This window comes from Triticum aestivum, chromosome 7A (assembly GCF_018294505.1).
Source record: "Triticum aestivum cultivar Chinese Spring chromosome 7A, IWGSC CS RefSeq v2.1, whole genome shotgun sequence".
NCBI classification, from domain to species: Eukaryota; Viridiplantae; Streptophyta; class Magnoliopsida; order Poales; family Poaceae; genus Triticum; species Triticum aestivum.
The window spans coordinates 80,236,038-80,360,643 of NC_057812.1; the positions used below are offsets into that span (position 1 = coordinate 80,236,038).

General features: G+C 47.2%; 1 protein-coding gene and 1 pseudogene across 1 annotated transcript; both read right to left on the reverse strand.

The window, feature by feature from the left end:
• Positions 1-12,212: 12,212 nt before the first annotated feature.
• On the reverse strand, positions 12,213-18,354 carry LOC123148482 (ABC transporter C family member 10-like). Its single transcript, XM_044567910.1, has 12 exons — positions 17,026-18,354; positions 16,506-16,826; positions 16,346-16,432; positions 16,145-16,222; positions 15,821-16,075; positions 15,373-15,537; positions 14,961-15,255; positions 13,834-14,048; positions 13,433-13,738; positions 12,957-13,020; positions 12,473-12,712; positions 12,213-12,322 (listed from the first exon to the last, which is right to left on the reverse strand). Exons 1-12 carry the CDS (start codon positions 18,352-18,354, stop codon positions 12,213-12,215), a joined length of 3,465 nt encoding a protein of 1,154 aa, XP_044423845.1.
• A 19,214-nt stretch (positions 18,355-37,568) lies between these two features.
• Positions 37,569-108,339, reverse strand: LOC123153057 (ABC transporter C family member 10-like; annotated as a pseudogene).
• Positions 108,340-124,606: the final 16,267 nt, after the last annotated feature.

Genomic DNA, 124,606 nt, shown 5'->3' on the forward strand with positions numbered 1-124,606 from the left:
GTTGCAACTAGTTTCTGGCATTTGTAGGTAGTGCTACTTGTCTACCAGGTGGTGTCCGACGGGACAGGCTTGGGACAGACTAGGCACCGTGGCACGGTGTACCAAGTGGCACCCGGATGGTGGGCTTGGGAACCCTGCACACATCGTTTGGGGCCGTGAGCGACACCCCCGCCGGATCTCCTTGCGGATGGAACCCAAATAGGCGATAAACCTGGACGAGAGACTTGTGTGGTTAGTCAGGTCGTGGCCGACACCCTCGCCCAGCTTCCGCTTGAAGGTTGTCGAGGTACATGACGTGTACAGGGCTATAAGTGGCGAGAGCGTGTGTGAAGAAGTACACCCTTGCAGGGTCAACATTATCTATTCGAAAACCGTTTTCCTCGGATATGGAAACTTGGAGGACTTATGTAGTACATAGACAATTTGAAGTGGATACTCTAAAATCTGCAAGATAAGCGTGAGTGCTATGGATGGCCTTCTCGTAGGGAGGCGGGAACGGATCCATAGTGGAGTATTGATATGGTGAATATGTGGACTCGTGTGCGTCTTCTCACCTCAAGAAGTTTCTGATACTCGTAGTATAGGTTAGCCACTGAGTCAAAGCTGGCTTGCTGCTGTTAAACTCCACCACCCCCTTTGTTGATAATGTTGCATATGTAGATAGTTCTGATGTAAGACTTGCTGAGTACCTTTGTACTCACGTTTGCTTATTTATGTTTTGCAGTTGGTTACACTAGTGGCTTCGACGAGTAGCTTATATCCCAGCTATGATCTTGTACCCTTGGGAGGGACGTGTATAGTCAGGCTTCTTAGTCTTTTCCTTTTGTAGTTGTCTGTACTCAGACATGTAATGCTTCTGTTGCTTGTATGCTCTGAATGATGGGTCATGAGACCCCTGTTTGTATTAAATGCTATGTGGCTCTTCTGGGCCTTTATCTATATGAGTTTGGGTTATGTTGTGATGCCATGATGTACATCACATACTTGCATGTTATGCGTACGTGTAACGTGTATTGCTATGTGTGGGATCCGACAACCTAGTTGTTTATCTCTGATAGCCTCTCTTATGGGGAAATGTAGTCTTGTGCTTCCATGTGCCATAGTAGTCCGCTACAGCCCGGTTCACCGGAGTCCTGCTAGCCCAGCACTACTGCTCCGGAACACTTGACTGGCCGGCATGTGATTCACTTTGTTCCTGTGTCTGTCCCTTCGGGGAAATGTCACGTGGTGACATCCGGAGTCCTGTCTAGCCTGCTACAGCCTGAGTTCCCAGAGTCCTGTTAGCCCAGTGCTACAGCCCGGATTCATACACTGTTGACCGACATGCTCGTGGTTGATTCATGTATGCCTGTCCCTGTAAGTTAGTGCTACTTTGGGTTCACGACTAGTCATGTCGGCCTGGGTTCTCTGTCATATGGATGCTAGCGACACTATCATATACGTGAGCCAAAAGGCGCAAACTGTCCCGGGCCAGGTAAGGTGGCACCCGTGGGAATACCGTGCGTGAGGCCACAAAGTGATATGAAGTGTTACATGCTAGATCGGTGTGACTTAGGATCGGGGTCCCGACAATTACAGTGCTTGGGGGATAAGCGAGTTTTACCAGGCTGGTGGGGCGCATAGTTTCGTCCGCCCTTATAAAGGGATAAGGGTTCACCCACGCCTTCTTCCTCCTTGCTCATCCATTCTCGCGTACTCGAGCTCCAGCACTCAAGTCCACATCCTTCTCCTCAACCCTCTCCAAACATGTCCAGAGCGGGAGGCAAATGGATGGTCTCCTCCATTACGGAGGGAGACATCAAAAAGCTGCGCAGGGCCGGATACTTAGCCGTGGATATTGCGCACCAGCTGCCAGCCGTGGGGCAGATCGTCCCTACCCCGGAACCTTACGAAAGGGTGGTTTCCCCCCCCCCCACTTTGTCCGCGGACTAGGGTTTCCCTCCATCCATTCGTCCGCGGCCTTATGTTCTACTACGGGCTGGACTTCCATGATCTAGCTCCGAATTTCATCCTCAACATCTCGGCGTTCATCGTCGTGTGCGAGGCTTTCCTCCACATCCGGCCCCACTTCGGCCTGTGGCTGAAGACCTTCAATTTCAAACCGAAGGTAGTAGGCGGCCAACAAGCGGAATGCGGCAGAGCCATGATGGAAAAAATGCCCAACGTTACATGGCTCGAGGGCTCCTACATGGAGACCATAAAGCGGTGGCAATCGGGGTGGGTCTACATCACCGAGCCGCGCGACACCAACTCTTTTCTACGAGGGTTAAGGCCTAGGCTTCTCCTCTATCTCTCAGGATGGCGTGTTACTAAACCGTAAAGTCTTAGGATTGTTGGGTTGTGTCACCGTACAGTTCTACTACCTCCGTGTGTCCTCAGTTTGACCCAGAACCTTGATATTATGATGATGATTGATTATGCTATTCCTTTGATGAATGTCTCAAAATCCCTTTTGAGCATTTACAGCCGTTATGCTGCCGAAATTGTCCTAGGATTTCAAGAGTTTCTAATGCTTTTGCACTACATTTCGCATCCTTATGTCGATGCTAATTCCATCCTTGTTTCCTTGGATCCCGTGCCAGGATGTCGTCTGCTAACCGAGGTTCAGTTGCTCATAGCAAGAATCACGGAGATGGTAGGGATGAGGATCCTCCTGACCAGCCTTTGATGGCAGAGTTCTTGTTAGCATCCGAGAGGAACAAGCGTGAGACTGACCGCTTGCTGGCACAGATTGAGCAGAACACCACACATCAGCGTAAGAAGTTGGTTTTCATCACCGACTTCATTGGTCTGAAACCACCCACCTTCCATCACCCCATTGAGCCATTCGATGCGGATGACTGGCTCCGGAGCATCACTCACAAGTTGCTTTCTGCGAACGTGGCTGAAGGTGACAAGGTCACCTATGCTACCTATCACCTGGAAGGTCCTGCTAGTATTTGGTGGCAGAGCTATGAGGCTATGCTTCCAGCTGGCCAGATTCCTACCTAGAGGGATTTCACCGAGGCTTTTCATGAGCACCACATTCCTCAGGCTCTCATTGACTACAAGAGGGAAGAGTTCTGTAGTTTTACCCAGGGTAAGCTGCCTGTTGATGCTTACAGTAGAGAGTTTGGAAGCCTCGCCCGCTATGCTACAGAAGAAGTGTCCACGGACACTAAGAAGCAGGCTAGGTTCCGAAAGGGTCTCAACCCTAAGTTGCGTCGTGATCTCCACCTGCATCATTGTGATACTTTCTAGGCTCTTGTGAACAAGGCCATTAATGCAGAGACAGCTCAACTCACTTACGAGGAGTCTCGTAAGCACAACTGTGATCTGGGTTCTTCCTCCCGCTCTGGCTCTCAGAAGCGACGGATTTGGATTCTAAACTCAGCTCTTCCACCTGGATATGCACCGAGGCCATCCGATGTGGCGCCTCACCCAACTCAGCAACATGCTCCACCCAGGCCTATTAGTGGACCACTTGCCAATGTAGGTCCACGTCCTACCTCAGGAACTTGCTTATCATGTTCTCATTGACCGTGTTATGATCGACGATTTTTACCACGGTCTCATTGACCTCTCCCGTATCAATCTTGCTTATCATGTTCTCATTTTTCAACACCAAGATGTATCGATCGGAGCCTTTCTGAAGAGCTATGCATGGCTTTGCTTTAAATTTGTATTATTAGAGTATCTGCAGTCAGACACCCCAAACTGCCTCAAACGCTCGGACGAACGGTCCGGTCGCAGATCGGTCACAAAAAATTCAACCCATACGGACTCCTCAAAGGGGCCTCGAACGCACGGGCTAACCGACATCCCTCATATCCAGGCGTGCCCAGGCGCGTTCGCCACATCGGACTGATGATGGGGTCCTACACAGAATCGTTCGGAAACTCGGCGGTCTGACGGACGTCTCCCCGGTGGGGGTGTGAACGATGCATGACGCCGCTCCGGCTTGCCGCCCGAGACCAAATCCGGCTATCTAAGTCAGTCAGCGTCCCCAACCCTAGCACATCCACCTCCTTCTCCGTGCTGCCAGCCCGAGCCCATCCACCTCCTCTCTCCCGCTCTTCCCATGCTCTTCGGCTTCGCCATGGTCCAGCAAAAGATACCCACATACATTATGCTCACATCGGAACGCCGGTACCAGATCGAGCAGGAGATCCGGGCGAGGCGCGCTGCCCACATCGCTGTCGGGCCGCCTCCGGACTCGCCGGAGCCGAAGGAGGAGGAGGGAGACGAGCAGCAGCCGGCTCCGATGGACGTTACTGGTCTGGCGAAGGATGAGGCGGAGTAGGAGCTAGTGCCGGGGCCGGGCTTCAACGTATAGCTAGGATGCCGAGGCGGAGTTTGCGATGGCCCAAGCGGCCGAGATGGCGGAGCAGCAGGCCATCCTGGAGTCCATCCAGGATGATGCCTGTGTGGAGGCCAACCGACAGTTCATCCAGCAATTTCGTGAAGCACAAAGTAAGGCTAGTGGCCAAAGGATACGTGCAAGAGGAACATGTGGATTTCGAAGAAGTATTCCTTCCTGTTGCAATGCTGGAATCGGAATCATGGAAGATACATCGCATGTATGTAAAATCCGTGTTTCTGAATGGCGAGATAAAAGGAGATGTGCATGTGAATCGACCACCGGGATTCACCAAAGAGGGAGAATAACACAAAGGTACTGAAGCTACACGGAGTCTTGTATGGGCCACGGCAAGACCCTCGGGAGAACATCAAACTTGACCTAATGTTGATTTCTCTTGAATTTGAGAAAGCCCCACTAGAGCATGCAATGTACAAGTGAGGTAAAGGAAGGGAACGTATACTAGTTAGCATCTACGGTCATGACCTGTTGATAACTGGAACAGATGGAGGGGTGATTGCAAAGTTCAAGCTACAAACGAAGGAGCTTTTCAAGACGGATGATCTAGGTCTTTTGAGTTACTACCTTGGAATAGAGGTACATAAAAAAACGGAAGGGATCACGCTATGCTAGGAGGCATACGCAAGGAAGATACTTAAAAACTGTGGCATGAAATATTGCAATCCCATTGACGCTCCAATGGAGCCTCGTCTTAAACTGAGCAAGAAGAGCAAAGTACCATCAATTGATGCAATGGAGTACAACAAGTCTACAACTTTTCTACACGAAGAACCAGTGCATCATGACAGGAGCAGGCACATTGATATGGTGTATCATTACATAAAGGACTGCGTGGAAGAAAGTAAGATAAAGGTCAACTACAATTGCACCAATGATCAGCTGACGGACTTGCTAACCAAGGCTCTGGATCGAGAGAAGTTCTTGGAGATGCGAAGAAGGGGGCATCGAAGCTGTGGTGTGACAACGTCGTGTTTAGGGGGGTGAATGTTGGAGTTAAACACGCCAGGTAATGTGTCCGTGTCTGGTTCAATACATGTGTACATGGACGTGTCCGTGTAGGTTCCTAATTAATCACCGAATAGGATCTTAAGTTCATTCTCAGTTCAGAGATGTGCATGCATATGCTCAGTTAGCAACCACATAAATATACACTACAGGTAGTCATCTCAGATGAGACATTGATTGCTAACTCTTGTGTGCAAATCACACCAGTAACAGTTAACTTCGGTGGTAACTGCAAGAAGACGTGCCTTGTTGACCTGTAACTTAAAACATGAAAAACTCACTGTACCTTTCTCTCTCTGATTGTAAATTACAGAACTAAACATGGTAATTAGTTCCCAACTTTGTACTTTCTTCAGACAAGCATGCAAGCAAGATATAGAGTGACACTACAGCAGCTCTAACTTCAGGATAGGTGTCCACTGTATTTTCGAAGATGGACATGCACATTATGCATCTAAAAACTAAACATTGATTCTTCTCCTGCAAAACAGGTACTATTCTCTTGTTAAGATAGAAACATTGATGCTACTACCTGATGTCTTGATAAATCCCCTGCTTATTGCTGGTACTACAAACCGCAGTTTATATGGGTGTACTTTCTGTGCTTGTTGATCTACAGCAAAACAAACAATCTATGAATCATGAGTCTGGCAAAGGGAAAATAATACACAGGATGAGCTACAGGAAAAAAATGGGGTTTAAGTCAACTTGAGGACCCCTTTCCCCATCTGAACCTGTTTCTTTCTGAACCAAACATCAATCACACATAGCACTGAGGTGTATACTTGTTATTCCAGATCGATGCAGCTTATGCTCTCTTGGACGCGCAGGTTTTGGTAGTTAGTGTTCTATATGCGTTCAATGCCAAAACAGAGCCTCCACGCCCAACAAAAATATATTTCGACATGCCGCAACCGATCCGCAGATCCTGCCACTCCATTCAAACCGTGAGCATGTTCAGCTTCAGTAACAACCCAACCCATGTGGGCAAATGTCAGCAGCAGGATCATCAAAACGCAAGGGAAACGCATTGGATCTATCTATACAATGGCATCCTTTCCTCCCCGGTTTATATCTCAGACGGATAAAAATACTATGTGTTTGCTCTGTATCCAGTGTGTGGAAATTGTGAAGCGTCTCAATCTCCATACATGGAGACCCGCGATGTATATATTGATTGAGGGGGGTTCGGTACAGGAGATGGCAGCGTCGAGGCTAACCACCAGAGATATTACAGGAGGGTTTTAGGAGATAAGAAAGATAAACATAAAAAGGATAACCTCCTAACTACTATGCCGTGTGCCTCAAGGCCACGCCAATAACCTGTACAATATTATGTTTAACACTCCCCCATAATCACAACTATGACAAGTTGAGATTATGTTTAAACTCTTCAAAACTTCTGACTGGCAAGGCTTTAGTGAATCCATCTGCAAGCTGATTTTTGGATGGTATAAATCTGATCTCAAGCTGTTTATTGGAAACACGTTCTCTCACAAAATGAAAATCTATTTCAATGTGCTTTGTTCTGGCATGAAAGACTGGATTCGCAGACAAGTATGTGGCATCAAGGTTATCACACCATAAACACGGCGGCTGAGTCTGAATTACTCCAAGTTCTCTGAGCATGGATTGAACCCAAATGATTTCTGCTGTTGCATTTGCTAGTGCTTTATATTCTGCTTCTGTACTTGACCTGGAAACGGTGGCTTGTTTTCTTGCACACCATGATATTAAGTTAGATCCATAGAAAATGGCAAAACCACCCGTTGACCTTCTATCATCCAAGCAACCAGCCCAGTCTGCATCTGAGAATGCACTAACAAGTGTGGAAGGTGACTTGCTGAGTGTGAGACCCAAGTGTATAGTGTTGCTTATATACCTGAGAATTCGTTTTGCAGCTGTCCAGTGTGCTGTGGTAGGTGCATGAAGATACTGACACACCTTATTAACTGCAAAAGAGATGTCAGGTCGAGTAAGAGTCAAGTACTGAAGTCCACCAACTAGACTTCTGTAACCAGTGATGTCCTCTTGGTGCAATGGTTCTCCTTCTGTCAAGGACAAGGGTTCTGAACTAGACAAGGGTGTTGGTGAAGATTTACAATTCTGCATACCAATTCTACTTAGCAGTTCAGTGGCATACTTGGCTTGAGATAGATGAATACCATTGCTATGTTTCTTGACTTCAATACCCAAGAAAAAATGCGGATTTCCCAAATCCTTGAGAGCAAACTCAGAGCCTAAATCCTTAAGCAGTGCTGTCACAGCTCCATTAGAAGAGCTAGTGACAATGATATATCAACATATATCAAAACAAATATGGATGTTCTATGCTTGTTATAAATGAACAGAGAGGTGTCAGACTTTGATGGAACAAAGCCAAGTGACTGAAGTTTCATACTTAACCGTGAATACCATGCTCTGGGTGCCTGTTTCAAACCATACAGGGATTTATCAAGCTTGTAGACATATGAAGGTGCACTTTTATCCTCAAACCCAGGAGGCTGTTTCATGTACACTTCCTCTTCCAGAACATCATGGAGAAACGCGTTCTGGACATCTAGCTATCTCAGACTTCATCCCCTGGACACAGCTATTGATAATACAAGACGGATTGTTGCAGCTTTAACAACAGGACTAAACGTATCCTCATAATCTATGCCATACCTTTGCTTGAATCCCTTTGCTACAAGTCTTGCCTTGTATCTATCTATGGTACCATTAGATTTTTTCTTGATTCTATAGACCCACTTACAATCAATCAGATTTCTGCCTGGTCGTGAGGGCACTAGGTGCCACGTTTTATTTTTCCGCAATGCCATGATTTCATCTTCCATGGCTGCCTTCCACCTCGGATCATCAAGTGTTGTTACTAAACTGTTAGGCTCACCAGTTGTACAAGACATACCAATCTTAGAGAAATTTTTGTAATTTAAGCGAGTAGTTACTCCCTTCTGTAGCCTTGTGCGCGGCGCCACAGGAGAAGCCACAGGAGATCCACCATCTATGTCAGGCGCTGGCGAGCCAGATCCCGAAGGGGATTCTATCACTGCTGTTGGCGACCGCGGCCGCAGCAATCCCGAGGGGGATTCTGTCGCGCCTGCTGGCGACCGCGACCGAGGCGAGGTGGCGGACCCGGGCGAGTCCAGCCGGTTGGAGGTGGCGGGCCCCGACGAATCCGGCGCGGGCCAATCAGAGCGAGGCCCGACTGCGCGAGTGTCCTCCCGCCACGCGTCATCTGCCGATTGGTGCGGGGCAGCGACGTCGCTTTCGCAACCGCACGCACGCTCGAGGCCTGGGGCGCGACCAGGTGCTGCCCGTCCTGTCCGCCCGGATCCCGGAGAGGATGCTGCCTCCTGTCATGGGGATCCCGAGGCAGATCCTCCTCGATGCGCGTCCGTGTCTCCAGCTGGGGGACACATGAAATCTTGCCCGTTTTGCCTCGGATTTTCACCATTTGGACTGATTTCTGCAACAGTAGTCTGAGGCATAATATGATGATTAGATGCAAGTTTATTAGTACTATTATTTTCTCCCCCATGATCAACGCCGGATAAGGATGAGGGCAAGAGAAGGATTTCTTTGTGGAGCAATGCGCCGGCATTTGGGTGGAGTTTGGCAAAGGGAAAAACCGTTTCATCGAAGACGACATCTCGAGAGATATACACACGTCCTGTGGCCACGTCAAGACACTTGACGCCTTTGTGTTGTGCACTGTACCCTATAAACACACATTGTGTCGAACGAAACATGAGCTTTTTGTTGTTATAGGGACGGAGGTTTGGCCAACATGCGCAGCCAAATACGCGAAGATGTGCATAGTTGGGTTTGGTGTGAAGGAGGCGTTCGGTGGGTGTTTCGTGATTGATGACACGGCTAGGCAGAATATTTATAAGATGTACTGCTGTGAGGAACGCCGCATCCCAAAACTTTAGTGGCATAGATGCAGCACCAAGAAGAGAGAGGCCAATATCAACAATGTGCCTATGCTTGCGCTCCGCTGAACCTTTTTGTTGGTGAGCATGAGGGCAAGAAACATGATAAGAGATTCCTATACGTTGGAAGAAGGACTTGAGTTTTTCGTACTCACCACCCCAGTCTGACTGCATAGCAAGTATTTTGCAATCAAACTGTCGTTCTACCAATGCCTGAAAGTTAAGGAAAACTTGGAAAACATCGGAGCGTTTTTTAAGGAGGTATATCCAAGTATACTTGCTAAAATCATCAATGAAGCTCACGTAATAGGTATGGCGTCCAACAGAGGAGGGAGCCGGTCCCCAAACATCTGAAAACACAAGTTGCAAAGGTTTTGTGGACACACTTGTGGATATAGGATATGGTAACTGGTGACTTTTTGCTCGTTGGCAAGAGTCACAAATAGTTTCACGATCATGCTCATTAGCAAAAGCGAGCTTATTTTTGCTAAGAATCTGATAAACAATGGAAAAAGATGGGTGGCCTAAACGATTATGCCATCGTTCGGAAGACACTTTGAAGACTCCAAAGGCTTGCTTATTGAACTTGGAAATTTTGGGGATCAATGGGTAGAGGCCTTGCACACATCTACCGCGATAAAGCACCCTCCTCGTGACCTGATCCTTGATCAAAAAGAAGAAGGGATGAAACTCGATGAAAACACCATTGTCAAGAGTAATGCGATGTACAGACAAAAGATTTTTAGATGCATTTGGAATGTGAAGTACATCATCTATAAGAATATCACGGTGTGGGGTTTTAATAATAGACTCTCCAACATGACTAATCATCATACCTGGACCGTTTTCAGCGGTGTGGACGTGATCTTGGCAGTGATACTTCTCGTGAATGGTCATCTTCTCAAGCTCGGAGGTGATGTTCTCATTCGAGCCGGAGTCAAGATACCAGTTTGAGTCAACTCTGTATGAAGTATCGGCCGCAGCTGCAACACGCCTTTTCCTGGAATTATCCTCTGCATAGCGCCATTTACATTCTTTGGCAATATGGTTAGTTTTCTTGCAGATCTAGCATTTGTTTTCGTACTCCTCATACCCGACGAAGCGGCCCCCTTGGTTGTTGTTGTAGTAGTGGCGTGGGGGGCCATTGTTGTTGTAGTAGCCCCCGCCGCCGGCGCCGCCACGATGGCCGCTGCCTTGGCCGCCGCCGTTGCCATGGTTGTTGTAGCTGCCGCCGTCGTGGTGGTTGTAGCCGCCGCCGCCTTGGTTGTAGCCGCCGCTACCCGTGCCAGGATAGCCGCTGCTAGGGTTTTGGCCGCCACCACCAGAGTAGCCGCCGCCGCGACCACCTTGCTTCTGGTTGCGGTAGCCGCCTCTGCCGCCACTCGATCGACCCCTGGAAGCGGCGTTCGCTGATGATTTGAAGCCACCAGCGCTGCTGAACATCTCAGCGCGTTGATCGAAGTTTGCCACCATCGAGAAGAGTGCGTCGACGGTGATGGGCTCAGTGCGGACGTCGAGTGCAGAGATGATGGGCTGATACTCCATATCAAGCCCAACGACGATGAAAGAGATGAGCTCGTCCTCCCCGATCGGTTTGCCTGCCGCTGCAAGCTCGTCGGAGAGGGCACGCATCTGCCCAAAGAAGGTGGAGGCCGACTGTGACCCCTTCTGGGCGTTTGTGAGGGCCGATCTGATGTTATTGACACGAGACAGAGAGATCGCAGAAAACATATTTGCTAACGCGGTCCAAATTGCATGTGATGTTTCAAGCGAGGCTACTTGGACGAGTACCTCTTTGGACAGGTTTCGGAGAAGATATGCTACTATTTGCTGATCTTGAACAAGCCAAGGATTATGAGCAGGGTTGGAAACTACCCAATCTTTGCCATCTTTATCTTTGCTGATGATTGTTTTTGAAGGCTCCTCTATAGTCCGATCTATATAGCCAAACAAGCCGGCGCCCAATATCTGGGATCGTGCTTGGGCTCGCCAGAGAACATATGAGAGGTTCTGAGGTGTTGTAGTTGAGGCCAGAGGAGGAGACTGCGGAGGAGGTGGACATGATTGCGGCGTGGTGGTTCTAGGGAGGGAACGGATGGAGGAGGATGAGCTAGATGTCGTGGAAGAGGCCTGCTCTGTATACCATATGGAAATTGTGAAGCGTCTCAATCTCCATACATGGAGACCCGCGATGTATATATTGATTCAGGGGGGTTCGGTACAGGAGATGGCAGCGTCGAGGCTAACCACCAGAGATATTACAGGAGGGTTTTAGGAGATAAGAGAGATAAACATAAAAAGGATAACCTCCTAACTACTATGCCGTGTGCCTCAAGGCCACGCCAATAACCTGTACAATATTATGTTTAACACAGTGTACAAGCAAATACAAACACTATGATATGCAGTTCTTAAACAACAAAAGCAAGCTGCTTTTCACAGGAGAAATATAAAAGCCAATCACATCTCTTTACATTCAATAGTCTGAAACTCATTCATGCATTCGGTATAAACTTACCAAGCTACCGTAAATGAATGCATAATTGGCAAAAGATCAGCAAACACATATGCTCAAGTCGTATCTCAGGCAGAGGCTACGGATTTGAAGCCCCTCCAATCTGGCCTTCTATATCTGATTACTGGAGGGAGGAAATATTCAGGGATTTACTTTGTTCAACTTCAGCAATTCTGCATGCATAGAATTTCTGCTAGCAGTAGACGGCAAAAGAAAATCCCGAGACAATAACATACAGATAGTACTGTCTTTTCTTCAGATTCAAAAATAGATTAATACATCTGAGGTAGCATAGATTACTGTGTATCTTCAAGCGTATCACATTTTCTAAAGCTGATTTATCTTTTATCTCTTGGAAAGCTGCAGCAAATACACAATCGACATTGGACAGTCTCTTCTAAATATTTGTGTTCGATGTGTATGACCAATACTCCTTGACCAACTCCCGGAAGAGAGATCCTTCAGTTTCCATGAGCTTTGTAGGTTTCTCAAACTCCACTACTTTCCCTGGAGGTGTTCATATATGGTTCATTAGTATGCAAAAGATACGCAATACATGTGGCTTCAAGTATACTCCATATTAGTTGCTTCAGATCAATAAGACAGCGAGTTCTATAATCAGGTCACTATATTAAGTTAGCAATAAGACAAACATACCATCGCTCATTGCAAGTAACATATCGCAGTCCATAACTGTTGGTATACGGTGTGCAACTGTAATAACGGTGCAATGTTTGAATTCTGTCCGGATTGTTTTCTGAAGGACAGCATCTGTGGCATTGTCTATAGAGGCTGTTGCTTCATCAAGAACTAAGATGCAGCACCTTCTCAAAAGTGCGCGTCCCAGACAGAAGAGCTGCCTTTGACCCATACTCCAGTTTGACCCGTCTTCCACAACTTTTAAGACAAGACATTGATCAGTACTATGAATGAGACAGTCACAAACATCATGCTAGCAAAAGGATATAGCTAATATGTCTAGGACTACTAACATTTTGACAAATTTGCTATCACATGTGTTTTCACACCTATTTTCAATTTCGTAAATAATTAATTAGAGCAGAGTTTTCCTTTTAGCCAATTTATTACTTTTAAAAGTGAACTACATAAACCAAAAAATAGATGAAGTGAAGTTTCCTACCATGCGAATCCAATCCCTGTTCCTTCTCCCGGACAGCTTCAATAAGTTGACATTTGTCAAGAACCTGCAGCATAATAATAAATAGATAACTACTTTAGTGATTCCTTTTGAAAGGTACATATGCCATAAACTCAGAAAGAGGGGGAAGAGGGGGGGGGGGGGGGGTACTAAGCCTAGCTCAGCTTCAGGACGTGTGGCCATTGTTTGAGTTCTCCTCAACTAAAATTTGGGTGCTTATTTCTTCAATCAGTGGAAAGTTGTCTAGTTCCTCATAGGCAATCTAGGTTTTCCATGAGAAAGGCCACTTGTCATTTCAGATTCCTCTAATTCAATTTATCCACCCAATTTTGTTAATGTCCATCATGATTAAACATTACATCAGGTTCTTTTGGTGTGATACCTTATCATCATAATATTATCTGATCATTTGGCAAGATGACAAAAAGCAACACCGTTAGCTGTGTGTAGAGTCTTACCTCCCATATTTGTTCATCTGAGAACTGCCCAAGAGGGTCTAGATTGTATCTTATTGTACCCTGAAAAAGTGTTGGGTCTTGTGGAATGATACCCAAACGCGAACGCAGGTCATGCAAGCCTATCGTACTGATGTCCACAGAGTCTATAATTATTTTCCCTTCAGCAGGTTCAACAAGACGAAACAATGCACCAATTAGTGTAGTCTTGCCACTTCCTGTTCGACCAACTATACCAATCTTATCTCCACCTTCAAACTTGCAAGTGATTCCATGTAGTACAAGGGGAGCATCTATCCTATACCTGATCTGTTGAATGAAAATCAATTGCATACATTTTTAGAAGTGTTAATAGGATTATTTTACCCTGTAAGATGTATGTGTAAATATTTATATCTGATTACCTTCAAATCCCTAATCTCCACATTGCCATTTTGCGGCCAATCCGGTAATGGTCGATTTTCTTCAACAACTTCTGCTGCTTCGCTTTGTATGTCCATGTACTGGTTCACCCGTTCGACCGAGATTATTTGATTCGCAAGGTTGCATTGGAATTGAATAGAGAAAACGAACGGAATATTTAGGGAAAGACCATAGGACAATGCCATTCCCACAAAACCTGTGCGGGTACAGAAGCAAGGAATTAACTCTGCTATTTGTAATGTTAATATTCATAATTGTATAGCTGTATAGTACCAAATACTTTATTTAGTTAACTTCGGCACATGAGCACTAGGACTTGAACTGCATTTTCATATATACATAAAATCATCAGAACAAGTGGTGGTTTGAGAAATATACGGTGTTTTATATTCACCGTATTCCGCCCAGCAGAATGCAGCAAATATACTTTTCTTCTAACAATAAATATTATTACGTCAGTTCGTAAATAGATGGCATTATAGAAAGCATTCGGTCAAATTTTTGTAACTGTGACTACTATTATATGAGAAAGTATTTGGACTGCTAGGTCAAAATACTATCATTAGAGTTTCCATCAATATCATTTGCATACTATAACTCTCTTATAGTTTTCTACAACCATATATACATATAAAACGTACTCCCTCCGTCCTTAAAAAAGTGTACTTCCAACTTTGTTGGAATGTCAAACACTTTTATGTTTGACCGTATTTATATAATAATACACCAACGTTTATGCCATCAAGCATTAGATTCATAATAAAATATATTTTCATCATATACCTATTTAGTTTCACAAACATTGATATATTTTTGCACAAACTCGGTCAAACTTTGAGATAGTTCGACTCACCAACAAAACTGGAAGTACACTCTTTCAAGGACGGAGGGAATACCATTCAAATAATTCTGTCGGACGCCTATGTCATGTTAACACATGACCTATTTATGGTGAATATCAAGTAAGTTCTCATTACAAAAGCGTGTCAAAAAGCCAATGAAAAGGTAGAAACATTTACATGGCAATGCATAATATTTATCGCAAATCAGATGCTACTCAACTTTGTCCAAATCTTTGAAGCAACGTGGTGGTTATATAATTGCTTACCAGGGCTAAAAGATCCTTGAGGAAGAAGGGCCATGACAAAGGCAGAGAAAGAAAGAACTGCGGCACTCATTATCTCCAGACGCTGAATCAACCATTCAGTTGCTGCAAAATTATAGAAATATGGACTGGCATTCTTGTCGACAAGATCCAAATTTTTAGCAAAGAAACGATCTTCTTCCTCGAAGGCCCTTATTGTTATAGCCCCCGAAATCGATTCACCTAAATGATTTGCCAGAGCAGACTTGGTAGTACCATTGATCCGCATCAATTCCTTGGCCGAGGCTAGATAGTACCTCTGCATGACCAAACATAACAGGTTTCAGTTAATGAGAACAATGAATGCAAAAATATCATTGGCATGGATACATAGACATGAAGCTTAGCCGTGAAGAAACAAAATCATACCAATTACCTGCAACCAAATTGCCAAAACTATCATTGGCATGGCTATGAACAGAACTTGCCATGCAATAACAACCAATACACCTAAATTGCTATATGCATTAAAGATGGCACCAAGGCTAAACACAAATGAAAACGGAACATCAAGGTCAACGAGGCTCAAATCTGAAGAGACCTGCATGAGAACAAAAAGGGAACGAGTTAATCTTGGTGTAGAACGTAATTGAAACTTGTTTTACCATTCATTTAAGAACACTTACCCGGCTAAAAACCCTTCCTAGAGGTGTAGAATCAAAAAAGGACATTGGTGCACGGAACAGTGAATTGAGTAGCTGGGAAAATAAGGATCTTGATGACTGGATCCCAAGAACGACAACTAGTAAAAATCTTGATAGCAAGAAGAATATCGTGCAAACTCCGATAATAATGTACACATAAACTAACTTCAGCGTGCTAACATGAGGATTTTGGACATTAGCAGCCATCCGTGAGTTCTGTGTTATTTGCCCAGCTATGAAAATTATGTGAAAAAACATACACAAAGAGAAATACAGGAAGCCTTTGCGCTGGCGCAGGTAAATCATATAAGGCTTAACACCTGCGTCCCCTGTTTCTCTTTCCTCTTTATTGATCAGTTGGTTTTCCTGTGATGGCTTCACAGACTCTGTATTTCTGCTTCCATGAATATCATCTTTCAACTTTTCTGATACTTCCTTAGACCTTTGTGGAGTTATGTTTTTATTAAGATCCGAAGTACCAATAGTATCCTTATGGGAATTTACAAGGCTTATAAATTTTTCACAATCTGTCAATAGATCTTGATAAGGCGCAGACCGAATAATCTCTCCATCTAACATTAACTGCCAAAAATCATCACTAGTTTTAGATGACATCAAAAAATACATAAAGATAAATACAAATCAAAATACATCATAGAGACACAAATATCGTCATATGGTGACATTTTTGAAGGGGGAGAGTACCAAAATGGAGTCAAATACGGGTAAAAAATCCACTTGGTGCGTCACCAAAAGGACAGTCTTGTCTGATAGAGCACTCATGACATATTCCTGTTACAAAAAGCTTTGTAAAAAACGACAATCAAATAGTAATATGGTAGGCATATGCTGATATGATCCTTACATTGAAGAGACTTGTGGCTGTATGTGCATCAACAGCACTGAAAGGGTCATCAAGAAGATAGATATCTGCATTTTGGTATAGTGCATGAGCAAGCTGGACCCGCTGCTTCTGACCACCACTAAGATGTACTCCTCTCTCTCCAATCTGAGTACAATCTCCATATGGCAACATTTCAAGGTCCTTGACCAACGAGCACCTCACGAGTGTGTTGTGGTATCTTTCCCCGTCCATCGACGATCCAAAGAGAATATTGTCTTGCACAGTCCCAGATTGGATCCATGCATTCTGAGAAACATATGCTATTTTCCCGTAGACTTGGATCTGAAAATTTTATGCAAAGATCAGGAATTTGCTGCTTTTATGAAAAATGAATTGAATAACATAGTTCATGTTGGCAAATATTGTCAAGCATAATTTTCATACATAACTTCACAAACCGAACATGATGTCTTTTAATCATGTTTAAATTCCTAATATGGCAGCTATTGCATTAACATATGATGTTAGTAAAAAAACATACCATGCCTTCAGTTTTGGGGACCTCTCCAAGTACAGCAGCCAAAAGCGTCGATTTTCCTGATCCTACCTCTCCACAAATCGCAATCTTTTCTCCACCTTTGACTACCAGATTTATATTCTTTAGAGTTGTGTTTGATGTATTCTCATCCCACGAGAAGCTACACGAATTCATCGCTATAGGTACAGGGTAATCAATGCCAACATAGGATTTTTTCCTAACCTGCCCATTTAGCTCAGGTGCATCAAGGAAGTTTGATATCCGAGTGAACGCAACCTTAGCTTGTATCACAACGCCAATAACTTCTGGTATTAACCTTACTGGCTCTTGCACAAGACTTAGAGTTGCCACAAAGGTGAAGACATTGCTAGCATCAAGAGGGATTTTCAAAAGATAGCATGTCAGAAAGGTCGCTGCCGAAACCCAAGTCGGTGAAGACCAGAATAGGAAAGCGTTGTATGTCCTCCTAAGCTGGAATGCTGACAACCACTTGTACTCAACCTCTCTCAAACCCTCAATGACCTTCTTGAAGTGAGCTTCCCATGCATAAAGTTTCAAGACCTTCATATGTACAAATGACTCGCACATGGCCTTCAATCTCACATCTTGTGCTTCCATAAGTTTACTCTTAAATTTGTGTTGCAGTCTGGAGAATGGAATGTTACACAGTATGATCATAATGATGATAACCAAGGATGAAATCATTGCAGCACCAACCGCATTGTATAGAATTGCCATGGCAATGCAAAGCTGAACACTTGTTGACCATGTTTGATGGAACCAGTAAGGGAATTCCCCAATCTGATACGCATCGACAGTCACATAGTTCATAATATTTCCAGAAGAGTGCTTCATTTTTGCTGCATTTGATAGCTTCTGTTGTTTCTTGTAAATAGCTGCTGACAGGAATGACCTCACCTGCAATCCTAATCTCCGAGTGCGGAAATACCATTGTCTCTGTGACAATGATTCACAACATTTGCAGATGAACATTAACCCAGCAAGCACACAGCCTTCGTATTTAAAGCTCCCTTTCCCACGTGACACATTGATGAATGCCTTGAGAATTATTGGGCCTGTTGATACGGCAAGAACCTTGAGCAAAGCAAAGAAACCCGAGACTAAGATCGCACGCTTGTGACAAGAAACAATAGTCCATAAGAATGATGGTGTGGCATGTGATGGCGACGGCTTCTTGCCATTCAGCTCCTCCATGAACATCAAGTACTGGTTGCGTGCTCGATCTGTGCCACCTAGAAGTGGCATGTCTTTGTCTTCAAGGGGTTTCTTGTAGCCCACCTTTATTAGAGGATTCAACCACCAAAATGACATCTTGCTGAAAAACCCAGCTTTAGCAAAGGGAGTCACCTGACTCTCAGAATCAGCTTCCTCTTCGTCTGAAAAAAATTTAGCTTTAGCAAAGGTAGCAGAAGTGATGTTCTTTTCTACTGCGGCACAAGGGACTGCCGGCGACGGTGGGGGCACACGGCGCTGTTCCGTGTGTATGCCTTTTTGTTCTCTTATTACGGAGGCAGCGTTATTCAGATTACCTCTAACCGTGGATCAAATTATCCTTACAAAAATAAAATCAAAATAGAAATACCTAAAGATGAGTTGCCCAGAATAACCCTATAATCAACGGTGGATATCATCTAATACTTTTAGCATATATGACTAGTAAATTGCACCGTAAAAGTCCTCAAAAAATATTTAGCTTTAGCAAAGGTAGGAGAAGTGATGCGGCTAGCCATGAAGCAGGAGGAAGTTGAGAGAGGATTTACTTGTGAGGGAATCCATCTGCGCGTGCAACCTCTGTTGCTTCCAAATGGATCAACTCCTGTCGTATCACTGCGCTAATCATGCATTAACGTGAAACTAGTTAGGACAAAGAACATATACTCTATCTTTATGAAGAAGCAGACAAAGAACAGATACTACAAATACTGGAACTGGAGCAACATCAGAGAGTCCAAAGCGCAGGAAATTATCCAGAAATTTGAATGTTTGCTCCGAACACAATGATCATCAACTACCTTGTTAATCCATGGGAGAAGAAGCGCAACTGCAAGAACTTTTTTTTTGGCTAGAAAAGATCGACAGTGCTGGCCTCTATAGGCTGCTGCTAGCTGGTGAGTAGTAGCGCCCTCCTCCTCATCCAAGGTCCGTCAACGACCTGTCCAAGGTCTTTTTCTTACTATAAGAACAGCAATGTTAACGTGCCATATTTTCCGGAATCTCAGTCATATGCTGAGAATCAGATCTTATTTAACCTATTTAGGGGTAGCCACCAGCCTTATATTAATATACACCAAGTGGCTCCATATTTTTTATATACACTAGAGACGACTAGCAAGATGTTGCTTACCGAATTTAGTTGTCTTCTAGCAGTTATGCAAACGCTCACTAGTAGACTTGTTAATTGCGACTTGTGAGTCTTGAATATGTTAGAATATAAGTTGGGTTAAATATAAAGATAAGAAGATAGAGATAGAATTAGTTTAAACCACATGTAATTTGTCTTGTATTTCAAGTCTCTACCCCATCATGTACTCTATATAATCCCCCACGAGGGTTAGATCAATACAACAACAAACATTAGTCATCCTACATTTTCCACATGGTATTAGAGCGGTTAGTCTCACGACGTCGATCCTAGGACCTTCCTCCACCTCCACAGCGCGCCGCCCCCGGGGAGATCAATCTCCTCTCCCCGGGGGCGCGGCACCCGACCATCAAAAATGAGTTCGGTTCATTAGATTAGTTTAGATCAATATTTTGATTTTCCTTCTGATATTTCTTCTTTAGCCAAATAAACTTCGGCGATCTCCAATCCAGCAGCCGGACGGCGATGGAACGGCGCCATGGGCGCTCCTCGGAGAGTAGCACGCGGCATCAACCTACGATTCATGATCCGTCACCGATCCATGCGCTGGCCGCTAACCCCGCCATGGAGCAGTACGATATAGCCAGCAGCCCAGCAACACATGCACGAGCAGATGCATGTATCAACACCAGCTCATCTACATGAAGCCCGTCCAGCCTTGATCGATCGGCGCGAGCATGTCTGTGCAACAACCAGCTACGATCCGATCAAACCGTCGACGAGCCAGCCGCAAGCAAGTCCGAGTCAGCACCGACTGCAGCGAGAGGCTACGTTGCACGACGCGTCGTTCTTGGTTCACAGGAGGGCATAGATCCTGCGGTGATTTCCATCGCGTACGAGTACACGGATCTCCCGACGGCGCAACCAGCAACTCCTTCGAATCAGCGGTTCAGCACCGAGCTACCCATCGCCAAGCGCCAACAGCCGCGTCGACTACACTCACGCAAGGAGCAGCAAGGAACACGGCCATGTGCGCATGCATACGTGCATGGCCGAACTCACAAAGACGTCCATGCGTACGCGCATGGCGTGGAGCCTTGGACTTCAGCCACGCGCCTTCTGCAAGGGTCGAAAGGCAACGACACGCAGGTCTCTGCGATCCGCACGTGGGAACAATCACCATCGTGATCCGATCTGGCCGACGACCACAACACCTAGCCGCATGTCACTGCGGCGCCGGACACCGGGAAGGCCCATAGGTTTTTGACTTCGAGGCACGCGCACGAACGCGATTTTCACCAAGCCGACTCCATCGACCTGTACGACTAGCCTGGCTGCCAGCCAACATACTTCATCGAGCACACCTATGAGAAGCGATCTCAACATGCACTATCCACACGCCAGACTGGTGTGGAACAAGATGCAATCTTCATGGACTTCTCCGGCACGGCACGGCATCGACACATCGTCGCCGCGAGGGACGCCTTCAAGCGTCATCATCGTCGACACGCCGCTGCAACGCCATTGCCGACACTTCATCGCCAAGGTCTTCATCAACATGGTCTTCACCAACATCTTTCTTAACACACCGTCACAAGATGGACACCTAGCGTCTTCTGACAGAGTTTTCTGCAAGACGCGACCTCGACGACGGCATTGACCGCGTCGCGACGACGGCAACGACCGTGTCATCCACGACGGCACGACTGCATCGACACGACGTCACTACAGTGATGACCCTACACGGCCACACAGTTCTGGCAAAGCCGATGTGTGCTCGATGGGCCTCCTCCGGTCTTGGCAAAACCGTCGGCCCTCATCGCCGACGGCACCCTCTGACATCCGCAAGGTGCATCGTCCACGTCTACAGCTCCGTCATAGCGTATTTTTTTTGCGCCTCCGGCTTAGTGCGGCTTCATCACCACGACGACTACACCATCGACCACGGCTACATCACCATGATCGGCTACCTCGACATTGATATTAATGGCTTGATCTACAGCAACACATCGGCAACAACTCAAGTCAACATTGTCCGCGTCGCCACCAGCGTCCACGCCACTCTCGCTGTGACTGCGGGAGGGAATAAAGGAGAGTTCAGGGAGGCACCAGAAGGGGACGCAGTCACAGCCCTAGGTGCTGACCCATCACTCATTAGAGACGCAGTTGATGATGGCGCAACGGAGAAGATGACGGAAGCACAATACTTCAAATCCAGTCATCCGCTTCACTCCCGCTATGACTGAGGGGGAATGTTAGAATATAAGTTGGGTTAAATATAGAGATAAGGAGATAGAAATAATATTAGTTTAAACCACATGTAACTTGTCTTGTACTCCAAGTCTCTACCCCATCATGTACTCTATATAATCCCCCACGAGGGTTAGATCAATACAACAACAAACATTAGTCATCCTACATTTTCCACAGAATATACTTGCAAATGGAATCCCTCCAGTGCCACATTTTGTAGATCAAAAGGATTTTTGCCCTGTTCCATTTCATAGAAGCCGAGCAACATCCAAGTCCACTCTTACATGCCTTTGACAGGCAACTACCACATCTATCAAAGCAAAACCAGCTAAAGAAACACCCTTCAACTTAGAAGAAATAACAAATCCTACAGCTGAGGTGAGGTGACACACAACAAGCAGAGATACATCTGAGCATAACAATGCCGCGCCTCGCTGCCGCCCGTGATCACCGGCGTCCCCGGCCCCAGCTGAATTGTGGTTTCTTCATTCCTTCATCGTCACCTGAGCTGCGGAGCTTCCACTATCTTTGCTCCCATAAGGAGCAGGCACTTGTCAAGGATCTGCAAGTTCAGTTTGGGACACTCATGCAGTGGTCCTGCGTTTGAGTAATCTCAATAGTCGCTGATACATCACCTGTAAACCAGACCATGATAATCGCTCGAAAAAATATTTCGTTACGCATTCTAGGTCCGGGCTTGACAAGTTCAGCAAAACCATAGAGAAAGCGGGCTACTAATCAGAGATTTTTAGGATCTTCTTTACATCAGGTAAATTTGTCGCCCTGTACGTTTTTTCTTCTTTAAGTTACGACTCTTTTGCTAGTAAACAACATATCAGCAGTAATCATATTCAAAGCAGCATTCTTGGTACTACTGAGCCAAAATCTAGCTACCTATTCAAAATTAACAAATTCAGAGCATTGACAATTTCTTTCCGCAGCACCTGCTCCACATGACAACAAACGAATAGAGGTTGGCAGGTCTCTTTCTCACAACACAAGAAGCAAGAGTCGTCATCAACCTGTTGTTTGTTAATTATGATGGGTCAGGGGTTTATTATGGGATAAAAGCCACAACAATACATGTATCCTATAGGTTCGAATCAGCCGGGGACAAAAACTGACATAACTCACCCAAATTTAATTTTTTTTCGAAAAAGGGACTCCCCGGCCTCTGCATCAGAAAGATGCATACGGCCACATTTAGAAATAAATAAAGTAGTTTAACAAGGTCTTGCCGTCTGCAAACAGATAAAAGGCTAGCTCACAAAAAGCCACAAAGCCAAAAGCAACATGGCCCAAAGGCCACAATCGGCTGGCAAAAGAGAGGATAGGAAAACTAATCGCCTATCCTATTACATGACCGCCAGCCAAACCGGTTGAAGATATCCCGCGCTACCATCTCCCACCGGGCAGATCCAGTAACCAAACGCTCCCTGACCTCCGTCGGAGTGAGTAAGGACCACACACGGATTAGCGCAGTAGCCTGGAATAACACCTGCAAAAAATGAATAGTTGTTGTTCTGTTAAAAGCCAAATCATTTCTGCAGTTCCAAACTGCCCATAACAACGCACATGCTTCTACGCGAATTTGTCTAACTGTTTCAGACTCTATCCCAACAAGCCACGTTCCAAATAATGACCTGACTGAGTTCGAAGGAGTAATGTTAAAGGCAATTTGCACCGTTCGCCACAACACTCTCGCCAACGGGCAATAGAATAGATGCTTGATAGTTTTATCCCGATCACAGAAACTACACCTAGTAGATCCTGTCCAGTTGCGTTTAACCAAATTATCTTTTGTTAAGATTACTTGTTTATGTATAAGCCACATAAACACTTTGATTTTTAAAGGAACCTTGACATTTCAAACATGTTTGGAGCTAGGAACAACAGTAGAGTTGATGGCATCAATATACATCGACTTCACAGTGAATTCACCATTCCTAGTAAGCTTCCAACTCAACTGATCGGGCTGATGAGTAAGCTGAACCTCCATCAGTCTACTCACCAGATAAATCCATGCTTCCCACTGGTCGCCAATAAGCACCCTCCTAAACTAAATGTTTAGGGGAGTAGACTGCAAAATCGAGGCAACCAAAGCATCACGTCGCTGCACAACACGATACAAAAACGGATACTGAAACGCCAAAGGCGTTTCACCCAGCCAAGTATCCTCCCAGAAGCGGGTGTTGTTGCCATTGTACACGCCAGAACTGTGCATCTTCCGAAACGTCTGATCTGGTTCAGTTGTCAGGGTTAAGCCACTGACATTCATTAGCACAATCCATCACAGAATTGCATCACTAGACATAGAAATTTTCCACTTATGAGGTGGACAATAGGACTAAGGTCATGGAGAGACTTATATAGTGTGACGCCCCAAGACCAGAGCTTCAGTTGCCTTCCAGGGTTTCCGGGTTTCGTCGTGTGATTTGTTTGGTTCTTTGCATTCATCATTGCATCATGTGCATTGCATCATGTCATCATGCCATCATCTCATAAATCTTCTGCAGCTCAACTAAATAAATTGTGTGGATCTTCGATCCATTTAAATCGAGGGAAGAGTGACTTCTCTTTATAACATATCCTCCTAATATTTAGGGAGTTATTGTAAATATTCCATTAATTTGGAATCACCAAAACACACTTGCAAGTAATTCTCCAGGCCTTTGTTACCACACATCTTGACCTCAAACTTTGTCCATAAATTCATTCATCATATTTCGGAGCTCCACCAAAAATCTGAACATTTTGGACCTTCCCAACCCTCACTTCCTATTCAAATCATTTGAATTTAAATCAAATGAGTTTGAATTTAAATATCTCAATCTTGGCCTTTTCTATTTTTCTCGGAAAAAGCACATTTTTGCGACTCCAAGAAAATTAACCCCATGCCCAAATTCTTCCTCTAACCTTCTCTTCTCTCTTTTCCTTTCTCTTATTTCTCTGTTTTGTTTTTATTTTTCTTTAGAGTGAGAGAGAGAGAGCCCAGCCCAGCTGCCCAGCCAGGCCTCTGGCCATTTCTTTCTCTACCCGGGCCGGCCTCTAAGGCCCAGCCGCCCCACTTAACCTAAACCCTAACCCGATCGAACCCCCTCCTGATCCCCATCTCCTTCCCTCCAGCGCCGTCAGCGCCCGACCCCCTCTCCCTCTCCTCGCGCTCGATCCCCATCTCCCTCTGCGCGCCAGCACCCGACCTCCACCTCGTCCTCGTTGAACCGCGCCACCGGAGCCCAGCAGGTCGACGACCGCTCCTTCCTCTCCTCCGCGTCTGCCCCCGCTCAAGCATCTCCGCCGGAGCACGCCCGTTGAGCTCCATCGTGCCCCCTCGTAGGCCCTCCTCCGCGCCGTTGCCTCGCCACGACGACGCACCGGGCCTCCCGCGCCGTCACTGGAGGCCAACTCCGGCGCCCCCTGCCTCGCGTCGCCCTCTGCTTCCGTCTACGCCGTGAAGTTGCCGCCCCGCCGCTGAGCACGAGCGCTGATGCTCTGATCCTCTTCGCCGCCCCTGCTCCATCCAGCAAGCGCGCCTCGTGCGCCTCCTCCCGTCTCGAGCTCGTGCTCGACCGAGCTGCTCCCATGGCGATGCCGCCTGGCCCCGGCCACCAGTGCGCTACGGCAAGCCTCGCCTGAGACCGCCCTCCTCTTCTACGCCCGCACCTCACCCCTGCGCCTCCCTGCGTCATGCCTTGCTTCACCCACCTTGCCGGTAGGTTTCGGCCTTGCCTCGAGCGCCCCGCGCTGGAAGCTACTTCCCGCGCCCCTGCATCGATCTGCCAGAGCCGCATGTCGCCGGATCCCATCCTTGTCGCCTCGCCGCTGTACCCCGTCCTCGTGGCCCAGATCCGCACAGCCGTGGGTGACATGGAGCCGTCCGCCTCCCGTGCACGCTATGTTTTCTGCCAAGACTAGTAAGGCCGCCTTGCACTACCGTCGCCCGAAGACCCGTGTACCACGAGCGCCAAGTTCGACTACCGCACGGTTACGCCAAGTTCATCTACGGAACGTGTATGTCTCCAATGTGTACCACTACGCGCGTAGACGCCAAGACCGTTTCGGGATTCACCAAGTACCGCTACCGATGACTCGAACATCTACGAAACGTGTACCGCTACCATCGCAAGAATCGAGACCGACAAGTCCGAAGATGCAAGTACCTCTCCGAACATGTACCACTACCGTCGCTGAGATCGTGAGAACCTCTATCGTCGACCCTAGAGCATGTGTGAACGACTACTTCCACTACCGCCGTCGCGAGAACGCCTACTTCCCTCTACGAACTTGATCCGTTCCGATAATGCACCCTTCGAAGGTATAACCACCGAGACGATGACCCGAGGACCGAATGCATATGTTGTATGAAATGCTCGTGTTTGCTCCGTGTCGGAGTTGTTCGGTGCACGTTGCCCCTCTTTTGCCTTGCCACCGACATGTGGGAACCCCGTAATCGGGAGCACCCCACCATCCTTGCATGACACGCTCCCGTCACTTCCTTTTGCACCGGTATCCCCGTAGGCTACCGGATAACCGATATGTTGCCGTGGCATCATTTTCGGATTCGTCGTCGTGGCACTCCTTTCCTTTCCACCACGGTGACAAATGCTTCATAATGCTCTTGTCAACTTTTAATAAAAAATTGCATAAAATTGTTCATGTCATCCGCATCATGATAACAACAATTAAAATGTTTAAATTGTTGTTGCAATAAATTACTAAGGCATATGTGGATTTACCGGATTCTTTATTTGTTATATCCGGCCCCATTTAAATTGTTTAGATGGTGTAGTTTTGTTATACCTCACCTCTTGCCATGTTTAACAACATTTAATATTGTTGAGTACCTAACCGGGAGAGAACTAAATAATTGATGTGGTGCTCCGTCAATATGCAACTCGTTGCATATTGTGCTCCACTTAATTTGTAGGATTGTTTGAGCACTTTGCCATGCCATGCCTCATTAAAACGGACATGCATCATACTTGTTTCCGCATCGTGCCATGTTTATGTGATGGTTGTTTACTATGTTGTTTGCTCCTTTCCGGTGTTGCTCCTTCGGGTTGGTTCAGATAACGTCGTGTGTGTGAGGATTTGTTCGACTACGTCCGTTTGTCTTCTTCATGGACTCGTTCTTCTTCCTTGCGGGATCTCAGGCAAGATGACCATACCATCGAAATCACTTCTATCTTTGCTTGCTTAGTTGCTCGCTCTTTTGCTATGCCTATGCTGCGATACCTACCACTTGCTTATCATGCCACCCATATTGTTGAACCAAGCCTCTAACCCACCTTGTCCTAGCAAACCTTTGTTTGGCTATGTTACCGCTTTGCTCAGCCCCTCTTATAGCGTTGTTAGTTGCAGGTGAAGATTGAAGTTTGTTCTTTGTTGGGACATGGAGATGTTGTTCCTTGTTGGAACATGTTTACTTGTTGGGATATCACAATATCTCTTATTTAATTAATGCACCTATATACTTGGCAAAGGGTGGAAGGCTTGACCTTATGCCTGGTGTTTTGTTCCACTCTTGCCGTCCTAGTTTCTGTCATATCGGTGTTATGTTCCCGGATTTTGCGTTCCTTACGCGGTTGGGTTATAATGGGAACCCCTTGACAGTTCGCTTTGAATAAAACTCCTCCAGCAAGGCCCAACCTTGGTTTTACCATTCGCCACCTAGCCTTTTTCCCTTGGGAGTCGCACATCCCGAGGGTCATCTTTATTTTAACCCCCCGGGCCAGTGCTTGTCTAAGTGTTGGTCCAAACTAGAGCCACTTGCGGCGCCACCTCGAGGAAACTTGAGGGCTGGTTTTCGCTGTACGTAGTGTTCATCCGGTGTTGCCCTGAGAATGAGATATGTGCAGCTCCTATCAAGATGTCGGTGCATCGGGCGGTCTTGCTGGACTTGCTTTACCATTGTCGAAATGTCTTGTAACCGGGATTCCGAGTCTGATCGGGTCTTCCCGCTAGAAGGAATATCCTTCGTTGACCGTGAGAGCTTGTTATGGGCTAAGTTGGGACACCCCTGCAGGGATTTGAACTTTCGAAAGCCGTGCCCGCGGTTATGGGCAGATGGGAATTTGTTAACGTCCGGTGACCTTAATTAAAATGCATCAACCACGTGTGTAACCGTGATGGTCTCTTTCCGGCGGAGTCCGGGAAGTGAACACGGTGTTGGAGTAATGCTTGACGTAGGTTGTTCTAGGATCACTTCTTGATCATAGTTGTTCGACCGTGCTTTGCCTTCTCTTCTCGCTCTCATTTGCGTATGTTAGTCACCATATATGCTAGTCGCTTGCTGCAGCTCCACCTCATACCTTTACCTAACCCATAAGATTAAATAGTATTGATCGCGAGGGTGTGAGATTGCTGAGTCCCCGTGACTCACAGATACTTCCAAAACCAGCTTGCAGGTGCCGAGGAATCTGTGCAGATGACGCAACCAAGCTCTAGGAGGAGCTCGATGAAGATCTTGTCCTTTGTGTTGTTCCGTTCTAGTTGATCAGTAGTGGAGCCCAGTTGGGGTCGATCGGGGACCTTGTCGCATTTGGAGTTCTTCTTTTATTTTGGTTCCATAGTCGGATCTTGATTGTTTCGGATGTTGTAATGCTTTATTCATGTAATTGTGTGAAGTGGCGATTGTAAGCCAACTATGTATCTCTTTCCCTTATGTATCACATGGGTTGTGTGAAGATTACCTCACTTGCGACATTGCTGTCAATGCGGTTATGCCTCTAAGTCGTGCTTCGACACTGGGAGATATAGCCGCATCGAGGGCGTTACAAGTTGGTAATTAGAGTCTTCCCCGACCTTAGGAGCCCCCACCGCTTGATCGAATTAGCGGACGAGTTGAGTCTTGAAAAATGTTTTGAGTCATTTAGGAATCATATATCGGAGAGTTTAGGAATTCTTTTACTCCCCAGTCCCTTCATCGCTCTGGTAAGGCATCTTGAAAAATGTTTTGAGTCATTTAGGAATCATATATCGGAGAGTTTAGGAATTCTTTTACTCCCCAGTCCCTTCATCGCTCTGGTAAGGCATCCTGACGTAGAGTTTTGACTCTTCTCTTCTCAAATTTCACTAATTTTTTTAGGATCACGAGGGTATCTTGGAATCATTCCGATGGTTTTGTGACGAAAACATTGTTCTTGGTGCCTCCTGTCATTTAGGGGTTGTGGCAGTGTCCCGAGGAGTTGAGCTCTGAGGTGTTGTCGTCATAATTTTATCGTTGCAGTTCTGGAATACCTGAGTTTAGTTCGCCGACATCGAAAATCTCTTTTATGCAGTTGTTGGTGAGATAACCTCGACGCCACCTAGTACTGGGGCGGGAGTTCGGGAGTATTGCCGTAACTCGTATAACGGATGCTTTTCGAAGGTTGAGGTAGATGATTTCCGAAGGTTTCTTGGTTATGTGTTGAAGGATGGATACAACTGGATGTATGATTTGTTAGTTTGGGTGAGATATTATGCTTCCCCTATATCCCCAACACCTGATTGCATAACCGGAAAATTTCGGGAGTTTATAAGTGGGAATTCAAGTAGCTCCTAGGATTTCTTTCCGACAGATGTATGATTTGAAATTGGGGTTCGACGTCTAGTTGTCCGCCTATCCACGATTGGTTTTACAGTGGTCTCGTTGTGTCTTAAAGAGTCCTTGGCTATGCAGACTCGGGGACGCTTCGTATGTCATGTGCACTGCCTTGTACATGATGGTGCTGTACGATCGAGCCCGTGTAGGCCCCACCACGAAAACTTCGGGCGAAATTTCTATCATATGTTTGTTCCGGCTTATTCCGCAAGCCAATCCTTTGTTTTTGTTTGGAGTTGTGGTATTCGAGTTGCTTCAATGTCAAGTGTTGATTCCATACCTTCCCCAAATGGTGTTCTCATACTCCGATGTGAATACTAATCCTTCTCGATAATCGAGATTGTTATGCCAATCTTGTTCTACCAGTGTGTCTCTCTTCAAGTGGATCCGATCACTTCAACATTCACAAGATCAATTATCAGTTCTTCTCAATGTTGTTTGTTTCATCCATCTCCAAGTTGCCTTTGTTTTTCCCGCCCTCCCTCCCTTGTTTTTCTTTAAGGACTCAGATTTCTTAATCGAGTATCCATCTTATTGATGTGAAGCCTCTCCATTCTTTTCCTTCAATGTTCTTATCCGGTGATTCTCATGAAGATTCTAACGGAACCTCAAGTTCATCATTATTCATTCTTTTTCTTTTCCGGCGGATTCAGTTCAAGCTTTGTGGATCATATCCTTTTCCTCGTTTCAAATGCCTTCTCATATCAGTGCACCTCATAATCATTCACTTCTCGCCATCCATTTGTTCCGGAGTGCTCAAGATATCTCGAAGATTCGTGTCTCCACTCTACATTCGTTCAAGCTCTTTCGAGGATGTTATCTCATTCAAGTCTTTTAGTTCAATCGGTGCAACCTCTCTTTTAAATCATTTCAATGGTGTTTCTTTGAGTGGGCCCTAATCCATAGGTCTTTTCCTAGGATCTTACCTGACTCTTCTTATTTGTCCGGAGCTATCCTCAAATTCTTTTCGAAGTTTTGACGTAAGAATGAGTTATCATCAGTCAAGTGCCTTTCTCCAAGATCTTTCAAATTCTTTTCATCGTTGTCTCAACCTTTCCATTCTTCATTCCGAAGTGCCTCAACAATTCATGGTGGTGTTTCTCATCGTCATTCTCAACATTTGAAGACCGAAGAAGAGTTTTACCTCTATATCTTATCCGTTCTCTCAGAGATTCATGGTTCTAATTCGAGACCATCCACTCATAATTGTTTTGATCGTGAGAATTATTTTCACCCATCCGAAGCATTTCTTGAGTTGTTTTCCATTTCTTTCCTCTGAAGGCCATCTTTTCAAATATTATTCATTTCAGCTGGCAGCTCACATTCTCCAAATCTTACCAGTGCATCAATAAAATATCCTCTAACCAGTTCTTGATCTCTTCGTTCTGATGTATCTAAATCCCCTCAAGCTTATTCGTTCGTTTGCTAATTCTTTCCGGCGTTTCTTTATCTTTTCTTCGTTCATTTTCAATTCTTACGGTGGTTCGTTCAAGATTCTTCTTACCTTGTTATCATATCAATTCATTTGTTGTTTTCAATCCTACCGGTGGATTCGTCGAAGATGTTCTCAAGTTTATGTTATATCTCTCTTAATCTTTTCCACGAGAATAAGTAATATGTCAAATCCGTTGATTGTCATCAATTTAATTGATGAAGGATAAACATAATGTAATTCTTATTCTTGTTCCATCGAGTAAATTCAATTCCTTATTCCGGAGCCTCATCAAAACTCTCGGTTTCACTTGTTTAATCTTTCTTTCCGGAGCTCAAAGTTATTTCAATTATATCATTCCAAAGATCTATCTAATCATTGCAAGGATTCACCTTGTGTTTTCAACTTCTCTTTCTTTCCATTTGATCATTCTTTTGTTTAACGGAGTTCTTCATGGAGGTTCTACATGATGGCTCATCAAGGATTTAATTCATTTTCGAAGTGTTCATCGAGATTCTTTTCAGAGGAGCTCAAGTTTTCTTCATCTTTACTATCCGGAGTGCAATTATTTCTACCATATTATTGGAGATGGTATTATGTCATTCTTGATAATTTGAGTTCATGTTTCATGTTTCACAAGTTCTCGAGAATGGGGTATTTTAAATTCATCATTCTCTTCATTGGAGTTATATTGGGTTATATTTCACCTAAAGCCGTCCCTAAGGATTGTGGCTATCTATGGTGGTCATAAATGACCCAAGTTTGTCCTTTATCCTCCCGGTGAAATAAGTTTTCTCGTCTCCTTGTTCATATCAGTCCAATTCTTCTTCCCGTGAGTGGCAGACTGTCACCTCATAATTTGAGATGTATTCCATAAGACCATATCAAGCTTATTCTTTTCCTTGTTGGTTTTTTTCAACGATTCTGTTCTAGCATTTGTTGTAAGCGTGTTCTCTCAAGACCTTGTTTCCCTTCGTTCACTCCATTCCATTCTTACTTTTGTTCCGGAGGCATTGTGATGTTCATCTTTTCAACCCATCATCTCGTTTTGTCAAAGATCATGTTCTTTTCATGCCTATCCATTTAACCGGAGTGTTGTGCCCTTTTGCTCAAGTTCTTTTCGCTTTATCACACCTTGTACATCTTGTTTTAACCGGAGTGCTTGCATGTACTTCTTGTCCTTTGCAACCTTTCTCTTGTGCCTTTCAACCTACGGGGCTCTCGTGATGTTCCTTGTTCCTCTTTTCTTAACGGAGTTCTTTCAACTTCGTTCATCCCCGTTGTATTCTTTTCTCGAAATGGCTTAACCTTTTCAAGGTTCTATGGTTTCACTCATTTGTCAAAGAAGCAACTTAGTTTTACCTCTTCTCTTTTCTCTTCCGTTTTCCCTCCGGTGCCATTCTAGATCTCGGGACGAGATCCTCTCGTAGTGGTGGAGTGTTGTGACGCCCCAAGACCGGAGCTTCAGTTGCCTTCCAGGGTTTCCGGGTTTCATCGTGTGATTTGTTTGGTTCTTTGCATTCATCATTGCATCATGTGCATTGCATCATGTCATCATGCCATCATCTCATAAATCTTCTGCATCTCAACTAAATAAATTGTGTGGATCTTCGATCCATTTAAATCAAGGGAAGAGTGACTTCTCTTTATAACATATCCTCCTAATATTTAGGGAGTTATTATAAATATTCCATTAATTTGGAATCACCAAAACACACTTGCAAGTAATTCCCCAGGCCTTTGTTACCACACATCTTGACCTCAAACTTTGTCCATAAATTCATTCATCATATTTCGGAGCTCCACCAAAAATCATCTTGACCTCAAACTTTGACCTTCCCAACCCTCACTTCCTATTCAAATCATTTGAATTTAAATCAAATGAGTTTGAATTTAAATATCTCAATCTTGGCCTTTTCTATTTTTCTCAGAACAAGCACATTTTTGTGACTCCAAGAAAATTAACCCCATGCCCAAATTCTTCCTCTAACCTTCTCTTCTCTCTTTTCCTTTCTCTTATCTCTCTGTTTTATTTTTATTTTTCTTTAGAGTGAGAGAGAGAGAGAGAGCCCAGCCCAGCTGCCCAGCCAGGCCTCCGGCCATTTCTTTCTCTACCCGGGCCGGCCTCTAAGGCCCAGCCGCCCCACTTAACCTAAACCCTAACCCGATCGAACCCCCTCCCGATCCCCATATCCTTCCCTCCAGCACCGTCAGCGCCCGACCCCCTCTCCCTCTCCTCACGCTCGATCCCCATCTCCCTCCACGCGCCAGCACCCGCCTCCACCTCGTCCTCGTTGAACCGCGCCACTGGAGCCCAGCAGGTCGACGACCGCTCCTTCCTCTCCTCCGCGTCCGCCCCCGCTCAAGCATCTCCGCCGGAGCACGCCCGTTGAGCTCCATCGCGCCCCCTCGTCGGCCCTCCTCCGTGCCGTTGCCTCACCAAGACGCCGCACCGGGCCTCCCGCGCCGTCACTGGAGGCCAACTCCGGCGCCCCCTGCCTCGCGTCGCCCTCTGCTTCCGTCTACGCCGCGAAGTCGCCGCCCCGCTGCTGAGCACGAGCGCTGATGCTCTGCTCCTCTTCACCGCCCCTGCTCCATCCAGCAAGCGCGCCTCGTGCGCCTCCTCCCATCTCGAGCTCGTGATCGACCGAGCTGCTCCCATGGCGATGCCGCCTGGCCCCGACCACCAGTGCGCTACGGCAAGCCTCTCCTGAGACCGTCCTCCTCTGCTACGCCCGCACCTCACCCCTGTGCCTCCCTGCGTCATGCCCTGCTTCACCCACCTCGCCGGTAGGTTTCGGCCCTGCCTCGAGCACCCCGCGCCGGAAGTTGCTTCCCGCGCCCTTGCATCGATCTGCCAGAGCCGCATGTCGCCGGATCCCATCCTTGTCACCTCGCCGCTGTACCCCATCCTCGTGGCCCAGATCCGCACAGCCGTGGGTGACATGGGGCCGTCCACCTCCTGTGCACGCTATGTTTTCTGCCAAGACTAGTATGGCCGCCTTGCACAACCGTCGCCCGAAGACCCGTGTACCACGAGCGCCAAGTTCGACTACCGCACAGTTACGCCAAGTTCATCTACGGAACGTGTATGTCTCCAATGTGTACCACTACGCGCGTAGACGCCAAGACCGTTTCGGGATTCACCAAGTACCGCTACCGATGACTCGAACATCTACGAAACGTGTACCGCTACCATCGCAAGAATCGAGACCGACAAGTCCGAAGATGCAAGTACCTCTCCGAACATGTACCACTACCGTCGCTGAGATCGTGGGAACCTCTATCGTCGACCCTAGAGCATGTGTGAACGACTACTTCCACTACCGCCGTCGCGAGAACGCCTACTTCCCTCTACGAACTTGATCCGTTCCGATAATGCACCCTTCGAAGGTATAACCGCCGAGACGATGACCCGAGGACCGAATGCATATGTTGTATGAAATGCTCGTGTTTGCTCCGTGTCGGAGTTGTTCGGTGCATGTTGCCCCTCTTTTGCCTTGCCACCGACATGTGGGAACCCCGTAATCGGGAGCACCCCACCATCCTTGCATGAGACGCTCCCGTCACTTCCTTTTGCACCGGTATCCCCGTAGGCTACCGGATAACCGATATGTTGCCGTGGCATCATTTTCGGATTCGTCGTCGTGGCACCCCTTTCCTTTCCACCACGGTGACAAATGCTTCATAATGCTCTTGTCAACTTTTAATAAAAAATTGCATAAAATTGTTCATGTCATCCGCATCATGATAACAACAATTAAAATGTTTAAATTGTTGTTGCAATAAATTACTAAGGCATATGTGGATTTACCGGATTCTTTATTTGTTATACCGGCCCCATTTAAATTGTTTAGATGGTGTAGTTTTGTTATACCTCACCTCTTGCCATGTTTAACAACATTTAATATTGTTGAGTACCTAACCGGGAGAGAACTAAATAATTGATGTGGTGCTCCGTCAATATGCAACTCGTTGCATATTGTGCTCCACTTAATTTGTAGGATTGTTTGAGCACTTTGCCATGCCATGCCTCATTAAAACGGACATGCATCATACTTGTTTCCGCATCGTGCCATGTTTATGTGATGGTTATTTACTATGTTGTTTCCTCCTTTCCGGTGTTGCTCCTTCGGGTTGGTTCAGATAACGTCGTGTGTGTGAGGATTTGTTCGACTACGTCCGTTTGTCTTCTTCATGGACTCGTTCTTCTTCCTTGCGGGATCTCAGGCAAGATGACCATACCATCGAAATCACTTCTATCTTTGCTTGCTTAGTTGCTCGCTCTTTTGCTATGCCTATGCTGCGATACCTACCACTTGCTTATCATGCCACCCATATTGTTGAACCAAGCCTCTAACCCACCTTGTCCTAGCAAACCTTTGTTTGGCTATGTTACCGCTTTGCTCAGCCCCTCTTATAGCGTTGTTAGTTGCAGGTGAAGATTGAAGTTTGTTCCTTGTTGGAACATGGAGATGTTGTTCCTTGTTGGAACATGTTTACTTGTTGGGATATCACAATATCTCTTATTTAATTAATGCATCTATATACTTGGCAAAGGATGGAAGGCTCGGCCTTATGCCTGGTGTTTTGTTCCACTCTTGCCGCCCTAGTTTCCGTCATATCGGTGTTATGTTCCCGGATTTTGCGTTCCTTACGCGGTTGGGTTATAATGGGAACCCCTCGACAGTTCGCTTTGAATAAAACTCCTCCAGCAAGGCCCAACCTTGGTTTTACCATTCGCCACTTAGCCTTTTTCCCTTGGGAGTCGCGCATCCCGAGGGTCATCTTTATTTTAACCCCCCGGGCCAGTGCTTGTCTAAGTGTTGGTCCAAACTAGAGCCACTTGCGGCGCCACCTCGGGGAAACTTGAGGGCTGGTTTTCGCTGTACGTAGTGTTCATCCGGTGTTGCCCTGAGAACGAGATATGTGCAGCTCCTATCAGGATGTCGGCGCATCGGACGGTCTTGCTGGACTTGTTTTACCATTGTCGAAATGTCTTGTAACCGGGATTCTGAGTCTGATCGGGTCTTCCCGCTAGAAGGAATATCCTTCGTTGACCGTGAGAGCTTGTTATGGGCTAAGTTGGGACACCCCTGCAGGGATTTGAACTTTCGAAAGCCGTGCCCGCGGTTATGGGCAGATGGGAATTTGTTAACGTCCGGTTGTAGAAAACCTGAAGTTGACCTTAATTAAAATGCATCAACCGCGTGTGTAACCATGATGGTCTCTTTCCGGCGGAGTCCGGGAAGTGAACACGGTGTTGGAGTAATGCTTGACGTAGGTTGTTCTAGGATCACTTCTTGATCATAGTTGTTCGACCGTGCTTTGCCCTCTCTTCTCGCTCTCATTTGCGTATGTTAGTCACCATATATGCTAGTCGCTTGCTGCAGCTCCACCTCGTACCTTTACCTAACCCATAAGCTTAAATAGTCTTGATCGCGAGGGTGAGAGATTGCTGAGTCCCCGTGACTCACAGATACTTCCAAAACCAGCTTGTAGGTGCCGAGGAATCCGTGCAGATGACGCAACCAAGCTCTAGGAGGAGCTCGATGAAGATCTTGCCCTTTGTGTTGTTCCGTTCTAGTTGATCAGTAGTGGAGCCCAGTTGGGGTCGATCGGGGACCTTGTCGCATTTGGGGTTCTTCTTTTATTTTGGTTCCGTAGTCAGACCTTGATTGTTTCGGATGTTGTAATGCTTTATTCATGTAATTGTATGAAGTGGCGATTGTAAGCCAACTATGTATCTCTTTCCCTTATGTATTACATGGGTTGTGTGAAGATTACCTCACTTGCGACATTGCTGTCAATGCGGTTATGCCTCTAAGTCGTGCTTCGACACGTGGGAGATATAGCCGCATCGAGGGCGTTACATATAGCTCATCAAAAAAAACAAATTTAGACTGAAATTTGCAGATTTACAAAGTTGATTCCTGAATAGTTTCACATGGCATCTCCGCTGGTTAATTTCTGATGTTTAGGACAGATGCAACTGATAAGACTGATTCTTGTTGATCATGCTTTAGTCTCAGATAGGTCGGACTTTCACAATTAAAAGTTTCCCAGCAAAGGTAAACTATATTATTTAGGAACAAAATTGACCAATCTTTGAAGAATACAGGGAAAGAATTAAAAGGTGAACATACACCTAACATGAATATATTTCTAAGTATTCTAAACATTAAACGCTGAACTGCAATTTTAGTTCTAACTGACGTACAATTGAAGAAAGAAGAAAGAAGACGATGAAACGAAAATGGAACACATGCTGATAAAATTGGGCATGAAATTCATCTACTCTACCGCTACTTGCTGATAGCCTGGCTGAGGCAAACGCTTATAAATCGGTGGAAAACGTTGTCAATGTGGGACTAAAAGCATCCAGTAAAGTTGAGTTTGTCATACCAGCAACCAGAGCCGGCGGCCGCACCCTCCCGCGGCTGCTGCACTCTTCTCCTGCGTGGAGAGCGACGGAGATGCACGAACCACGTGCTCCTCCTCCATTGCTCACCGACCCCAAATTGGCCCTACACTGCGCGGAGTGTACGACCTAAGAGAATGTAAATCCTCGCGTCAGTGATTCACATGGTCCAAGCGTGACTGTAGCATTCTTACAATCGGCACTGTTGTGCGTCTCACAGTAGGACTTAAGAGAGGTTTATGGTAAATGAATCTTCAGTATGCCCATTACTCTTACTACATCGTAGTAATATAAATAGTCGGTTCTTAACGTCAAAAGCAAGCTGCTTTCCATTTGAGAAATACATTTAAGCATATCCAACTGAAACCATTGGCATCTCTTTACATGGCAGAGTCTGAAAACTCATTTATAAAGTCAATGCATTCATCATAAACTTACCAAGCTACTGTAAAATGTAAATGATGCCGAAGTGAATGTGCTAGCCAATTTACAAAACTCAACCATAACACTAAACAATCAAAATTGAGAGTATCTTCTAAATATTTCCGTTCGATGTGGACCAATACTCCTTCACCAGCTCGCGAAAGAGAGATCCTTCAGTTTCCATGAGCTTTGTAGGTTTGTCAAACTCCACTACTTTCCCTGGAAGTGTTCATACATAGTTCATTAGTATGGGAAAGATCCACAATACATTTGGCTTCACGCATAATTCATATAATCCATATTAATTGGTTCAGTTCAATAAACGATGAGTTCTATAAACAGGTCTGGTAAGAGACATACCGTCGCTCATTGCAAGTACCATATGGCAGTCCATAACTGTTGGTATACGGTGGGCCACTGTAATAACAGTGCAATATTTGAATTCTGTCCGGATCGTTTTCTGAAGGACAGCATCTGTTGCATTGTCTATAGAGGCCGTAGCTTCATCAAGAACTAAGATGCGGCATCTTCTCAAAAGTGCGCGTCCCAGACAGAAGAGCTGCCTTTGGCCCATACTCCGGTTCGACCCGTCTTCCACAACTATTATGACAAAATCCTGATCAGTACTATGAATGAGATAGTTCCAATGCCATCCTGGCAAAACGATACAAATTCGAGTCTCCCAAAAGACACAAATTGACATGATTTTATCTTTGCCAAGAGTCTCATTCATGGTTGGATCTGAATCCGTTGGTCGATTCGAAGTACTTGGGTCTCCACCTCCTCTACTGCTGAAGAATAAACCTAGGACTACTAAAGGTTTGGCGTATTTAGTGGTACATATATTTTCACATATGTTTGAATTTCTGAAATGAATCGATCTGAGTTTCTGTTTGCCCAGTTTATTAGATCAAAAAATGAAACACAGAAACCAAAGTATAGATGAAGCTAAGTTCGCTACCATGTGAATCCAATCCCTGTTCCTTCTCCTGGACAACTTCAAGAAGTTGACATTTATCAAGAACCTGCAGCATAATAACAAATGGAGCAACCACTTTAGTGATTCCTACAAAAGTAGATATGCCATAATATAAGAAAGTGGGGCCTAAACCAAAGTAGAAGTGTGGCTGTACACTCCTACAAGGTCAACACCCATGTTTGAGTTCTCAACTCAACTTTGTGTGCCTATTTATTTGACCAGTGAAAAGTTGTCTAGTTCCCCTAGGCAATCTAGTTTTCTATGAGGCAACTTGTCATTTGAGATTCCCCTAATTCAAATTATTCCGTCCCAAAAAAAATTCAATTCATTTGCCCCACTTTGGTATGTGCTGAACTTTTTGAAATCTTTAGGTATATATCAAAGTAACTGAGCTGAATTGCCACAGTATTAAAGAGGGAGGCCTCGTAATTAAGCATTGCATCAGGATCTTTACCGAAAAAAGCTTTCGCCCCGCTTTATAAATAAAGAAAACCACCACAGAGCACACATACAAGGACTAGTCCACAACACACACACCCAAGTCTCACAAAAGGAAGCACAATAGGTTCTGCTGAGGGCACAACTCAAAGATAAAAGAGAGGCCGGAGAACACGGCCGGCCCCTAATCCGGCTCCGGAGGTGGCGGAGGGAGCGACGGCGACAATCAGACAACATCAAGCGAAGGTTGGCGATGAAGGCGGGGATGGCGTCCCGGTCCTGGGGGAGGCTAAGCGGCCGCCAAAGCTGCAAGTAACTAGACAGTTTGAAGGGAGCGCCATTAGCCAGTCGAAGTGGAATGCACTGGATCACAAGTCTATTGCGGATCTATAACACCCACGATGCGGCTATATCTCCCACGTGTCGGAGCACGACTTAGAGGCATAACCGCATTGTAGGCATGTCACAAGAGGGGTAATCTTTACACATCCCATGTACTGAATAAGGAAGAGGTACAGAGTTGGCTTACAATCGCCACTTCACACAACACATGAATATAACATTACATCAACCAGATACAAACAATGTTCGACTATGGAACCAAAATAAAAGAAGACTACCCTAATGCAAAAGATCCCCGATCGCCCCGACTGGGCTCCACTACTGATCAATTGAAACGAAACAACACAATGAACAAGATCTTCATCGAGCTCCTCCTTGAGCTCGGTTGCGTCACCTGCACGGTATCATCAGCACCTGCAAGCTGGTTTTGGAAGTAATCTGTGAGTCACGGGGACTCAGCAATCTCACACCCTCGCGATCAAGACTATTTAAGCTTAAGGGTAGGAAAAGGTATGTGAGGTGGAGCTGCAACAAGCACTAGCATATATGGTGGCTAACTTACGCGAATGAGAGCGAGAAGAGAAAGCAAGGCACGGTCGTGAACTAGAAGTGATCAAGAAGTGATCCTGAAACTACTTACGTTCAAGCATAACTCCAACACCATGTTCACTTCCCGGACCCCGCCGAGAAGAGATCATTACGGCTACACACGCGGTTGATGCATTTTAATTAAGTTAAGTGTCAAGTTCTCTACAATCGGACATTAACAAATTCCCATCTGCCCATAACCGCGAGCACGACTTTCGAAAGTTCAAAACCCTGCAGGGGTGTCCCAACTTAGCCCATCACAAGCTCTCACGGTCAACGAAGGATATTCCTTCTCCCAGGACGACCCGATCAGACTAGGAATCCCGGTTACAAGACATTTCAACAATGGTAAACAAGACCAGCAAAGCCACCCGAATATGCCGACAAATCCCGATAGGAGCTGCACATATCTCGTTCTCAGGGCACACCAGATTGTCCAAGGTTCCGGTAGGCCAGCCCAGAGTTGCCCCTGGTGGCCACCGACAGCTGACAGGTTGGACCAACACTCAGAGGAGCACTGGCCCGGGGGTTTAAATAAAGATGACCCTTGAGTCTGCAGAACCCAAGGAAAAAAAGGCTAGGTGGCAAATGATAAAACCAAGGTTGGGCCTTGCTGGAGGAGTTTTATTCAAAGCGAACTGTCAAGGGGTTCCCATTATAACCCAACCATGTAAGGAACACAAAATCAAGGAGTATAACATCGGTATGACGGAAACTAGGGCGGCAAGAGTGGAACAAAACACCAGGCATAAGGCCGAGCCTTCCACCCTTTACCAAGTATATAGATGCATTAAGTAAATAAGATATATTGTGATATCCCAACAATAATCATGTTCCAACATGGAACAAATTCCATTCTTCACCTGCAACTAGCAACGCTATAAGAGGGGCTGAGCAAAGCGGTGACATAGCCAAACAACGGTTTGCTAGGACAAGGTGGGTTAGAGGTTTGACATGGCAATATGGGAGGCATGATATAGCAAGTGATAGGTATCGCATCATAGGCATAGCAATAGAGCGAGCAACTAGCAAGCAAAGATAGAAGTGATTTCGAGGGTATGGTCATCTTGCCTGAGATCCCGCAAGGAAGAAGAATGAGTCCATGAAGAAGACAAATGAACGTAGCCGAACGAATCCTCACAAACGCGACGTTATCGGAACTAACCCGAAGAAGCAACACCGGAAAGAAGCAAACAACATAGTAAACAACCACCGCATAAACATAGCATGATGCACAACCAAGTATGATGCATGTCCGGTTTAATGAGGCATGGCAATATGGCAAAGTGCACAAGCAAACCTACAAATTAAGTGGCAAGAGATGAAACACCACATGACTTATTTAGTTCTCTCTCGGTTATCTACCCAACAATATTAAATGTTGTTAAACATGGCAAGATATGAAGCATATGAAAACTACCTATCTAGGCAAGTTTAAATGAGGCCGGAACAACAAACAACAAGTCTGGAAAATCCTCATGTGCATATTTTAGATTTGGTACTGTTCTGCCCTAAACCATATTTTAGAGTTGTTAAACATGCAAAGTAAGGCCACCATGTTAAACTAGGCATTTTTCTATCCCATTTACATATAAAGATAATTAAATTTGGAGCTACGGTTAAAAAGTTATGAATTAAAACATTTTAGCATGGCATATGGGCAAAATTACACAAACATCATTTTAAACATGTTAAACATAGATGAAAGTGGCATATTATTAAACTAGATGCAAATCTAAGCATTTTACATATAAAGTTTAATTAATTCTGGTGCATGGTTATTTAATTATGAGCAATGCAAGAAAATGGCATTCTCTATAAATATGCAAAGGCCAGGAAAAGCAAAAACGTCCAAGGAAAAAAAACGTTCACGAGCTGAAACTGAACTGCCCCAAGAGTGCATAGGGGGGAAACAGTGGCTGGGCTGAGGCTCACTTATAGGCCTTGGGCCGGTGGTGGAGTTGGGCAGGCCGGTTGCTGCAATGCGTGCACGCGGGTGAGGTCGACCTGGTCAACGCGCTCGAGGCAGCGAGCGCTGCTTGATATGAAGCAGGGGACGAAGGGGAAGCAGCGGCGCGGGACTACGAAGGCGTTGCGAGCGCGCGTCCTCTGCTCGACTGGAAATAGAGTTGCGGCGGCGCTGGGACTTGGCGAAGGAGAAGCCTCTCCGGCAAGGCGAGGATGGGGCAGAGGTACTTGGCGCGGCGACGGAGCTGGCCCTGGAGCGAGGCGGCCCACCACGTGATGCAGAGGAAGGGAGCGAGACGCTGGGGGATCAGAGGATGCAGTGGCGGCGATGGCGAAGTACGAGCAAGCACAGGCGAGACGAGGGGACTTGGCGGGTCGACGGCTTCCTGGGACTTGGGCGGCTCGAAGAAGAGGAAGCAGAGTCTTTGCGGGCGCGTGCTGGGACTTGCAGCGGCGGGCGCGTACTTCGGCAGCTCAAGACGAAGGTGGCCGGCAGCGGCTCGGTCCCATGAAGAAGGCGATGGGACAGTGGAGCTGCACGGTTACATGCAGCGGGCGGCGGAGCACTTCCTCTGCGGGGCTCCGGTGGTGCGACTGGGCATGTGCGAGGAGGAGGCGCGGGGTTGCGGATCCGAACGGCGGGGCTGCTGGTCCTTGCTCTGGCCTGCAGAAGAACGAGCGGCGCCATATCCCTGGGGCGTGCTGATGCTCGCCGGCGGTGACGAGCGCAACTCCTCGGGCTTCCTGCGAGACGGGACAGAGACGAGAGAGGGATGAGATACAGAGAGGAGGAAAAACGGAGGAAGGAGAGGGCGCGACGGGGCTCATCTGCTCGGGCTCCGATCCAGAACGGGCAGGGAGGCAGAGGAGGGTTGGATCGAGGGGATGCCTCGGTTGGGGGGGGGGGGAGATCGAGAGGATTTTCTTGGATCGGGGGTTTTATGCTGGTTGGTCCGGGAGGGATCCCGAGGAAAACAGGTGGAGTGGCGGTGCGGTGGGATCGATGGGACAAGACCCCTAGGATCTAGGGTTGGACCTTATATTTATAGCAGATAAAATCGGTTTAGGGTGGTTAGGTCCTTCCGATCGTAATCGGACGGACGGGAAAAATAGGCTAGGTATCCCAAAAAGAAAAACGGAGACGTTTGTAGATGTTTGGGGATGATCCGGATCCAACGGTGACGACTGTCCGGGTCGGGTCCGGGAAAGTTTCAGATGCACACGTGAGGGGTCGGTGCACTATGCAAAGAGGGGTTTTTGGACCGTGCGATCGCATTGGACGGCTCCGGACGCGAAAAGGGGTAGGTGGATGGACTAGATGGACTATGGCGAGGCTGAGAGGAGAGAAGAGAGAGAGAGAGGGCCCGACAGCAGTTTCCGGAGACCGAAAACGTCCGACGATAGACCGACTATACTGCCGCTATAGTTTAACGGTTGGGCTATCAAACGAACTCCGAATGCGATGAAACTTGGCAGGCGACCTACTAACACTATAACAACACCGCATGCCAACTTTCAACCCAATCCGAGAACATTTTCTGACCACTTATAAAATACTATTTCGGACATGTCGCGGGCGCGTGCAAATGTGTGTGGGATCAGAACGAACAACGGATGAAACAAGGAGACCGGGACGGATGCAAGTTTTCGAAAACATGCAGATGCAATGCGGATGATGACATGGCAAGATGCAACACGCAAGCAAATGACATGGCAACGACGGCGAATAACTGGAAGACACCTGGCGCATCGGTCTCGGGGCGTCACAGGATCGTCCAGAGGGTCCATGCGAGGGCCCCAATCTCCAGCCACCTAATGTGGCGAGAAGGCATGGGGGAGTTCTGGAGTTCAGCGAATAGGTCAGGGAAGTTGGTGTGATACCAATTACCACCAACCACCTCTCTAAAGTAGCTCCAAACAAATTGAGCGGACACACAATATAAGAAGATGTGATTCGAATCTTCCGGGATACCCCAGAGCAGGCAAAGGCTAGTACCAGGGCCATTGCGCTTGCGAACCTCCACCACAGACATGGTCCGCCCGTGAATCCACTACCACATGAAGATCCAAATGTTTAGTGGCATGCGGATGGACCACACCACCGTAAGGAGAGGGGGGTGGAGGGGGCATTGGCCTGGTAGAGGGACTTGGTGGAGAATTGGCCCGATGGCTCAAGGCGCCACCTAACCAGATCCGGGCCAACGCCCACCACCGGCTCGTGAAGGGCGACACAGTCCGCTAACTCATGCCAGGCGGCGGAGTCCTAAGGCCCAAATGGCCTCCGGAATGCGAGGCGCCCTAAGTCAATAAGGGCCCTCTTTACTGAGATCCAAGGATCAACGGCGATGGAGAAGAGGTCAGGGAAGCGCGCGGCGAAGGGGGTGTCTCCCGCCCACTAGTCGAACCAGAACAGGGTCACAGCCCCAGATCCAACTGAAATGGAGGTCCCAATGCGGAGGACCGGGAGTAGTTGGATGACCGACTGCCAGAACTGGGAGCCCCCAGATCTCTAACAGAAGGCTAGGGGTTGCCCACGCAGGTATTTGTTCCGGATGATGTCTAACCAGAGGCCGCCTTGCCCTTGCGAAATGCGCCACAACCAGTGGGATAAAAGGGCGATATTCATGCGCTTAGAGCACATGATCCCGAGGCCTCCTTGTTCCCGAGGCTTGCAGATGTCTGGCCAGCTAACCATATGGTATTTCTGCTTACTGTTATCGCCTGCCCAGCAGAAATGAGACTGGACTTTGGCGATCTCATGATGCAGAGTCTCGTGAAGGCTATAGAAACTCATGAGGAACAAGAGGAGGCTGGATAGGGAGGAGTTGATGAGAATCGCCCTTGCCGCCTTCGACAGCCACCTACCCTGCCAAGGCTCTATGCACGTTTGCATCTTGGCCACGGCCGGACGCAAGTGAGCGACGGTTAGCCGAGAGTCACTAATGGGCGTTCTCAAGTATGCCGTGGGGAAGGAGCCCAAGCGGCGGTTAAGCCGGTTGGCAATGTCCAGGCATTCTGCCGGAGACTAGCCCATCACCATCACATCACTCTTGTCAAAGTTGATCTTGAGGCCAGACATTTGTTGGAAGCAGAGGAGGAGGAACTTAAGATTAGAGATGTCTGCCTCTGAGCCTTCTACCATGATGATGGTGTCGTCGGCGTACTGGAGAAGGGAGATCTCGGAGCCGCCGGCCAGGTGGGGGGGGTGATCCCACGAATATGGCCCGTCGCCTTAACCTTGTCCAAGATAGTGGCGAGCGCGTCCACCACCATGTTGAACAAGAATGGGGAGAAGGGGTCGCCTTGTTTAACCCCACAAGGGGTGGGAAAGTAGGGGGCCGATCTCCCCGTTGATGTTCACGGCGGTGCGACCACAGGACACCATTTGCATCACTCGGGTGATCCAACGGTCGTCGAAGCCCTTCCGGAGCAAAACTTCCCGAAGGAAGGGCCAGCTGACAGTGTCATACGCCTTATGGAAATCGATCTTCAGGAAGACCACCCTGAGGTGTTTAGACCGGACCTCATGGAGGACTTCATGAAGGACTAGCACCCCATCCAGGATATACCACCCTTGAATGAAGGTGGACTGGTTGGGGTGGGTAATGTGATCCGTAAGCAGGGTCGCCCTATTGGCGTATCCTTTTGCCAGAATCCAGAAGATCACATTGATCACCGTGCTCGACCGGAACTGGCTGATGTCAGATGCCCCTGGCACTTTAGGGATGAGCGAAATGATCCCATAGTTGATGCGACCGAGGTCGATGGACCCAACGTAGTGTTGGAAATATGCCCTAGAGGCAATAATAAATTGGTTATTATTATATTTCCTTGTTCATGATAATCGTTTATTATCCATGCTAGAATTGTATTGATAGGAAACTCAGATACATGTGTGGATACATAGACAACACCATGTCCCTAGTAAGCCTCTAGTTGACTAGCTCGTTAATCAATAGATGGTTACGGTTTCCTGACCATGGACATTGGATGTCGTTGATAACGGGATCACATCATTAGGAGAATGATGTGATGGACAAGACCCAATCCTAAGCCTAGCACAAGATCATGTAGTTCGTATGCTAAAGCTTTTCTAATGTCAAGTATCATTTTCTTAGACCATGAGATTGTGCAACTCCCGGATACCGTAAGAGTGCTTTGGGTGTGCCAAACGTCACAACGTAACTGGGTGGCTATAAAGGTACATTACAGGTATCTCCGAAAGTGTCTGTTGGGTTGGCACAAATCGAGACTGGGATTTGTCACTCCGTGTAAACGGAGAGGTATCTTTGGGCCCACTCGGTAGGACATCATCATAATGTGCACAATGTGATCAAGGAGTTGATCACGGGATGATGTGTTACAGAACGAGTAAAGAGACTTGCCGGTAACGAGATTGAACAAGGTATTGGGATACCGACGATCGAATCTCGGGCAAGTATCGTACCGATGGACAAAGGGAATTGCATACGGGATTGATTAAGTCCTTGACATCGTGGTTCATCCGATGAGATCATCGTGGAGCATGTGGGAGCCAACATGGGTATCCAGATCCCGCTGTTGGTTATTGACCGAAGAGGTGTCTCGGTCATGTCTGCATGTTTCCCGAACCCGTAGGGTCTACACACTTAAGGTTCGGTGACGCTAGGGTTATAGAGATATTAGTATGTGGTAACCCGAAATTTGTTCGGAGTCCCGGATGAGATCCTGGATGTCACGAGGAGTTCCGGAATGGTCCGGAGGTAAAGATTTATATATGGGAAGTCTTGTTTTGGTCGCCGGAAAAGTTTCGCGCATTATCGGTATTGTACCGGGAGTGCCGAAAGGGGTCCGGGGGTCCACCAAGGGGTTCCACCTGCCCCGGGGGGCCACATGGGCTGTAGGGGTGTGCGCCTTGGACTATATGGGCCAAGGGCACCAGCCCCAAGAGGCCCATGCGCCAAGAGATAAGGGAAAGGAAGAGTCCTAAAGGGGGAAGGCACCTCCTAGGTGCCTTGGGGAGGATGGACTCCTCCCTGGCCGCACCCTTCCTTGGAGGAAGGGCCAAGGCTGTGCCCCCCTCTCCCTTGGCCCTATATATAGTGGGGGGAAGGGAGGGCAGCCGCACCTAAGCCCTGGCGCCTCCCTCTCCCTCCCGTGACACATCTCCCTCCTCCCGCAGCACTTGGCGAAGCCCTGTTGGAATCCCGCTACTTCCACCACCATGCCGTCATGCTGCCGGATCTCCATCAACCTCTCCTCCCCCCTTGCTGGATCAAGAAGGAGGAGACGTCGCTGCTCCGTACGTGTGTTGAACGCGGAGGTGCCGTCCGTTCGGCGCTAGGATCATCGGTGATTTGGATCACGACGAGTACGACTCCATCAACCCCGTTCTCTTGAACGCTTCCGCGTGCGATCTACAAGGGTATGTAGATCCACTCCTCCCTCGTTGCTAGATGACTCCATATATTGATCTTGGTGACACGTAGGAAAATTTTGAATTATTGCTACATAACCCAACAGTGGCATCATGAGCTAGGTCTATTGCGTAGATTCTATGCACGAGTAGAACACAAAGTAGTTGTGGGCGTTGATTTTGTTCAATATGCTTACCGTGACTAGTCCAATCTTGTTTCGACGGCATCGTGGGATGAAGCGGCCTGGACCAACCTTACACGTACGCTTACGTGAGACTGGTTCCACCGACTGGCATGCACTAGTTGCATAAGGTGGCTGGCGGGTGTCTGTCTCTCCCACTTTAGTCGGAACGGATTCGATGAAAAGGGTCCTTATGAAGGGTAAATAGCAATTGGCATATCACGTTGTGGTTTTGCGTAGGTAAGAAACGTTCTTGCTAGAAACCCATAGCAGCGACGTAAAACAAGCAAACAACAATTAGAGGACGTCTAACTTGTTTTTGCAGGGTATACTATGTGATGTGATATGGCCAAGAAGAATGTGATGAATGATATGTGATGTATGAGATTGATCATGTTCTTGTAATAGGAATCACGACTTGCATGTCGATGAGTATGACAACCGGCAGGAGCCATAGGAGTTGTCTTAATTTATTTATGACCTGCGTGTCAACATAAAACGTCATGTAATTACTTTACTTTATTGCTAACCGTTAGCTGCAGAAGTAGAAGTAATAGTTGGCGAGACAACTTCATGAAGACATGATGATGGAGATCATGGTGTCATGCCGGTGACGATGATGATCATGGAGCCCCGAAGATGGAGATCAAAAGGAGCAATATGATATTGGCCATATCATGTCACTATTTGATTGCATGTGATGTTTATCATGTTTATACATCTTATTTGCTTAGAACGACGGTAGTAAATAAGATGATCCCTCATTAAAATTTCAAGAAAGTGTTCCCCCTAACTGTGCACCATTGTGAAAGTTCGTCGTTTCAAAGCACCACGTGATGATCGGGTGTATAGATTCTTACGTTCGAATACAACGGGTGTTGACGAGCCTGGCATGTACAGACATGGCCTCGGAACACATGCAAACACTTAGGTTGACTTGACGAGCCTAGCATGTACAGACATGGCCTCGGAACACAGAAGACCGAAAGGTCGAGCATGAGTCGTATGGTAGATACGATCAACATGAAGATGTTCACCGATGTTGACTAGTCCATCTCACGTGATGATCGGACACGGCCTAGTTGACTCGGATCATGTAATCACTTAGATGACTAGAGGGATGTCTATCTGAGTGTGAGTTCATAAGATGAACTTAATTATCCTGAACATAGTCAAAAGGTCTTCGGAAATTATGTCGTAGCTCGCGCTTTAGGTCTACTGTTTAGATATGTTCCTAGAGAAAATTTAGTTGAAAGTTGATAGTAGCAATTATGCGGACTAGGTCCGTAAACTGAGGATTGTCGTCATTGCTTCATAGAAGGCTTATGTCCTTAATGCACCGCTCAGTGTGCTGAACCTCGAACGTCGTCTGTGGATGTTGCGAACATCTGACATACATGTTTTGATAACTACATGATAGTTCAGTTAAACGGTTTAGAGTTGAGGAACCGAAGACGTTTTGAAACGTCGCGAAACATATGAGATGTTTTGAGGGCTGAAATTAGGATTTTAGGCTCGTGCCCACGTCAAGAGGTATAAGACCTCCGACGATTTTCTTAGCCTGCAAACTAAGGGAGAAAAGCTCAATTGTTAAGATCGTGCTCAGATTGTCTGAGTACAACAATCGCTTGAATCAAGTGGGAGTTGATCTTCCAGATGAAATAGTGATAGTTCTCCGAAGTCATTACCACCAAGCTGCTAGAGCTTCGTGATGAACTATAACATATCGAGGACATATATGATGATCTTTGAGATATTCGTGATGTTTGACACCACAAAAGTATAAATCAAGAAGGAGCATCAATTGTTGATGGTTGGTGAAACCACTAGTTTCAAGATGGGCAAGGGCAAGAAGGGATACTTCATGAAACGGCAATTCAGCTGCTGCTCTAGTGAAGAAACCCAAGGTTGAACCCAAACCCGAGACTGAGTGCTTCTGTAATAAGGGGACAGCCACTGGAGTAGAATTACCCTAGATACTTGGTAGATTAGAAGGCTGGCAAGGTCGATAGAAGTATATTGGATATACATTGTGTTGATGTGTACTTTACTAGTACTCCTAGTAGCACCAGGGTATTAGATACCGGTTCGGTTGCTAAGTGTTAGTAACTCGAAATAAAAGCTACGGAATAAACGGAGACTAGCTAAAGGTGAGCTGATGATATGTGTTGGAAGTGTTTCCAATGTTGATATGATCAAGCATCGCACGCTCCCTCTACCATCGAGATTGGTGTTAAACCTAAATAATTGTTATATGGTGTTTGCGTTGAGCGTAGACATGATTGGATTATGACTATCGCAATACGGTTATTCATTTAAAGAGAATAATAGTTACTCTGTTTATTTGAATAATACCTTCAATGATCTTGCACCTAAAATGAATGGTTTATTGAATCTCGATCGTAGTGATACACATGTTCATGCCAAAAGATATAAGATAGTAATGATAGTACCACCTACTTGTGGCACTGCCACGTAAGTCATATCGGTATAAAACGCATGAAGAAGCTCCATGTTGATGGATCTTTGGGCTCACTCGTTTTGAAAAGTTTGAGACATGCGAACCATGTCTATTGGTGTATATGCATGAAGAAACTCCATGCAAATGGACCATTTGGACTCACTTGATTTTGAATCACTTGAGACATGCAAATCATACCACATGGGCAAGATGACTGAAAGCCTCGTTTTCAGTAAAATGGAACTAGAAAGCAACTTGTTGGAAGTAATACATTTTGATGTGTGCAGTCCAATGAGTGCTGAGGCGTGTAGTGGATATCGTTATGTTCTTACTTCACAGATGATTTGAGTAGATGTTGAGTATATTTACTTGATGAATCACGAGTCTGAATTATTGAAAGGTTCAAGTAATTTCAGGGTGAAGTTGAAAGATCGTCGTGACAAGAGGATAAAAGATCTATGATATGATCATAGAGATGGATATCTGAATTATGAGTTTGGCACAGAATTAAGACATTGTGGAAATTGTTTCACAACTAATACAGCCTGGAACACCATAGTGTGATGGTGTGTCCGAACATCATAACTGCACCCTATTGGATATGATGCATACCATGATGTCTCTTATCGAATTACCACAATAGTTTATGGGTTAGGCATTAGAGACAACCACATTCACTTTAAAAGGGCACCACGTAGTTCCGATGAGATGACACCATATGAACTATGGTTTAGAGAAACCTAAGCTGTCATTTCTTAAAAGTTTGGGGCTGCGACGCTTATGTGAAAAAGTTTCAGGCTGATAAGCTCGAACCCAAAGCGGATAAATGCATCTTCATAGGACACCCAAAACAGTTGGTATACCTCCTGTCTCAGATTCGAAAGCAATAAGGGATTGTTTCTAGAATCGGGTCCTTTCCCGAGGAAAAGTTTCTCTCAAAGGAATTGAGTGGGAGGATGGTGGAGACTTGATGAGGTTATTGAATCGTCACTTCAACAAGTGTATAGCAGGGCACAAAGAGTTGTTCCTGTGGCACCTACACCAATTGAAGTGGAAGCTTATGATATTGATCATGAGACTTCGGATCAAGTCACTCCCAAACCTCGTAGGATGACAAGGATGCGTACTACTTCAGAGTGGTACGTAATCCTGTCTTGGAAGTCATGTTGCTAGACAACAATGAACCTACGAGCCACGGAGAAGCGATGGCGGGCCCGGATTCCGATAAATGGCTCGAGGCCATAAAATTCGAGAGAGGATCCATGTATGAAAACAAAGTGTAGACTTTGGCAGAACGGCTCGATGGTCATAAGGCTATTGAGTACAGATGGATTTTAAAAGGAAGACGGACAATGATGGTAAGTATCACCATTAAGAAAGCTCGACTTGTCGTTAAGTTCTTTCCGACAAGTTCAAGGAGTTGACTATGATGAGACTTTTCTCACTCGTAGGGATGCTAAGAGTCTGTTGGAATTATATTAGCGATTACTGCATTATTTATGAAATCTTGCAGATAGGATGTCAAAAACATTGTTTCCTCGACGATTTTCTTGAGGAAAGGTTGTATGTGATACAACCAGAAGGTTTTGTCAATCCTGAAAGATGCTAATAAGTATGCAAAGCTCCAGCAATCCTTCTAAGGACTGGAGTAAGCATCTCGGAGTTGGAATGTATGCTTTGATGAGATGATCAAAGATTTTGGGTGTATACAAAGTTTATGAGAAACTTGTATTTCCAAAGAAGTGAGTGGGAGCACTACAGAATTTCCGATGAGTATGTGTTGTTAACATGTTGTTGATCGGAAATGATGTAGAATTTCTAGAAAGCATGCAGAGTTATTTGAAAAGTGTTTTTCAATGGAAAGCCTGGATTAAGCTACTTGAACATTGAGCATCAAGATCTATAAGGATAGATCAAAACGCTTAATGGTACTTTCAAATGAGCACATACCTTGACATGATCTTGAAGGTGTTCAAGAAGGATCAGTCAAAGAAGGAGTTCTTGCCTGAGTTGTAACGTATGAAGTTAAGACTTAAAGCTCGACCACGGCAGAATAAAGAGAAAGGACGAATGTCGTCCCCTATGCTTTTGTCATAGGCTCTATACGGTATGCCATGCTGAGTACCGCACCTGATGTGTGCCTTGCCACATGTCTGGCAAGAGGGTACAAAGGTGATCCAGGAGTGGATCATTAGATAGCGGTCAAAATTGTCCTTGGAGTAATAAGGACATGTTTCTCGATTATGGAGGTGATAAAGAGTTCGGCGTAAAGGGTTACATCGATGCAAGCTTTAACACCTATCCGAATGACTCTGCGTAGCAAACCGGATACGTATAGTGGAGCAACCATTTGGAATAGCTCCAAGTGGAGCGTGGAAGCAGCATTTATAATATGACCTAGAGATTTGCGAAGTACATACGGATCTGAATGTTGCAGACCCGTTGACTAAAACCTCTCTCACAAGGAAAACATGATCAAACCCCAGAACTCATTGAGTCTTAATCACATGATGATGTGAACTAGTTTAGTGACACTAGTGAACTCTTTGGATGTTGGTCACATGGCGATGTGACCTGTGAGTGTTAATCACATGACGATGTGAACTAGATTATTGACTCTAGTGCAAGTGGGAGACTGTTGGAAATATGCCCTAGAGGCAATAATAAATTGGTTATTATTATATTTCCTTATTCATGATAATCGTTTATTATCCATGCTAGAATTGTATTGATAGGAAACTCAGATACATGTGTGGATACATAGACAACACCATGTCCCTAGTAAGCCTCTAGTTGACTAGCTCGTTAATCAATAGATGGTTACGGTTTCCTGACCATGGACATTGGGTGTCGTTGATAACGGGATCACATCATTAGGAGAATGATGTGATGGACAAGACCCAATCCTAAGCCTAGCACAAGATCATGTAGTTCGTATGCTAAAGCTTTTCTAATGTCAAGTATCATTTCCTTAGACCATGAGATTGTGCAACTCCGGGATACCGTAGGAGTGCTTTGGGTGTGCCAAATGTCACAACGTAACTGGGTGGCTATAAAGGTACATTACAGGTATCTCCGAAAGTGTCTGTTGGGTTGGCACGAATCGAGACTGGGATTTGTCACTCCGTGTAAACGGAGAGGTATCTCTGGGCCCACTCGGTAGGACATCATCATAATGTGCACAATGTGATCAAGGAGTTGATCACGGGATGATGTGTTACAGAACAAGTAAAGAGACTTGCCGGTAACGAGATTGAACAAGGTATCGGGATACTGACGATCGAATCTCGGGCAAGTATCGTACCGATGGACAAAGGGAATTGCATACATGATTGATTAAGTCCTTGACATCGTGGTTCATCCGATGAGATCATCGTGGAGCATGTGGGAGCCAACATGGGTATCCAGATCCCACTGTTGGTTATTGACCGGAGAGGTGTCTTGGTCATGTCTGCATGTTTCCCGAACCCGTAGGGTCTACACACTTAAGGTTCGGTGATGCTAGGGTTATAGAGATATTAGTATGCGGTAACCCGAAAGTTGTTCGGAGTCTCGGATGAGATCCCGGATGTCACGAGGAGTTCCGAAATGGTCCGGAGGTAAAGATTTATATATGGGAAGTCTTGTTTTGGTCGCCGGAAAAGATTCGCGCATTATCGGTATTGTATCGGGAGTGCCGAAAGGGGTCCGGGGGTCCACCAAGGGGGTCCACCTGCCCCGGGGGGCCACATGGGCTGTAGGGGTGTGCGCCTTGGCCTATATGGGCCAAGGGCACCAGCCCCAAGAGGCCCATGCGCCAAGAGATAAGGGAAAGGAAGAGTCCTAAAGGGGGAAGGCACCTCCTAGGTGCCTTGGGGAGGATGGACTCCTCCCTGGCCGCATCCTTCCTTGGAGGAAGGGCCAAGGCTGCGCCCCCCTCTCCCTTGGCCCTATATATAGTGGGGGGAAGGGAGGGCAGCCGCACCTAAGCCCTGGCGCCTCCCTCTCCCTCCCGTGACACATCTCCCTCCTCCTGCAGCGCTTGGCGAAGCCCTGTTGGAATCCCGCTACTTCCACCACCACGCCATCGTGCTGCTGGATCTCCATCAACCTCTCCTCCCCCCTTGCTGGATCAAGAAGGAGGAGACATCGCTGCTTCGTACGTGTGTTGAAGGCGGAGGTGCCGTCCGTTCGGCGCTAGGATCATCGGTGATTTGGATCACGACGAGTACGACTCCATCAACCCCGTTCTCTTGAACGCTTCCGCGCGCGATCTACAAGGGTATGTAGATCCACTCCTCCCTCGTTGCTAGATGACTCCATAGATTGATCTTGGTGACACGTAGGATAATTTTGAATTATTGCTACGTAACCCAACACGTAGAACTCGTCGAAGATGGCCATGATCTCAGGCTTAATCACATTCCAGAAGGTCTGGAAGAATTTAACCGGGAGGCCATCAGGACCCGGGGCCGAGGCAGGGTTCATGCCTCTAATGGCAGCCTAGACCTCGCCCTCGGAGAAAGGAGCCGTAAGGGCCGCATTCTCAGCAGCGGAAACTAGCTCGGGGCCGACCCAGCAGTCATGGGCCAGAGATAGTCCGCTCCTAGGAGCGGAGGAAAAAAGGATCTTGTAGAACCCGTCGACGTGGGCCCGTATGTCACATGGGGACTGCAGAAGGGTCGCGCCATCCCAGAGGAGGGGGATGGTGTTGCGTCTATGACGGCCATTCGCAATGGCCTGAAAGTAGGCCGTGTTCACGTCGCCCTTCAATACCCATTTCTGGGAGCCCCGAGACGCTAATAGGCCTCCTCGTCGGTGTTGATGATGGAGAGTTGGTCTTCCAGGTTGTATCGGGAGAGCCACTCCTCGGGGGAGAGGCCGGTCGCGTCTGCCCGAAGGTCCAGGGCCTTGATAGCGGTCAACAGAGCCTTCTTGCGTTCGTGGAGATCACGCCCAAGGTTGGCGCCCCATCCCTTCATGAACTGCCAGCCACGTTTGGCACAGAGCTGCCACGACTCAATGGCTGGGGGAGGACGGGGGTGGGGGTGAGCACGAGCCTCCACCCAGCGAGCGCCCACGGCCACCACGAATCCAGTTTGGGATAGCCAGAATGTCTCAAACTGGAAGGGGGGTTGGATCAGCGGTCGCTCGTCGGCGGAGGACGGGAGGAGGGGGACGTGGTCGGAGCCAACCCGGGTGATGGCCCGGAGGGAGGCTAGGGAGCAGCGGAGGTCCCATTTCGGAGAGACTAGGACCCGGTCCAGGACGGAACTGGGTCGGGGACGCCTGGTGATTGGTCCAGGTAAACCTGGCACCAATCCTATCTATCTCGCGAAGACCAAGATCAGCAATGCAGTCATTAAACATTTGCATCTGCGCAAAGTTGACATGCGCATTGCTCTTGTCTTCCGCGAATCGAAGGAGGTAGGTGACAAACCTTCTTAATAATCTTATCTGAACACTTTGTAAGGCGAGAAAAGGCAAAATAGATATCTCTGTACATCTTACCTCCCACATTTGCTGATTCGAGAATTGCCCAAGAGGATCTAGATTGTATCTTACTGTACCCTTAAAAAGTGTTGGATCTTGTGGAATGATACCCAAACGTGAATGCAAGTCACGTAAGCCTATTGTACTGATGTCCACAGAGTCTATAATTATTTTCCCTTCGGCAAGTTCAACAAGACGAAACAATGCACCAATTAATGTTGTCTTGCCACATCCCGTTCGACCGACTATACCAATCTTATCTCCACCTGCAAACTTGCAAGTGATCCCATGTAGTACAAGTGGAGCATCATTCCTATACCTGATCTGCCCAATGAAAATCAATCGCATAAATTTGCTAGAGGTGTTAATTGGATTTTACCTTGTATGTTGTACATGTAAATATTATATTTGATTACCTTCAAATCTCTAAGCTCTAAATTGCCATCTTGGGATCAATCTGGCAATGGTCGATTTTCTTCAACAACTTCTGCTGCTTCACTTTGTATGTCCATGTACTGGCTCACCCGTTCCACTGAGATTATTTTATTCGCAAGGTTGCATTGATTTTGAATACATGAAACAAATGACGTATTTAGCGTAAGACCATAGGACAATGCCATTCCAACAAAACCTGTGCAAGTATGAAAGCAAGGTATTAATCAATTCTACTACTTGTAATGTTAATATCTATAAACTAAAAATTGTCAGATACTGTATTTAGTTGACTCCAACACATAAGTGGACTAGAACTGCATCTGTTATGTACTAAAAGTACCCGATGGGCTACATAGAAGAAGAAAATAGACTGGAAAATCCCACAAAATCAGAAACACTTAATCATTAATGCAATAGACATTCTCTTGTCAATTACTCTAGATACTAAAAGTGTTTTGATGGGCTAAGCAGAAAAATATGCTTAAAAATCCCACAAAAATCAGAAACATCTGAGAACTTATTTGATCGACCTATTAGTTAACAAAGCACAACCCTTAGATTTTCATAAAGAACATTGATTAACTATGCAACCCAGATCTCATGTGGTGGGCACTGTATCGTAACCAGCATCCACCTCACCTATCCTAACCAGCTCAAACACGTTTGTTTTTTCCTTCCATACTTTCATCACACATGACTTCCAGCTTTAAATCACAGTAGACTATAAACACATTTCTCCCCTTCCATACTGATTATATGGCATGAGAAATAATTGCTGGATGCATTTGTCGATGAAATTTAATGGACCTTGAACGAAAAATTTTGTGATAGATTTTTTCTTTTTGATCTTTCCACAGACCACACATGGTGTGGGAGCTTCTAGCACTAGATCTGTCGTTTTTTATTGAATTTTTTATTGCAATATATTGAGGTGCACAGTAGTAATTGTTATTCTCATGGTGTGCGTGGATGAGTTGTCAGTTATAGGAAGCAGAGGACAACAAAGACATGGTTTGCTTGTGTGTGCATTTGTTGACCTTGCCATGTGCTTAGATAGATCGTGAAAATAACTTGATGCAGAATTTCCTTAAGATTATTTACGTGAAAAACATGTGGGTTAGTGCAACCTACGTGTAGGTTCTATCTTGGTTAAATGAATTTAGTATTCTTAAAACTCACTTGAGGAACAAAAATTTATACGGTGAGGAGCCAAAATACATGGTATCAAGTTAAAGCGCCAAAGTATCAGTTTAATAGTGCAAGGACCAAAATATGCACATAAACAATGAACAAAATTCAAGAATGTTTAAGTACTACCTTTTGTTATCCAAGACACTGATGTGTTGCATGTGGAAGTGCATCTAGGCCCCTACTTATCCTTTTGTATTGACGGCGGAAAATTAAAGGAGCTAGTGAGGCTAGTAAGTGTACGATCGGATTTTAGTTCCTTGTGCGAAGGTTGCCCCCCCCCCCCCCCCCAAAGTTAAAGGGCTAAAGGACTTCATGAAGGCTAGTTTTGTAGTCTTTCTTTCTTGTTCTTGAACTATAAGGATCCCTCACTATTAAGAGGGGGTTAAGGGATGTGAAGTTCAAGCACATGCAAGTTATTCTACATCTAAAATCCTTCCTATCCACCAAAAGGTCCAATGCCAAATAGCCAACCATCCTAGGTCAAAGGCAATCAAAAGGCGGCTTTTAGCTGGCTGGACCATTTGTGCCAATTCTGACCAGACAGTTTGAGTCTGGGTCTGTTACTATGCACATGGTATTACGATGATTCTTAGGCCAGACAGACAGTCACACTGTCCGGTAGCTTTCAGTTTTAGTCGGACATTTGTCGGACTCTGGTACTTACTCGACTGCTATTGATTTTGCCCAGATAGAGGCCAAACTGCCCGGGGCATTCCCAATAGCTCTGGGTCCTGGGGTGATTCCCAGGCTTGACTGTCTGACCCTGAGGTTGTTCTTTGCTGGGTCGGAATATCTGACGCTACTTTTTCAGCCTAAAAATAGCTACTTTTTTCCAACCCATCCACCGCTTCGGGATAGGGTTGACGATTCATTCTAAACATATCAAATGTAGCTAAGAACGCTCCCCACACTTTCCCAACCCTAATCCTTTGGTTCCTTGAGAGGTTTGTGACGGATTTTTTAGAGGAGCTAATAACCTTAGCCAAGATTAGCTATTCGACTGATAACTTGCGTGATTTGAGCAAGTTCTGAGAATTCCCCTCTGATCTTGTTATTCTTAGAAGTTGGAGAGATGAGGACCCAAGCTTGTGGATTGCCCCATCATTTGCATTCTACAAAGCCTAATTTTTAATAAAAACGGCTACAAAATTAGAAGGCCCATTAGCCTCCTTAGGTCCATCTCAATCCTTTCAATTGGTATCAGAGTAAGGACTCTTTTAAGGGCTTCACCACCTTAGAAGGCGCAGAGGGTACCTCTTCTAGTGATGCCGAGAAGTTTTACACCATCACAGATCTCGCCAAGTTCACAGTGGAGCATAAATCCCAATCGGATGCTTCTACGGAGGTATTCGTTAACAAAAGGATAGCTAAAGCTCTTGCACTAGCGAATAGTGTTCCCGCCACCTCACAACTTGCGGAGACACAACCGTTGGGTTTGAGTAACAGTGGTGCTACACCTACTAGCTTCAACCAAGCATCATGGGCCTATCCCCCACCTCTACCAGCTTCCACTACTAAATATCACTATGCCGGCTCACCACCCGTCGTTGAAGGAAGAGACTACTCTCATTGGAAGTTTCCTATGGAGTCTCATATTCATAGCTCTTTGGTGGCGCTTTGGGAGATTGTGGAGCATGGATTCAATCCGGTGGATGCCGGTAACGTGACTCCGCGTGAAGTGATTGACCAAGAACTCAATGCCACCACTATCCATTTGATTTAAAGTGCCTTTCAAGAGATATCTATGCCCAAGTCATCCTCATCAAGTGCACAAAAAGCTTTATGGGATCATTTGGTTGTCATGAATGAAGGCACCACAAGCATTCAAAGGTTAAAGTATCAAATGGCCAAGAATGACATGAAGTTGTTTGTGATGAACCCCTACAAAACACCTCAAACAATATTCATGACTCGCCGCTCTTGTGGTCAAGTTACAAGGCTTTAGGTGTGAGAAGATCAATGATGGGTTCATCGTGAGCAAGTTCATTGGAGTACCAGCACCTCACTTCCTATCTATGGTGTAACACATTCATCAAAACAGTGATTATGCAACCTTGGTGCCCGATGATGTTCTTGCTTATTTCGTCACCTATGACGACATGACCGAGGATGGAAAGAAGACTCCTATGACTCACAGGTTGTCCAAGCCTCTTGCATGAAAGGAATACATGTTTAAGAGGAATAATCAAGTGAAGAGGAGGAAGAAGAATCTTGAGTTCTAACTATCAAGATTGATGCGGATTTTTAGAACGAACTAGATTGTTCCCCTCGTGTCACTCCCCAAGCGATGCCAAAGGAAACTTAGTGTCACCGCCTCGATCTCTCCCCTCTACTCCGTTCGTTGCCACTGGCCTCCGCCATAGTGGCCTCGGGTCCCATTGCCAAGGTGGTGGGAAGCTCTCTTTGAATGGCGCTAGTAGTCAGCTATGTGGTATGGAGCGATGGCGGTCGGCCTACCGGCTCTAGGATGTCGGTAAGGGGGAGGGGCTCGGGTTGAGCTCACTGTCACGCCGTGAGGCGTTGGGCGGTGGCTTGGGTGGCTAGCACGAAGGTGCAATACAGCGTGCACCCTTCACAGGTGGTGGTTGGCGGGTTCGTCCACAAGGTTGGAGTGGAGACCACCTTGGTGGTGTGGATTTATGTTCGTTGCATTTGGGCCAATGTGTCTGGATACGTGTGCAAGGCCATAATGCATGTGTGCCTATAGCCTGTGTTGGTTCTAGATTGGCAATGAGTGGTGTGGTGGTATGTTGGACTGTGTGGGTGACTAGATCCGGCTAGATCTGGATCGTACAGTCTCGGCAACGCCGATGTCGTTGTTGTATGGGCGGTGATGGCTTCGGTGAGCGGGTGTGCAGCTCTGCAGCAATGGTGACGAACCACATATGGAGGATGGTGGTGCGGCGACGTTGACATTCAGTGGTTGGAATGTGGACAGCCATGGCAATCTGAGGAGCCGTGATGGGTTGCCTGCCGTGTTGGTAGTGGATGGTGGGGCGAGTTGTCTGGCGCATATGTCTACCTAGCTCGGGCAATGATGGCAGGTAGGCCGCTGATGGCAGTCGGTTGGGTAGGCTTACAATGAGGATGGGTTTGGTGGGCTCTAGGTGATAGCCTAGAGCAATCTTGGTCGATGTGAGCATCGTCGGCGTCCTATGCCATCATTCCTCCTTGTAGATGTCACCATGGAGGTCCTTCACCCCCCTTGACATTGCGATTTTGAGCTCTTCGGGTGAAGACTCAAGTTTCGATCTTAGTTGGAGCGGGCGTCAACGGCATCCCATCTCTTCTCTCTTGGGGGTGATGCTGGTTCGTCAGGCATTGTAGCTTCATAGTTGGTCAAGCGGGTGTGCAGCCTCGAGACTGGCATTGAAGTCAAAGCAATGACTCTCGAGAATAGCATGCATGAAACATGTTTACTTTGGTCAATTGGGTGACATAGTTGTCGGCTTGGTTGGTACACTGCCTCGGGGCTAGCGTGGAAGCCAGAGAGGCGGCTCATAATCCGTTGTTGTGTTGTAGGGTGTCGATTTTGGTCACTTTGGTTACAAAATATTAGTAAACTAGTGTAGAAATGTACTAATTTTTTGAAAAAATATAGTAAAATATTGACTTGGATAGTAAAATTATATTCCAATATTACTATCTTTTGTATATAATTTTACTAAGGGTGTAGAATATTACTAAGTGTGTACAATATTCTATGCTCTAGCTTAGAATAGCGGTATTGTATATATATAAATACAAATACTCTGCCCGGCAAAAGGCGGAAAATGTAACTTGCAATAACTAACATTACTACCTTAATTCACAAATACAATGCATTCTAGAAAGCATTTGGTTGAACTTTTATAACTTTCAGTTAAAGAAGGATAAACCTCCTGGCCTCCGCATCTTGAGATGCACAGAACCAAATATTATTGAAGTTGATGCAAGGCAACGCGAGCAAAGCCATCAACAAGCAAATCTTGCATCTCCCCTCCCCTCCCGCGACGCGCCAGGGGGTGGGGGGGGGGGTGACCTAGCCACTGCTCCCCCACCCCCCTGCTCCCCTCCCTCCCCTGCCACCACCGGCAGGCGTCGACGGGCAAAGCTCGATCGGCGCGGTGGCAGCAGGGCCTTTCCTTCCTCCTCTTCCTTCGGGGTCCGTCGCGGGGCGAAGCTCGCGGGTGGCGGCGCTGGGCTTCCGCAGGGCCCAACGGCACGGTGGCGGTGGTGCGAGACGGCAGTGCGGCCGTCTGGTGGCAGCGCGGCGACGTCCTAAGCCCCGGTGGTGGTGCGGCGGCTGCTGGGTGGTCTGGCTCGGGTGGCGGCACGCTTGTGGGCGTCTGGCCAGATCCGCCTGGATCTGGCGCCTGGGGTCCGGCTGGCGATGCATGGGGGTGGAGGGAGCTCTCCTGAGCTCCCGTGTGCTGCTGGTCGGCGGCGTCTCGTGCGGGGCAGCAGGAGGTTGTGGAGGCCGGCAGCGCGTGATGGTGGATGCGTGTCCAGCCGGGGGATCTCGAGCTCCCTGTTGGATGGCGCGGGCTGCGCTGGCCTTGGACTGCGGCCGGCTGCCTCCATCTCCGGGGAGGCAGCGGCATGGTGGTGGTGCCCTAGGAGGAGTGTGGCCGGCAACTCCGACGCGTGGAGCTCGCCGGGCGGCGCGGGTTGGGCAATGGCCGTGGTGGTCGCTGCTCCGGCCGTGGATGGCTCCACGATGGCTTGGCAAGTTGGCTTTGGCGACGGTTGGCACATCCTGGCGTCGGTTCGTCCGTAGGCGGCTTGTATCGGCCTTTGACCCCTCCTCCTCCTCGTTTGGTCGCTAGGATCAACGAAGGGCTTGCCTTCTCCTAGCTGCGGTCCATCGCTCGTCTCGCGCCCGGTGCGCAGGTCCGAGCTCATCTCGCGCATAGTGCCGCAGGACTAAGCTCGTCTCGCACACGGTGCTGCAGGACTGACCTCGTCTCGCGCACGGTGTTGCGGGATCGAGCTCGCCTCGTGCCCGGTGCTGCAAGACGGGTAGATGGAGGCCAGGTGGCCAGCCTATCGGGTCTCGGCACTGGGGGTCGCCCAGAGGTGCGAAAGGTGGGACCTTTTTGCTCGTCCCTTTACTTGGGATAGCGGCAGGTCTGGGGTGAGGTGGTGTCAAGGTCTTGGATGCCGGGTCGGTGGCCCCGGTGGTGGTTGCGCGGTGCTCTCGGGCGGAGGCCGTGGCTTGGAGCTGCTCGGTGGCCATGGCCGTGTGGGCGGCATGGTCACCGGGGTGTGGCGTTCGATGGCTGTGAGTTTTTGGCCAGGGTGAAAACATGTTCTATCTTCGGACGGACCGGTGGCGGCGAAGCTCGTTCCCTTCTTGAAGGCGTCGTCGTGGCTCTCATTGCTCATCGTGCAGCTCCGGGGGGAAACTCTGATCCTTGGATTGGGCGGTGGTGACGCTCCGGTGTCGTATCCTTCCTGAAGGCGCCGCCTTGGAGCCCACGGTTCGTCATATGCGGCTTCATCTCTTCGCGGTGGTAGTGCTAGGGGTGGTGTTGCCGCGCTCAGCGCCTATGTATCATGCCTTGGATGTGTGCGTGTGTTGTGGTGGCGCGCGGTGTACTGGGGTGTGAGGATCGTGCTTTATATATAAAGCGGGGCGAAAGCCTTTTTCGGCAAAGCCATCAACAAGCAGAGAACAAGACATAGATAACTATGCTAGAACCATTACAAGATATGAAGAGTACATGTCTAAGATTAAGTCGACTTCTTCCGCAACAATGCCTTCAACAAGGGATAACACCCTCGCGCCACCATCGTCGTATCCGACTGGAGACAACCAAGACAAGGAGTTTCATCTTGAATGCCAAGACCGGCCAATCAAGATCAGAACATGACATGGAGACAACGCCTTCAACAAGGTAACAATACAAGTTCAGCCGCTGCTGAGTCTAACCAATGAAGGCCAAAACAATAGTTTTTACCACGGATATGACGCGATGTTCTAAGCATGATCTTGCAATAGATCTTTCGAAAGCAGCACAATCAGTGCTACACACAAAACCACCATGGTGTCCATCGGATAGGTCACACCCCTCTCACAACACTGCTCAGAAGTATGCACCAAAGAAGCACATGCCCCACAGAGCCACCTAGCCGACCACCTCACGAGGAGGAGTGTTCCCGCCATTGCCATCAGTGACAAGAGGTTGTAGTGGCGCTAGTAGACGGGTGAGACATCTTCCCACATATCATCGCCAAGACCATTGAGGAGCCGCCAAACTCATGCCACGAATCTGGCCGCTGCAACCGAAGCTCGAGCCATCCATGCCCAGGCCATCAATCTACCTACGCGTTGAACCATGTCAGGCACACAACATGCCATATCCAACACACAACCACTGAGCTCCCGATCTAGCGCAAGCCCCCTTGACAAGCCGAATCCAACTGCAGGGCAGCGCCCGCTGCCACCACAACCATCTGCAACTAGTGTCTTCGCCCCAGCCATGGGAGTACTTTAGCAGCTAGATTTAGGCGAGTATGCCTAAATCTGCCACCATCAACCACCACAGGTGGGCACCGCTCTATCCTTGCAGCCATGACGACGCGTTGTATGCGCTTGGGTGCCAGCCAGGGGATCCCCTCAGAGTGAAGAGACGAGCCCGCCGCCAGATGGGCTTTGACCATTGGACTCATCTGGCGGTGATAGAAAGAGAAGAGGGAGGAGACGGGGTGACGGCAGCGTTTTGATTTTCGTTTTGTGATTTTTCTCGCCCTAGGCCGAGATGGCCGAATTTCGGTCGTTTTTAAAAATTTCGGCTGAAATTTGACCAAATTTTGACTGAAATTTGATTAAAATTTGACCAAAATTTCTCAAATTTGACCAATTTCGGCGGAAGATAGATTTCGCCCTAGGCCGAGATGGCCGAAATTCGGCCGAAATCCATTTTTTACGGCCGAAATTCAAAACCCTGGGTGACGGTGGCTAGTGTTTCGCTTGAGCCATCCCTGAAGCGACACGGATGTCTGTTTGGAAGTGATGAGTAACAGTCAAGTAAGTTTTTTGGAGACCCATGTCATGTCTAAAACATCATCTACTCCCTCCGTCCTCAAGTAAGTGGATGTTTAGGGCATCTCCAGCCGCCCCCCCAAGACGCCCCCATGGCCACTTTTTGGGCGCCGGCAGTAAAATATCTCCCCACTCACGCCCCCAAAGCCCCATTTTTCCTGGATTTAGAGAAAGTTGACGCCGACAGTACCACCCCAAACCCAGCCCCCTAGGGAGCAGCTGGGCGTGCCGGCGATGACTTTTTCTTGCGGTTGGCCCACTGTCTGCCTCCCACAACCTCTCTCCTCTCTTTTCCTCTTTCTTCTCGCCTGCCCCTCTCTCTCTCTCGAGCGCGGAGCGCATCGGCGCGGGGCGGAGCGACGCTGGAGGAGTCCGGTGTCCAGCTCGGGCGGGCGCGGTCGGCGTCCGGCGTGCTCGAGGAGCCCCGAATCCCTCTCCAGCGCCTTGTAGCCGTCCGGGGAGGCGGCCGACAAGCCAGCGGCAGGGCGAGCTCTGGCGAGGACGAGCGGGGCCGCGTGCGATGCAACGCGGCACGGGGCCAGGTAGCGGGAGGTGCGGGGGACCCGACGACGAAGGACCGGGGCGCAGCTGGCCCGGGATGAGGCGGGCGTGTCGATGGAGCCTCCTGCCGACCACGGAGCAGCAACCGGCTCGGGGGCAGGGCCGGACGCGGGCGCGCGAGAGCTGAGCGCCGAGGGATCGGGCGGAGGCCAGGCCAGTGCGAAGACGGCCGAGGCGTGGGAGCGGAGGCCGAGTGGGGCGGTGCAGACCTGTGCAGAGTCGGGGTCGATGTAGGCGCCCCCTTCCTCCTCCTCCCTCCTCTCCGTCCTCGTCGGCGCCGGCCACGGAGGGCGCGTGCGGCCAGGCGCGGGCGGGCGGCGGGCGGGCGGGCGCGACCAGGCACCCCCCTTCCTCCTCCTCCCTCCTCTCGTCCTCGTCGGCACCGGCCACGGAGGGCGCGCGCGGCCAGGCGCGGGCGGGCGCGGGCGCGGCCAGGCGCCTCCTTCCTCCTCCCTCCTCTCCTCGCTCCTTGACCTCGCGGGCGGTGTGGCTGCTGCACATGCCGTGGCGGGGCTCGAGCTCGAGCTCGATGGAGGGATGGTGGTACGCGGCGGCGAGGCCCGTGCCAAGGAGCGTGCGGCGGACGGTGGCGGGCATCCTCGATGGTGCTGGAGACGGTGTCGAGCTGCGGCGCCGCCACGCGTCCTCGAAATGCGTTTTGGGTGGGGGGACGGCTAGGAAAAATTTCGTCCCAGGGTCAAAATCTTCGCCGGCAGCCCCCCAGGCGGCGAAAAAAACGCCTCCTGGGGGGCCAACGGCTGGAGATGCCCTTAGCATTCGAAATTTGTCCAAAAAAGAGTGTACTTCTATGTTCCCAATGCACCTTGAAGTACAAAAAAAATGCTACCCTCTCATCACACAGGAATCAAACCTAATAACATTTAACACATGGTCTCCTCATTTTCTACATGCACTTAGCTCATTGGAGGTGGGGGAATTAAAGAGGAGAGAGATAGTGGTCGGCACCTTTCCAATGCATTTTCTACTCCGTTCCATAATATGTCTTAAAAGTTCTATATGCCGACTTAATTGAGCATCTACTAGTGGAGGGATTATCAAGTAAATTTTCTTATAACAAAAGCATATTAGAACTCACTCAAAAGGCAATGGAAAGGTAGCAACTTTACATGGCATGAATCTAACATTTTTCGCAAATTAGTTCCACATTGATGGCCAATAAAACAAGCTAGTTATAAAAAATTTCCAATATTTGAAGCATGGTGGTATGCATATAATTACTTACCAGGGCGAAAAGTTCCTCGTGGAAGGAGGGCCATGACAAAAGCAGAAAAAGAAAGAACTGCAATACTCATTATCTCTAGACATAGAATCAACCATTCAGTTGCTGCAAAATTATAGAAATATGGACTTGCATTCTTGTCAACAAGATCCAAATTGTTAGCAAAGAATCGATCTTCTTCCTCAAAGGCCCTTATTTTTATGAGTTGTTTTACGGTGATTGGGTTAGTACTCGGAGTACTTAGCAGTACTTACATGTCTGATCATGTCTGATTTTTATTAGCCGTCAGATCTTGCGGGGAATTTTAATTGATTAAATTTAATATGTTAATTGCGATAAGGGCATAATGGTCCAGGGGGAAATATCTTTTCTTGAACCGATCACCCGAGGACCAGATCCATGTCTACTCGATCCAGTTCAGAATCCTCCTCCGATCTATTCGTCGCCGCTCGCCGCTCCTGATCTTCTCCGTCCTCGACCTGCCCGGCGAGAGGAATAAATTCATCGTCCTCGTCCTCCACCCAACCAACCCCAACCCCCACGCCGTCACCGAAGAAGAAGAAGGCCGGATCTGCGCCGGCTGAATCGGCGGCGACCGCGGCGGGCGATCCCATCTCTTCATGCGTACCATCCTTAAGGTATGAATTCGGCTTGGCGTTCAGCTCATTCTCTTGGCCGTTGCGCCCCTCCACCGTGCATGCAGTACAACCTCAACCCCACAAGATCCGGGTACGGACTAGAACAACGAATGGAAAGCTTCATCGTGGCATAGTTTCTCTTGAGCTAATCGCATCATGTTTGTTTAAGTAAGATTTTGAGGGCATTGCTTACTTCCTTTGGTACCGCAGAAAAAAGTGACTTACTTGACGTTTGAGATGAGATATACTAAAGGAAGATGAGATACTGGTTCCATAGTTCACTTAATTTAGTTTATTAAAGTCATCATCACTTTAGGTTTGCATAGTGCATGAAATATAGTTTAAAGGAAGATGAGATACTATTTGTTGGACGTTGATGATTGGTTTCCCTCACATGTCAAACGAGCAAAGTCTATTCCATGCACTTGTCTTTGCCTATGAGCTATTTTACACCTGCAACATTGATAAACAGAAAGATGTTGATGATTGGTTTCCCTCACATGTCATATGCAGGAAGACATGGCGTATGCAAGTGATGAGAGTATGTTCGAGTATGTAAATGTTGTCAGCAAGATGTTTGATAGTGAGGCTGAAGGCTATGAATTCTACAACAAATATGCTCTTGAAAAAGGTTTTAGTGTGAGGAAAAGCTACGTTGAGTGGGATGGATCCAACAAATACATAATTTTAAGGAAAATTGTGTGTAGTCGTCAAGGGTTTCGCAAAGAGAAGCACATGAAAAGAAAGATGGAAGATAGAAAGAGGAGGCCACGAAGTTTAACTCGTGTTGGGTGTAATGCTAAATTGGTCATTACGAGACAGGAGGAAACCGGTTGGTGGTTTGTCAAGGATTTCATCGATGAGCACATCCATCCTCTAGCCCCACGGGATCTTTCTTGTCTGATGCGTTCGCACAGGCGAATTAGCGATGAGCAGAAAGCGGACATTGCGGACATGGAAAAGTGTGGGATCCACAAATACCGTATTATGGATATTTTGTGCTTTCAATACGGTGGATTTGATAAGGTTGGATGCATAAAGAGGGACGTTTATAATTTCTTCCATGCTAATAAGCAGGAGACAATCAGTGCCGGTGATGCTAATACGGTGATCATGCACATGATGGCGAGGCGAGAGCGAGATGTGCATTTTTTCTTCAAGTACTTGGTAGACGAGCATGGCCATCTGAAGGGACTGTTCTGGGCTGATAGTCAGTCGCGACTTGACTACGAGGCTTTCGGAGACGTCATTGTTTTCGATATCACTTACAGAACCAACAAATACAATCTGCCATTTGTGCCGTTTGTCGGGTTGAATCACCACCGCAGCACTGTTATTTTTGGCTGTGGTATAATTTCTCATGAAACAAGCCAGGCATACGAGTGGATGTTGCGGACCTTTTCTGATTGCATGGCACAGAAGCATCCGATATCTGTGATCACAGATGGGGACCTTGCAATGCAGAGAGCAATAAGGGTGGTCTGGCCAGACTCAAACCATAGACTATGTATATGGCACATTCAGCAGAACATTGTACGCCATCTGCATGATGACGACATAAAGGAAGAATTCAGATCTTTCATTTATGATACTTCTTCCATTGAAGAGCATGAGATAAAATGGATACAATTCTTACAACGGAATAAAGTAACCAGTGGGGAGTCTTGGCTGCATCAGATGTATCAGATGAGAAAGTTGTGGTGTGCTCCATATCTTGAGGGGCGTTGTTTCCTAGGATTGAGCAGCAATCAGAGGAGTGAGAGCTTGAACTCTGTGCTACATACGCATCTTGAGGGTAAGATGTCGTTGTTTGAAATGCTAGAGCACTATGAGCGTTGCCTTGCGTCGTGACGGATTAACGAAGCTCTCCATGACATCGAAGCCTTGCAGTCCGTTCCATTTATAGAGGAAAATGCTTCGCCACTTGAGAAACACGCCGCAACAGTTTTCACACCTAGTGTCTTTAAGATGGTCTTATGGAGCATAGATGCTGTCAGCAAATGTCAGATCAGAGAGATACTAGATGGATCAGAAGATTCCACTTATGTTGTGTCCAAACAGGAAAGAATGGATAAAAAGTTTGGAGTGCACATTGAAGAGCAAGGAGGTCTTTTGCACAGGGTGAGTTGTTCTTGCCGTAAGCTGGAATGCGCAGGCACACCATGTTCCCACATTTTTTACATATTGGGGATTTTAAAACAAACAATTCTGCCAGGTTGTTGCATTCCCACTAGGTGGACTATGAATGCAAAATGTGCATACACACCTACCAGAAAAAACCAGATGTATGACTATTCTGTAAGCCTGCAGAGGTACGACGAGTTGCGGAATCGTAGTCACGCCGCAAGTTTCAAGGCATGCCACTCTGATGAGGACTATCACCGTCTAAAGATGCTTTTGCAAGCACAACATCATGGCAAGCAATCAAGTTTTGAACAAGCTGACAGCAAGGAGTCAACTAATGCTCAGCATAACAGCATTAGGTTTGGCCCGTTGATGCCGCACTCGGAGAAAGTTGATAAGGTTCTGGATCCCGTGCATGTGCCAGGACGAGGTGCACCGAAGAAAAGGCTGCAGGCAAAGACAAAGAAGTCAAGATCACAGAATATCTGTGGCTATTGCAAGAAACCAGGTCACAATCGACGTAAATGCGCTAAATTTCTAGAGGTACGAAATATGTTCATATTTATTTTTTGCATGTGTTTTACACATAATTGATGTCCATGTGATTTATTGTAATCTTCTGTGTAGGATCTCGAGGCTGAACTGTGATATCTACATACAGCATGAACCGACGATGAGCCAAAGAACGTCGTGTGCCATTCAGCTTTGTGTGACGTGGTCTTTACATTCTATTTCATCGTGACAGTAATTTAGTGGAGTGCGGTTGTACTGCCATGTTACTGTATTAGTTCGAAATCTTTCGTTTCCATTTTCTGTGTGTATCATTTGATGTCCAACTTTAAGAATGATGATGTATTTCGAACAGGAATAAGGGCTAGCATGGAGCACTTGTTATTGTCGAGTAGAATAATTATTGTGATGTATTTCTGCACGCACACACGGCCGCCAGACGGATCTCCCGTGCGATCCCATGGTCTGCATGGCTGGCTCGGTGCGTGTCCATCGTTTAGGCGAGACTACCGACGCCATGCATGCATGGCAGGCCGTTTTCCTACGTCGACCCAAACACCGGCCCATTCGAGGTTGCAGCTCCGGACGGCCCACGTCGCGTACGATCTTGCACGTTGTTCTCGTATAACTAAAAATAGTCCCACCTCGCCCCTCGAGCAGCTCCTTTACCTGCTTAAATACCTTCATCGAGGTGATTTTAACAAGCGTTGGTGGATGAATATGATTCTTCACCCTTACTATGGTTGTCATGCATATTCTTCATTTACAGAGCAATAATGACTAACGTATTTTTTAAATAAACGGGGCCCACTGGGGTGTGCTTGGAAATCTTTGAGAAACCTCCATGCACGTTCATCTTCGCTGCATGCAAATCGGGCGGCAGCCGCTGTGCCAGTAGCTGTCAAGGCCTTGATGAATCACTATTCACATGCAGGTCCCCGACTCTTGCATGCAGGTCTCCGACTCTTGCATGCAGGTCCCAAATTATCTTGTACATGGTGACCCACATGTGCCAAACATGTCTATGAAAGAAAATTTTGAAAAAAATTATTTTACAATGCCCCCTTGAGGCATAGACCGATGTTTTCAGCAGTCAGTCTAGAGGGCATTATAAATTCAAAAAAATTCAAAAAAATACAAAAACTTGGAAACCTAGTTTTGTTTGTGGAAGAGATCATCTGTGCCAAAATTGAGGTGATTTGGAGGTGGTCGAAAAAATGCCAGCATTCCGGAGGGACCATTCTGTCTAACTTAAGCCAGTTTTTGAAAAAAGGTGAATTTTTCCACCACCTCCAAATCACCCAAATTTTCTTGTACATGGTGACCCACATGTGCCAAACATGTCTATGAAATAAAATTTTGAAAAAAATTATTTTACAATGCCCCCTTGAGGCATAGACCGATGTTTTTAGCAGTCAGTCTAGAGGGCATTATAAATTCAAAAAAATTCAAAAAATACAAAAACTTGGAAACCTAGTTTTGTTTGTGGAAGAGATCATCTGTGCCAAAATTGAGGTGATTTGGAGGTGGTCGAAAAATGCCGGCATTCCGGAGGGACCATTTTGTCTAACTTAAGCCAGTTTTTGAAAAAAAGGTGAATTTTTCCACCACCTCCAAATCACCCAAATTTTTTTGTACATGGTGACCCACATGTGCCAAACATGTCTATGAAAGAAAATTTTGAAAAAATTTATTTTACAATGCCCCCTTGAGGCATAGACCGATGTTTTTAGCAGTCAGCCTAGAGGGCATTATAAATTCAAAAAAATTCAAAAAAATACAAAAACTTGGAAACCTAGTTTTGTTTGTGGAAGAGATCATCTGTGCCAAAATTGAGGTGATTTGGAGGTGGTCGAAAAAATGCCCGCATTCCGGAGGGACCATTTGGTACTTAAGCCAGTTTTTGAAAAAAGGTGAATTTTTCCACCACCTCCAAATCACCCAAATTTTCTTGTACATGGTGAACCACATGTGCCAAACATGTCTATGAAAGAAAATTTTGGAAAAATTTATTTTCGAGGGCCAAAGGGCCCACGTTTCCCCTCCAGAGTTTTCGAGGGCCAAAGGGCAGGACGTTTGAGTTTTGGAGGCAACTCCCCACGTCTCCCCTCCACTGGCAACTCCCCACGACCATGACACAGGTAACTCCCCTCCTATTCCATTGCCGCTCCATCTTCCTCCCTCTGCCTCCCTCCTCATTCCATTGCCGCTCCATCTTCCTCCCTCTACCTCCCTTTGCCTCCACCATCAAGCAACTCCCCTCTGCCTCCACCATCGCTGGCCAGGAGGGCAATGGCGGAGGAATCGTGGAGCAACTCCCCTCTGTCTCCCAAGAGAATGGCAGAGGCATCGTGGAGCAACTCCCCTCCGTCTGCCAAGCATCACCATGGTGAGGTGTCTGGCAAGGAGCCGCTGGTGGTCGACGACGATGTTCCGGTCCCCGGGCAGAAGCAGGACTACACCGTGCCGCTCATGGTTGATATCCACCTGAAGGAGAAGCTGGATGTCGTATGCACCAGCAATCCAGATGAAGCTATCGTGGTTCTAACTCTGACAGTGATGTAGGGGGGTATGTATGGAGAGGCTAGATCTCAGCTATTGGGAAGTTGTAAACACACCAAGATGTACGAGTTCAGGCCCTTCGCGGAGGAAGTAACAACCCTACGTCTCGGTGCCCGGAGGCGGTCGATTGGATTACTGGCGTGTGAATAACAGAGGTGCGAACCCTTCATACTGAGGAGGGGGGTGGCTTATATAGAGTTCGCCGGCCCCCTCCTGCCCTCAGTAATGCAGGGTTTAAGGTACATTTAAGGTTGGGCGTTACTGGTAACGCCCCTAATAAAGTGCTATAATGACCATAAAGACTACTTAACAGCTGACCGTTTGCCTGCGGAGTGACTATAGGTCTCCTGGCGGTAGAGTGGTTGGCTTCATGGTCGAGTGATAGCTTTCTGGTCGAGTGTCTTGAATCCGTCGAGTGGGATACCTTCAAGTCGATTGAAAGGTGACTTCTCCTAGGGATGTCCTAGGGTAGGGCTCCTTGGACAGGTCCGTGCCCCTACCCTAGGTACATAGCTTCATCATTAGCCCCCGAATGGATCGAGGTTAGAGTGGGGAAAGAGTTGGAGATCTTTCCGACTGATTCTTTGGGCTACGTGAGCGCCTCGTTTTGGGTCAATCGTCACGGATGACGTTGCCAACCTTTTTCAGTCGCCTTGATCCATTCCAGGCCTTTCGTCAAGTGAATTTCTTTATTGGAGACATACCGAGCGTCGGTGCGGGCGGGGTCTTCCGTTTTGACAAGTTGTTCTGCAGCCCGCGGATGTCGTGGGATTTCGGATTTTGGGAAGCGCGCGGGACAGGAGCGGCTGCAGTAATCGGAAGCGATAAAGCGGAAGTTCCTCGATCCCCGCATCGCCTTTTTCGCCACGTACTGCGTGCGCATCTGCTGCGGGATTTGACTGGACAGCCTGGGCCTACCAGTCAGCCACTCGGGAGCGGCCTCTTATAAATCGCCGGCTCGGGGTTTCCAAGAAGTGCGCTCTCTTCTCCTCCTTTCTTCTTCCTCTCTCCCTTCGCAAGTCCTTCCGCCACCTCCGTTCTCGCCCCAGCGCAGCAGGCCCGTGCGAGACTTCGCCGGCGACGATGACGAAGGGCAAGATCTCCGCTCTGGAGCGCGTGAAGAAGGCGGCGGCACAGGGGAAGGGGAAAAGATCTACTCGGGGCGGATCCTCCTCAAGGTCCGCTCTGCCCAAGGGCTGGATCCAGGGCGATTGGATGCCGTCAGTGATCCGGCAAGAGGATCTCGACGACATGGTCGAGGGGGGAGTCATTCCCCACGAGGCTACACGTCTTCCGGGGAGAGAGATCGAACCTCAACCCCGCGATGGTGAGTGCGTGCTCCTAGCCACCCACATCGACCGAGGGTTTTCTCTGCCGCCCCATCCTTTTTTTCCGGAGCTTCTTGAACTTCTTCGGAGCGCAGCTCCACCACTTTACTCCCAACTCCATTGTATACCTTGCCGCTTTCATTTCCATGTGTGAGGCTTTCTTGGGTTGCCGCCCCCATTGGGGACTTTTCAAGCACATCTTTAACTGCCGTTCCCAATCGGTCAAGAAGGCCAAGTCGAGTGACAAGAGGACGCAGGTGATCCAGTTGTGTGGGGGCTTGGCGATCCAGACAAGGGGGAAGAGCTGTTTTCCATCCATTACTTTCCCGGAGTCGGTCCGTGGCTGGCAGGCGACCTGGTTCTACTGTCAGGACCAGGCGACCCCAGGACAGTCGACTAGTCTCCCTTCTTTCTCACTCGACCCAGCTGAAAAACCTGCTTCTCTGAAAGTGGCGCCGGAGGAAAGGGCCCAAGTCAAAGTGCTGGCCGGTCGAGTGGTTGAGCTTGTCCGTGAGGGCGTGACGGGCATGGATTTGCTGGAGGTCTTCCTCCGGAGGCGCATCCAACCGCTCCAGGCTCGTGACCACCCGATGTGGCTGTACTCGGGTCTTGACGACACCACTCGGATCCACCCGGAGGAGGTCACTGATGAGATACTGGAGGGGTGGCTGTCAAGCATCACAGGAAACAAGGACAACCCCCGAGGAGCCAGGAGGGTAATTCCACTCGACAACTCGTACGACATGGACCAGGTATGTCTCTATGCTCCTGACTGAGATCTTGTTTTTCTTCATTGGTCTTCTTTGAGTTGGTCGATTGACCTTTGTCTCGCCTGTTGTTTTTCAGGCGACTACTGGGATGTACTCGACGCCCAATGGGGCACAGGGCCAACTGAGGAAGGGGAGGCGAGCGGAGGTGAGAGCGGGGACGATCAAGGCGAGTGGGAGTCCGACGGTGAAGGAGAGGGAGGCGACGACGTCGACTCCAGCGAAGAGGAGGAGGAGGAGGTTGAACCCCCCCGCCCGGAGGGGCGATCCAAGCTCACACACGATCCGGCGCGGGAGCGTGGTAGTGCGACTGCTCCTATTGGGCAGTCGTCGAAACGCCCTCGGACCTCTTCTCCTACGCCGACTGGAAAGGCTCCCAAGCATCCGCGCGCAGCGCCGTCCAAGCCGCCCAAGGCTCTGCCCAAGATGAAGATGGCCGTCCCCACCATTTCTGGGTAATAATAAAACTTGTTTTCCTTTGTCGACCGTGGACGGATCCTTGGTCGATCCATTGAGCCAACCGACTGACTTTCGAGGCTTGCAGTGCTGCTACTTCTGAGATCTCCGCCAAGGACGACGACCAAGAGATGGAGGATGCTGTTACCTCCAACCCTGGTACGATTACTGACGTTTCCGCTTTGAGTCGACTAAACATTTATTGCAACCCTGGTCGATTGAACTTTTCCTTTGTAGCCCCTCCTCATGTTATCGACCTCCCGGATGACGATGACAACGGTCCGTTGAGAGTGAGGAGGCACAAGAGGGCGTCGGCTGACAAGACCCCCCAATCCGCTCCGGCGTCCGAGGCCGTGGCTCGGGATGGTGGTGACACCACTCGGGCTTCTGTGACCTTCGCCGTTCCTCTGGCGAGTGCGCGGCCCTCGTCGTCGACTGCGGATCCGTCTTCGCTTTTTGCCGCATACCCCGTCCCTGAGGACCAAGCGGCTGCTGCAAAAGAGGCTATACGCCAGGCGGGGATCATGATGGAGCAAGTGAAGATGGCTCGGGAGGCCAGCCAAGCAGCCTATGACGCGAGTTCGGCTCTTCAGAGCAACGTCCAGGTCAGTCGACTCAACACTTGGTCTGTTATGATATGCTGTTTGAAGAGTCTCTTTTCCGAAGATCTTTTGTATCTGTATCTGTACACCCACTGGGTGTGTCTGTCAATCCTTGGACGAGTGGGGGCACGCTAAGTGCACCCACTGGGTGTAGTCCCCGAGACTACGGTGGACTGCTGGCAGTCGACTGTAGTCTTTACATTGTGTTGCTGTAGCTGTATTTCTTCACTCGGTTTGGTCGGGCCAGGTCGAGTGGAACTGTATCCGGTCGACTGCGGGCAGTCGACTTTTTCTCTCTTTCTCTTTGTTTTTTTGGTCGAACCAGTGGGGGCACGCTGAGTGCACCCATTGGGTGTAGTCCCCGAGACTACTGTCGAATGTTTTTGATTCGGCTGTGGTCTTAGAAACGTCATCATTGTCTCTTAGTTACTCGGAAGCAACTTATCTTGGACGTCTGTCGACTGATTTTTCTTTTTACAGAAATCTTGCGAACTTGTAGCTCGCTATACTGAGTTGGAGAATCAGCAGATCCAGCTCAACCTTAACTTGAAGCTTGCTCAGGAGAATTTGAAGAAGGCGCAAGAAGAAGCAAAAGGTATGGCTGGTGAGGTTCTCCATTCTTAACGGGTGGCTTTTCTTTCTTGTCCATTCTTGATGTTGGTTCCACTCGACGTGCCGCAGATAAACTGGAGGAAGCTCTGAAGAAGAAGGATCAAGACCTTGCAGAGGCACAGAAGGAGGCCTCGAGCAAAACGAAGCTCGCAGAAGAGAAATTGGCTTCGGTCGGAGCTCTTGAACAGGAGAACTCCAGACTGAAAACTGCCCTCGAGACAGCTAATCGAGATGCCAGTCGACTGAAGAAGGAGAAGATGGCTCTGCACGACAAGGCGGGCGAGCTGGCGGGGAAGGCAAAAGATCTGGAGGCTTATCTCGGAGGACTCGCCAAGAAGCTGTTCGTCATGCTCGAAGGTAATTATTCCAACCCGGCTGTCTTGTAGTTGCCGAGCCCGCGTACGGCCACTGTCTTATTCTTGAATCGTGTTTGCAGAATTCTGCCAGAGCTTCGAAGAGGAAACCAGTCGAGTGGAGCCAGGCTTGGATCCCGCCAATTCTCTCGTGAAGGACGAGGCTGCTATGAACGTGCTCCGACTGGAGTCTCGTGTTACCAGCGTCGTTGATTATCTTGCTCGGCTGAAGGCTGCGATGTCGCGGATCGACACATCACTCTGGCCCGGAACGACACTTCAGAACGACCTCGAGTCCCTGATGGTCCGACTGAATGAAGTCCCGGGTCGAGTGGCGGAATGGAAGAAATCTTCTGCTAGATGTGGTGCTGATGTCGCTCTGTCTCTGGTCCGCGTCCATTGCAAGGAGGCGCGAGAAGAAAAGCTGGCCGCCATCCAAGTTGCCAATACCAGGAAGCACAACTTTCAGGACTTCATGGAGACTTTTATTGCTGCTGCCACTCGTATTGCAGATGGGATCGACTTGGACGAGTTCGTCGCCCCTTCCAGTCCTCCTCCTGAGGAATGAAAAACTTCTATGCTTCACTTTAAATTTGCCTCGGAATGCCGAGTGGATTTGTAACCGTTAAACTCCGCCGAGCCGAGGGCTTGAGTACTTTGATCTGAGGTCTGGGACCTTTTAGGCTTTATCTGATCTTGATTTGTCGTTGAATATCTTCATGGTTTGATTCGTCGAGTGGATCTTGATCTTCACTCGGAATAACCTTGTATTTGCGGCGCAGCTCCGAAGGGGAAGGTAGCAGTCGACTCGCGGATTGGGTTGTGTCTTGTACTTAGGCGAGCACTGGGCTGCAGCTAAGCCTCTGAGTGGGAGGTTTGCTCTCCACTCGGTAGGATTTTTAAACGCTTAGGCGAGCGCTGGGCTGCAGCTAAGCCCCCGAGTGGGAGGTTTGCTCTCCACTCGGTAGGATTTTTTCAAACTTAGGCGAGTGTCTGACTGCAGCTAAGCCTCTAAGTGAGAGAACTTAGGCGAGTACTGGACTGCAGCTAAGCCCCCGAGTGGGAGGTTTGCTCTTCACTCAGTAGGATTTTTAAACACTTAGGCGAGCACTGGGCTGCAGCTAAGCCTCCGAGTGGGAGGATTGCTCTCCACTCGGTAGGATTTTTTCAAACTTAGGCGAGTGCCTGACTGCAGCTAAGCCTCTAAGTGAGAGAACTTAGGCGAGTACTGGACTGCAGCTAAGCCCCCGAGTGGGAGGATTGCTCTCCACTCGGTAGGATTTTTTCGAACTTAGGCGAGCGCTTGACTGCAGCTAAGCCTCTAAGTGAGAGAACTTAGGCGAGTATTGGACTGCAGCTAAGCCCCCGAGTGGGAGGATCGCTCTCCACTCGGTAGGATTTTTTCAAACTTAGGCGAGTGCCGGACTGCAGCTAAGTCTCTAAGTGAGAGAACTTAGGCGAGTGCTGGACTGTAGCTAAGCCCCCGAGTGGGAGGATTGCTCTCCACTTGGTAGGATTTTTTCAAACTTAGGCGAGTGCCGGACTGCAGCTAAGTCTCTAAGTGAGAGAACTTAGGCGAGTGCTGGACTGCAGCTAAGCCCCCGAGTGGGAGGATCGCTCTCCACTCGGTACGATTTTTTCAAACTTAGGCGAGTGCCGGACTGCAGCTAAGTCTCTAAGTGAGAGAACTTAGGCGAGTGCTGGACTGTAGCTAAGCCCCCGAGTGGGAGGTTTGCTCTCCACTCGGTAGGATTTTAAACACTTAGGCAAGCACTGGGCTGCAGCTAAGCCCCCGAGTGGGAGTCTGGCTCTCCACTCGGTAGGATTTTTCAAACTTAGGCGAAACGGATTCGCAGCTAAGCCACCCACTGAGGGATTTCGCACGCAAACAAAAGTGACAGCAATTATTGGAACACTCTTGTCTTTGATAAAAATGAACTGCGGGAATTTTTTTTCTTATTACATCCCGTCCAAGGGAGAACTCAAGTGTAAAATGGGCGGAGTAGTTCCGCATTCCAAGCTCGTGGCTCGTTGATCTGGTGATCAACATTGTAGAGGTGATATGCTCCATTGTGGAGGACTCTGGTGATGATGAAGGGGCCTTCCCAAGTAGGAGCAAGTTTGTGCGGTTTCTGTTGATCCACTCGAAGGACCAAATCTCCTTCCTGGAAGGCTCGGCTCTTCACATTCTGGGCGTGGAATCGATGCAAGTCTTGCTGATAAATGGTCGATCTGATCATGGCCATCTCCCTCTCTTCTTCTAGGAGGTCGACTGTGTCTTGCCGGGCCTGTTCTGCTTCATCCTCGGTGTAAAGCTCGACTCGTGGCGCGTTGTGAAGAAGATCACTTGGTAGAACTGCTTCGGCTCCATAAACCAGAAAGAATGGAGTTCTTCCAGTCGACCGGTTAGGGGTGGTCCTCAATCCCCACAGAACTGACGGAAGCTCATCGACCCAAGCACCTGCCGCGTGCTTGAGATCACGCATCAGTCGAGGCTTTAGTCCTTTGAGAATCAGACCATTTGCTCTTTCAGCTTGTCCATTCGACTGGGGATGGGCGACCGATGCGTAGTCGACTCGAGTGCCTTGAGAGGCGCAAAAAGCTCTGAACTTGTCCGAATCGAAGTTTGACCCATTGTCAGTGATGATGCTATGCGGGACTCCATATCTGAATGTTAGCCCTCTGACGAAACTGATAGCAGTGCAAGCATCAAGATTCTTGATAGTCTTAGCTTCAATCCATTTGGTAAACTTGTCAACTGCCACAAGCACATGAGTGAAACCACTTCTGCCTGTTCTCAGTGGACCAACCATGTCTAGTCCCCAGACAGCAAAGGGCCAGACGAGTGAAATGGTCTTCAGGGCTGATACAGGCTTGTGTGACATGTTGGAGTAGAACTGGCACCCTCCACACTTATCGACTATCTCTTTTGCCATCTCATTTGCTCTAGGCCAGTAAAATCCCGCTCGGTATGCTTTAGCCACAATGGTCCGAGAGGACGTGTGGTGACCACAGGTCCCCGAGTGGATATCATCAAGGATTGTCCGACCCTCTTCTGGTGTTATGCACTTCTGACCAATTCCCGTCGCGCTTTCTCTATACAACTGCCCCTTTATGACTGTGAAGGCCTTGGATCGGCGGACGATCTGTCGAGCCTCTTCCTCGTCCTCTCGGAGTTCTTTCCTTAGGATATACGCGATGTACGGTATCGTCCAGTCGGGAGTGATTGCCAAGACTTCCATGATTAGGTCGACCACAGCAGGAACTTCGACTTCAGTCGGATCTGTGGCACTTTTCGGCTGCGGGGCTTCTTCTGTGAAAGGATCCTATTGGACTGACGGCGAGCGGATGTGCTCCAGAAACACATTGCTGGGAACAGCTTCTCTCTTGGAGCCTATCTTTGCCAGATCATCGGCTGCTTGATTTTTCAGTCGGGGGATGTGATGAAGCTCTAACCCCTCGAATTTCTTTTCTAGCTTTCTCACTGCGTTGCAATAGCCAGTCATAGCCGGACTTCTGACGTCCCACTCCTTCATCACCTGATTAACTACCAAATCTGAGTCGCCATTGACCATGAGGCAACGGACGCCGAGTGAAATGGCCATGCGCAACCCGTATAAAAGTGCTTCATATTCTGCTTCATTATTGTAGGAATCGAAGTGAATCTGGAGAACATATCTGAGCTTATCTCCTCGGGGGGAGACTAGAACTACCCCAGCACCGGAACCATTCAGCATCTTAGATCCATCGAAGAACATGGTCCAGTGCTCCGAGTGAACTTGAGTCGGAAGTTGCTGTTCAATCCACTCGGCGATGAAATCTGCGATTGCTTGGGACTTGATAGCCTTCTTTGCTTCAAACTTGATATCTAGGGGGAGGAGTTCAATCGCCCACTTAGCCACTCGACCAGTTGCATCTCTATTGTGCAAGATCTCTTATAGTGGAGCGTCGCTGACGACTGTAATGGAATGGTCAGAGAAGTAGTGTGCAACCTTCTTCGTGGTCATGTAGATCCCATATACAAGCTTCTGGTAGTGAGGGTATCTTTGTTTTGAAGGGGTCAAAACTTCAGACAGATAATAGACTAGGCGCTGAACTCTGAAGGCCTTTCCTTCTTCTTCCCGCTCGACCGTAAGTACTGTACTGACAACTTGTCCTGTGGCTGCAATGTAAAGCAGCAGAGGCTCTTTGCTGATTGGGGCAGCAAGCACCGGCTGGGTGGAGAGCAGAGCTTTGAGCTCTGCAAATGCTGCGTCAGCTTCTGGAGTCCACTCGAACTTGTCAGACTTCTTCATCAGTCGGTAAAGAGGCAACGCCTTTTCACCGAGACGAGAAATGAATCGACTTAGAGCGGCCAAGCAGCCTGTAAGATTTTGGACATCGTGCACGCGTACAGGACGCTTCATCCGGAGTATGGTGCCAACTTTTTCAGGATTGGCATCGATCCCCCGTTCGGAAACGAGAAAACCGAGTAACTTTCCACCTGGAACTCCGAACATGCACTTTGACGGATTGAGCTTGATATCATACCTCCTGAGGTTGGCAAAGGTTTCAGCAAGGTCAGCCCGCAGGTCGGAACCTTTCCGTGACTTGACCACAATATCATCCATGTATGCCTCCACATTCCGACTGATTTGAGTGAGTAGACACTTCTGAATCATTCTCATGAACGTGGCTCCGGCGTTCTTGAGGCCGAACGACATGGTGACATAACAGAAGCATCCGAATGGAGTGATGAAAGCTGTTTTGATCTCGTCGGGTCCATACAGACGGATCTGATGGTACCCGGAATAGACATCTAGAAAAGACAATCTCTCACACCCCGCAGTCGAGTCAACTATTTGGCCGATGCGAGGGAGAGGAAAATGATCTTTCGGGCAGGCCCGATTGATATGTTTGAAATCAATGCACATGCGAAGTGACTTGTCCTTCTTGGGGACCATGACAACATTGGCGAGCCACTCGGAGTGGTAGATCTCTCGGATGAACTCTACTGCTAAGAGCCGAGCCACCTCCTCGCCAATAGCTTTCCTCTTCTGGACGGCGGACCGTCGAAGATGTTCTTTCACGGGCTTGAACTTCGGGTCGACTCGTAGACGGTGCTCAGCCAGCCCCCTGGGAACTCCAGGCATGTCAGAAGGCTTCCATGCGAAGACGTCCCAGTTCTCACGGAGGAACTGGATGAGCGCTTCTTCCTATTCGGAGTCGAAGCGTCGTCGAGATGTGAGTCAGAGCAGCGTCAGGGTCGGTCGGGTGAATGTGAGCTGTCTTAGTTTCACCGAACGACTGAAAAGCAGATTCTGAAGCAGGCTTCTTGGCTCATAGCAGTTCACTCGGATTAGCAGTCTTCCGGTACTCTTGTAGCTCAACAACTGCCATATGAGCGTCAGCAATCTTCGATCCTTTCTGAAAACACTCTTCTGCTTTCTTCCGATTGCCGGTAATGGTGATCACACCTCTGGGGGCGGGCATCTTCAACTTGAGATATACGTAGCATGGTCGAGCCATGAAGCGTGCATAAGCTGGCCGGCCCAGAATAGCATGATAAGCACTTTGGAAGTCCACAACCTCAAATGTCAACTTTTCCCTGCGGTAATTCTTTGAATCACCGAAAACCACGTCGAGAGCAATCTGGCCGAGTGACTCGGCTTTCTTTCCAGGAATGACTCCATGGAAGCTCATGTTGCTGGCACTGAGCCTGGACATCGGAATGCCCATCCCTTTCAATGTTTCAGCATACAATATGTTTAGGCCACTGCCACCATCCATCAGGACTATGGTCAGTCGAGTGCCTTCGACAACTGGGTCGACCACCAAAGCTTGCCTCCCAGGGGTGGCAATGTGCGTAGGGTGATTGGACTGGTCGAATGTGATGGCAGTCTGAGACCACTTCAGATAACTGGGCGTCGCCGGAGCAACCATATTCACCTCACGGTTAATGACTTTCAGTCGACTTTTGCTTTCGACATCAGCAAAAATCATCAGGGTGGAATTGATTTGGGGCTATCCATCGTCACTGTCTTCCTTGTCCTCGACCCTGTCTGACTCTTTTTCCTTATCCTTGGACTGTTTGACCTGAAACTGCTGGATCAGGAGCCGGCACTGTCGAGTGGTATGCTTTGGGTAAATGAAATTACCCTCTTCATCTTTCTTGGTGTGGATGTGACATGGCAGATCCAAAACATCGTTTCCATCCTGATCCTTGACTTTCTTGGGCTTCCAGGTGCCCTTGGGTTTTCCCTTGAAGTTTCCCTGGGCTACGGCCAGGGCCTCCCCAGGAGCGGCTGGCTCGGCCTTCCGCTTCTGTTTCCGACTGGAGTTTCCTCCGGTTTCTTGGGCGACTGCCTTGTGCTTGCCACTCCGGAGTCGGTCCTCATCTTCACCATTAGCGTACTTGGTGGCAATCTCCATCATCCGATTCAGAGACATCTCTCCAATTCGACCGAACTTCAGATTCAACTCTCTGTTCTTGATGCCTTCTTTAAAGGCACAAACTGCTTGGTGATCCGGTACATTCTCGACTGTGTGATGCAAAGTGATCCACCTCTAGATGTATTCCCTCAGAGTTTCATTTGGCTTCTGCACGCAAGACCGCAACTCTGTAAGGCCTGCAGGTCGCTTGCATGTTCCTTCAAAGGTTGTGATAAACACTCGGGAGAGGTCCTCCCAAGTGTAGATGCTGCTGGGTGCTAACTGATTCAACCACGCTCTGGCCGAGCCCTCTAACAGGAGAGGCAAATGCTTCATGGCCACCTCATCATTGCCACCGCCAATCTGTACAGCCACTCGGTAATCTTCGAGCCAAGTGTCAGGCTTAGACTCACCGGTGAACTTGCTGACTCCAGTTGCCAACCGAAAGTTGGGGGGAATCACCGCGGCCCTGATGGCTCAACTAAAACACTCTGGCCCTGAAACACGTACTCTGCTGCTGGCGAGCACATCTCTGTTCTGGCCTTCCCGATGAGCCCTGTTCCTGTCAACCAAGCCTTGAACGAGGACAGATCTCGCGTCAAAGCCTGGGTCCCTCGGGTCGACTGGAATCCTCTGCCCAACACTATGAGGGCGCCTGTCATCTCGATGTCGAGGCGCATATGACCCACTCCTCGGGGGAGGGGTTGGCACTCGACGTCGATCATCACGATCAGATCGGTGATCATACTGCTCATTCCTTCTATACTGATCATGCCGGTCACCACGTCCCTCACGCCTCGGGGGCAACCTCGGGCTGTGAGCCGACTGGACTGTATCTGTCGCAACAGATCGACTGTGGATCTTGTTCCGCAACTGAGAAACAGCGGAATTCTGGTTTCCCGCCGCCCGGAGCAACGCTCTGATCTGCAACAAGCCCCTGCCAGCCTCCGACTGGGAGGGCTGAATCGATTCTGCTATACGGGCCGCGGCGGCCAAATTCTGAACTGGGGTTCGGTATACCTGCGTCGGCGGGAAGAGCTGACGTCGACTAGACTCAGGAGCCCGCTGACGCGCTTGCTCGTCGAGTGCTCGCTGGAGATTCTCCAGTCGAGTGCGCTCGGCCAAATTGGCCAAGCGCGCGTCCTCCAAGGCCCGGGCCTCGGGGGACTCTCCAACGATAGGGGTGCGGAGGGCGTCCGTGTTCCGGAGGCGAAGCTCCTCTCGCTGTGATGACGTGAGAGGTTCGGGGAGATACTCATCGTGGGGATGCGACGGGTCGCCCCCACCCGCGCCTCCATCAGCGCGAGAGAAACCGGGAGGACCGTGCGTTCCATCGACCGCCAGAATCTCAGCCGCTGGATCGCCGCTGTCGCACTCGGATGCGGTCTCCGCGGAGCCAGTCGAACAGGCCGCAGAGGGATTCGTCAGGCTCGATTTCCGCGACTTGCGGGGTGGCCGACTGGCGAGCCACGGCATGCCTCACCCACCTCTGAAGTCTCGACCGACCGGAGCGCTTGCGCCGGTGGGAGACAGAGCAGGGATACGATACAGGGGCCGACCGATACTGGGTCGACGGCTGCCGCAGGAGGACACCACGAACGCATGCGCGGAAATGCGTCGCACCGCGGACGGGGAGCACGTCGATGTCGAGTGGCGCCTCCTGAAGCCAGGCAGAGTCGTCGGCGATGAACGTGAGCGCGCCGAGGCGGATCTCGCGGCCCTCCACCAAAACTCCGCACGAAACCATGATCAAAGGGATCGGAAAAATCGCAACTTCTCCAACCAGGCGCTAAGATTCCTGCCCCAAGGTGGGCGCCAACTGTCGTGGTTCTAACTCTGACAGTGATGTAGGGGGGTATGTATGAAGAGGCTAGATCTCAGCTATTGGGAAGTTGTAAACACAGCAAGATGTACGAGTTCAGGCCCTTCATGGAGGAAGTAACAGCCCTACGTCTCGGTGCCCGGACGCGGTCGATTGGATTACTGGCGTGTGAATAACAGAGGTGCGAACCCTTCATACTAAGGAGGGGGTGGCTTATATAGAGTTCGCCGGCCCCCTCCTGCCCTCAGTAATGCAGGGTTTAAGGTACATTTAAGGTTGGGCGTTACTGGTAACGCCCCTAATAAAGTGCTATAATGACCATAAAGACTACTTAACAGCTGACCGTTTGCCTGCGGAGTGACTACAGGTCTCCTGGCGGTCGAGTGGTTGGCTTCATGGTTGAGTGATAGCTTTCTGGTCGAGTGTCTTGAATCCGTCGAGTGGGATACCTTCAAGTCGATTGAAAGGTGACTTCTCCTAGGGATGTCCTAGGGTAGGGCTCCTTGGACAGGTCCGTGCCCCTACCCTAGGTACATGGCTTCATCAGAAGCCGACAAGAGGATCCGCGACATGAGAAGGAGGCTCGGCGGCATGGTTTCTCGGTCGATCGGCGTTGATGTCGAGTATACCAGGGAAGACCAACCTCCGCAAATTGCTGCAGTTCTGCAATTATGCATGGAGGATCTCGTTCTGGTATACCACATCACCGCGGCAACCAAATGGTAAAAACATCCAGTTCTGAAGTTTCTGAAGTTCTGAAGTTTCTGTCTAATTAGTAGTTTCTGAAGTTTCTAAAGTAGATGCAATAGTTCTGAAGTTCTAAAGTAGATGCAATACTAGTTCTGAAGTTCTGAAGTTTCTGTCTAATTAGTAGTTTCTAAAGTTTCTGAAGTTTCTGAAGTAGATGCAATAGTTCTGAAGTTCTAAAGTAGATGCAATACTAGTTCTGAAGTTCTGAAGTTTCTGTCTAATTAGTAGTTTCTGAAGTTTCTGAAGTAGATGCAATAGTTCTGAAGTTCTGAAGTAGATGCAATACTAGTTCTGAAGTTCTGAAGTTTCTGTCTAATTAGTATTTTCTGAAGTTTCTGAAGTTTCTGAAGTAGATGCAATAGTTCTTTTGTTTTGAAGTAGATGCAATACTAGTTCTGAAGTTCTGAAGTTTCTGTCTAATTAGTAGTTTCTGAAGTTTCTGAAGTAGATGCAATAGTTCTTTTGTTCTGAAGTAGATGCAATACTAGTTCTGAAGTTCTGAAGTAGATGCAATATTAGTTCTGAAATTTCTGTCTAATTAGTAGTTTCTGAAGTTTTTGAAGTAGATGAATTTGATGCACCAGATTAATTTGATGCAGGCCCAAGGAACTCCGCCCGCTCCTGCAGGAGAAGAAGCTGTACACCTTTGTTGGCTTCTCCATTGGAGGTGACAAGGAGAAGCTGAAGTTGTCTGGTTTGGAGATCAACCCCGACAAGTACGTCGACATGCAGCACAAATGGAGAGTTCCAAACAATGGAAAGAAGTGGCAGTCTTTGGCTGAGTTTGTAGCCAGCCTCATCCACCCATCCTACAAGGAAATGAAGGGGAAGATCAACAAGAAATTGGACCACAAACGATGGGGGGACAGCCCACTGCCAAACAACCTCATCGAGTACGCAGCGAAAGATGCGTACGTCACCTACGAGGCATGGAAGAAAATCAAAACCGTTAAAGAAGGTTTGGAGCAATGGCAAGAGGCGGAGGAAAATTGGGATGACCCCTACTACTGGGGATATTGAGTTGTTTGTTGTATTATGTGTCTCAGTTTGTAGTTATGTGGTTGAACAAGTTTGCTTTTGTTATATTGAACAACTTTGCTTTTGTAATGATGAACAAGTTTGCTTTTGTTAAGTGAACAAGTTTGCTTTTGTAATGATGAACACGTTTGCTTTTGTTATGTAGTTATGTGATTGTTATGATGCTGGTGCAGAACACTTATGGTTGTGATGTGATGCTACTACTATATAGTAGTGGCGCACCACATGACAGGTGCGCCATTAGTGTCCATTACATCTATAGACTTTTTCCTAGTAGTGCAAAATGCGGCATGATGGACTGGCTGCAATGGAAATAATGGTGACAAATGCAAAAAATGAAATATGACAAAAAAGCCCGCCTACTTGCTGCTTAAAGTTCACAATTCAACGGCCTGCATACGACTAGTAACCCAATCATTTATTGGGCCAGGATGCAGAGGCCCGTCAGATTGTGATAACAGGTAGCAAGTAGGCCCACAGGGCAGGGACGGAGACGGTTAGGCAATATGCTGCCCGCTTTAGAAAGGAACTTGAGAGGGAAAGCTCAGCCCGCTATATAAACCCGTGCTAGCTCCGCTCGATCGGCGAGGTGGGACTAAACTCCCTGCACCCCTGGGATGTGCCCGGCGTGACGCTTGCTTGGGCCTAATTCGGATGGGCCATCCCATGCCAGCCTCACCCGCTGGGTCGCTGGATGGACCGTTGGGCCATCTCGTTGTCTGCGCCTGAGGCATGCATGCATGGGAATGGCGGCGATGTGGGTTTGCATGCGCGGGTGGCGGACGTGAACTTTATCTATCCGAACTATGTTATGATTTCTACCGAAAACAAGCTCGCGTGCGACGCACGCCTCTCGCGTGATACGCGATTCCGATGAGACTGCGTGCCAAGTTTTATAGATGGAAACTTCTTTAGATGCAATGCCATCTCAAAAACAACTCAGAAACAACTGTATGATTGATAATAAAACACATGCATTGTTGTTCAAAGAATTGTCTCATGAATAAATTGTACCATAATTGCGAACATAGTGTGAAACAGAAAAAATGTTTGTTTGCAACAAAATAATCCTGGTTTGAAGCTTAAACTGGTTGAAAAACAATTGAGCCTACTCCATATTGTCTTCTGCACTGCCAAAATCCAGTGACCTCTTGTGTTGCGTCGTTGGAGATTGCGTCGGGCTTGGCGACGACCCATGTGCTTCAATCTTTTTCTCTTTAATATCAATGTAACCATACAACTTAAGTTGTTCTTGGTCTTTCTCTGCCAACTCTCTAGCAAGACCCTCCATTTCTTGGATTCTCACTTCCTGTAGAAAACCATAGGAATTGTATTAGGAAGAACTCAAAAAAGACGTAGCCATAAACTAGATGCATGTAACATGTAAAATTTGAACCTCTGAATCAATGTCATCCTCGGGAAAACAACTCGTAGTTCTATTGTACACAATGTACAGGTGACATGTCTTGCTGCCATTCATATCAGAAAGCATTTTTTGTACATCATCTGGTCCTGCAATCAAGAACATTCCTTCTGGCAGCTTCCACGCATACCCGAGTAAGAAGTAGTACAGTTCTGCTCCCAGTTTGCAACCAAAAGTATCTCTCATTTCACTCATAATGAGATCGTAGGTCACTTTGGCGGGTTCAAAAATTCTGACTTCTGTCGGGTGTTCATCAAAGTATGCTCTCGGGACATGTGACATCTCATCATCCCTACTAACAAAAAATTCCATGACCAGCACCTAGTATCTCACATCAGAGTTAATACATTCAATGAGTAAAGGGGCAAACAAAATTTTTTATGTGCATAGCAACATTGCGGCGTTGTTACCTGCTTTTGTGGTATGTATCCTTCATGTGGAGTGACTGGGGATTGTGCCATCTCAAACCTTCTCACCTTGTTATGTGGAATGTATCCTTCATGTGGTGTGACTGGGGACTCTGCCATCATAGGTTTCTTATCCTGCGTATGAAACATCGACAGTGGGTTTACACACAAGTTTTGAAAGGTCATACCATATCTTGGGTACGCATCGTTGCGAGGTACTTACAAGGGGAGAATTGACGATATGTTGTTGGGGTGGACTGATGTGACATTGAACGGGTGACTCTATCGCAATGTCTCGAGTGAATGGCGACTGTGCCGTCTCATGATGCTTAGCCTACATACAATCGCCGACATAAGGTTGCCACAAATTGAAGATGTTTGTATCATAGAATACGTGGGTCCTTAATATATAGAATCGGTGCGAGATACTTACAGGGGGAGAATAATTGAAGACATGTTGTCGGGGTGGCCGTGAGATCGCACGGTCTTCTAACATATGTCCTTCCAAGCGGACCTTCTCCAGCATGGCCTTATAATCCATGTCCGACCGCTCCTGTAGCAGCTTACTGTCCATATCCGCACGTGCCTGCAACACATACGCATCCATCCTGACTCGCTCTGTCTGTATAATACTGTCCACAAGCTTCCGGTCCTTCTGCAACATTTGATGCATTTCCTTGTAGCCAAGGACAAACTTTTTTTCCATGTACTCACAGTCCCGCTTATACTTTTCTTCAATCTCAAGACGCATCTTCACCATCTTACGGGAAAACTCCTCACGCTCCTCCTTTATCATCCTGTCCACGTATGAACGTTCTTTTTCAGTTTCTTATCTACCTCATCGCGATCCTTTTGCACCTTCAAGTCGATCTCCCGGCACGCTTCATGCAAAGACTTGTCGTACTCCGCACGGTTGTTATGCGCCTCTGAGACCATGGTCCCTACAGCAACACATATACCCATAGTATGAAAACTGTATCCACAACCTCATCCAACTAATTCGAAACAATACGACCGTGAATTTTTTTTCAGAACCAGTTCGTACGATCAACTACTACAAACTATCAATCAAAAAGCTCTTGCATGACATCCTGTACTCGAATTACACCAGAACTACTCAACTATGGCAAAACCTAGATTTTCTAATCTCTTCGGAAATGACTTCTTGGTCGAATCAATGGAAAAATAATCAGCACTGCAATCGAGGATGGGAGGAGCCGTGGAGGAGACCTTTTTAATCCGGCGTTGGCGTGGTCGCTTGAGAAGCGATGGTGCGATCCCGGCGATGGCTATGTGAGGAGAAACAAGGTAGATGGGGGTGGTTAGGATAGGGTAGATATGCGGTATAATGGGAAGGTATATATCTGTGATTGTAGGGTTAATTAGTTATTTTGAAGTAATGCGCTTCGATGCAAGTTTTTTTAACGAGCGTGATCTTTTCGGGGCTTCCAAAACATGTGCACTGACCGCGGGTCCAACCACATATCACAGAAGCCCGAGCTATCGACGTGCCCGTGCCAAGCCGCCGCCCACCATTGCCTCCCTTTCCCTTGCCCCACCAAATTGTTATTCTTCTCCGGCGACGAAGCCTTCCATCGCCGGCGGACGATGAGAGACGAGAGATGTCCATGTCCAGTTCGGCCTCTCCGTCATCATGGCCACGGTATGGTTCACTGTCGATGACCAGATGCCCTGACTGCCCACGCATCGCGCCACTGAAGCGTTTGACAACCATATCGGAGAAGAATGGAAACCATGGGCGGGAATTTGTGAAATGCGAGAGCAAACCAGAAGCGGGGAAGGTTAAATCTATGTTCTGTTGTGTCTTTTTGCTATGAATTCTGACCCCAGATTTATATTTATTTCCTCGGAATAGTGATTTAGGGTTTCCCTTCCCTATTTCAGAAGCTGAAAACATGCAAGCATTTTGAGTGGCTGGATGAATACGTTGAGAGGCTTCAAACGGATGGCTTAATTGATTTGCCCATTGATTTGAGGCACGGGGCAACCCTAGAGGCAGATCTGCCATCGGCGGTGGATAATAAGGGCTATGCCAATGTTCCTCTGATGGTGGCGGATGCGGAACTCAAGGTGGAATTGAAGAAGATGAACAATAACTTAAGGCAGTTGATCGATCTGAATAAGCACGCAAATCTGATGGCCATGGGATTTTATTTTTCAATAATTGTTGTGGGATTTGTTTACTTGTTGATCCTCACTCATTAGAAGTTGTTAACAAATTATTTCAGTCAACTTCTGTATAAGCAATGCCATTTTTGCTTAATGCCTTGTATGACCAGACCAAGGAAAAGCTCATTTGTAATCTATTGGAAAGGACAAATAAAATTGAAAACTGATTTCTTGTTTCCAAAATAAAATTTGTGCTTAATGCCTTGTATGACCATATTCTGCCATGTCTTGGGGCATAACACGATGAGGCAGTTTCTGTTTGAACAACAAATTTGTTATGTTAGCAAATTTGTAACTTATTCTTCTCTAAAAAAGGAAGAGCAATAAATTCATTCCAAGAATTTGCAGAAATAATTGTCAACCCATTTTCGTTGGTAATTACGAGATATTTTTGGCGCAATTAGTGGTTAACTGGTTTTTTTTTGAGGAATAGTGGCTACTTGGTTTGATACATGCCAAACATTACGTTCAGATTAGTTGCATTATTTCGTTCATTTTTTACCCAAAAAATCTATACAAAGTGTTAATTGGACAATGTGAACAATGTGGCACGAAGGTTATCGGATGGTACCGGATGGAATCCATTGTAAACCAACCCTAAACCATAAACCCAAAAAACCAAAAAACCCTGAACCCTAAACCCTGATAACCCTACCCCCCCCCACCCACCCACACACACACACACGAAACCGTAAAAACATTCAAAATTTTGCCCCACGTGGAAACCATTATGCATGAATTCTCTATGGGGTCATGGGATGCCATGAAGAAAGTTAGGGATCATTAGTACATGTACACGCAAGTACGATCTCTGACACGCGCATTTCCGGTCCCTGTACATGTACATGTAAACCAACCCAACATCGATCCGGTTCAGTGGATGGATGCATGCTCTATGTGGCACGAAGTATGTCGGCCGAGCCAGTCGACGGACCAGATCGATGCTACCGGAGGGATTCCATTGTAGACCAACGCTCGACCTATGTCCGGTGTGTGTGATAGGTACACTGTAAGACAAACATAGTTCCGTCAACCCTAAAACCCTAAACAGTGATAACCCTAACCCCCCCCCCACTAAACCGTAAAAACATTCAAAATTTTGCCCCACATGGAAACCATTATGCATGCATTCTCTATGGGGTCATGGGATGCCATGAAGAAAGTTTGGGATTATACACGCAAGTACGATCTCTGACACGCGCATTTCCGGCCTAGCATGTCAACACCCCGAAAGCACTAGCTGGGTTCCTCACCTGTATGAAACCAACCCAACATCGATCCGGTCCAGTGGATGGATGCATGCTCTATGTGGCACGAAGTTTGTCGGCCGAGCCAGTCAACGGACCGGATCGATGCTACCGGAGGGAATCCATTGTAGACCAACGCTCCATCAATGTCCGGTGTGTGTGCTACATCCACTGTAAGACAAACATAGCTCCGTCAACCCTAAAACCCTTAAACCCTAAACCCTGGTAACCCTAAACCCCCCACTAAACCGTAAAAACATTCAAAATTTTGCCCCACATGTAAACAATCATGCATGCATTCTCTATGGGGTCATGGGATGCCATGAAAAAAGTTTGGGATTATACACGCAAGTACGTTCTCTGACACGCGCATTTCCGGGCTTGCATGTCAACACTCAACCCTAAACCCTGATAACCCTAACCCACCCCCCACTAAACCCTAAACCCTAAACCCTGATAACCCTAACCCCCCCCCCCACTAAACCCTAAACACTGAACCCCTAAACCCCTAAACCCTAATAACCCTAAACCCCTAAACCCTAATAACCCTAAACCGCTAAACCCTAAACCCTAAACCCCTAAACGAGTTGACAAGATTTTCTTATTTCTTTATATCATTTATCCAAATCTCACATAACTCACGCGGCCCATCCCTCCCTAAATCCCGCGATTACAGCTCCGCATTCTAACCACCCGGGCCGTCCGCACCTCCCACGACCGCTGCAAGATCAGATCGGAGACGCCGGTCGCCCACGGAATACAGGAGTCGGCGGCCACCACTCGCCGCCCACCGCCAACGTGATCTGAGGGCTCGGACGTCAGTGTTCTTCTCGCCGCCTCCTCCTCGCGTGAACGCGCCGTTTTTCCTTTGCGCCGTCGACCGCGCTATACCGGCACTTATAGTTTCCCACGCACTAACCGCCGCCATCTACTCGGTGGCACCGTCTCCGAGATAAGGTATTACCTGATCGTAACTCTTTATAATCGTTGTCCGCCGCTCCTTTAGTAGTTGAACCCTCATAGGTTTTGCACCCAAATAGGTTCTGTGCTTAAACCCATAAGTGGATCATATGTTAAATGACCCAGTTAATTTTGTGAAAATTAATTCTCTGCTAATTTTGTTATACATTTTCCAATTTTGTTCAGATTAATTGAGCCGGATTTTATCATTGCATACGAGCCAGCAATGTCAGTTTCAGATACGAACCTTCATAATGGAGAAAAGCCCATCTCCGAAATTACCGATGCGGTAAGTAATTGACTGTTTGTGTACAATCGTTTCGTACACATAATTCATGTGTACTCAGTATAATTTAATGGCATGTAACAGGAACTCGCCGAAAAGCATGGTCATATGAAGTTAGTATGCTCACAGACAAGGTTCGGAAAAACCATGAAACTGTTGTCACAAGACCACAAAAAGTACATCATATCAGAAACCAGTCTTGGCGGTCTAACCCAGATGCATGAAGTGACTCTACGGCGCATAATGTTGGTTAGACTAGCCAAGAGCATAGATATGGACACGCAATCCATTACCATCGGTAAAACGCCAATTCCTATAACAAAAGAGGACGTGCAAGGTATATTTGGCATTCCGATAGAAGGGGAGGATATAGAGCCACATCTGGAAATGCAAACCGACACAGAATTGTTTACCGCCTATGCAAACAATGGGCAAATTTTGATTTCTGACCTTGAAACGGCGATCCGAGCTTCCAAAGCCCCAGACGGCGATTTCCTGAGACGGTTCATTCTGTACGCAATTGGTACTGTTCTAGCACCAACAGCACAACATTATGTGGACTCGAAATTTCTCAACCTTGTTACAGATCTTGAAAACCTTCGGAAATTTAACTGGGGATGTTTCACACTTAATCACTTCTTCAAGTCCGTTCACAAGTTTAGAAATCGAGATCACGTAAATCTACAAGGAAATCTAATTCTGCTCCAGGTTAGTGATAGATCACTACTTAATGTCCTTTAATTATTGTTCTGTTGCATATCTGTATGGTGATGAACTAATTTATTGTGTAGTATTGGTACTGGGAGCACGTGCGTAGTGGCCGATTAATGTATGCTTCTAGACCCCCTCCATTGATCGCACGATGGGACGAAATGATGGCTACTTTAAGAAGCGATGCTTACGAGAAAGGAGGTCTTCATAACGGGCTGGTACCTATCTACAATTGAACTTTCTATATCCGATTTTTTATTTGGTACAAATGGTTCATTATATTTTATAAAAATAGGCTGTCATGGAAATTTGTGCTCCTCAACGACCGTCCGAGAATTCTAATAATTTTCCAAGAAAAAAGATGAACATGTGCATCAACATGATTCGTATCGAGCACCATCACAAGGACAGCAATTTAGTAGCCAGCAAGTATGTACTCCAAGGACTATTTGTTTTTGCAATATCACAAATAGGTGTCATGGAACCTCATTCATTTAGCTATTGTTATCAACGGGGTTTTATTTTGTTTACACAGATTGAAATGGTAGTTGAAGTCATGAATGCACGCATTGCTGATCATGAAAAGAAGGTAGGCAGGAAGTTAATGGAAATTGAGCACAGATTTGATGTCAAATACCAGACTCTAGGTGAAGACTTGATCGACATGAAGACTAAAACTGGCACTAATCCTAGGTTGTCGAAGGCCGAGGACGAAATTAAAGACTTAAGGAGGGAACTCCATGTATGTCATACTGTGCATTTTGTATTTTTTATGAATATGTTCCTTCATGTTCATTATTGTTTGCATTGTTACAGGAATTAAAATACGAATTTACAAGCAACCGACAATCAGTGTCACAGAAAGGAGGCGTGCAGGTGATCAATATGGCCCAACACGTCAATATCTAAAAGTAACAAACTAATGATGAACTACCTTTCTTCATTGTAGGATCAAGTCAATGTGTGCAATTCATCCCTGACAGGAACTCCTAGGGCTAGCCAATTCACGACAGGGACTTCGAGTACACCAAGTGCAAGACATGTGACGGAAAACAATGAGGAACCACAATTAACTCCGATGAAGCCTGTCTTTGGTAATGATTACAAGTTCACGGATGAGGACATAGAGACAGCCGTTTACATCCGCGGAACATACGACCCTATTGAAATAGCTAGAATCGGAGACATTTCCCTCACAGCAGAAAATCTGAAGCGAAATTTGGACGACAAATACATTTATGGTGATGTAAGCCCATTATACTCTATTCTACATCATTACTGCAACAACTGTCTTATTATTGTATGATTGAAAATTTGGCAGGTTATTATGGCATATGCTCGCATTAGCCAAATTGAGAATGATACTACCTCAATCATATCCCCTCAAGAAACCGAAAAGCTGTTACAAATGAAGGGGTGGTTCCTGTTGGACATGCAGCCTCATGGTTAGCTCGTGTAGCAGGAAAATTTGTAGGGCGCCGAAAGGTACACGTTTTCCACACTTTCATAGTTTACGTACACACTGTACACGACAAATTTCGGTTCTCAACCCAACCCAAATTTTACTGCAGGTGCATGTCCCACTCAATGTACACCAAAACCATTGGATGCTAATGATGTTTAATTTTGACAAAAAAGAAATTCAGACTCTGAACTCCATGAATTATCATTGCGACAAGACCAAGGAAGATTCTCTTGTAAGTGTTCTCTTGCTGCCTCTTTTGATCCGCATGGAACATGAGCTCCCAAAGTACCGTAACCCTATGTATAACTCGTCGTACCCTAGGTGGACTCGATTCAGTTCTGCATTGACGAAGCTGTCAAGAAAGGGTTGATATCACCAGCTAATAACATCAATTTTGCCGAATGGACCAAAAAACGCTATGAGAACATACCACAACAGACCGATGGGTACGCATGGCCTCATAAATTATTATTTGCGTACACGAATAAGATTACTGATCTTTAACTAAACATCGCAGGACTTCCTGTGCGGTTTGGACACTGCAGTACATGTTGTCATGGAACGGGGATGAAATGACCGATATTTTGAACCAGGTAATTGAATGCCTAATTTAAATTTGTACTTTGTTTAGCTTGAAAGCTATGCTGACGTCAGTGTCGGTTATCCAATATAGGCAAGGATAGATATTTTCAGGTGGAAAATATGTACAGCCTTACTGCATTCAAATTGCAATGCGCTTCGTCTCGAATCATATAAGTTCCCCATAACGGTTAGCGCTACATGAAGAATATATCATTTATTTCATAAGTCTCATGATTAGAACTAACGCAGCACTCTCTCTTATACAGAAGGAGGTGTACGATGCCCAGCAAGCAGTTCTACCTGATGCTTCAGAAGAGGACGTACAATTAGTCAACAATCCTGATGGTTCCAACGAACCTGACACATCCAACTCCCAGAAGGATACCGGTGCACCCAACTCCCCCAAAAATGGTGCACCCAACTCCCCCAAAAGGAAGAGAGCACGTGGACGCCCGAGAAAGCTAGTCGATCCCGAGCAAGCAGCAAAAACAAAGAGTCTTAAAGAACTGAAACTTAAATTTGACAGCAAGACCATAGCCAACCAAGTGTCTTCGTTACCATCACGGTCACGCAGAGAGCATAAACCAGCACCAGCTTTATTGAGCCCATTCAAACACAAATAGGTAGCATCAATTGATCATCAATTGATACATGCTCATGCTCATGCTCTACTTCTAGCATCATTTGATACACGTTTTGTTCTTATCAGAAAGTGGAAATAGGTACTTTTGGCAATCATGAGCATCCTCTACTTATTGCAATATCTAATGCATTGATACATTCTCATGCTCATGCTCTACTTTTAGCATCATTTGATACACGTTTAGTTCTTATCAGAAAGTGGAAATAGGTACTTTTGGCAATCATGAGCATCCTCTACTTATTGCAATATCTAATGCATTGATACATGCTCATGCTCATGCTCTACTTTTAGCATCATTTGATACACGTTTAGTTCTTATCAGAAAGTGGAAATAGGTACTTTTGGCAATCATGAGCATCCTCTACTTATTGCAATATCTAATGCATCATCAGTACAAAGCTTGATTTGGCAATAGGTGGAATCGGCAATCATTTGCATGCTTTAATTTTGTCAAAAATTAATGCATAGTTCAGTTGTAACTGCTCATAGATATGGCAGGAACATGCTGAGTTATACACTAAACATAGTCATGCCAAGCTATAACTACCATAGTCATATTATGAGAGTTCCTAGCATGCATCACCGTACGGCAGAATAACACAGCAACCATAACATAGACCACCGTACGATACTTGAGTTGCTAAGGCCTTGTACAATGCAAGGTGCTTAGGGGAGTTGCTTATAGAAATAAACCAGGCTTTTCTTAAGCACATGTGCTTATTTGTACAGGGTAGACGCATAACTAGGCGTCTCTCCTGTAGAAATAGGCACCGGTGCTTCAGAAATACCCTGTTTATTTTTCTAAGCACCACCCTAAGCATCTAGCATTGTACAAGGCTTAAACATGCATCACCAAAATAGTATTAACAACTAGGAACACTAAACCAGAGTAGCAGCAAACTCTTAACATAAACGGCAGATCAACCACCGCTCAGCATAGGTTCAGACACACCATAGGACATCAGTTTTAGACTCCAACAACAAACAAACATACATAACATAACAGGACACGGCGGTCCTGGGGCAGCAGCAGCACTCTAGCAGCACATCACTTCTCTCCCTTCTTCAATGCATGTTGTAGGGCTCATTGACTTTGACAATCTCGAGGAAGCGTGCGTAGGCAGCATGTTTAGCCAGAGTACTGGCTTTATGCTTCTTACCATGTCCATTGCCAGTGCTGAAGGCATGCTGGATCATGCCATCTATGCCGCCACCGATCACCTTGCAACAGAAAGGGCACCCAATCTTGCCAAAGAAACGGTACTTGATCTTCCCAGCAATCAGATGCCTCAGGGTGTACCGGCTCTTGCTGTGCCTGCTGTCCATGCTGTAGTCCACGTCGTCGTCATCCTCCTGTGAATTAGTGAATTAGTACACATAGAAGAACTCAGCTAATCTATTATGGTACATTGACTTTAATTACAATGTTTTGAAAGTACACATGTGTAACATGGCAACTATCTATTTGCTAGAAACAAGGCGTATGTGCACATACATAATTGAGCCAAAGAAACTGACATGCATAAATATGGACGGTGGAATAGTTGCATTTATAGATTAGTGCACAAGTAGTACATAATTAACACATGAAAGACTTCATGAAGTGGCTTGGTTTAATGATATTTGATACTTGTTACAGGTGTAATTCTTATTGGAATCAGAAAAATGGCTTCATTATACTCCTCCATGTTTCACACAAGGGGGTTTGTTCTATCTACTGGAATGAAGAAACCATTATTCTTTCTGACAGCGGCAATACTGCTTCTCCAACATTGTTAGACCCTGATAAGTTTCAGAAGGAAATTGGTAAAGGAGCTATGGGGTGTCTCACTGCTCATATTGATGAGAGATGTGGCTGTGATCATCTAGATAACATACTGTGGAAAATTGGCTAGATGAAATGTTTTGATTTTTTGGTATCCAGTGGATATGTACTGTCAGCCCATAATTATTAAGGGAGCGATCACTTCCTTTGCAAAATGGAAATCTGTATAGAATTTGCAAATGGATCATCTATGAACATGTGTGCAAACTAATCATATATGAACATGTGTGCAAATTAATTCATCTACATAAACTAAAATGAATCAGGAACTGCAGCATTTTGTCACTGTCCTTGGGAAGCCAATGGAGAATCCTGCCATATATCCATTGTTTAACCCACTTTTTTCATTAATGTATCCCTGCCATGAACATTTTCTTGTATTTGGGTTCATTACCCCACTTCTTTCATTAATGTATCCCTTGTGGAACTTATGCTCATCTAGTTAACAAGACAAACCCCAATGCCATGAAAAAACCAGAGTATCTGCTGGAATCAGAATGTGAATCAGATTTAAAAATCCACATACAACATGAAGATCTATGCTAGATCCCTACAATCCTACATACGTAGAACTAGCACGCCCAAGTGAAATTGATGCTCATCTAGTTTACAAGAAAAACCCCAATGTCAAGAAAAAAACAGAGCACTACCTCAGATAGCTCGTCGATGGCATCCTTGTCGAAGTCGCTGCCCTTCCTGCAATCTAAGTCGAACTCCTTTATGGTGTTCTCCTCTAAGAGCTCTTCGATTTCGTCATGCACCTTGCGCTTATGCCTTCTCATCTCCTCCTCCTCTAGATCTTCCCCGACCTTGTGCTCGCCGATGGGTGCCTCGACGGCTGCGATGGCAGCGGGAGCAGGCACAACGGTCGCTGCACCGGCAGCTTCCGCCGCTACGGCGGACTCTGTCGCTCCACCTACGGCTGCAGCCATGGCAGCAGACTACGCTGCTCCGATGGTTGCCTCCGGCTCCTCCGCCGCATCTTCACATCCGCGCTTCATCGTCGGTCGAAGACAGGAGGAGGGAGGCGTAGGAAGGGAGGAGGGTGGTGAGGAAGGATGAGAGGGTGGTGAGGTGGTGAGGAAGGAAGAGAGGGTGAGGAGAGGACGGGGGTTTTCTACCCGATTTGGGGAAGAAATGCACTGCTCCTGCCTCTTGGAGTTACCGAGAAGCCGCGGGTGCCGATTTGACTTGACACACCCACCCGGCCGTCCTCATTCCACGTGGGGACGTGGCGGTCGTGCACGCGGTCGTGCACCTCCTGCGGTTTGCCATCAATTGCTATCGGTCTCACAAGTGGGTCCCCTTGTCATCCACACAACCGAGCCACCACATGTACCACATTTTTCTTTCTCCCCGTCTCGACCACTCCACATCTTTCTTTCTCCCCTTCTCGACCAGCGCCGCCGCCGCCGCCATCTCCCGACGACCCCTCTCTTCGCTGCCGGTGCGCGGCCGCCGCCAACTCCGGCAAGTACGTGAGATCTCCCCTCTTCTTCCCTTCCCCAACCGCGTCTCCCTACGGAGGCGGATCTGAGCCGATTGGTTTGGACTGAAACTTAGTTTTTGGATTGGATCTTGATTTGGTTTCTATGGTTTGAGACCAAATCAATCAATTAGTTTGAGCCGCCACTACCACCTACTACTGCTTCAAATCCAAGAGCCGTTGTTGCCGGCCGGAGCTCGTCGGCTCTCTCGAGCTTTGACGCCATGTCTGATCTAGATTCATGACGTGCCCTCGCATATGGCTTTGTCCACGGTTTGAACCTTTGGATTCAATCCAAAAGTTGAAAACGGTTTGGACTGGGTTGGATGACGAGCATGTATAGTTCGGTTTGGTCTAGATTCTAAATGAAAATATCTGGATTGGTTTGGTTTTGATGTGTGCCGTGGATTGGACTGGTTTTAGTTTGGATGCCGAACTATTCCCAGGTTTAGATGAGACGGGCATTGCCATTGTCATTGGCATTGCTTTATTACATAGATGATAGAAAATAGATTGATTGGCCATTGCCAGTATAGGTTATCACTATGATTTATTATATGTATGATCTTTGTATTGTACTATGTACAATTCAACTTAGAGTTCAACATGTTCTGTGTAGAATGGAGGAAGCACAATGTGGACGCTGCAACTCACGGTGCCGGACCAGCCTTTCTACTGCCACGCTGTTCGGCATCTACTTCCAGCCTTCTTTTGTTTTTGCAGCGGTAACAATTTATATGAACCTTCTGACAGTACATTCTTTTTGTTTTTTGCTATTTCCACTAATGTATTGTGTCTGTTATTTGTTTTTATCTTACACAGATCGTACCATGCAATGTGAGATTGGCATTCAATGAGCTCGTCGCAGACACCGTGACCTTCGACGCTCTTGGGGGCCCATACACTATGCAGGTCGAGAAGGGGCGAAAGATAACCCAGATAGGAGGAGATGATTGGGATCGTTTCATCGCCCGCATGCGTCTTAGTGGGGGTGAATTGATCAGCTTCTCCTTCAGAAGAGATAGGCCCAGAATTTCTGTTATCTATCTAAATTTGATTCCGGATAGTGAGGATGAAGTTCATGAGGAGGAAGATGGTGCTGATTCAGATGATGACGATTCAGATGATGATGAGAACCCACTTGTTGAATACCTGTATGCCCAAGGACTCAGACTGGGCGACGAGGAAATCGGCAACCTCTGGGACATGCTTCCGCTACGTGAAGACTACCTAGGGAAGCCATTCGTGACCCGCCTCACAAGGACGAATGTTAAACGGCATATCATGGTATGTTACTTAGTGTGGTAATTTCATGATATACATGCTTAGTTAGTGTAGTAGTTCATATGATATGCATGTTGTAGTACTGTGATGAGAGGCCTAGTTTAGAATTCATTTAGTGAAGAATTTTATGACATGCATGTAGTGTAGTAATATGCGATGATATGCTTAGTGTACGCAGTAATCTAATGATATGCCTAATTACTGTAGTAATTTGATGCTTGGCGTATAGTGTAGTGATGTGATGATATATATGCTCAGTGTTGAATCCAATGATATATGTGTCTTGAAGTGTATGCTTTGTTGATAATTGCACGTGACATGATCATATATCATGTCAACTGTTTGCTATTTCCACTAATGTATATGATCATGTCAACTGTTTTCAGAAATTACCTAAGAGGTTACTTGATAGATGTGGCATCGACCCGGGCGAAGAAGGCATGGCTGCTGGACTACGCCTTACCAGAACGGGCTCCATCACCAGTTGTGCCTATGCAGTGGACACGGACGGTCGCACTGTCTTGAGCAGGGCAGGGTGGAAGAAGTTCCTTCGTGCCAAGAATCTTCGGGTAGGACAGGCCATCCTACTCACTGTTGCGAACACCCGTCGCCATGACTTGAGGATGATGATCACCATCCACCTCATTTAGAACTGGGGTGGGCCATGTATCAATCTGAAATGAACTTGTTATGTTAGCTCTTGTTTGCGAGTACTTGTCGTGTATTACCGTACCTATATCTACTCATATCTAGGTACTATTGCTTGTGATGGATTGCAACTATTATTAACTGGTAACTAATGCTCTACTAGCTATGATTATTCCACTGTGTGATGTTTTATAGGCTGTAGTGTGACATGGTAACTGTTATATATGGTAGAGGCTTGTCTCTAAGACCTTGTACAATGCAAGGTGCTTAGGGATGTGCTTCCACTGTGTGATGTTTTGTACGTGCCAGGTTGTAGTATGAAATGCTAACTGTTCTATATGGTAGTGGCTGGTCTCTAATTGGACCGACATGTTGAACTAGTATCAATGGTAGAGGCGTTTCGTTATGCGCCACATCCAACAGTTCACATAATTAATTATCCAAAGATTAAGGTATGAAACCCTTGGTCATACATAGCAACATTTCGTTCCTAAAAATTAAGGTACTTCCACATTCAAACTAACTAATACTACAAATTCGAAGGAACTACTTAATACATTAACAGCACATAGGGAAGTAGCCCTGGTCCAACGGCTTGAGAAATGACGAACAAAAACTGAAAGAAGAAGGATCAGCCAGTAGCAGCACCATCAGCCTCCCAGCCTCACAACTTCAGCCAGCCTGGTGAACTCCAGGTTTTTTCCTGCAAAACACACATGTGATGTTGGAGGCAAGAAAATAAATATGCCAGGGGTCTTGTCATGGCATCTAATCGCACGGAATGCTAGTACAAATGATGGAGAACAAAACATCCAACATGAGCAAATTCATAGGAGTTCTAGATCCATGGATACCATCAAGAAAAAATGCTCAGTTTTAATTCAGACACAAGACTAGGTGAAAACATGCATATTTCATATCAGCAACATTGATATGGCATCTTTGCAAGCTTGGGTCAGTGACTTGTCTTGTGTTTCATGGCATGACAATAATTTTAACAATAAATAGACATGAAATTGACCCAAACTCATGTACAAAGTTAGGCCATATGATGCATGGATTAATTCACACATAAATGACAAAATGCCAACTTTGTATAGAATTTGCAGTACTGAAATATTTCAGTGTGTACCGGTGTGTACTGAAACTGCAGTAGTGAAATAATTCAGTGTGCATCGGTGTGTACTGAAATTGTAGTAACGAAATATTTCAGTGCCTACCGGTGTGTACCGAAATATTTCAGTGTCTACCACTACAACATTACAAATTTTGCCTAGGGCAGTACCGAAATATTTCAGTGCCTACCGGTGTGTACCGAAATATTTCAGTGTCCACCACTACAACATTACAAATTTTGCCTAGGGCAGTTCCGAAATATTTCAGTGCCTACCGGTGTGTACCGAAATATTTCAGTGTCTACCACTAGAACATTACTAATTTTTCCTAGGGTTCATATGATGCCTAGGGTTCACATACATCATAATCCATCCTCCAAATCCATGTACTCAAATGTTCATGCAATTCATTGAGATTAAAATGCCATCTAGCATTCCCTCTCTGAGCTATTACGATCAGTATCACCACGATGTAAGCACGAGCAGTAGGAAGATGAGGAGTGGGGAAGCTTACTCTAAACATAGCTACCGCCGCCGTTCAGACGAGGAGAGCGGCGAGGGAAGCGTGGAGAACGGCGGGGAAGCGAGGTCGCGACCACTGTCCTCCTCATCTTGCGCTTCGGAGTCTCCGGTGACTCGGTTGGAGGCTGCACAATCTGCAACGGCACCTCGTGCACGGTGGGTTCCTGATCCAGTGGATGCTCTACCCTGGATCTGAACGCCCACCACCTCCGCCTGGTCCACTCGCTGGACGAATTGGCCTGCTCCATCGCCTAGAGGAGGATCTTGATCTTCTGAATCGGTTGCGCGGGCTGGGGGGAAAGCTTTGCCCTCTCCTTCTTCGTCAAATTCTTGAGAGTGGCCATTGCCATCCAGCTCATCTGCCTTGTGTTGTCAAACCAAGAATGGATCTCCCTCAACCTGGCCAACTTGACCTGGTCGCCGCCGGCGATCTGCACGAAGTCGGTGTTCTCGCCGCCGGCCATCAGCTCGATCTGCCGTGGAAGAGGGGGTGGGGGTGGGTGGGGGGGTTGCCTGAGTGGAGCGAAGTTGCAGCGGCAAGAAGGAGAAGATGACTGCGGTGGACTTGGAGGAGAGGGAGGAGATGGCCGCCGATGAGTAATTGTGGAATGTGTAGCACCATGGCGGCGGTTATTCATTCGACGAGAGGGGCGGCGCGTGCAAATTTTCCTAGGACTAAACTGCCCCTAGATTAAAATGCGTCCCCACCTTGTCACGAGTACCGGCCCCACTCATTTTAGTACTTTCACGTACTTTCATCGGAGTACTACCCAGTACTTCGTATTTGTCTGCCGTTAGATCGACATCAACGAACGGTTCTAAAAAAGCTCAACCACTCTAAAACTTGTATATTTTTATAGCCCCTGAAATTGATTCACCTAAATTATTTGCTAGGGCAGATTTTGTAGTACCATTGATCCGCATCAATTCCTTGGCCGAGGCTAGATAGTACCCCTGCATGACCAATTATAACAGGTTTCAGAAAATGAGAACTTTGAATGCAAAACTGCATGCTCATTCACTCTCGGTCAAAACATCACTTGGTGAATGAATTCAAATAATTATATATATGAGGCTTACAATAAAGAAACATAGTTTAGCCACAGAGAAATAACTTCATACCAATTACCTGCAACCTAATTGCTAAAACTATCATTGGAATGGATACAAACAGAACTTGCCATGTAACAACAGCCAATACCACTAGATTGCTATATGCATTTAAGCTGGCACCGAGGCTAAACATGAAGGCAAATGGAACATCGAGGTCAATGATACTCAAATCAGAAGAGACCTGCATTAGAAGAAAAAGGGAACGAGTTAATCTATCCTGAGAAGAATCTTTTGGTGTAAAACAGAACAAAAAAATAGTTGTATTTGCCATTGGTTTAAGAATTTTTACCCGGCTAAGAACCCGTCCTAGAGGAGTAGAATCAAAAAAGGACATTGATGCACGGAACAACAAATTGAGTAACTCAAAAAATAAGGATCTTGATGTCTGAATCCCAAGAACAACACCTGATAAAGATCTTGATAGCAAGAAAAATATCGAGCTAACTCTGATAATGATGTACACAGAAATTAACTTCAGTGTAGTAACATGAGGATTTTGGACATTGGCAGCCATCCATGAATTTTGTGATATTTGTCCAGCAATGAAAATCATGTGAGAAATGATGCAAAAAGATAAATACAGGAATCCTTTGTTCTGGCGCAAGTAAAGCATATAAGGCTTAACACCTGCATCCCCTGTTCCCCTTTCCTCTTTCTTTATCAGTTGATCCGCCAACGATGGCTTCACAGACTCTGTATGAATGCCATCTATCTCCTTTATTGATACTTCCTTAGATCTTTGAGGGGATATATTGCTATTAAGATCTGAAACACCAATAGTATTTTTATGGGCATTTAGAAGGCCTTTAAATTCTTCACAATCAGCCAATAGATCATGATAAGGTGCAGACTGAATGACCTCTCTGTCTGACATTAACTGACAAAAACATCATTGTGTTAGATGACATCAACAAATAAATCAAGCTAATAACAGATAATATAAATCACAGGAGCACAAATATCATCAGATGGTGACATCAAGTGGACAGAGGTACCAAAATGGAGTCAAATACAGGTAGAAAATCCACTTGGTGTGTCACCAAAAGAACGGTCTTGTCTGATAGAGAACTCACGACATATTCCTGTTACAAAGAGATTTGTAAAACAGTTCACACTCTAATAGTAATACAGTCTGCATTTGCTGAATATGATCCTTACAAAGAGACTTGTGGTTGTATGAGCATCAACAGCGCTGAAAGGATCATCAAGAAGATAGATGTCTGCATTTTAGTATAGTGCACGAGCAAGCTGAATGTGCTGCTTTTGACCACCACTAAGATTTACTCCTCTCTCCCCAATTTGTGTGCAATCTCGATATGGCAACATTTCAAGGTCCTTGACCAACGAGAACCTCGCGACTGTGCTGTGGTATCTTTCCCCGTCCATCGGTGATCCAAAGAGGATATTGTCTTGCACAGTTCCTGTTTGGATTCATGCATTCTGAGAAATATATGCTATTTTCCCATAGATTTGGATCTGAAATGTTTATGCAAAGTTCAAGAGTTTGAAATGAAGTTCTTATGGAAAAAATGAATTTTAATTCATATATGCAACATTGTCGAGCATAATTTTCAACAACTTTGCAAACTGAACATGATGTTGTTTGTCAACTCGCTATGTTTCTTCATGTCTAAATGTCTCAATTCTGAATATGACAGATATTTCACTAGACAATGAACTTCTAATAAAACATACCGTGCCTTCAGTTCTGGAGACCTCTCCGAGTACAGCAGCCAAAAGCGTCGACTTACCAGAACCTACCTCTCCACATGTTGCTATTTTTTCTCTAGCTTTGGCTACCAGATTTATATTCTTTAGAGTTAGTTTTGATGTATTCTCTTCCCACGAGAAGCTACACGAATTCGTCGCTATAGGATAATCAATGCCACTATTGTATTTCTTCCTAACTTGTCCATTTAGCTCAGGTGCATCAAGGAACTTTGATATCCGAGTGAAAGCAACCTTAGCTTGTGTCACAACAGCAATAACATCCGGCATCAATATTACAGGGTCTTGCACAAGACGTAGAGTTGCCACAAAGGTGAAGACATTGCTAGCATCAAGAGGTATTTCCAAAAGATAGCATGTTAGAAAGGTCGCCGCTGAAACCAAAACAGGAGATGACCAGAACAGGAAACCGTTGTAGGTCCTCCTAATATGGAATGCAGACAACCACTTGTAGTCAACCTCCCTCAATCCTTGATGACCTTCCTGAAGTGAGCTTCCCATGCATAAAGTTTCAAGATCTTCATATGAACTAATGACTCAGACATGGCCTTCAATCTCAAATCTTGTGCTTCCATAAGTTTACTCTGAAATTTGTGTTGCAGTCGGGCCAATGGAACGCTGCAGTACAGTGATAATAATGACAACTAAAGATGAAATCATTGCAGCACAAACCGCATTGTATAGAATTGCCAGAGCAATGCAAAGCTGAACACTTGTTGTCCATGTTTGATGGAACCAGTATGGGAATTCCCCAATCCGATATGCATCGACGGTCACATAGTTCATAATTTCCCCAGAAGAGTGCTTCATTTTTGCTGCGTTCGATAGCTTCTGTTGTTTCTTATAAATAGCTGCTGACAGGAGTGACCTCACCTGCAGTCCTAATCTCCGAGTGCGGAAACACCACTGTCTCTATGACAATGATTCACAACACTTGCAGACGAACATTAACGTAGCAAGCACATAGCCTTCGTGTTTATAGGTCCCTTTCCCAAGTGAGACATTGATGAATGCTTTGAGAATTATCGGGCTTGTAGACAAGGTGAGAACCTTGAGCAAAGCAAAGAAACCTGAGACCAAGATGGCACGCTTGTGAGAAGAAACAATAGTCATGTGACTTCTTGCCATTCAGCTTCTCCATGAACATCATGTATTGGTTGCGTGCTCGATCTGTGGCGCCTATAAGTGGTATGTCTTTGTCCTCAAGGGGTTTCTTGTAGCCCATCTTCAATAGAGGATTCAACCACCAAAATGAGGTCTTGCTGAAAAACCCAGCTTTAGCGAAGGGAGTCGCCTGGCTTGCAGAATCAGCTGCCACACCATCTGAAAAAAACAGCTTTAGCATAAGTAGCGGATGTGGTGTACTCCCTACATTCCAAATTATTGAAAGTTCTAGGTTTGTCGTAAGTTGAACTTTTTTTAAGTTTGACCAAGTTTATGGAAAAATATACCAACATCTACAATACCAAATTAGTTTTGTAAAATTCATCATAAAATATATTTTCATACTATATGTACTTGATGTTGGAGATATTAGCAAATTGTTCGATAAACTTGGTCAAACTTAAATAAGTTTGACTTAAGACAAACAACTTCAAGTAGTTTTAAACGGAGGTAGTAGCAAGCTATGTAACATGAGGAAGTTGAGGAGAGGATTTACTTGTGAAGGAACCCATATGGGCATGCAATCTCTATTGCTGAATTGCACTTCGAGGTGGATAAGCTCCTGTTGCATCCCTGCACCAATTATGAACAAGAAACTGTAGTTAGGACAATGAACAGATGCCCTTCTTCATGAAGGAGCAGACAAACAAAAGATACTACAAATACCGGTACTGGAGCAAACATCAGAAAGTCTGAATGCTATGAAATTATCTAGAGCGTCATACAGAAATTTGAACGCTTGCTCGGAACACAGATCACAGTGCCTCATTAAAATCAAGGAAACCCAAAGCTGAAGGAGAAACTGTACTCGCCAGTGATCATCAACTGTACCTTGTTGAGCCAGAGGAGAAGAAACTAGAAGAACTGCTTTGTTTGGCTATAAAAGGCTGTACCCATATTCAAGAATTTCCTCGAAGAAAAGAAAGGCCAGATATCCAAAAATAAGTTCCCCAAAACGGCACCCGTTTTCCCTCTTAAGTGATGATGGCAGTGTTGAGTGTTGACCTCTCTAGGCCGCTGCTAGCTGGTGAATAGTAGCACCAAGCTAACAACGTGCCAAATGTTTGGTGTGTACAGGTTTTGTAATCTTCTCTGCGAAAATATTCTATGATATGTTGAGAATCAAATCTTCTGTAACCAACTCCGGTGGCAGGCGTCCATATTAATATACACCGCGCGGCCACCAGATCAATATACTATGCAAACGAAATCACCCAATGCCTCATTTTGTAGATCGAAAGGCCTTTCGCCCTGTTCGCTTTCATAGAAACGAAACAACATCCAAGCCCACTCTTACATCCATCAAAATAAAACCAGCTGAAGCAAGATCCACCACCATCAGCTTAACAGGACATAGGCAGAAATAAATCTGAGCATAACAGCACCGCGTCTTGCCATAGTGGTCCTCGGCCCCAGCAAAAGTGTGGTCCTTCGTTTCTTCGTTGCCAACTGAGCTGGGGAGCTTCCACCATCTTTGCTTCCATAAGGGAGCAGGCACTTTTTGCAGGATCTGCAAGTTCAGTTAGGGACACAACGGTCTCCTGCGTTTGAGTAACCCCGATGGTCACCGACACATCACCTGTAAACCATACCACAGTAATCAAGCAAAAAAACATGTCATTACATAATTTCCAGGTAGTCGACAACATACCGGCAGTAATCTTATTCAAAGCAGCATTATTGGTATTGTTGAGCCATAGATTCAAAATTAACAAATTCAGAGCATTGAAGCACATTGACAGTTTCTTTCCACACCACTTGTACCACGTGACAACAAGAGAATAGAGGTTGGCAGGTCTCTTTCTCACAACACAACAAACAAGATTCCTCATGCAGGTATATATCACGGGTAAGGAGTTTATTATGGGATAAAAGGCAGACAAAAAACATGTGACAGCCGGGACAAAAAAGCAATGTTTTAAATAGTGGGCTATGACATTTAGCGGCCGCTTCTCCAGGAGCTATGAGAAGCTATAGCGGGCTAAGCCACATTTAGCGGTTTTGCATAAATCATGAAAAAACAAAAAATACTCATACAATTAGCCATCATGTATATTTATAAGAAGTCACAATCTTCTAGTAGTCACTACTTTTGAACCATATAACGCAATTCCAGTCTGTAAATTACTGCTAAGCATTGTGAAATCTGGACAACATGCACATGAACATGACTGCTTGATCAATCTAGTCAGATGGAGTCGAACTTAATTACTAGATCTACCATGTTTGCGTCTGCCATCTAGCCGGGCCACGGAAACTGGTCTGCTGCAACACCAATCCAACTCTGAATACAACACGTAGGTACTAGTTCAGTTTACAGATTCAGAAAAAGAACAGAAATGAACCAAGGAAATAACACAGGGATCGATTCAGATTTTGCTGCACATCTGAATCAGTCAGATGGGGTTATTTTCATATGCATCGTGTATTCGTGTATTCATCAGTCATCAACCAATCACTTATCCATACCATTCCATACATTGCTTGTTGTACCAAGAATAGAGGACAAGACAGAGGATAGATGAGCTAGCCTGGCGATGTAGTTTAGCTCGCGGTCGGCCGAGCTTGCGAGCAGCGGGAGAAGATGCGAGGAGAGGTGGCCGAGCGAGCCACCGCCCGCCAAGATGCATCGCCGGAAGCTGCGGGAGGAGAGGCGACTGTCACGACCTCGTGTCTGCCAGAAGCCATCAAGATTCAGAAGAGAACAGATGAAAGGCAGCGACAACGTGATGCCCAAGTGGACTCCGAAGCCCAGCGGCGCAACAAGGCCAAGCCCAGTCCAGAGCCACTGGACTAGAGTATTTAGTCAGGGTCCGCGAGTGGATGAGGCATCGCTGATGAAAAACGTGAGACAGTGTCTCTTATCCTCCTTTTCCTTCCCCTCCAAGCTGCTGCGTCAGCCTTCTATTCCCCAATTCCGGCAAGACGCCGCGAATCTTGTAACTGGAGTTGAGTAATTCAGGCTAGGGTCGTGACATCTGGTATCAGAGCCACTTCGATCCGCTCGATTCTCTTGGATTACTGGGTAAGTCCCTAAGCAAGGCCGAGGCGGAGAGTTCTTTCTCTGCTTCATCAGTCTGAGCAAAGGGTCGGTAATTTCGGAGTGAGTGATCTCGGGTGTAGTGAGCCATGGAGGCATTGACAGCGGAACTGGCGCAGATGCGCAAGGAGAGCGAGGCCACGACGGCATCGAGCCAATTGCTGCTGACCACAACGAAGAACCTGGGCACCTGGATGCCGACTGTCGACTCGTCCATGGACGCGATGCGCAAGTCCTTGGAAGAGGTGACAGGGCGTGTGACGGCTTTGGAGTCCGAGATGCTGATGAGCACACCAGATCCGGCGAGAGGAGCGGGAATCGGCGACCAATTGGGGGACGCCTCCCGGGCGGCCATGGCACCAGCACCGTGTCTGAACAAAAGTAAGAAGCAATTCCCTCAAACTCCTATTCATTTCGAGATGGGAAATTACACAGGCATGGAGGACAGCGAAGGATCAGGCAACAAGGGCCGATTCAGGTCATTGCGAATGCCAAAAACTGATTTCCCTCGATTTGATGGAGAGAATCCGAGATGGTGGAAGGGAGTTTGTGAGAAGTACTTTTCCATGTACCAGGTTCCCCGCAATTCTTGGGCGGCATTTTCTACCATGCATTTCACCGGGAACACGGCATTGTGGTTACAAACCTATGAGGCAGACCATGAGGTGGAGAGCTGGGAAGAGCTGGTGGTGACCATACACACCAAGTTTGGCAAAGATAAACACCTAAAATATCTGGAAGCATTGGAGAGATGCAAACAAATTGATACCGTGGGAAACTACCATCACAAATTTGAGGAGCTCAGACACAAGGTTTTAGTGCATAACAGGCACTGTGATGAGGCGTTCTTCGTCACCAAGTTCGTGGGAGGGTTGCACCTGAACATCCAGAAAGCCATCAGGTTGCACAACCCAAGAACTGTTGGACATTTTGATGCTACAGTCCAACTCCGACAATGAAAATGATCAGCAGGAGTCTAGCAGTGGAGGAGAGGAAGATGTAATGTTGATATCTCAATGTGCCACTAGTGGGGGTGTCGGTACGAAAACAATCAGGCTACAAGGGTGGATGCATGGCAAGCAAGTGCTGATCCTAGTCGACTCTGGAAGCTCCGGGAGTTTCATTAGCGATAACACTATAAAAGATCTAGGCCTGGAGAAAAAGGAGGTGAGCCCAATCACTGTAACTGTGGCAGATGGGGCAAAACAGTGTGCAGCGAAATGGTGGAAAATTCAGTATGGAAATGCCAAGGACAGGTGTTCCAAACACAATTAAGGGTGTTTGGGCTGTCTGGGTATGACATTATATTGGGAATGGACTGGCTCTCTGAATTCAGTCCAATGTGGATTGACTGGAAGAAAAAGGTCACAAGGTTCAGATATGGGACCAAGAGAATTACACTTAAGGGAGTCAAGGATAACACAACCAAATGTGCCCCAATTTCAGCAGTGGAACTGCAGAAGCAAATTCAGGAAAGAGCGGTGGTTCAAGTTGTGCAGCTGTGCTCATTAGAGGACGCTGGGAAAGAGGTGTTGCTGCCACCTGAAATAGAACAAGTGTTGTCAGAGCATACCAAAGTGTTTCAGGAGCCACAAGGCTTACCTCCGCACAGGGTCTTCGACCACAAGATTGTGCTTGTTCCGGGGGCACAACCCGTGAATGTGAAACCCTACAGGTACAGTCCCCAGCAGAAGGACGAGATTGAAAGGCAGATCACTGAGATGCTCAAACAAGGAATCATCAAGCCCAGCCATAGTCCATTTGCTTCTCCGGTGTTGCTGGTCAAGAAAAAGGATGACAGTTGGAGACTATGTGTGGACTACAGGCATCTGAATGCCATTACTGTCAAGGAACGATATCCCATGTCGGTGGTGGATGAGCTATTGGATGAACTATCTGGGGCCAAGTACTTCACAAAACTAGACCTCCGAGCTGGGTATCACCAAATAAAAATGGCAGAACAAGATGAGCCAAAAACTGCCTTCAGGACACACCATGGTCACTTCGAATTCAGGGTCATCCCTTTTAGACTCTCTTGTGCTCCAGCTAGATTCCAATTTGCAGTCAACACTATATTCAGCCCAGGAAACAGAAAATTCATTTTGGTATTTGTAGATGACATTTTGATTTTCAGTTGTTCACTGGAAGAGCATGTACAACATCTCAAGTATGTCTTTCAGACTCTAGAACAAAACAACTTGTATGTGAAGAGAAGCAAGTGCTCCTTTGCCCAGCTGGCTCTTGAATACTTGGGACATATCATCAGTGCACAAGGTGTTTCCACGGATCCTGCCAAGGTGTCTGCAGTAGCCAAGTGGCCACAACCTACTTCTGTCAAGCAGCTAAGAGGATTTCTTGGTATGGCCGGATATTACAGGAAGTTCATAAGAAATTTCGGAGTCATTAGCAAACCGCTGACCAACTTGCTCAGAAAAAATGTGTTGTATATATGGACCTCCCTAGAAGAGCAAGCTTTTCAAACACTCAAGCATGCCCTAGTACAGGCGCCGGTGCTTGCACTACCAGATTTTACGAAAGAGTTTGTGCTGAAACAGATGCCTGCGCAATAGGGGTGGGAGCAGTATTAATGCAACAAGGGCATCCCTTGGCATTCTTCAGTAAGGCACTGGGCCCTAGGAATCAGGCACTTTCCACGTATGACAAGGAGTGCCTAGCTATCATCCTGGCCATTGACAAATGGAAAGCCTATATGCAGCACAACCCCTTTGTCATTCACACGGATCAGAAAAGCTTGGTCCAATTGGGAGACCACAAATTCAACACCCACATCCAACAAAAAGCATTTTTCAAACTCATGGGGCTGCAGTACAAAATCTTCTACAAGCCTGGCATCACCAACAAAGCTGCAGATGCACTATCAAGAAGAGAGCATGACCAAGAGGTTCATGCCATATCTGTTGTCCAACCAAAATGGCTCGACACCGTGATAGACCCCAAAAGCACAACAATTGCTTACAGAACTGAGTTTGAGCAACACAAATGATAAGGGGTTTTCCCTGGTGAATGGCATCATCAAATACAAAAACAGGGTTTGGCTGGGCACTCACAAAGCAGCTCATGCAGCAGTGCTGTTGGCCCTACACAGCAGTGCAATGGGAGGGCACTCTGGTTTTCTAGCAACATATCACAGAATCAGAAAACTCTTTGCTTGGCCACACATGAAGGAGGACATCCAGAAATTTGTGCAAACCTGTGAGGTATGTCAGCAGGCCAAGACCGAGCACAACAAATCTCTGGGGCTGCTCCAACCCCACAACATTCCACCTGAAGCCTGGCACACAGTCAGCCTAGACTTCATCGAGGGACTGCCAAAGTCGGGCAAGTTTGACGCCATCATGGTGGTGGTGGACAAGTTCTCGAAAGTGGGACACTTCATTCCATTGAAGCATCCCTTTACTGCTGCCACGGTGGCCCGGATATACATGGATCAGATTTATAGGCTGCACGGTATGCCAGAGGTGCTTATCTCTGACAGGGATAAAATCTTCATTAGCAGTTTTTGGCAACAAATGTTCAATTTGGCGGATATCACCCTCAACATGAGCTCGTCATATCACCCGCAGACGGATGGTCAAACAGAGAGGCTGAACCAATGTTTGGAGACATACTTGCGCTGCATGGTACACTCCAAGCCAAGTCAGTGGGAGAAGTGGCTGCCTCAAGCGGAACATTGGTACAACACAACTTTCCATTCCTCTCTTGGAAGATCACCATTTGAAGTTCTGTATGGGCGCTCCCCCAGAAATTTTGGAGTACCCACAACACCAGAAGGCACAAACCCAGATCTGGCTAGCTGGTTGGAGGAGCGCGCGGAAATGCTGCCTCTGTTCAAACAACATCTAGAGAGGGCCCAACAACGCATGACTTACCAAGCCAACAAGAAACGCCTGGAACGCAGCTTTCAAGTGGGGGATCACGTTTACTTGAAACTGCAACCCTATGTGCAACAATCATTGGAATCCCGCAGCTCCCAGAAGCTATCCTTCAGGTATTTCGGACCGTACACCATTTTGCAGAGAATTGGACCGGTCGCGTACAAGCTAGACCTGCCTCCCGGATCACGCATTCACCCAGTGGTTCACGTCTCGCTGCTGAAGAAGGCGCTTCGACCAGGGGATATAGACGTCGCACCACTGCCGGTGGCAATGATTGCAGAACAAAAGTTGTGCCAACCAGTTTGGATTTCGGACGAGAGGTTTGTGAAGCAAGGGCACAAGCTCAAGGCACAAGTTCAGGTACAGTGGGAAGGCTTGCAAGAAGATCACACTACCTGGGAGGAGGTGTTCTCCATCGTCGCTGCTTATCCTATGGCACCAGCTTGGGGACAAGTTGTCTCTCCGGGAGGGGGTATTGTCACGACCTCGTGTCTGCCAGAAGCCATCAAGATTCAGAAGAGAACAGATGAAAGGCAGCGACAACGTGATGCCCAAGTGGACTCCGAAGCCCAGCGGCGCAACAAGGCCAAGCCCAGTCCAGAGCCACTGGACTAGAGTATTTAGTCAGGGTCCGCGAGTGGATGAGGCATCGCTGATGAAAAACGTGAGACAGTGTCTCTTATCCTCCTTTTCCTTCCCCTCCAAGCTGCTGCGTCAGCCTTCTATTCCCCAATTCCGGCAAGACGCCGCGAATCTTGTAACTGGAGTTGAGTAATTCAGGCTAGGGTCGTGACATCTGGTATCAGAGCCACTTCGATCCGCTCGATTCTCTTGGATTACTGGGTAAGTCCCTAAGCAAGGCCGAGGCGGAGAGTTCTTTCTCTGCTTCATCAGTCTGAGCAAAGGGTCGGTAATTTCGGAGTGAGTGATCTCGGGTGTAGTGAGCCATGGAGGCATTGACAGCGGAACTGGCGCAGATGCGCAAGGAGAGCGAGGCCACGACGGCATCGAGCCAATTGCTGCTGACCACAACGAAGAACCTGGGCACCTGGATGCCGACTGTCGACTCGTCCATGGACGCGATGCGCAAGTCCTTGGAAGAGGTGACAGGGCGTGTGACGGCTTTGGAGTCCGAGATGCTGATGAGCACACCAGATCCGGCGAGAGGAGCGGGAATCGGCGACCAATTGGGGGACGCCTCCCGGGCGGCCATGGCACCAGCACCGTGTCTGAACAAAAGTAAGAAGCAATTCCCTCAAACTCCTATTCATTTCGAGATGGGAAATTACACAGGCATGGAGGACAGCGAAGGATCAGGCAACAAGGGCCGATTCAGGTCATTGCGAATGCCAAAAACTGATTTCCCTCGATTTGATGGAGAGAATCCGAGATGGTGGAAGGGAGTTTGTGAGAAGTACTTTTCCATGTACCAGGTTCCCCGCAATTCTTGGGCGGCATTTTCTACCATGCATTTCACCGGGAACACGGCATTGTGGTTACAAACCTATGAGGCAGACCATGAGGTGGAGAGCTGGGAAGAGCTGGTGGTGACCATACACACCAAGTTTGGCAAAGATAAACACCTAAAATATCTGGAAGCATTGGAGAGATGCAAACAAATTGATACCGTGGGAAACTACCATCACAAATTTGAGGAGCTCAGACACAAGGTTTTAGTGCATAACAGGCACTGTGATGAGGCGTTCTTCGTCACCAAGTTCGTGGGAGGGTTGCACCTGAACATCCAGAAAGCCATCAGGTTGCACAACCCAAGAACTGTTGGACATTTTGATGCTACAGTCCAACTCCGACAATGAAAATGATCAGCAGGAGTCTAGCAGTGGAGGAGAGGAAGATGTAATGTTGATATCTCAATGTGCCACTAGTGGGGGTGTCGGTACGAAAACAATCAGGCTACAAGGGTGGATGCATGGCAAGCAAGTGCTGATCCTAGTCGACTCTGGAAGCTCCGGGAGTTTCATTAGCGATAACACTATAAAAGATCTAGGCCTGGAGAAAAAGGAGGTGAGCCCAATCACTGTAACTGTGGCAGATGGGGCAAAACAGTGTGCAGCGAAATGGTGGAAAATTCAGTATGGAAATGCCAAGGACAGGTGTTCCAAACACAATTAAGGGTGTTTGGGCTGTCTGGGTATGACATTATATTGGGAATGGACTGGCTCTCTGAATTCAGTCCAATGTGGATTGACTGGAAGAAAAAGGTCACAAGGTTCAGATATGGGACCAAGAGAATTACACTTAAGGGAGTCAAGGATAACACAACCAAATGTGCCCCAATTTCAGCAGTGGAACTGCAGAAGCAAATTCAGGAAAGAGCGGTGGTTCAAGTTGTGCAGCTGTGCTCATTAGAGGACGCTGGGAAAGAGGTGTTGCTGCCACCTGAAATAGAACAAGTGTTGTCAGAGCATACCAAAGTGTTTCAGGAGCCACAAGGCTTACCTCCGCACAGGGTCTTCGACCACAAGATTGTGCTTGTTCCGGGGGCACAACCCGTGAATGTGAAACCCTACAGGTACAGTCCCCAGCAGAAGGACGAGATTGAAAGGCAGATCACTGAGATGCTCAAACAAGGAATCATCAAGCCCAGCCATAGTCCATTTGCTTCTCCGGTGTTGCTGGTCAAGAAAAAGGATGACAGTTGGAGACTATGTGTGGACTACAGGCATCTGAATGCCATTACTGTCAAGGAACGATATCCCATGTCGGTGGTGGATGAGCTATTGGATGAACTATCTGGGGCCAAGTACTTCACAAAACTAGACCTCCGAGCTGGGTATCACCAAATAAAAATGGCAGAACAAGATGAGCCAAAAACTGCCTTCAGGACACACCATGGTCACTTCGAATTCAGGGTCATCCCTTTTAGACTCTCTTGTGCTCCAGCTAGATTCCAATTTGCAGTCAACACTATATTCAGCCCAGGAAACAGAAAATTCATTTTGGTATTTGTAGATGACATTTTGATTTTCAGTTGTTCACTGGAAGAGCATGTACAACATCTCAAGTATGTCTTTCAGACTCTAGAACAAAACAACTTGTATGTGAAGAGAAGCAAGTGCTCCTTTGCCCAGCTGGCTCTTGAATACTTGGGACATATCATCAGTGCACAAGGTGTTTCCACGGATCCTGCCAAGGTGTCTGCAGTAGCCAAGTGGCCACAACCTACTTCTGTCAAGCAGCTAAGAGGATTTCTTGGTATGGCCGGATATTACAGGAAGTTCATAAGAAATTTCGGAGTCATTAGCAAACCGCTGACCAACTTGCTCAGAAAAAATGTGTTGTATATATGGACCTCCCTAGAAGAGCAAGCTTTTCAAACACTCAAGCATGCCCTAGTACAGGCGCCGGTGCTTGCACTACCAGATTTTACGAAAGAGTTTGTGCTGAAACAGATGCCTGCGCAATAGGGGTGGGAGCAGTATTAATGCAACAAGGGCATCCCTTGGCATTCTTCAGTAAGGCACTGGGCCCTAGGAATCAGGCACTTTCCACGTATGACAAGGAGTGCCTAGCTATCATCCTGGCCATTGACAAATGGAAAGCCTATATGCAGCACAACCCCTTTGTCATTCACACGGATCAGAAAAGCTTGGTCCAATTGGGAGACCACAAATTCAACACCCACATCCAACAAAAAGCATTTTTCAAACTCATGGGGCTGCAGTACAAAATCTTCTACAAGCCTGGCATCACCAACAAAGCTGCAGATGCACTATCAAGAAGAGAGCATGACCAAGAGGTTCATGCCATATCTGTTGTCCAACCAAAATGGCTCGACACCGTGATAGACCCCAAAAGCACAACAATTGCTTACAGAACTGAGTTTGAGCAACACAAATGATAAGGGGTTTTCCCTGGTGAATGGCATCATCAAATACAAAAACAGGGTTTGGCTGGGCACTCACAAAGCAGCTCATGCAGCAGTGCTGTTGGCCCTACACAGCAGTGCAATGGGAGGGCACTCTGGTTTTCTAGCAACATATCACAGAATCAGAAAACTCTTTGCTTGGCCACACATGAAGGAGGACATCCAGAAATTTGTGCAAACCTGTGAGGTATGTCAGCAGGCCAAGACCGAGCACAACAAATCTCTGGGGCTGCTCCAACCCCACAACATTCCACCTGAAGCCTGGCACACAGTCAGCCTAGACTTCATCGAGGGACTGCCAAAGTCGGGCAAGTTTGACGCCATCATGGTGGTGGTGGACAAGTTCTCGAAAGTGGGACACTTCATTCCATTGAAGCATCCCTTTACTGCTGCCACGGTGGCCCGGATATACATGGATCAGATTTATAGGCTGCACGGTATGCCAGAGGTGCTTATCTCTGACAGGGATAAAATCTTCATTAGCAGTTTTTGGCAACAAATGTTCAATTTGGCGGATATCACCCTCAACATGAGCTCGTCATATCACCCGCAGACGGATGGTCAAACAGAGAGGCTGAACCAATGTTTGGAGACATACTTGCGCTGCATGGTACACTCCAAGCCAAGTCAGTGGGAGAAGTGGCTGCCTCAAGCGGAACATTGGTACAACACAACTTTCCATTCCTCTCTTGGAAGATCACCATTTGAAGTTCTGTATGGGCGCTCCCCCAGAAATTTTGGAGTACCCACAACACCAGAAGGCACAAACCCAGATCTGGCTAGCTGGTTGGAGGAGCGCGCGGAAATGCTGCCTCTGTTCAAACAACATCTAGAGAGGGCCCAACAACGCATGACTTACCAAGCCAACAAGAAACGCCTGGAACGCAGCTTTCAAGTGGGGGATCACGTTTACTTGAAACTGCAACCCTATGTGCAACAATCATTGGAATCCCGCAGCTCCCAGAAGCTATCCTTCAGGTATTTCGGACCGTACACCATTTTGCAGAGAATTGGACCGGTCGCGTACAAGCTAGACCTGCCTCCCGGATCACGCATTCACCCAGTGGTTCACGTCTCGCTGCTGAAGAAGGCGCTTCGACCAGGGGATATAGACGTCGCACCACTGCCGGTGGCAATGATTGCAGAACAAAAGTTGTGCCAACCAGTTTGGATTTCGGACGAGAGGTTTGTGAAGCAAGGGCACAAGCTCAAGGCACAAGTTCAGGTACAGTGGGAAGGCTTGCAAGAAGATCACACTACCTGGGAGGAGGTGTTCTCCATCGTCGCTGCTTATCCTATGGCACCAGCTTGGGGACAAGTTGTCTCTCCGGGAGGGGGTATTGTCACGACCTCGTGTCTGCCAGAAGCCATCAAGATTCAGAAGAGAACAGATGAAAGGCAGCGACAACGTGATGCCCAAGTGGACTCCGAAGCCCAGCGGCGCAACAAGGCCAAGCCCAGTCCAGAGCCACTGGACTAGAGTATTTAGTCAGGGTCCGCGAGTGGATGAGGCATCGCTGATGAAAAACGTGAGACAGTGTCTCTTATCCTCCTTTTCCTTCCCCTCCAAGCTGCTGCGTCAGCCTTCTATTCCCCAATTCCGGCAAGACGCCGCGAATCTTGTAACTGGAGTTGAGTAATTCAGGCTAGGGTCGTGACATCTGGTATCAGAGCCACTTCGATCCGCTCGATTCTCTTGGATTACTGGGTAAGTCCCTAAGCAAGGCCGAGGCGGAGAGTTCTTTCTCTGCTTCATCAGTCTGAGCAAAGGGTCGGTAATTTCGGAGTGAGTGATCTCGGGTGTAGTGAGCCATGGAGGCATTGACAGCGGAACTGGCGCAGATGCGCAAGGAGAGCGAGGCCACGACGGCATCGAGCCAATTGCTGCTGACCACAACGAAGAACCTGGGCACCTGGATGCCGACTGTCGACTCGTCCATGGACGCGATGCGCAAGTCCTTGGAAGAGGTGACAGGGCGTGTGACGGCTTTGGAGTCCGAGATGCTGATGAGCACACCAGATCCGGCGAGAGGAGCGGGAATCGGCGACCAATTGGGGGACGCCTCCCGGGCGGCCATGGCACCAGCACCGTGTCTGAACAAAAGTAAGAAGCAATTCCCTCAAACTCCTATTCATTTCGAGATGGGAAATTACACAGGCATGGAGGACAGCGAAGGATCAGGCAACAAGGGCCGATTCAGGTCATTGCGAATGCCAAAAACTGATTTCCCTCGATTTGATGGAGAGAATCCGAGATGGTGGAAGGGAGTTTGTGAGAAGTACTTTTCCATGTACCAGGTTCCCCGCAATTCTTGGGCGGCATTTTCTACCATGCATTTCACCGGGAACACGGCATTGTGGTTACAAACCTATGAGGCAGACCATGAGGTGGAGAGCTGGGAAGAGCTGGTGGTGACCATACACACCAAGTTTGGCAAAGATAAACACCTAAAATATCTGGAAGCATTGGAGAGATGCAAACAAATTGATACCGTGGGAAACTACCATCACAAATTTGAGGAGCTCAGACACAAGGTTTTAGTGCATAACAGGCACTGTGATGAGGCGTTCTTCGTCACCAAGTTCGTGGGAGGGTTGCACCTGAACATCCAGAAAGCCATCAGGTTGCACAACCCAAGAACTGTTGGACATTTTGATGCTACAGTCCAACTCCGACAATGAAAATGATCAGCAGGAGTCTAGCAGTGGAGGAGAGGAAGATGTAATGTTGATATCTCAATGTGCCACTAGTGGGGGTGTCGGTACGAAAACAATCAGGCTACAAGGGTGGATGCATGGCAAGCAAGTGCTGATCCTAGTCGACTCTGGAAGCTCCGGGAGTTTCATTAGCGATAACACTATAAAAGATCTAGGCCTGGAGAAAAAGGAGGTGAGCCCAATCACTGTAACTGTGGCAGATGGGGCAAAACAGTGTGCAGCGAAATGGTGGAAAATTCAGTATGGAAATGCCAAGGACAGGTGTTCCAAACACAATTAAGGGTGTTTGGGCTGTCTGGGTATGACATTATATTGGGAATGGACTGGCTCTCTGAATTCAGTCCAATGTGGATTGACTGGAAGAAAAAGGTCACAAGGTTCAGATATGGGACCAAGAGAATTACACTTAAGGGAGTCAAGGATAACACAACCAAATGTGCCCCAATTTCAGCAGTGGAACTGCAGAAGCAAATTCAGGAAAGAGCGGTGGTTCAAGTTGTGCAGCTGTGCTCATTAGAGGACGCTGGGAAAGAGGTGTTGCTGCCACCTGAAATAGAACAAGTGTTGTCAGAGCATACCAAAGTGTTTCAGGAGCCACAAGGCTTACCTCCGCACAGGGTCTTCGACCACAAGATTGTGCTTGTTCCGGGGGCACAACCCGTGAATGTGAAACCCTACAGGTACAGTCCCCAGCAGAAGGACGAGATTGAAAGGCAGATCACTGAGATGCTCAAACAAGGAATCATCAAGCCCAGCCATAGTCCATTTGCTTCTCCGGTGTTGCTGGTCAAGAAAAAGGATGACAGTTGGAGACTATGTGTGGACTACAGGCATCTGAATGCCATTACTGTCAAGGAACGATATCCCATGTCGGTGGTGGATGAGCTATTGGATGAACTATCTGGGGCCAAGTACTTCACAAAACTAGACCTCCGAGCTGGGTATCACCAAATAAAAATGGCAGAACAAGATGAGCCAAAAACTGCCTTCAGGACACACCATGGTCACTTCGAATTCAGGGTCATCCCTTTTAGACTCTCTTGTGCTCCAGCTAGATTCCAATTTGCAGTCAACACTATATTCAGCCCAGGAAACAGAAAATTCATTTTGGTATTTGTAGATGACATTTTGATTTTCAGTTGTTCACTGGAAGAGCATGTACAACATCTCAAGTATGTCTTTCAGACTCTAGAACAAAACAACTTGTATGTGAAGAGAAGCAAGTGCTCCTTTGCCCAGCTGGCTCTTGAATACTTGGGACATATCATCAGTGCACAAGGTGTTTCCACGGATCCTGCCAAGGTGTCTGCAGTAGCCAAGTGGCCACAACCTACTTCTGTCAAGCAGCTAAGAGGATTTCTTGGTATGGCCGGATATTACAGGAAGTTCATAAGAAATTTCGGAGTCATTAGCAAACCGCTGACCAACTTGCTCAGAAAAAATGTGTTGTATATATGGACCTCCCTAGAAGAGCAAGCTTTTCAAACACTCAAGCATGCCCTAGTACAGGCGCCGGTGCTTGCACTACCAGATTTTACGAAAGAGTTTGTGCTGAAACAGATGCCTGCGCAATAGGGGTGGGAGCAGTATTAATGCAACAAGGGCATCCCTTGGCATTCTTCAGTAAGGCACTGGGCCCTAGGAATCAGGCACTTTCCACGTATGACAAGGAGTGCCTAGCTATCATCCTGGCCATTGACAAATGGAAAGCCTATATGCAGCACAACCCCTTTGTCATTCACACGGATCAGAAAAGCTTGGTCCAATTGGGAGACCACAAATTCAACACCCACATCCAACAAAAAGCATTTTTCAAACTCATGGGGCTGCAGTACAAAATCTTCTACAAGCCTGGCATCACCAACAAAGCTGCAGATGCACTATCAAGAAGAGAGCATGACCAAGAGGTTCATGCCATATCTGTTGTCCAACCAAAATGGCTCGACACCGTGATAGACCCCAAAAGCACAACAATTGCTTACAGAACTGAGTTTGAGCAACACAAATGATAAGGGGTTTTCCCTGGTGAATGGCATCATCAAATACAAAAACAGGGTTTGGCTGGGCACTCACAAAGCAGCTCATGCAGCAGTGCTGTTGGCCCTACACAGCAGTGCAATGGGAGGGCACTCTGGTTTTCTAGCAACATATCACAGAATCAGAAAACTCTTTGCTTGGCCACACATGAAGGAGGACATCCAGAAATTTGTGCAAACCTGTGAGGTATGTCAGCAGGCCAAGACCGAGCACAACAAATCTCTGGGGCTGCTCCAACCCCACAACATTCCACCTGAAGCCTGGCACACAGTCAGCCTAGACTTCATCGAGGGACTGCCAAAGTCGGGCAAGTTTGACGCCATCATGGTGGTGGTGGACAAGTTCTCGAAAGTGGGACACTTCATTCCATTGAAGCATCCCTTTACTGCTGCCACGGTGGCCCGGATATACATGGATCAGATTTATAGGCTGCACGGTATGCCAGAGGTGCTTATCTCTGACAGGGATAAAATCTTCATTAGCAGTTTTTGGCAACAAATGTTCAATTTGGCGGATATCACCCTCAACATGAGCTCGTCATATCACCCGCAGACGGATGGTCAAACAGAGAGGCTGAACCAATGTTTGGAGACATACTTGCGCTGCATGGTACACTCCAAGCCAAGTCAGTGGGAGAAGTGGCTGCCTCAAGCGGAACATTGGTACAACACAACTTTCCATTCCTCTCTTGGAAGATCACCATTTGAAGTTCTGTATGGGCGCTCCCCCAGAAATTTTGGAGTACCCACAACACCAGAAGGCACAAACCCAGATCTGGCTAGCTGGTTGGAGGAGCGCGCGGAAATGCTGCCTCTGTTCAAACAACATCTAGAGAGGGCCCAACAACGCATGACTTACCAAGCCAACAAGAAACGCCTGGAACGCAGCTTTCAAGTGGGGGATCACGTTTACTTGAAACTGCAACCCTATGTGCAACAATCATTGGAATCCCGCAGCTCCCAGAAGCTATCCTTCAGGTATTTCGGACCGTACACCATTTTGCAGAGAATTGGACCGGTCGCGTACAAGCTAGACCTGCCTCCCGGATCACGCATTCACCCAGTGGTTCACGTCTCGCTGCTGAAGAAGGCGCTTCGACCAGGGGATATAGACGTCGCACCACTGCCGGTGGCAATGATTGCAGAACAAAAGTTGTGCCAACCAGTTTGGATTTCGGACGAGAGGTTTGTGAAGCAAGGGCACAAGCTCAAGGCACAAGTTCAGGTACAGTGGGAAGGCTTGCAAGAAGATCACACTACCTGGGAGGAGGTGTTCTCCATCGTCGCTGCTTATCCTATGGCACCAGCTTGGGGACAAGTTGTCTCTCCGGGAGGGGTATTGTCACGACCTCGTGTCTGCCAGAAGCCATCAAGATTCAGAAGAGAACAGATGAAAGGCAGCGACAACGTGATGCCCAAGTGGACTCCGAAGCCCAGCGGCGCAACAAGGCCAAGCCCAGTCCAGAGCCACTGGACTAGAGTATTTAGTCAGGGTCCGCGAGTGGATGAGGCATCGCTGATGAAAAACGTGAGACAGTGTCTCTTATCCTCCTTTTCCTTCCCCTCCAAGCTGCTGCGTCAGCCTTCTATTCCCCAATTCCGGCAAGACGCCGCGAATCTTGTAACTGGAGTTGAGTAATTCAGGCTAGGGTCGTGACAGCGACGAGCTCGGGAGCAACGGGAGAATGGGCGGCCAGGAGCAGCGTGGTCGAGACGCTGCGTCACCCTGAGCACTCGCCGGTGGGTAACCGGGAGCAATAGCCGAGTGTGGCCGCCGTTCGCGGCCGTCCGTAGCGTGGTGTGATTAGGGCGGCTAGGTTAGACTATTCGACCCGCTCACGCGATGTTGGGCCGGCCGGTGGGACAGATAGCGCTAAATGAGATCCAATTTTAAGCATCTCTAGCAAATCCTTAAAAAAAGTCATCCGGCAAAATAACCGCCGGTTTACGGGGGGCGTTTATTTCACTCCGAATAGATCCCGCAAAATCATCCATCCTGTGAAAAGAAAATCCAAAATTCTGCATATTCTGGGTCATTTCCTCTATATCTATAAGATTTGGGACATTTTTTGCGGAGACGAGGGCACAGCAAGACGGCGTCCCATCCTACCACTTCTGCACTCGTCTCCGGCATGGGGATCAACGGAGATGCACTGATGCGTGAAGCCGTGCTCCTCCTCTCATGATGGCCGCCTCCTCAATTGCTCACCGACCTATACTCCGCCCGGGGTGGCCCAACCTAAATCCAACCAATGCGAGATTGGCAGCGTGGAGAGGAAAGCGGCTACATTTCATGGCACGACGACGGAGGGAGAAGGCGTGAATCGATAGTAGGGTCAAAAAAGAAGGGAAGGGCTCGACAATTTACAGTCGCGGAGTTAGCCCAAAAGATGACGACCCATGTTGTAAACCAGAAGGCGGAAACAAAAGAGTAAGTTCGCGCCAACTCCTGTTCCACGAAAGCCACTAATCAGCGAGTACTCCTTTAGGAGCCCCTGTAAGAGTCAGTTTTAGTGGGCT

What these genes read in the sequence shown, in the direction of transcription:
- LOC123148482 (XM_044567910.1), bottom strand. Translation starts at nt 18,354, where the DNA reads ATGTCATTTTGGTGGTTGAATCCTCTAATAAAGGTGGGCTACAAGAAA. An exon ending in TTTTGGCAATTTGGTTGCAG is followed by an intron (nt 15,256 to 15,372) that starts GTAATTGGTATG and finishes TTGGTCATGCAG; the next exon opens with AGGTACTATCTAGCCTCGGC. An exon ending in TGGAGATTAGGGATTTGAAG is followed by an intron (nt 13,739 to 13,833) that starts GTAATCAGATAT and finishes TTCATTCAACAG; the next exon opens with ATCAGGTATAGGATAGATGC.